Source organism: Pelodiscus sinensis, chromosome 5 (assembly GCF_052426305.1).
Source record: "Pelodiscus sinensis isolate ZL-2025 chromosome 5, ASM5242630v1, whole genome shotgun sequence".
NCBI lineage: Eukaryota > Metazoa > Chordata > Testudines > Trionychidae > Pelodiscus > Pelodiscus sinensis.
Window position 1 is genome coordinate 94417558 of NC_143056.1, and position 144179 is coordinate 94561736.

Below are 144179 nucleotides of genomic sequence, written 5' to 3' on the forward strand. Positions count from 1 at the left end.
TCCGCCTTGGGGATAAGTCGGAGAAAAGTGCCAGTCTAGACGTGATTCTCCGGAAAATAAGCCCTTTTCCGGAGGATTTCTTATTCCTACTTGAAGTGTCTCATTAGCATCCCTTTTCCGGAAAGGGGTGCCAATGTAGACACAGCCTATGTGTTTACACTGCTTTTTATGTCCCATTTCTAGACTCTTCAAAGTTTACATAATCATTTCTGCTACCACTAATCTTGAATGTCAGGTTCCACTATCAGTTATTTAACGAGACTATACACATGTATTATTAATACACTCTGCACCATATTATACATTTTTCATTTGATTTTTTTAGACTAATCTTAAAACAACCTAGAAGTAAATTGATGTTTAACCAATGTTAGGAACACTGGGTGTGAAGGCTCACTACAGTCTCCCAGGTCTCCAGCTCCTGTTGTCTGGGTTTCTGGCTGGTCCACCTCTGGAGCTCCTCTAGAAGGTCTTTCCTCTCCAGCATCCAGCCCAGACTGAGCTACTCCTTTTTATACTACTCCAACCTTCTAGACTTCCTCTGCCCACTGTCCACACACCCCATTATAGTCAGGACTCGCAGTCAGGACTTGTCTAGACTATATTCCTCTGTCGAAAGAGGAATGTAAATGAGCCCAATTGAAAGTGCAAATGAAGCGCAGATTTAAATATCCTGTGCTTTATTTGCATATTCATGTTTGAGTGCTGTTTTTTGAAGGGTTTTTTGAAAGGGTTTTTTGAAAGGGTTTTTTTGAAAGGGTTTTTTGAAAAGGTTTTTTGAAAGTGAAACCGCAGTCTAGACATGGTTCTTTTGAAAAAAAAAAAAAAACCTTTTACAAAAGAACCCGTACACCTGAAAAAATCAGGAGTACAGTTTCTTTTGTAAAAAGGTTTTTTTTTCCAAAAGAACCACGTCAAGACTGCACTTTCACTTTCGGAAAACCCTTTTTTGAAACAGCAATCGGACGCGAATATGCAAATGAAGCGTGGGATATTTAAATCTGTGCTGCATTTGCATTTTTGATTGGGCTTATTTACATTCCTCTTTCGACAGAGGAATATAGTCTAGACGAGTCCTGACTGCGAGTCCTGACTGTGATGGGGTGTGTGGACAGCGGGCAGAGGAAGTCTAGAAGGCTGGAGCAGTATGAAAAGGAGCAACTCAGTCTGGGCTGGATGCTGGACAGGAAGGGCCTTCTAGAGGAGCTCCAGAGATGGACCAGCCAGAAACCCAGACAACGGGCACTGGAGACCTGGGAGACTGTAGTGAGCCTTCACACCCAGCAGAACTGCAGGAGACTGGAGCTGTGGCTGTGGAGTCTGATGATCCTGAAACTATAGGGTTCATCCCAATGCCAGAACTGGTAGGAAGGGACTCAGGGAGGGTGCGCAAGTTGTATCTTCATCCGAGTGAGCTTGGTGTCTTGCGGTGGGATTCCCTGCTGAGCAAGTGTTGGTTCATTCCCCCACTGATAAGGCCCTGGGTCAGGGCCAGGTGGAGTAGTGTAGGTCAGGACCCCCCTAGTGGGGCTACGGCCCAAACCCCCCTGTATCTCTAGCCATTATGCTGTGCTGCCCTGAAACCCAGGGCTGTGTTACTGACTCTAGCCATTGGACTGTGTTATGGACTCTTAGGGTATGTCTACATTAGCCCCCTAGTTTGAACTAGGGTGTCTAATGTAGGCATTCGAACTTGCAAATGAAGCCTGGGATTTAAATATCCCGGGCTTCAATTGCATGTTCCCGGTCAGACGCCATTTTTAAATCCCCTTAGTTCAAACTGACTGCCTGCGGCTATACGCGGCAGTCAGAAGTTAATCCGAACTAAGTCCTTAGTTCGGATTAATTGTTACTCCTCATAAATAGCGCCCGCCTGGGAACATGCAAATGAAGCCCGGGATATTTAAATCCCAGGCTTCATTTGCAAGTTCGAATGCCTACATTAGCCACCCTAGTTCGAACTAGGGGGCTAGTGTAGACATACCCTTATTGACTCTAACCATTAGGCTGAACTGCTCTGAACCATAGGGCTGTGTTATAGACTGTGGCCATTGTGCCACAATGTCTTAGGATGAGGCATGCTTCTAACATGACACTGACTCAGAAAATAATTAAATCCAAGAAACCACTGTACCATCAACAGATCTTGTAACAATACAGTTATTTATCTGGAAAATTGATCCACTATTCAGTCAACTATGAATTTCATATCCTGAATTCACTAACATCAGCTAGAAAGATGTCACTAACTACTTACCCATTTCATTAATGTGTACCCTTTGTCTGTCAAGCCATCTGTTACGTTATTACAGCCATAAAGATTCTGCATAGCTCTTAACATGTTGTATACTGTAATGGGGCAGAGTGGCTGCCCACTGACCCCGAGGGGGAGGCGCCCCTCCCTGAGCCTTGGTTGGCAGCATCTGGCCCTAACAACCCACCTGACCAGACACTAGGAGGCAGGGCCAGGGATATGAAAGGCCTGCCAGAGAGGCCAGTGAAGTTCCGGCGACTGAAGGAGCCAGAAGCCTCCCCTGCACACCCAGAGGAGGAGCTGGACCCAGGAGAAGCCAAGGACAGGCCTGGGCCACCGGGCCCACAACTCCCAGACTGCCTAGAAGGACTGCTCTCCTGGCCGGAGGTGACAGAGTCCCGAGGACCTACACTGGACTCAGGTACAGCATGAGGGGGAGTGTGGAAAAAGCCCAGGGATAGCCGACCGCCTTTTAGCTGAGCCAGAGCCAAGTCAGCACGTTGCAGAGTGGATTCCTGCTGACTCAGCAGCAGACTGTTCTGCTTCTACCAGGGCCCTGGGATGGAACAGAGTAGAGTGGGTGGGCCTGTGTCCCCCCTGCCACCCCACTCCTGGGTGGCAGTCTCTCCCCACAGCCTGAACCTGCCAGACCCCTGCCTGAACAAGAGGATCCAGCTGGGTGCTCAGGTTAAGACTATTTGTTTATGTATTTGCTTGCCGCCCTGCCCTGAACTAAGGCCGGACTTTGAACTGTTTGCTTGGCGCCCCACCCTGAGCCAAGGCCAGGCCTTGACTGTTTCCTTTCTGCTCTGCCCTGAACCAAGGCCGGGCTCTAACTGTTTGCTTGCCGCCCCGCCCTGAACCCAGGCTGGGCTTTGAACTGTTTGTTTGGCCGCTTCGAACCAAGGCTTGAGGCTCTGAACTATTTGTTGCCACCCACCCTGAGCAAGGGGCTGGGCTCTAGACCAAACCACTGTTAATTCCCCAAAAGACTAAGGAGGTGTAATGGGCCAGAGTGGCTACCCACTGACCCTGAGGTAGTGGTGACCCTCCCAGAGCCTTACCAGTTCACGCGTGGTGGAGAATGAGGGCAGCATCCAACCCCTGATGAGAAGAGGTTAGCTGCCACCTGGAAAAAAAAAAGAGAAGACACAACAAGAGGGAGACATGGATCTCAAAAAATTTTTTAAATACTGGACTGAGAGTCAGCAGCAGCAAAACCAGCAATTGGTACAACAGCTGGGTGTATAACACGAGCACCAGCAGCAGTTGATGTGGGAGACGGGCACCAGCAACAGCAGTTCCTCCAAAGGCTGGCCACCCAGCAACAAGAACTCCAGCTACAAGGCTTCCAGCAGCTGGCCACCTTAGGGTCCCGCTCCAACGGACAACCACCCGGGACTGCAAGAGACTCCCCAGCACCAGTCACACCCATATGGCTCTCCAAGATGGGGTCAGACGATGACCTGAAGACTTTTTGGAGATGTTTGAGCATGTCAAGGTGGTGGTAGAATGGCCATGGTGTAGCCAGACAGGAACCCCCCTTGTAACATCCATTTTTGCTTGCCTAGATATGCAGGCTCAGTGACCGTGAATGGCTGTAAACAGAGATATGCCAATTGCTGACCAAGAGGCTGCCGAGGAGTGCCCTTGACTAAAACCCATATTGATACGAACACACAACCATGTGCGGGGGGAGGGGGGGAGATGTCCCGCCCAGCAAAGAATATCCTGCACTCCTAATTTACCTATCTTCCTCTCTTACAAGTATAAATTATTTGAAACTTGCTTGTAAGAACTGGCACCACAAAACGGACCAGTACAATTTGGTATCTTAAGATAAGAAAGAGGATATGGGCCCCCAGGGGTATAAAGATGGGTCCAGCAGCACATTTACTTTGAGTGTCAATCTACCATCTATCTGCTGGTCGGGTTAGGTGTTTGATCTCCCGAGGTTCCACGGGGACGCCCACCTCGTATTCGTCTTTCCTAGGAATTGAGGGACCGGCCCTGGCTTGACCCGCTGGAGTCGAGAGGCACAGAAAGGGGTAAAACTTGTACCTGGATGTGGTCCTTTGTCTTAAGTGTACACATAGACTTAGAGCTCTTTAAAGATCAAGCTGTCATTTGATACCATTATTTCTATTTTCTATCTTTATTTTCTTTGTAACCATTTTTAAGATCTATATTTGCTAGCAGTTAAGAAAGAGAGCAATAGCCATTGTAACCATATGCTTTTATAAGTCTTTTCAATAAACCTGTAACTGTTTAAGTTTTTAACCTGACTCCTTCAGTTGCTGTAACAGAACCAAGCACAATTTAAAAGAACTTCAGCCGGTCATAAGGGACAGGTATAGGAAGAGCTTGGGTGTTTTGGATCGTGTCACTCCCAGGTGACAGATCCATTGGGGCATCTCTCAGTCTTCCCTAGACTGCCCGCTGCGAAGGGATCCTGTATTCTAGCAGCTGAAATCTGAGATGTAATAAGCTCTTCCTATAAACTCTGGGGCGTCTGTCAGCCTGTTGGCTGCCCTCCGCAACGGGACCCCGGTTCTAGTGGTAAAGACACGGACGTTAAACCTTTTCTCAGTAACATACACACACACACTGCCCTGACTGTCGGCTGACACATGGGGGCAGTGGACCACTCTACTGGCATCCTACTTATCAGGGCCTGCCCGGACAGCCTATCGAGGACTCCCTATTGAGGAGGTCCAAGAGTATGGGTCAGTCAAGGCTGTGATCCTGGACACCCTAGATATCACCCCACAGACCTTCCGGCACCGGCTCCGGAGTACAAGTTACCTGACCAGGGCCCAATCGCAGGCAGTAGCTCAGGAAGTTAAAAGTCTCGCCCAGCAGTGGCTATGCCCAGAACAGAACTCTGCTGATAAAATTATTGAGCAGATCACCCTGGAACAGTTCATTCGGGTCCTCCCATTGCGCGGCTGGGCGTGGGTCCTTCGGCATTGCCTGGTGATGCTCCATGCCGCTGTCACCTGCATGGAGGACTATCTGGCAGCCAACGGATCCATTGGGTTGGGGGGGGTTGTGTCCCCCTCTCCCCAGATGGGCCAGTGGCCCCACAACCCCTCACAGGGCCCTTGGAGAACTTGACCATCATTCTGACGCCCCAAGGTCTGGAGTCCAAACCTCAGAGAGAGGTTGATTGACCAACACACAGGGACGAGGAGCTCTGGAAACGCCCGAGCTGCGAGGTGGAGAAAAACGGCAGAACCGACTGCCAGGTGTGCACCCCTGACCACTCGGAGCTTGGTCCCTGCTTCTCCTGTGGCCACTTGGGACACCTGCAGCGGGATTGTCCGGAGATGGACTGCAACTTTGGACAGGTGTGTACCACAGAATCTCGGGCCCACATACCTGGCCCACCCAAGCTGACGGTACTGGTGAAAGTGCGGCTGCAGGAAGAGGTCACTCTTTTGGACTCTGGCTGTGGACAGATCCATGTCCATGAGAATGTCATCCCCCGGCCAGTGGTGACCAATGGAGAGCTCTGACTCTAATGTATTCATGGTGCCATAAAGGCATACCCCCGGACCAGAGTGGCCATGACCATAAAAGGGATAACAGAGGAAATTGTGGTAGGGTTGAGGGCCCCCATCCTAGCCTACCCAATCATCCTCAGCTGAGACTGGCCTGGATTCACAGATCTCCTCTGGGGAACCAGTCTTGGATGGCAGCCTCCCCCTTTGGCTGTTCCAGAACCGCAACCTGAATCTGCCGGACCGCCACCTGAGCAAGGGGATCCAGCTGGGTGCTCATATTAAGACTATTTGTTTATGTATTTGCTCGCCACCCTGCCCTGAATAAGGCCAGGCTTTGAACTATTTGCCTGCTGCCCCACCCTGAACCAAGGCTAGGCTTTGAACTATTTGTTACCGCCTCATCCTGAAGCAAGGGCCTGGGCCTCTGAACTGGTTATTTTGCTGCCCTGCCCTGATCAAGGGCTTGGGTTTTTGAACTGTTTGGCCGCCCTGCCCCGAACTGAGGTTTGGGGACTCTGAACTATTCGTTGCCGCCTGCCCTGAGCAAGGGCCTGGGCTCTTGACCAAACCACCGTTAATTCTCCAAAAGACTAAGCAGGGTGTAGTGGGGTGGAGTGGCCACCCACTGACCCCAAGGGGCAGGTGCCCCTCCCTGATCCCTACCGGCTCACATATACTAAACAGACATGAAAGTGGTTGGGTACAGCGTAGCAGTAAGAAGTTGCCACCAGTATGGGCCCATCCAGAGCCGATGTTAAAGCACTGCCACAGAAGTACTGCCAGACCATACTGGCAGGGCGGCCAATGGTATGGACCAGGGCCACCGACAGGAGGGGAAGGGGGAGGCAAAAGGGTCAGCTTCCCTGGGGCTGGTGATTTAAAAGATCCTAGTTGACTCTCAGCTGCTGCTGCTATGGCAGCAGGTCCTTGGGCCCTGTAAATCACCCCTGGAGCCAGAGGTAGCACATGCTGAGGAGTACTGAAGAGATGGATGGGGGAGGCTTCTGTCTGAGGCCCCACCCCAGAGTCAGGCCACCATACCAGAATCCTTTATTTTAACCCGGATCCTAAAATTGCTAGTTGTGCCCTGGGCTGACATATCACAAGAAAGATTCAGGGGGCAGCCGAGTTAGTCTGTACAGGATAAACTTAAAAAACAACAAATGATCTCATAGCACTTTATACACTAACAAAACATGTAGATGGTATCACGAGCTTTCGTGGGTACAGCCCACTTCTTCAGATGACCAGAGTGTTGGATGTCCAGGACCAAAATAAATAGGGGAGAAGGAAGGGAGAGTGGAAGAAGGAAAAAATGAGAGGGGGGGGGGGACAAGAAGAGGCAGTGGGTAAAAAGTATCAAGGGGGAAAGAGCTGAAATGTACTAGGAAAAACAAATAGTTTCTAAGTACCTAAAGGCTGGATAGTCAAAAGAGGCAGATAAGAACCATTAATTAGCAACCAACAAATAATCAGGTAGCACTTAAAGACTGACAAAACATGTAGATGGTATCATGAGTTTATATCATAATAAGGTGACTTCTTTCCAAATGTTATGTGATGTCAAGCATCAGTTTCATCTTGGATGGCATACATAGCACTAGCTTGCCATTTCTTTGTCTATTGAATCACTTCAATGATTAATATTTTCAGAAGACTTTTATCTTGAAGACCATGAAAGTGCCTAGCAAAGCTGACAACCAGATTTCTGCTTTTTCAAAGTACAGTAGCAGTGGACTCCTTAGGTTGGGATTTGGAATTCTGCATAAGCCTAACAAAATGTTCTTATAAAAAAACAACAAATGGTCTGGTAGCACTTTATAGACTAACAAAATGTGTAGATGGTATCATGAACTTTCGTGGGCACAGCCCACTTCTTCAGATGACCGAAGTTATTAGTTTAGGATGTGCACACCCAAAATAAATAGGACAGGGAAAGGGGAGGGGGGAAAAAGGAAGAGGGGTGGGAGTCAGAGCAGAGGGAATCAGTAAGTATCTGAAGATTGGGTAGTTAAAATAAGCAGATAAGAATCAAAGTTAATAGATAGTATCCTTCCTGGCATGGGAGTATACACAAAGAGCTGTTTGCACCTTCAATGGCTGTAAAGTTGGTAGTGTCCCAACCAACTTTCATCACGATTGAGTCCATGAGCATGTGAAATGGAACACAGAAAATGTTCCTATGACAGCAGAAAGAAGTTGACTCTTTTACTCTTCTACTGTAAATCTCATCTATTCTGCTGGAGAGAGTGGTTCCGTTCCAAGTGGAAGGCCTCATTCTAATCAGGTCTATATATTGAAACAAATATAATATTTGATACCATGCTCATTGCCTTAAATAGTCTCATTGACTTCCATAGGAGTATTTGTGGGGTGGCTGCCACACTCTGGCCAGGGAAAGGTTAAAAGCAGGTGGGAGGGAGTCTGCACAAACCCTTTTAATCAGAAAGAGGCTTATAGGGGGCCCATCAAAGGGTGGCTTGGTGGGGCAGACCTAACATAAGGAGCTGCTCAGCAGATCAGAGGGCAGTTGTGTCCCTGGCGTATGAAGATGAAGCACTGGTTCCCAGGAAGGAGCACTTTCAGTGGAGCTGTGCTGGGCAGGCTCAGGGCAGGAGAAAGAGAGACTCCAGTGTGATACCTGCCAGGCTATGGTTTTGACACAAAGGCCAAGAAGATGCAAGGGTCATGGAGAAGTGTCCCAGGAAACAGGAGAAGTTAGGAGGAATGAAGGAAGGATGGGCATGGCTTTTGCCAAAGCATCCCTTGCATCACCCCTTGCCACCAACGAGCATGACGTACATAGACTGCAACTTGCTGCTGAGGCAAGGGTCTAGACTTTGGGGATGCAGTTGGCCATGGTGGCAGAAATAAGGACAGAGGGCTGCTGATCCCCCCGGAAGTGAGTCACAATGGAGTGGTGAACACTGCTGGCGGGCAGTGTCAGGAAGAGGATGCTACCATTCAGGGAGGTCCACAGAGAGATGGTAGAGATAATGGACCAGAATGATGATGAGTGCAACTCCCAGCAGAAGGTCGCACACTCCAACGTACAGAGCAAATTCCTGGACTACCCAGCAGGAGGTACTATGCTGCTGAACTGAACCCACTACAGAAGGACTATTCAACTTTGGAAGCCCCAGGGGCCACAATGATACTCACAGCACATGCTGAGGGGTGCAACTTAAGTGTGGTTGCATATACATGCAAATATATGCAAATATATGCAAATAGCTTATTTCACACTGACGGGCATGAATACAAAGATTAAGGCAAGACTGCACAACATACAGGCCCCATTTAAGTCAGTTCTACTGATATTAATAAAATGCAAGATTTACTCAATTTCCACCCATATGACATCCCTTTTAATGAGCAGTGATAGTCCAGGAATTGAACTCTAAAACTCATATCAACAGAAGACCATTATATTGACTCCTTTTTTGTTTTGGCTCCCACCCGCAGGCCACGTGTTGAGCCCCGCGTAAACCCAAACTGCACTGCGGGCTGCACCGCAGGCCGCTGGTTGAGTAGCCTTGCACCACAGCTTGCATAAATACTACATGTGAGTGAGAGTGGGGCGATCAGGTCCAAAGCAAAAACAATAGGCTAAATTGTCCTTGGGTCCTATGTGAGTACATAGGGGGAGGGGGAGGATGTATTTATGTCCTGTGTAGCTGCAAGATATAATTACCTCTCTGCAGGCAAGGGAGCACTGGGAGGCATTCTGCAAAGTTAGAACCGAACACTGTGGGCTGTGTCTAATGGCATGATAAAGCCCATAAGCTTTTTCTAACAAGGTAACTGGATAAAAACTAGACTTTGCTACTTAGTAAGTTCCATTTCCCTTTCAGTTTTGTACGATATCTCCTGACTTAAAAATTCACAGCATATTTTGTCTACTAATTATAAAGGATCTGCATTTGCCACCATTGCTCAGAATCACACCACAAATACACCAGATGAAATTAAAGGGACAAAATGGACCATACAATATGGTACTACTTCATTTGAATACGAGTGGCAGAATCAGATCTAAGGGAAATTATAAACCAATCTTACAGTACAGGATTCTGCAAAATATTGTGAAAGTAACATTTACATGATAGTGTAGTGTAAAATAAACGAGTTCCAGATTTCCATTATACAGTACTTCTGACATTTCTATTTTAAAATTCCTTATTTTATAGACATTCAGAAATAGCAGAATAACAGTAATGAGTCATATTTTTGAATGATTATGTAAGCTAGAAGGGTGTGTGCTTTTTTCCCATTTGGATATGATACTTTTCCACTTGGATATTATGTCACATTTGTTATACATTTAAATGATCCAATCTTATACTGTAGCTATAGAGTGTAGTACAGTAATCTCATTGCAGAATTGGTCCTCCAGCTGCAAAATCATTTCACTTCTGTCTGCTGTCCATGCTCTTTACATGCCAAAACATTCACCTTTTGGGTTGAAAGTTGTCCAAGCTTGATCTCTGTACAAGGTAACTTTTTTTTTTTTGAATGCTTGACCAAAATCTCTTCAGTTGCTATTGAGTTTGTTGAGGTTGTTTCTATGTGCATGTAATAAAATATTCTCATTCTTCCCCAGCAAAAAAAACTCCTCAAAACTCTAGTGTCAATGTAACATTAAGGTTGCAAGGTCAAAAGCCCGAAGGTCAGGAAATTAAAAATGATGTTTTTTCAACAACTTCCACTTAGCCACACTACATAGAGGTACAATGCTCTTATCCTTTCCCTCAATAAATATAAAAAAATAACATATTGATTATTAATGTATATAATAACCCATAAATGTTTCTTTAATACATTTGTGGAATATGTACAGTGCTTTCTGGACATTTCTGTAAGCTCCATGAAAGTTCTGGAATAACTTATATAATTAAACCAGGAATACTTTCATGAAAATAAAGCATTATTTGTAATTTGTGTATATGTGAAAAGAGCTAAATTATCTGCCCCTAATAATTTTCCAACTTAGCTAATTACATTCACACTGTCACAGTTTATTTATAATTTGCAAATTCCTGCCTTCAGCAGAATCATTTCTATAGGAAAATAAATTTGTTGGGAAAACTACAAACAGAAACGGAGATGGAAGAAAGTTTGAACATGTTTTAGCCTTAAAGAAAGAGAGGGAAAGCCAGGAATGAACACGAGGAGAAAAAGGGAGAATGGATTTTGGGTCATAACTTGAAAGCAATGTTGTCTTGCTATACAAAATAAAATTAGGCATGCACTACAACACTGTTTTGGCACATGAAGGATACTCTTTAATAATATGCTACCAACAAATATTGAATTTCTTATATGTCAAAAAATTCAACCTGAGTCTATTCTACTTGTCAAAATACAAACAAAAACTCATTCCCTAATCAGCCACTTAATTTTTTCACTGCTTCTGCTCATGCTTACTTCCATCAAATTCCAATTTTTAATCTCTGTCAATGTTTTGGTGTTTGTGAAACATGTTGGCTTGTGTGCGCTTAACACTGAGGCTGTCTGTTTACTATTTACATTGATGTGCCAACAAGATCCAACAAGATCAATGTTATTTACCAACAGAACAGATATATCTCAAGTAATTGGTAGTGTAAGCTTCCCCATTCCCATTCAGGAGTATGAGACAGTAAAAGAATTTCCCCCACCTACTCAGTTCTTGGCTTCTCACAGGAAAGGCAGGTTGCATTGCCAATCAATTGTTTTATTATAACTGGACACCTTTCCAGCATATTTTGCCCCAGGATTATCTTAAATTCAGGTGGCATAGAGATGGCATAGATGGTCCTACAGCATCCCCCTCCTTTCTGTTATAATGGGTGTAGCTAAAGGAAACTGCACGCCTAAAGAGGTGTGACCAGGGTGAGCATCTGTTGTGCAATTTTGGCCTGTTGTGCAGAGTAAACCCCCAAAGACGATTTCCACATCATTTCAGTGTGCTGATGAAAATAGGTGCTTTTGAAAAGATAAGCCTCCACCTATTCTATAAAAGGTCTTCATGAAAGAAAATGGTGGATTAACCACATATTGGCATTTTCAAATCAAGAATTGCCATTTTGGAAGATATACTTTTTTCAAACACAAGTCATTGGCTTCCATATATAAGTATCTGAGTGAAATTCTATGTCATGTGTTGTATAGAAGGTCAGACTACAGTATATGAAATAATGCTCCTCTTCTAGCTTTAAAATCAAACAATGAATGAATCTCTGAACTAGTATTTTACAGTATCTTGTCAAACATATTGTCTAATGACCTGGCTTGCCAGCCAGGAACTCATATCCAGCTTTGCTACTAATTCTCTGTGACCTTGACCAGAGTCCCTTTACTTCTCTGTACAACAGTTTCTTCATCAGAATGGAAAGTAATATAACTTGCTTGCCTTACAGATTCTTTGTGAGAATTAATTAGTTATTTATACACCACCATGTACTATCATGATGATTCAAGTCTCTTACCTATAAACAAGTTGGATCAATTTTTTTGTAATACAAAATCATTGGAATTAATGGAGTTATGCCAGCCAAGAAGGGAAAAATTCACACTGATTTTAATGGGTTTAGGATTTTCACCCATACTTTATAAAATGTGGTTTGTTTGAAACATATTAAGACTCTGTTTGACGTTTCAGAATATAAAAAGTGGAGAATCTTTTTGAGGAGATTCTCCTATGGAATTATCACGATAACAAACTCAGCTCTTCTTAAACAGACATGAATCCATTATAAACTCCGTGGAGAAGTTTGTCTTTATATTGAGCAATGGAAAGCATTTGGCCCATTTAATAGCTCATTTATTTTACTTACTAAGCTTTATATATTTCCCTCAGTGTGGTTATCGGTGTTCACTAACATGTCTCTACACCCAGGTTCACCAACCCGTCGACCAGTCGATTACAAGGCGTTCGGTGCCCCTCCCCCATTTCCCTCCACCCCCAAGAAGCCCCACTACCTACCTCCAGCGACAATGGAGGTAGTGCCAGCTCCCTGCGGGGTGGATGGAAGTCCTGCAGCTGTGCACCACATCTGGGGGTTCCGGAAGTGCACTGGCTGTTCCCCTCCCCCAGGTCTGTGGAATGCTGGGAACTTGCGGGGGCGGGGGGAAGTCCCCAGAGGAGGCACAAGCCGGGAATTACCTGCTCTGTGGGAGGGGGGTGTCAGCCCCAGAGGAGGCACACTCCGGGACTTACCTGCTCTGCGGGGGGGAGGCAGGAGAAGTCCCGGGAGGAGGCAAGTGCAGGGGACTGCCTGCCCCCAGCAACACCCTGTCCCCACTGTCCCCCTGTCCCCTGCTGCAGAACCCTGTCTCATGCCCCCCCCCCCGGCACCCTGTCCCATCTCTCCTGTCCCCCACTGACACCCTGCCCCCACCCCAGCACTCACTAGCACCCTTCCCCAGTGCCATTTCTTCTGCTCCCAGCAGCACAGTTGGGGCCTGCACCCTCACATCCACAAGCCTGTGGCTTGCTTATTACCCCAACCCTCCCCAGCCTGGAGCCCCCTCCCCCAGCCAGCATCCCCTTCTCCACCTCCTCCTGCATCCAAATTTTCTCCCAGAGCTTGCACCTCTCACCCCTTCCCACACCCAAATCCCTCATTCCCACCCCAGAGCCCACACATCCTGTCTCAACCCAGTGAGGGTACTGCTAGACTGCAGTCGTTTTTCCAGGATTCCAGAGATATCCCAGAAAAACTCTTCCGCATCCAGAGACACGTTTGTTCTTCCGCTTTTTTTAGTGGAAGATCAAACATGCTCTTTTGGTAACACCTGTATTCCTCATTCCATGAGGAATAAGGGGGCTTCCAAAAGAAGGGGTTTTTCTGACATTTGGTCCAGTCTAGACAGGCCAAATGTTGGAAAAACCTCTTCCTACAGAAGAATCGAGGGGGAAAGGGGGAAGCGGCAGTGTAGAGCGTATAAGGGCTGGAGATAGCAAGCGATGGAGAGGAGGAGAATAGAGAGGGCGGGGCTTCAGGGAAGGGGTGGGGTTTGGGGGGAAGGATGGGGTGGTAGATCTTGGCTTCTTCTGACATTTAAAAAGTGATTTTGGGTGTAAAAAGGTTGGACACCACTGCTCTACAGAGTTCTTGTGTCTTTTTAAGACAAAGCAGAATGTTAAACTACCACTGCCTCAATGAACTGACTAAATATAACTGCCAGTTTCTTTTCTTGTGATTGTTCTTATTTAAAACATCTTTATTTCATTTTCTTAAAAACAGATTTGTTTCTATTTTGTTCTAAGACTTTGGCACCTTTTTACATCATTTCAAAATCCATTAATTATTATGTTCAATCTAAGCACATCTGCTTCACGTCCAGCCACAGATGCACAACGATACCACAAATAAAGTCACCGTGACCCCATCAGTTTCTTAGCCAAAGGACCGGTTGTAATTGACGAAGATTCTTCCTCACCCGCTGTTAGCACGAGGTTTCCCCGCAGGGCAAAGAGAACTAGTTTCACTCTTTATGCCTGACGGAGAGCGGGTTTCTGGCGTTTAAGGACATTATTCAGCTGGGCGGGGTAATGTCATGGGCTGGCAGTGGCTTGGGCAGTGTTTTAGGGGGGCACACGTGGAAGGGCAGGGTTTATCAGAAGCGAGGGTGCTGAAGCAAGTTGTAGAGTGGGGTGCTGAGAGCCACCGAACTAAGCTCTAACCCCTTAGCCCAGGGGTGTCCAAACTTTTTTCAAAGAGGGCCAGATTTTATGAAGTGAACATGCGTGAGGGCCGACCATTTTGCCTGACATTCTTTGAACCATTAAAATTAAACACAAATTAACTATTTTATGCAAAGTTTATTGCAAACGGCATACTTTTCATTTCGTCACATGGATGACAAATCTAAACAGGTGTTAAATCACTCTGCCTTTCATATCTGAAGGCCAGATGAAAAAAAAAATCCGGGAAGCTGAAATATATGTCAGGAACATTGTAAAGTACATCACATATTATTGGTAATAAAGGTTGTCTGTCAACTTTTAAGTTCAAAAATATGAACAGGAACATAATACCAAGTATACATGTTGTGTCCAAATATATTTATAACTGATTTAGACCACCTGACATTAACTGAGATTTTACAATGTATTCATCTCAATACATATGGATTCGTTGGGGGCCATAAAAAATAGATATTGCCAAATTACCTGTGGGGCCGTATTAAACCGAAACACGGGCCGCAGTTGGCCCGCGGGCCGGACTTTGGACATGCCTGCCTTAGCCGGATGCAATGGAAAGCACTTCTAGCCCGGGGGCGCAGCAGCACCCTGGCGCCAGGCATGGTGCCCCCGCGGCTCCCATGGTCTGCAGGGGGCGCTGCCCCCCGCCCCGTGCGGATTAACAACCGGGAGCCCGCCGCGGCTGCCGCCGTCCTGACTCACGCGCTAGCAGGTGGCGCCTCCGCTCGGGGGCGGCCGTGGGACCTTTCCCCCACTTGGCCCGGCCCGCGCGCCCTTGTCCCCGCCAGCTGGTTGCAGGGCGGGGCGGCGGCGCCGCACGAGCAGGCCCCTGCGCCGGTGCGGGGGGGTGTAGGTAAGAGCCGCAGGCCCCCCGCTTTCCCCACGCACTCCGATCGCAGCCCCAGCTCTGGCTGGCGGGCGGGCTTGGCAGCGCCTCCTCCTGCCCCCAGGCCCTGCCTAAGGCGCCCCACAGCAGGGGGCGGGACGCCGGAACACAGGGGCCGCTGCAGGGCGACAGGTGGGGAGGATCAGCTGGGGGACTCTGTGCATGTAAAGCCGGGGGTGCACATGGGGGCAGGGCACGACAGAGGGTCCCAGGAAGGGGACGCCAGCCTTGGAAAAGGAGCTGCGGGGCTTGCCGTAAATGTGGATTGTGCTTTTTTCAGCCCAGAGGTCATTAATGTTTTGGAGGGGCGGGGGTAGTTATAAATATCTTCCCATGTCTATGGTCCTTAAAGCAGGCAACAGCCGCTATGAAATGCATCCAGCTTTGGCATGGAGTGTAGCGACACAGAAGCATCCAGGGCTGGTGGTGGGGAGAGTGGGGATATGGTTTTGGCTAAGGGGCAATATGCTACCCTTAAGAAGCATGCCAAAAACACTCAGCTGCTTGCTTTCTCAGGACATGCCTTCTCCAGTAAGTGCTAATAATAGCTGTGGACTTCTATGCTCCAGTGAGTCTTTGTGTTTCAAATCCCAGATTCAGACTACTAAAGCATTCCTCCAGATTGTTAATTTGTTACATGTGTAAATTAGATTGTGGATTTTAGGGATAGATTTCTTGCGGACTTTTGAGTTTTTGTTTGGGGGCAATAGGCTACATGCAGCAAATCTCTACAAACTGGTCCTGAAAAAAAGTTCCATTTTAAGCTTATTATAAATACAAGATTTACCTTAAACAGTCATTCAGTCTGGTTGCATGCCTTTGGAAGTGAGTAGTGTCTGATGCTTCAAAGAACATGGAGAGAAAAATGCTTAATGAATCTGGCCAAACTGTACACTGCTGTAAACTTGGGAGATTTTGCTTTCCTGACCCCGCAGTAATCAGTTTATGCTGTGAAACACTGAAATTCAATTAACTAATTTTAACTGGTGTAACTAAAAATACTGGTCATCAAATCATCCAGTCCTCTTAAAAAAAAAAAATCCTGTTGCAGTAATTGACTTTCTGACATCATGGGGCAGGGAGTTCTACAGTGTTGTCAAGTCCAGGGCATATTAGTGCTGATGTTTTTACTGTTTCTGCATATGGTAGTTATAGGTGGTCTTGTCGGTCCCTGTGGTCTCAAAGTGGTTTTATGCAGAGCTGGAGTATGAAATATTGTACCTTAGGGATATAAAAGGTTAATCAGTTACCTGGTAAGCAAGCCCTGATGGATGGCCCGCTGCAGCCATGTTTGCTCTAGGCCAGCCTGCTATGGCTGGGGGCCACTTGGTCAGGCCGGCCTGCAGCAGAATCCCACGTCACCTGGCAGTTGGGATCCCTACAGAAGCAGCGGGACCCCCGCCAAATCTGCTCTCTGCCGACCTGCCAATGGTTAACTAGTTAAATGATAAACTTAAAAAACAACAAATAGTCTGGTAGCACTTTAAAGACTTACAAAACATGTAGATGGCATCATGAGTTTCGTGAGCACAATCCACTTCTTCAGATGACAAGAGTGTTGGAAGTCCAGACTCCGGTCATCTGAAGAAGTGGGCTGTGCCCAGGAAAGCTCATACTATCTGCATGATTTGTTAAAGTGCTGCCAGACTATTTATTGTTTTTTAAGTTTTTCCTGTTACAGACTAACTTCGCTGCCCCTCTGAAACTTCTGAACTGGTTAAATGATATCATTTTAATCATTAAACTGGTTAACTGTTTTATAGGATATTTACATCTTTACTGTAGCTGTGTTATCTTGCCAAGTACCACTTTGGAAAGGGCCTCAATCCTAAGGCAACTTGCAAAAAGGAATATCTGTAAATATTTGTTGTGTTGCAGAGCTTTTTAGGTGGAACTCTGACCGTGCACCAAAGAATGTGTACACACTCTATGTTGAATTCTCAATTAGATACTCTAACCACTGGGAATAGAGTCATTGTTTCTGTCACGCTCTCCCAATGACTATAATTATTTCCATAGCTAACTGTTTTCATGTCAGGAATAAGAAACTGGAACACAGACGCTTCAGAAATAAAGATCCTAGGTTTGATTCTGCTCTGATACAAATGTAAATCAACAATAACTCCATTGAAGCCATTGGACGGACACTTGTGTAGAAGGAGTGGATAGGTGATAACAGAATCAGGCAGGCCCCTTCCTGCTTTTATGAAAATATCTTCAGTTACAATATAGGGGCTGTGTCTATATGGGACTCAGGAAAATTAAGACAAATGAACTAAACGTGAAGTCATTGTGCAAATACCCCCATATGGATTCCTTCCTTCGGGATTAAAGTGGCTATTGTTTGTTGTAACTTAAAGGCTCATTTTAATTTGTATGTTCCATGCATTGTTGTAATGTAAAATTACTTGATTGTAAATAATTTTCTTTACAGAAATGAGCCAGATCTTTAGCTGGTGTAATTGTTGTATTTCCGTTTAAGTCAGTAAGACTTTGCCAGTTCAGCTAAAGATTTGTCCTGTATCTTCTGATTTTTCCTCACCTTTATACTGTTGGAAATTTGGAATTTCTGCTGAAGTCAGTGGCATTACACTGATGTAAGTGAGAGGAGAATAACAGAGGTTTTTGTAAATGCACTAGGGAAGAACAATATCAAAGGGACTTTGCTGTTTCTAAGCTGAACTCCCCATTGGCATTGATTTGGGGTTGTTTTTAAAATGGCCATGATATGACTTGAGGGAAACAATAATCTCTCCACATTGAGTGGATAAGCAGAAAGGTTTGGCAACAGGAACTTTTGTATATTTAAAGGAGGAAATGGGTAACTTCACCACAACGGAAATATTTTTGCCACTCTCAGCTATTCCAGAGATCTGTCACAAATTGTTAGCAAATGGAATCATAGTCGAATCCAAGGCAACTTTTCTTATGCTGGTGTAACTCCACTGTTTCAGTACTTAGTCCGGATTTACATCAGTCAGAGATCAGAATCAGGCTCAAATATTGGGAAAATTAGAACCAGACACACAGTGTTTCTGCACCTTTGAAAAACATGGTTTTCATTGTTGTAGAAAATTTGTATGATCATTTCAACAGAATTGTTATCCACCCAAAATAGGCTCAAAGCAGTACAACATGCTGCTGTTTGGTTTTGCTGTCATTAATGAAACAACCCCTCTTCCTTTTTTAGAGAGTAACAAGGCTGTTTTAATTTCACCCACAGTAAGAAATTAAAGTGAACACTGACATTTCAATATTAGCTAGTTTCAGAATGGACTTTTCCTGCCTCTTTCAGCAAATGACTCTGCCTTGCTCCCAGACTTCCTGATTAGAGAAAGAACTATGTAAAGAGAATGACCTTTCGTCACATTCTGAAAGTGTGTGGATTCTGGATATGAAGACTGAATGTATTTTTAAATTAATGTTTAGTGTTTGAGAAAGCACCATTAGTCTGGCCTTAGAAACTAAAGTCATTTGTGCACAGAACAAATATGGCAACTCCAGGGTTACATTTAGACTACATGGCTCCGTCGACGGAGCCATGTAAAATAGTTTATTCGGCATAGTCAAAGAAGCAGGGATTTAAATAATCCCCGCTTCATTAAAATAAAAATGGCCGCTGCGTTGTGCTGATCGTCGGAACAGCGTGGCGGCCATTTTTATTTTAATGAAGCGGGGATTATTTAAATCCCCGCTTCTTTGACTATGCCAAATAAACTATTTTACATGGCTCTGTCGACGGAGCCATATAGTCTAGACTTACCCTAGTAGTACAAGCTTTCCCATTTGCAATGTAGCTCAGCACTACTTCCTGTTCAAGATTCTCCCAGCAATAGATTGTGTAGGAAAGAGAATAGAACATAGAATCTGAGACTGCAACATTTCTCTGTGAACAAGAATATCAACTATATATTAAAAAAACAAATACCCTTAGCATGGAAGAGAAAAAAACTAACTATAGTAAACTTCCGATAATCCGGCACCTTTAGGACCCAGGGGGTGCCGGATTATCAGAGATGCTGGATTATCGGAAGGGAGGGCTATAAGAGGGCTGGGGTGGAGTGGGGGAGATGCACCCCTTGGCGCTGCGGGATCAACCCGGCAGCACCCCAGCTGCTCTGCCCCAGACTTCCCCAAGTCAGCCACTGCTGAAACTGACCAGCGGCTGACTCCAGGAAGCCCAGGGCAGAGCACCCTGGCTTTGCTCTGCCCCGGGCTTCCTGGAGTCAGCTGCTGGTCAGTTTCAGCAGTGGCTGAATCGGGGAAGCCGGGGGCAGAGCAGCTCCAATTGTCCGGCTGCCTGGAGCACTTCCAGGTTCCAGATGGTGCCAGACCATTAGGAGTTTTACTGTACTACTACAGCTGTCTATCTGATCTTACCCTCAAGAGTGACATCACATACTTCTCAAATCCAATGAAAATTACATTTTTAAATTTGTGTTTGGGTTGCAATATTCCCTCTTTATAGTATAAATTATACCCAAAGGATATTTTCCAGCGTCCTTATTATGCCTTTCCCAGAGCCTATTCATGAAATGGTTGGTGGCTTCTTTCTTATTTTGCATGTTGGCCTTGCTTTCCAAACCACTTGAGGTTTATTGCCATCTATTTTAGAACAAATTTTGCTTGCCATGCATTTTGAATGAGGCAGTTATCCATCACTACAAACAGATACCAGTTAAGCAATACCCATCAAAGGAGAACATGAAGCTTGAAAATTCTTGCTGCAATTTTCCCTGTGGTCAATTAGCAGTGAAACTCACATCCTTTCTGTCTCAAAAATCACTGTGCCTCCTCTGTGGAGACAAGAATCTCCAGCTTTCTGAAACAGAATGCTTCCTCCCCTTGTCCTGGATCAGCATAGCTCCACACCCTTACAAAAGGGCTGGGCTTTAAAGGGCCTGGCCCAGCTTTTAGCCATCCTGAGGTTTCCTTTTATAAGAACTTTTAGAAATACAGGCTTTAGGGATGTTAGCGTGTCGGTTACACAATTAACTGATAAGCCTGGGCTTATTGGTTGTTCCTAATGACTACAACCTCCCCTCCCCCCCGCTGCCTCTGTATCAGAGGCAGCAGGGGGAGGGTAGAAGGAGGAGCCTTTAAGCTGGATCCCTGCACATGCCGAATCCTGTGGAACTGCCTAACCACCCCCCCCCCTACACCTCCCTCAGAAGCAGTAATGTGGCGGGGTAGGTGGGAACCAGTGCTTGGGAGGAGCCAGCTTAAAAGCACCAGTTCCCATGGAGCTGCCTCCCCCTCATCGCCATGCTGCTGCCTCTATCAGACGCATCAGCATGGGGAGGAGGGCAGGTGGGAGCTGGTGCTTGGGAGGAGCTAGCTTAAAAGTCGTGGTGTCAGTTTAGAGACACCCTTGCTTCTGATAAACCCTGCCCTTCTGCCATATCCCCCCTCCCCCCCACGTGTAAACATTAAAAAATTCCATGGTTACACATTTACAAAAATAAAAGTTTGCTAACATCCCTAATAAGATTGTATGTAGTCGGCAGCTGTCTCCTCACCCCTTCCCCCCGCCCCAAATAACTTGAAAGAACCTTAGAGAAGGTGGTGCAACACCATTGTATTCAGGGAACCTATGATAATTTATACCAGCTAAGGAGCCTGACCCAAGGTTTGCAGCACATTAAGATAATCATGTTACTCATGTTATTGTTGTTCTCAAACTGTGGATCCCGACCTCCCCGGGGGTTGCGAGCAACTTAGAGGGGAGTCACGGTATCACAAAGTTTGAGAACCCCCTACTCTACAGGTTGGATCTCCCTGGTTACGGAATCCTCATGAACGTGGGAGTTTGCTGTATTATGGGAGGTCTATTCTAGCCCCTTTGATACTGGCCTCCAGGCTCTCCTGAGGATGCCACCAGCATCATGGGTGGGCTCTCTTGCAGGAGCCAGCCCTGCTGCTGACCCTGGCCAGGATCCCTGCCCCTAGCTGCTGGACTGGCTCTGCTCCCAGCCCTGGCTGGGCTCCTGGCTCCAGCTCTGCTCATGACCGCCAGACCAGCTCTGCTACTGGCCCACACGACTGGGCTCCAATTCTGGACCAGCACTATTTCTGGCTCCCAGCTGTCAGACTCCCAACCAGCCTCGCTTCCAGACACTGGGGCTCTCTGCTCCAGCAACATCTGCGGTCCGCCAGAGAGTCCAAGACCAGAAAAGTTCAACTTGTATTTGGCATCAAGGTCTCCTGGGATTTCAATAGTACAGAAACCCTCATTGTTTCCGAGTATTTGTTGAGTAAATCTGTCCTTTAAAGAGATAAGAATAAGTCTCTAATTATTCCATGTTAAAAATAAATTAAAACATTCAAAATTCTTCTGAAGCACACCCCCTAAAGCTTTGTCAAGAGAATTCTTGTTGTATTTGATAAACAGATTGCAGTCCATTTCAGCGATGTTAATATTTTTTACAGTTAGTAGGAAAATCTTGGTATTGGGATTAATGTTTTGAAAAAGTGGTGAATAAACACATATAGCAGAAATGATCATTCTGAATAAGAACTACTGTTTTAGAAGAGGGAGAGACACCTACAAAGTTTAAGTGTAAATGTGTGCATGTTAACAGCTTACAGTTGTAACTGTGCCTTGCTTGAATGTATTGTTATACAGACCTATGAAAATGGAACAAGGCTGATGAATGATACATCGATCATGGGATCCTTGGATTAGTATGCCCAGAGAAGGGGAAAAGTAGAAATATTTTACTTTTTATTCAGTTAAACTAAATAAAAAACAGAAGAAGCACAAGTTACCCATACCACATAATTGCCACTCATAAGCAGTGGAGGAAAAAATTAAAACCCTGGACGGAATCCTGCAGTCCTTAATCACGCAGAACACCTTTTCAACTCATGGGAATGTCTTCTCTGTAAAGAGTGAGGGTAAAGCCCTATTGAAATCAATGCCAGTTTGCCATTGACTTTAATAAGGCCAGGATTCTATGCAAAGACCTGAGTATTCTCCCCGCCTCCTTCATATGTATAAAGAAACATAACAAATATTGAACAAGCCAGAAACAGACACACACACTATTTATTAATCCAGGGAGAAGAGCAGTTGTTTTTCTGAATAAGGTAAATATTCAGTCACAGGTTCTGTTCTTAGTTTAACATCTGATGCATCTTATATCCACAAGCTCTATCCTTCCCTTGCAGGATGATAATTCAGTCTTTGGATATCATCAACAAAGATATGAGTTGAGATAGGATAAAGCATATTAAAGTCTAAATTTTCAAAATCAACTGCTTGAGATGCACACTTCTGAATTTTTGGGGTGTACAATTTGAGATACCAAATTGAGAGACCTGATTTTTCAAAAAGTTTTCAGCTCACTGAAAATAAGGCCCCTGTAAGATGTAGCAAGTTGAGACACCATCCAAATTCACTAGTCATAGTTTACAATTTAGTCCTAGCTGTACATTTGTCTTTAGGGTTGCCAAGTGTTCGGTTTTGAACTGGACAGTCCAATATTTGAGCTTTCTTCTTGGGAAACAAATTGAGAAAATATAAATGTCTGGTATTTTCTAAATAAGATATAATGTAGATTGTGATGTAATGTCAAGTGTGTCCGATATTTTTGTTGAAACCATCTAGCAACCTTATTTGTCTTTGGGTAAAGCTTCTAAGTTACAGAGAATATGTATCCCCAGGACAGAGTTTGGGGGAAGGTAGGAAGAGAAGAGGAAATGTGTGTCTCTCTTGTGCATTGTCTTTCTATGATTATTAATTTTGTTCTTATTTATAGTACTTGGAGGAACTTGCATTGGGTAAAAGGCATTCTTGAGCTGAAGATTTTGTAAGAGTCATCAAAATGTGGAATGCTGTGGCTAAAAACCTATTCAGGACCAAAGTCTACCAAGACTATTCACACATGCTGCTGCTAGTGAAAAAGGACAGGAGTATTCTTACTAGTCTGCCTTCCTCTAGGAATTGTTGGCAGCATACCGCTGGAGCAGTTCAGCCTTTCAACATGAGTGCGAGTATCAAGAAGGTGGAAACTTTGGACGTGAATAATTTTGTCTGCATTCACTGGGGAGATGGGAGTAAGAGCCTTTACCCTGCTGTATGGCTAAGAGACAACTGCCAGTGCCCTAACTGCTTCCTGCATTCTGCTAAAGCACGCAAACTGCTTTTGGAAGACCTGGATGTTACCATCGCAGTGAAGGAGGTCACTTTGACAGATACGCAAAAGGTATTTTTTTAAATGTTGCTTTCATATGATGTTTGCATACTGCTTCTTGCCAATCTGTTTGTTAGCCTACAGTACACAGAGAAGACTGCAGCTCGAATATTAGTGTATGCCATAAACATGGGTCCACAAAACATACTGTGCGTTTTCAGGATTTCTAAATGTAGTTGTCATTTGAGGAATCCAAGTCCTTTCATTTATGTCATTCTTATGGTAAAATCCCCTTCGGAAATGTTAAGCATTTGATATAGGAACCCCCAAAACAATTTTCTTCAACTTTAGAGAGAAGGGACATTCTTACCACAATGGTTTGAGGATAAAATTGTAGACTCTTAACACCTCAGTCTTCTACTCCTTCAAACTTCTTTTCCTGTGTGTATAACTCCATACCCTACAGACTCCTTTTCCCACTGAGGCTCCTTTATGGAGTAAGGATAGTATGTCTCCCCCACAAAGAAAGTGACTGTCTTTATTCTTGCCAAGACCTCTGTTTGTAATTTTATAATAAAGCAGAGTCCTCAAAGGCCATGGCAGGAAAATTCTTTAATTAGTTTTTTAAAGAATATTTTTAAAACTTATTTGACCACCTGACATTTATACATTTGGAGAGAGAACCATCCTTTGGATCATATCTGCCCTTCGTCTCCACTGTGAAACCTCAGTGAAATCAGTGAGATTGCGCAGGTGCAATTAAGTGCAGGACTTGACCCTTTATCTTCTTGCCTGGCAAAATGTGAAGGTTATAAAACAGATACAGGCAGTCCCCGGGTTACGTACAAGATAGGGACTGTAGGTTTGTTCTTAAGTTGAATTTGTGTGTAAGTCGGAACTGGCTTCCAGATTCAACCGCTGCTGAAACTGACCAGCGGCTGACTACAGGAACCCCGAGGCAGAGTTGCTCTGCCCTGGGCTGCCTGGAATCAGCCGCTGATCAGTTTCAACAGCAGCTGAATCTGGACGCCTAAGACAGAGCAGCTGGGGCGCTGCGGGGACCAACCGGGCAGCACCCCAGCTGCTCTGCCCCAGGTGTCCCCAAGTCAGCTGCTGCTGAAACTGATCAGCGGCTGATTCCAGGAAGCCTGGGGCAGAGCAACTCTGCCTCGGGCTTCCTGTAGTCAGCCGCTGATCAGTTTAAGCAGCGGCTTACTTGGGGACACCTGGGGAAGAGCTGCTGGGGTGCTGCCCGGTTGGTCCAGTAGCGCCGAGGAGCGGCGCTGCAGGACCAACCCAGCAGCCCCATCTGCTCTACCCCAGGTGAGAAAAGCCTGGTCTGCTGGGGGGCGCACTGGTCTGCTGGTCTGCTTTGCTCCATGTCTCCCTGGTCTGCTGGGGGGTCTCCAGGAAGACGAGGAGCAAAGCCGCGGAGGGGCTCGGGCAGCGGGGCAGCCCAGGCGCTTCTGGGCTGTCCCGCTGCCGGCTTCCCCCGAGGCTTTGCAAAGCCGCGGAGGGGCTGGGGCAGCGGGGCAGCTCAGGCGCGCCTGGGCTGTCCCGCTGCCGGCTTCCCCCAAGGCTTTGCAAAGCCGCGGAGGGGCTGGGGCAGCGGTGCAGCTCAGGCGCGCCTGGGCTGTCCTGCTGCCGGCTTCCCCCGAGGCTTTGCAAAGCCGCGGAGGGGCTGGGGCAGCGCGGCAGCTCAGGCGCGCCTGGGCTGCCCCACAACCCCAGCCCCTCCGTGGCTTTGCAAAGCCTCGGGGGAAGCCAGCAACGGGACAGCCCAGGCGCGCCTGGGCTGCCCCGCTGCCCGAACCCCTCCACAGCTTTGCTCCGCGTCTTCCTGGTCTGCAGACCAGGGAGACGCGGAGCAGCTTTTCTCGCCCCGGAGTACATGGGCGGCGGGACCGCAAGGTCCCGCAGTCCGTGTCCTCCAGGGCGAGAAAAGCCCCGTTCGTAACTGCGGATCCGACATAAGTCGGATCCGCGTAAGTCGGGGACTGCCTGTATGCAATTTCCATTTCCTTTATTTTATCATTAATAATGCTCCTTAGCACTGGTATCTTCAACATACTTTATAAACATGGGAGGGAAATAAGGGTTATTATCCCCATTTTGCAGTTGAAGAAGCTCAAATAATTGACCTGATTTGCTCAAACTACACAGAGCTAGGATTAATATTTCTGAATTCCTAGCTTCCAGTCCATTAGCATGCAATGTCTCTCTGAATTGTCCGAAGACAAGGTAAACACCTACTTTACCCATACACTTGAATTATAATTACAGATTGGACCTCCGTGGTCTGGCACTTTCGAGAATTTGCCAGACAAGGGAAGTTCTTCTGCCACTGGTCTCCAAGCTCATCGCCTGCTGTTGGCAGGCTGCCCCTGGTAGTCAACCCTACCTCGCCCCCTTCCCCTCCCCAAAACCTGGCTGGACTGCTTGCCCAGCTGCTGCTGGCTCCCTGAGAGACACAGATTCTGACTCCTGTCGCAGGGCTACAGCCTCACGCAGCCTGGAGCAGCTGCAGGGTCCAGCCCTGGCCCCGCACTCCTGGGGGTTGCAGCGGGGATTTTGGGCCCATGCTGCCACGAGGCTCCAGCCTCATGCTCCCAGGGGCTGCTGGAAACTGCTGTAGGGCTCCGGCCCCGGTCCTGCCCCCAGCCGGACTGCCGACCATGATGCCCCACCCAGCTGGCAGACCTGCCCTTAGACTCCCAGGCTCTCTGGTTCAGGAGTATCTGTAGTCCTGTTGGACCATGGATGATGCCAGACCAGAGAGTGCCGGTTTTTAGAGCTACAACCTATATTAAACTAAGCTCTTTAGAGAAGAGCTTGTCTACCTCTGTACAGCACCTAACACAGGGGGACACGAATTCCAGTTGAAGCTTCTGCATTCTATTTAATTATTTAGTACTTATCATTTATATTACAATAATGGGGAGTCAGTATCTACAGACCGGGTGGGTGGAATTTTTTTATTCCTTCATCAGGAATCACTACTGATTACAGCCCAAGTCCTTCTGTTCTTTTATCAATTTCCTGCAGCAGAAAAAAAGGCAATGAATATGTCATTTTTAGAACATCTGATAGGTCATAGCCAACAGAGAGGCTGTCTACACTGGTAAGTTATTCCGGAAAATCAGCCGCTTTTACGGAAAAACTTGCCAGCTGTCTACACTGGCCGCTTGAATTTCCGGAAAAGCACTGATGATCTAATGTAAAATCATCAGTGCTTTTCCGGAAAAACTATGCTGCTCCCGTTCTGGCAAAAGTCTTTTTCTGGAAAACTGTTCCAGAAAAGGGCCAGTGTAAACAGCACAGTAGTGTTTTCCGCAAAAAAGCCCCGATCGTGAAAATGACGATCGGGGCTTTTTTGCGGAAAAGCGCGTCTAGATTGGCCACGGATGCTTTTCCGGAAAAAGAGCTTTTCCAGAAAAGCGTCCTGCCAATCTAGACGCTCTTTTCGGAAAATGCTTTTAACGGAAAACTTTTAAAACTTTTCCGTTAAAAGCATTTCCGGAAAATCATGCCAGTGTAGACATAGCCAAATAGTTTTAGAAAGTATTCCCAGGCACTCCTCCTCACTTGTCGTGCTCCTTCAGTCCTTCCAAGTTGTCCTCCCCTTCCCTGACAAACTATTGTCACTTTCTCCACGTCCCCCCCCCCCCCATAGTCAAGTGCTACCCTCCATGATCTATCCATGTCCTCCTTTCCCTTACTGGGACCCATATGGAACATACCATGGCTAAGTGAAGCAGAGATAAGGAATGAAGGCATCCAGTACCAGTCAGCAAGCCCTGTCACTTCATCGTTGTGAAACTGGCCTTGAATGTACGTGATGTTTAAATGGTCTTTTGATAGTGTTCACAGTTATATGAAACTGGAGAGGTTGCCCCCACAAGAGACATTTAATTGCAAAGTATCAGGTAATGTATTTCAATTACTTTTCTAGTAAGGAGATTGAATGTTGCTGGTCTCTTGGGTAATGGTTTCAGGCCGGCAGATTTCATTGAATCTCTCCATTGTTAATCATCTTTTTTTTTTAATTTTATGATATAAGGTGTATGTTACATGGCCAGACAAACACACCAGTGAATTTGAGGCTGAATGGCTGAAGAAAAGGTGCTTTTCAGAACAAGCCAGAGCAGAAATGCAAGAAGAATTATTTTTACCAGGTAGGGATTAAAATCTAATCTGTTATGCATTTCTTAAAACTATGTGGACTATCACATATCAGCATAAATATAAATATGTGTGTGTGTATGTATAATTCTAAAGGCATTGTAGCTGAAATGAAAAGGGCTCCTTCATTTTTCTTCTCTCTGTGTTAACAAGTAGCTGAGTGACACACCAAGAATCATGCTAAAATTCATCGAGTTTTCTTTACATCATGATACTTAAAGTTTTATTGATATGCTTCAATAATGTGGTAGCTATAGTCTTTAGAGAATGACTTTAATTTGTACAGCATGCTATATAACACTGCTCACATTTCTATTCATATAACGTGATATTGGTTCACAGACAGGGAGCAATATTAAAAACCTAGCTCTTATTCTAAGTGACCCACCATCACAACATTAGACCACCAGATTTGCTGCTGTGTGTGGCTGCATATATCAATAGTTTCTCTTTCCTTGCTTGCTCTGCTATTGCAAGCAGGTAAAGTACTGTCTGAAGCTGAAAAGAGTTCTCATCCTTGACAGGATTTATTTTATGTCACTTCAGCTGTACAAGAAAAATGATTCATTCTGAATTAAGAGTTAAGATTTTATCTGTTAAAACAGGAATTTAGTTTTTATGAAAAGTAACTAGAGATGAGCTGGAAAAATCAGATTTGAATCTGGATTTCCCAAAAGTTCAGCAGGAGCTTGGTTTAGCCTCATTTCTAAGCACAACAAAAGAACAGATGGTGGAAGTTTGTAATTAAACATTGGGGTGGGGCACAGCAGGAGGTGGTTACTTTGTTTTATTTTTAATTTTATTTTAGGGAGCTATAGATGAAAAAAGAAAATTCCAAGACACATGGGGCTTGAAGTCTCCTGTGTCTGGTCCATGCTGAGTACAGGAGCAGTATGAGTATCAGGGAATCAGTTACAGCTTCCTTATTCAGAGTTGACATGAGTTAGAGCATGCCAACAGAGCTCAGCTCCCTTCCTTCAACCTTCCCTGCCCCTGCCATGGCTCCTGTAATAGGGTGAGTTGGAACATATGATGCAGTAAGCAGCTCTGCCAGCTGTATATCAGCTGTCAATTCCCCTCCCATCTCCCACCCCAAATAATGGAACTCTCAGCTGGCCAAGTAGGGCCAGAATTCAACTCATTGCAGTACCTGAATGACACTAGGCATCTAGTTCAGAACAGAGATCTTGGCATCTGATGCAAAGTTACACGGAAACAGCCAGTCAACACATAAGGTATTGTTCTCAGCCATATAACAAGAAAAATTGTTGCAAAAATTGTCTATCCGTACAAGAGTATGAATTTTATACGTATAATACAACAAACATCCATTTTGGGTCAGGTTCACCTTCAGCAGCTCCTGGGAAATTTGTGAGTTTCAGTTTCTTGCTCAGAAATCTCAGATATACTGTAATATTGCACTTTTGGCATGATCTGAGTTTTTGTTGGCTTTATTTTTAATTACCATTTCAAAGTTGTACACAGATGATCTCAGGTCATTTTGTGAAGTCTTCAAATTATATCAACCCTGAACATTCACAATCCAGTGTTTAAATCAATTTACATCCTCAGTAATTCTGTACATAAATTACTCTCTGGAGAAATTGCATATAATTTATGCTTGTGCTTAGCAATTTCTTATCCCTTTCTCAAAACCCCTTGTTCTTCTTTTACCATATCTGACGCTAGCTCAAATAGCCTTGAAACATCTGTTCCCTTAAGAAATAGATACTTCCTTGAGCTCCAGTCTTAGAGCCTGATTCCAAGCCCATTGACATTAATGGGAGTCTTTCTGTTTGCTTCAGGGAATTTGGGATCAGGCCTTTGAAACTTTCAAAATAGGACATTTATTTCCTAGAGACAGGACATTAGTTTCTTGTCTTTCTATAGAAAACAGTTCTAGTTTCTCCTCTCTCTTTTTTGGGGTGGACAATGGCTGGAGTGTTTCTCTGAGATCCACATGTAGAAAGGACCCATGTTTGTTAGGTGCAGCAGAGCCAACAGCCTCCGCAGGTCCCTGGGAAAGGTGGAGTGGGATGGCTCTGTGCTCCTGGAAGGGGCTGGGCCAATGGTAGAAGGGACGGAGCCAAGGGTAGCAAGCCCTCAGTGCTGCACAGAGTGCTATGGCCACACTGCAGTCCTTAGCGCTGTCCAAAGCGCACAGCTCGATGCTCCGGCGGCAATTTAAAAGGCCTGGGACTCCGGCCACAGCCACTGTGACAATGGCTGGAGCCCCAGACCCCAGAGCAATTGGTCCCTTTGCCTGCTGTCCACTGTCAGCAGGCCTGGTTGGATATACCTGTCCTAAGAGGAAGTGTTGACAGCCACCTCTATAGCACTTTCCCTTGTAAAGAGAAGGTGCTTGGATGGTTGGGTTATGGGTAAAGACTGGGCAGTCAGACTTCAATAGCTAAGGAGGGGGATACTTTTTAATTTGGTATAGTGTTCAGAAGCTAGGTTTTCCATGATACAGATGAGAAAATATGTTTATGTAAGTTACACTAAATAATATAAATTGCCTGTTGTACTATGGCCACAATATTGATAATTGAGCTGGCTTCATGTTCTTCACCGTCTTCTCGGAAAAGAAACGAACAGCTTCTTTTAATTTTCCTCAGATTTCATTTGCAAATGGAAGCTTTCATTATGTAAATTGAGTGTTTGCTTCCTAGAGACACGTGACCTGACTCTCTTCTTATACCGGTATAAATTAGGAGCAACTCTTTTGAAGACATTTACTCTGGTGCAAACCACATGTAAATTAAGATGAGAATCAAAGCCCAGTGGTATGATGATACAATTGGCAGTCTCTCATACCAAGCCATTACGCCTTCTGAAAAATTATGATAGCTAGTCTAATCCCCAACAATCATGCTTTAGGTTGGAGGTTAACCTCTACTATGGATATTGTCACAATTGTGGCATTTCTTTTAGAAGTAGTTATTTGCTTTTGGTATTGGGTAATTTCTCTTTTTTATGACAGCTTTTGGTAAAGAACAACATTTCTAGTCTCAAACACTTAGTGTCAAAAGTATGTCAGAATCATAGATTGGAGGAACAAACATGTCTGATTTATTGAATTATGTGAATTAGTGAAGTTCTGTCTGAAGCTGTTAGTAGGACACTAGGGCTACGTCTACACTGGCATGATTTTCCAGAAATGCTTTTAACGGAAAAGTTTTCCGTTAAAAGCATTTTCTGAAAAGTGCGTCTAGATTGGCAGGACACTTTTCCGCAAAAGCACTTTTTGCAGAAAAGCGTCCATGGCCAATCTAGACGCGCTTTTCCACAAAAAAGCCCTGATCGCCATTTTCGCAATCGGGGCTTTTTGCGGAAAACAGTACTGTGCTATTTACACTGGCCCTCTTGTACAAATGATTTGCGCAAGAGGGCTTTTGCCCGAACGGGAGCAGCACAGTATTTCCGCAAGAACACTGACGATCTTAAATGAGATCATCAGTGTTCTTGTGGAAATTCAAGCAGCCAGTGTAGACAGCTGGCAAGTTTTTCCACAAAAGCCGATGATTTTGCGGAAAAACTTGCCAGTCTAGACACAGCCTAGTACTAGGACAAAACTAACTTTATTAATATTGGTCAAATCCTGGCTACTAGTATGTGGGTGGAGTCCTTTATTCATGTAATGAGATGCTTTATTGGGCCAAATGATCGTGCACAGGTTAAACTCCCAGACAGAAAAAGAGTGAATGAGCTATCTGCCTACCCCTCGATCTGAATCTCTGGAGATACTTGAAGAGGAGTAGAGTTCCTGTAAATGTCCCTTCATACCCTGACACATACAGCATTAGACACATTCCTATCCTATCCTCAAGTGCACCCGTACACAAGAGTTTGTTAGGGAGAGAGGCATAAGGCTGGGGAATCTCTTATTCCTCTTAGAGCCCCTTTGGGGAGAGTGCCATTAAATAAAACAACAAAATGCTGACAGAGGGAGATTTGGGTGGGCAGTAGTTTTTGAGGTCCCGGTCTCTCGGTGGAGTAGTTCTTCTTCCTGTGGATCTGTCTTCTCTCTAGCTAACAGTCCGTCTGCTGGGAGTATACTTCCTAATGCCATCTTCCCATGCCAGAAATGTTATATACGGTAGCAGTGAGTGTTGATAGACACTCAAGGTTCTGTTTTACTTTCATGGTCAAAGCGCCTCACGTTGCGTTGTCCTATAGTTGCTGTTTCACTGTGATCATTTTCCCCAGTTGTTTTTGTTGGTTTTCACTGAGAAACAGGGTAGAGAAAAATATTTGTTCTAAACAGGAAAACATAATTGTGATAGTATAAAAATTAAAGTAAGCAAGAGGAATTCACTATATTGGCAATTCACTATATTGGAAGTTGATGTTGTCCCTTTAAATTTATTATACAGATTGGATCTCCCTGGTCCGGCATGCTTAGGACCTGACTGGTCCTAGATCAAGGATTTTGCCCGTCCAGGCGAGGTCATTTCTGGCCTCTCTGACATCAGCCCCCTCCAGCCCTGGCCCGATCGCTGGCCCGATCGCTGGCCTTCCAGCCACCTTCCTCGTCTCACTGGCCCCCGCTGCCCTGTCAGCCCCAACGGTAGCTCCCGGCAGCCCCGCCACCCCCGTGCACTGGGCTCCCGCTGCAGCGCCTGGCAGCCCCATCACCTCCATGTACCTGGCTACTGCCCCCTACTGGGCAGTCGTACTACCACACAAGGAGCTCCCACTGCCCTGCTGGGAAACCCCACTGCTGTGCATCCATCTCCCACTCCCCTGCCAGCCTGCAGGGGTCCCATGCGCTAGCTCTCCACTGGGACTTTCTGCTCCTGGAACATCTGTGGTCCAAGAGAATCTTGGTTAAGAGTGTCACAGCCTGTACTAGTATTGGGGTTAATTCTGGTCACATTGCAGTTGATATCAAGATTATGCTCCACAGTTTATTTTTCAAATAGTTCCTAAGAGAGGACCTTTAAAAATATAAGAAAGAGGTTAAAGTTAGGGTCTGATAAACAAGTCCAATCATTTCAATCTACTGCTAATATAAATCGTAATAACATGAATTATTAAAAACTGCACCTAGCCCACTAATGTGGTTAGGCTGCATACCTAATTTCTAATACAATGAAAAAATAAATTAAATGTACAACACAAATCTTAAGAATAAAATATATAAAAAGCTAGGGATGTGGTGTCATTAGGGAAGGGGGAAGTTTCTATAAAGGGCCACCTGTGATTACAATTGAAACTTATCTCTAAGACTAAGTCTACAGTGGCACTTTACAGTGTTGTAATTATCTGGCTCAGGGGTGTGAAAAAACATACACATCCCACATGCAAGTTACAGTGCAGTAAAGCACCAGTGTGATCCAGACTACTTCCTTTGGAGAGTGCCAGGGACACACTTTCAGTTTCAACTGCTGTTGTGGCAGTACTGACATGGTTGCACTTTAAACTGTTAAGTGTAGACAAATCCTAATGTTCACTCATTTATAATCTTCCTCAGGAAAGATTACTTTTTCTTAAGGAAAACACTGAGTAGCAGATATGGAATTTGGTATACACACAAGCGTGGGTTTTTTTACACTAGACTCTTTTTTGTTCTTTTATGTATACATATCTATGATTTATAAATCGCAGAAAATGTGCTGTAATTCAGGGATACTCAATTGTTAAGACTTGTTGCTTGCTTACTTTTTCAGTTCATATTTCTTCTCCTTTTTTGTCTTGTCATCTAGCTTGTACTTACATGATTTTATCAGAAGTTCAGTTTCAATATGACTGAAAATCAAAATCTGGTCCATACTCGTAATTTTGGCAGTTCTGTGTCTGGATCCCAAACAAGCTACGATCCACATTTTGAATTGTTTTCTTGCAAATGTATACCCGGTACTTGTGCCACAGCTTGGATCCTATTTTGCAAGTCAAGGGTGTATACACAAATAGGGCTCTGTGTGCACGTGCAATTGTGTGTGGCATCAAGGTGCTCTGCATATACTTAAGGAAATCAGACAGTCTTAAAAGTACTTATTGAGCTAGTGCAGATATAAATAGCAGTGTAGCCATGGCAACATTAGTAACAGCAGTGGAAGCAAGACTTAGTTGTGCCAATAATTACATACCTGCTGGTTTCAGGCAGTTATTTAGTCGCCATAGCCTCCACTTCCACTGTCTTTGCTATGTCTATGCTGGTATTTATACTTGAGCTAGTGCAAGTATGTATGTGGAAGCAGAAGCGTCATACCTCTAGCTCGTGATGTAGATGTAGCTTACTTGTATCTCAAGGAGGGTGCAGGGTTTTGTTAGTGACCCAAATTTTGACCTGTGATGGAATACCAGAAACAGCTTTTCTTAATGTTGACAGATTCTGGAAATCTACTTTGGCTCACACATAGATATTGATCCAGGACTCAGATCATTGCCTCAGAGTTTCAGATGCCTGTGGATTACCCCCCAGGAAAGTGCATGGAATCTACCAATTCTTTGGGGGGAAATGAAATTAAAACATTATTTGAAGAGTTTGATTTTACATTTAGGGTCCTCAGAAAGCTCATGTGCCTCTTCTCCCTAATGGATTATCCTGAGCATGTGCAGAGAGAGGCAAACTCTGCAAACTATTAGAATTGTTAAATTTAAATTAATCTGCTAATCGAATAGTTGATGCAGTTTGCATCGACTATTCGATTACTCGATAAGAGCGCCTCTGCCTATGAAGTGTAGCAACAGCCCCAGGGGAGAATAGGGACAAGGTGTCTGTCAGACCCCATTCCCATCCTGTCTGTATGCTGCAACCTGAGGGCCCCCAGCTCAATATAGGAGTCTAACATTTAGGGTTGCCAGATACCTTCAACAAAAAATCCAGAACATGGCAGGGGACCAAACTTGTTGAGCAAAAGGTTGCTGCACCTTTAAATTGCCACATTCCCAGCCCCCCCTACCAGACACGGCAAGGGAAAAATGTCCCCACCGGACTTCTGTCCTTGAAAAACAGGGAAAAAAAATCGGTTTTTTTAAACCAGACAGAAGACACAATTACTGGACTGTCCGGGTGAAAACCGGACATCTGGCAACCCTACTAACAGCCCCTTCCCTTCCTGTGAACCAGGTTCTGGGGGCAGGGCTTGTCTACCTGAGAGAGTCTGAGCCCCGCCCACTAACCCCATATGCAAGCTGGCATCGGAAGGTCCTTGTCTTCATGGTGTCTAATCCCCCATACTTGCCCCACTGTGTATGCACGCCAGGCTCTGGGTAGTCGTCATCCATCTAAGACCATTCCCTCTCCCCCCCGTCTCCCGTATGAGCAAGGTTGGGGTGTGGGCTTGCTGTTCTGGGGATGGGGATTCTGGGGATCTGCCCTTTGGTGATGTCTGAGCTTCCTGCCCCTGTGTGTGCCAGTGTCTGAGGGCCTTGGCTATCTAGGGTACCTCTCTAGTACGTGGCTCACCTCAGGGGGCTCTTGCCTTTCTGGGGGTGCCTGAGCCACCACTTCTTAGTGCTTTCATATGATCTTGGTTGTCTTGTCCTATCCCTTGGGGGTTTTTAAGCCCTGTTCTCTGCCTTGCTTTGTGTGTGCTGGGGTCTGGTGGCCCATGACCAGGGCTCGCCGGCCACGCTGTCCGGCAGTCTGCGCATGCGCAGATCGCCCGAACCCGGCTCTTCCGGGTTGCAATCTACTCGCCATGGGCGAGTAGATTGTATTATTTGTTGAGCCCTGCCCGTGACTATATTGACACCCACCCATCCCTGCCCTCCTTCATTTAAATTAGGTTGGGGCTTTCCTTTGAGTCCTTCTGTCCCCCAGGGAAGCTAGGATCTGGGGAAGCCCTGGCTTTTCCTCTGGGGGGGAAAGGTTAGAAGAACAGACCTACTGAGAGCAGGCACAGAGAACACAGTTAGGTGGGAAACTGAGAGCAGGTAGGCTTGCCAACTATATATATATATATCTCAGAAACTCTCCAGTACTAAGAAGGGGGAGAGAATACCCATTGATGCGAATGGAACAGTTCACAGGTCTGGGATCCATTTGTTTCAGGATATTCTACTTCATGGGATGATCTTTCAGCTGAGAACATTTCTTTGGAATGAATGGGCCACTTAACACCTCCAAGATTACAACTTTGAAGTTTGAAACCCACCTTGGCCAGAAATCTAAAAATGCAATGTAAACATATGGGGAAAATGGGGTTCTGTGTGGGGAGGAGAGGCATTTGTGAAATATAAGGATAGTACAGCAGAATATTCACAAGATGCTGAAACTGTTTTAGAAAAGGAAATAAATTACACTAGGAGAGAAGGGATATTAGGGGTGAAAGATTAGGTGGTAAAAGGGGAAGAGGACTTTGGGTCTGCAGTAGCTGATTAGAAATATAGTGGGAAGGGGAATAAATCGGAGTGGGTGGTAGGGGAGGGAAAAGAAGTTTGGCAGGTTCAGGGAAAGGAAATGAGCCTCCCGAAGGAGGAGTAGAGGGAAGAAGATGGGCTGGGTTAGAATATGAGGGACAGGAGAGGAATTTGAGGGCTTATCAGTGGAGAGGCCTGTCAGCCATGAATTCTCCTCTTCTGTGCTGGGATCTGAGGTGGAGGGCAGGCGCTACTGCAGGGATCTGAGCCCCTCCTCCTGCCTCAGTATATGTTCAGGGATCTGAAGTAACACAAATTTAAGCAGCTGAAATCCAGAAAATAAATAGTTAAGATAGGCAGTGCCAATTTAGTGAGGGGAGTGGCCAGTTTAGAAGAGGGGTGGATTGGGTAGCAGGGTTGCCAACATTCTGATTGTAGAAAATGGACGTAATTTGCCATGCCTTTTCTCCATTGCTCCTACTCTCCCGCTCACACTGTCCCCTCTCCCTGTGTCTCTCACTCTCCTGCCCCCTCCCTTGCTCACTCATTTTCACTGAGCTGAAGCATGGGATTGAGTGGAGGAGGGGACTCCGGGCTGGATCAGGGGATTCAGGGTGCAGGTTCCAGGTGCCCCTTAATTTGGGTGGCTCCTGGAAGCAGCCTGGTCCCTCTTGCTCCTAGACAAAGGTGTGGCCAGGCAGCTCTGCATGGTGCCCTCACCTACAGGTGCTGCCCCAGAGCTGTTGGCTGGGGTTCTCAGCCAATGGGAACTGTGGAGCCAGTGTTCGGTGTGGGGGCAGCACCTGGAGTCCTCCTGTGGCCACCCCTGCACATAGGAGCCACACGGATATGCCAGAGCTTCCGGGAGCTACACAGAGCCAGAGCAGGGTGCCTGCCTTAGCTCTGCTACACCATCAACCAGACTTTTAATAGTCCGGTCACCAGTATTGACAGGAGCCACCAGGGTAGGGATGTTAAATTTAGATTAATTAACTAATTGATTAGTTGATGGGATTTCCATTGACTATTCGATTAGTCTATAAGATCACCTCCAGCTTTGAACTTTAGCAAGAGCTATAGTTCGAAAGCAGAAGCCCCGCAGGGAACATGGGTCCAGTGGGGACTTCCCTGCTGGCCCCGCACTCCTTGCAGCGCCTCAACCTTTGAAATGTACAAGAGCCCCAGTGGGGCTCTTGATCATCCCAAAAGGAAGCCCCGCAGGAAGCACTGGACTCCCGCGCTGGCCCCGCACTCCCTGCGGAGCCTTAAAACCCAGTTCCCTCAGCACCATCTCCACTGGGGGGCAGAGGAGATAAAGGCACAGTGGAAACGGCACAAGCAGGAACTGAAGCAGTCTCTGCTCACGCTGCTTCCGCTGCCATTCTGCTTTTGAAATGTACAAGAACTCTTGTACATTTCAAAAGCAGAAGCCCCACAGTGAGCACGGGGCCAGTGGGTGACTCCCCCACTGGTTCCATGCTCCCTGCGAGGCTTCCTTTTGAAAGGTACAAGCTCAGTGGGACTCAAGCTTGGGGATTTCCCCAGTGGTCCAGCGCTTCCTGTGGGGCTTCTGCTTTTGAAATGTACAAGAGTCCCGCTGGGAAGACATGCACTCTTCCCCAGCTATGCCCGATGCAGCTGCAGCAGCCATGGACAAGCGCTTCTCCCCTGGCCCCAAGTTGTTGCAGTCAGAGGGCTGGGATTGTTCTCATTCCCTGAGGCATTCTGCATACTGAACCCCTCCTCCCCAACCCCACCCCAGAACAATTTAAATGGAAAAAACAAAGTATTTGTTAAGGACCCAAGTAATGCTGGGTAAATCTTGTTAAATAATATTAGGTGATATTTGTGATAACGGACACCTGTCCAGAAGAAATAAGCTTGAGACCACCTGTATATTCCCCACAAACCACCAAACAGCTATCAGATGGTAACTTCCTGTTACTACTCATGCAGGCTGAATTTGGGTTTCTTGTACCCTCTGCTGGTTCCTGTCAGAGCCAGGATATTAGACTACAAGACAACTGATCAGTGGAGCATGGCAATTCGTATATTCCAGTGCACTGACAACCTAGCAAAGGCTCTAGTTCTAGTACCTTCTCTCTAATAAGTCCATGAGCCATGCAGTCCTCCTGGTCTTTTTAAGCACATAAGTCTGTTTCATATCAGCCATACCAGAATTGGGTTTTCGAAAGTCATAAATGAGCTCCTTTGGACTTGTCATTCCTCATGAAATGCTCAGCTATTAAGTTTTCCTGTAAACTGTTTGAAAAATAAACAGTTTTCAATTAAACGATTTCCGCGTTGCCAGGAAAGTGAGACTGAAGACTGTCGGCGTGCTGATGGGTCATCTTTAACATTTCTTAACTGCTCAGCTTTTTGTGTCCTTCAGTCCTATCCTATGGTAGCGAAATGGAAATTATCTTGACTATCGTTAGGTAGTGGAAAGAATGTGCAATGCCAGCATGATAGAATAATGTGAGTGGGACTGGGTACCACCAGGAAACATTGGCAAAGAACATCCCTGTTTAAACCAGCTTTTTAATAGATTCTCAAGCTGTAGATTTTCCTGAATAAAAGAAGAATTAATGTTCCCTGGTTTTCAGTATATGGGTAAATAGCATGTTTTGTGCGACATAGAATTTCACAGTATGTTGTGTTATGCAGTACAAGTTGGACCTCCCAGAGCAGTCTGGAGCAAAGGAGATTGCCGGACCAAGGGAAGTCAGGCCTGAGGCTGTCCCAGGATTCACCTCCTGGCTGCCAGCCTGGCCAGTGTGCTGTCCCTGGGCTGGCAGGGCTCCCTGTCTCTGGAAGCTGTCCCTGCCCCTAGCCGGCAGGGCTCCCCTCCTCACGAGTGGGGTTCTGTGCCTCCAGAAATTTGCCCCTTTGGCCAGCGCAGCTGAGCTCCTGCCCAGGAGGGCTCCCAGCCCTTCTCTGATCTGCGGGGCCACAGCCAGCCTGCTGCGGCTGGGGGGAGGCCTCCGCATTCCCATTTGCCAACCCTGCTCTGGCTGCCAGCTGCTGGCCAGGTTGCTGCCCTTAGGCCACTGACCCTGCAGGCTGCCTGACTGGCTGAGCTCCCAGCCTCTGTAACCTCTGTGGTCGGGGCTCTCTGGTCGGATGTTGCTGGATCAGAGTCCTGGACCACAGAGGTTCAACCTCTAATTTAAAAAAATTAGGTGGAAGAATTTAAGTATTTTAAAATCACCATTTCTTATTGATTTTGTCATTTGAATGTGTCATTAAATCTTGGTACAGTCCTCCCCAGTCCCTTCCAAAATGATAAGAGTTTGTAGGACAACTAATTTGACTAAAATATGAATGTAGAGATTGTCTGCGGCAGTGGGAGCGGGGGTGGAAATTTCTTCACAGATACCCTTCTAGTTCTTTCCCTGTTGTTTGTTTCTTCTTCCCCTCCACTCTGCTCCCATTGGAACCATCCTACTTGCAATTCCTCTGGCTCTGTGCTTGTGTGCCTGGAATTTACAGGGTGTGTTCATTGAACCACAGCAGCGCTTTGACTGGACGTAGGGGGAGCACACAGCTGCTCTCACAGTCAATGATGTGTGCCAATGCCCTTGCTTTATGTTTGTGTTACTTTAGTAATTCCAATAAGAAAAAAAACTACGCAGAAGGAAACCTGAAGAATCTAGCAACCCTGCTTATGGGCAACGATAAAGAACATTTCTCACAGGCCACACGTAGAACCCCAATGGGCCACAGGTTACCCTCCACTGCTCTGCATGGACCCAGACCATGGTCAAGGCACAGGGTTGGGTGTGGATCAGTGCCTTCCAAGAGGGAGTGGGAAGGAATACATGCTATAGGTCCCCTCTTCTCAGGTATTAGGATACACTTTAACCATAGCAGTGAATCAGCAGAGAAGCCTTTCACTTCTGTTAGTGCAAATGTACTTAGACTAAAAGCGGTGCACACTTATATAAAAATATATACAGGAAACTATGTGTCTGATCCAAAGCACTTGAAGTGAATAGAAAGACTATTTGATACCAGCAAAGTTAGATCAAGTGCTAAAAGGTCTTTGTTAGGAAACAAAAACTATCAAGTAAAGCATAACTGCTTTAAAATCTGTAGGGTATTCTATGTTAATATTGTGAATGACTATCAAAGCAATTTAATCTATGTCATTTTTTGAGTTTATCATTGCTTGTGTTGTAACCAGTGGTCCTACTATAGAAAGCTTATAGTCAGTTTCTTCTTCTTTTTTCAATAGTAAAAACAGACTTGAATTCATAGTTAACTACAGTGATTTATTCCCAGTTTTTGGATATGTATACTGCTGCAGATGTTGTTTGCACTGTGGTTGTAGCCAAGTTGGCCCCAAGTTATGAGAGAGAGAGAGACCAGGTGGGTGAGGTAATATCTGATGTTGGCCAGACTTCTGTTGGTGAAAGAGATGAGCTATCAGGCTTTGTAAGACCGTCACATTCTTGGGTGCAGTTCAGACCAGTGACAGGTTGTGTCATTGGTTGTCTGGTGAATGAGTGACTTAATATGTTTGGCTGCTCTAGCTCCTTGTGGGGAGGTCTACACAGCCGGAAAAAACTGTGGCTGGCCCATGCTATCTGACCCAGGCATGGGGCTTGGGCTGTGGAGCTGTTTCATTGCTGGGTAGACTTCTGGGGGTTTGGGTTGGAGCACAAGCTCTGGGAATCTCACCCCCCTTCTCTAGGTTCTAGGCCCTAGCCTGGAATCCTGCACAATAAAGAGTAAGGCCCCAAAGCCTGAGTCTAAGTTGACCTGGATAGAGATTTGGGTGGGAGAGGGGTGCCAAGGGTAAGCTCTGGCCGGGAGGTGTTTACCTTATGCATCTCCCAGCCAGCAGCCTGGCAGGACTCTCAGGCAGGCTCCCTGCCTGCTGCACCCACAGGCCCGCTCAGAGTGGTTGGCTACGGGGGCCATTTGCATCTTTGCACTCGGGGGGAGGGGAGAGACCCGTTCTTCCTGCACTGCAAGCCTGGCCTAGGAAACTACCATTAGCCAATAGAAGCTGCAAGATTGTCCTGGGAGTGGAAAGCAGCATAAGATGCACAGCACACAGATACACAGCACATAGATAGCACATGGCCTCTACAGCCGGCCACTTTGTGACTCTTGTTTGGTTTTCATAGCATTATTTTGACAGATTTAAATATTAAATGGAAGCAGCTATATTAGTACTGTTATATGCCAACAGCTATTTAATAGAATGTAAAAGTTTCAGATTTAGGCGGTTATCCCTTATTGTCCCTTTCATTGTTTAGAAGGATCTGAATCCTAAATAGTAAGGCCTCAATTAAGTAGAACATTTAAACACTTAAGGGCATACATGTAACTAGTTCCAAAATTGAGCAAGCGCATTAATGCTTTGCTAAATAGGGATGAGATTTCTCATCCATAAAACTAAGCACAGTTAGGTGCTTTGCTGAATTGAGACCAAAATGGGGAAAAGTCAGTACAGAAACCCTTTCCAAACACTGTTGTCAGTTCTCATGATTATATCACGAGTTCCATTGTATTTGTTGTTTTTTCTTAATGTCTAGCTCCTAGTTCAAGTGAGAATTAGGGATGTAAAATTCTGTTTGTTTAGTTAGCCGGTTAAATATGTAGCCAGTTAAACATAATGCTTAACCAGTTAACCAGATTAAAGGGGGGTGTAGATGGTGGAGGGGACCAGCCACAGGAAGGGGCTACTTCAGCCCAGCCCAGTCTGCAGTGGGCCTGGGCAAGTCGCAGACGGGGCAGCTCCAATCGTCTAGAGCAGCCCCCGTCTGCAGAGCACCTGGGCCTACCCTGGACTATATCTTCTCCAAGGAGCTTAGGTTTATCTGTCAAGATCTACTTTTTGTAAAAGGTGGCCTTGTATTTTACCCCATTTACCTCCAGTTCTTAATTACTCTTTTTTAAAATGTGTTTTAAAATCTTATATACAGTTGAGGTCAAATAATGGGCCTGTACTTTGCCAGATCACTTTTCCTGCCTTACTTCTATATAGTAATTATATTGATAATTCTCCAGTTACAGGATATGACCCTGAGTTTACAAATCCATGAAAAACTCTGGCTATTGAGCTTGCGACTTCAGTCCAGTTTCTTTAATAGTTTTGATCCCATTAAACTGTTTGAGTTTGGCTTTTACCTTGCATGTGGTAATTTCAACTTCTGTATCCTTATTTTCATTAGTCCCCAAACTTCTCATTGCCTCAGTTTTTGGTAAGAGTGAAGTAGTCAGGTGTTGGGCCATGCTTAGGTTGTCTTTCACGTCCATACCAGCCTCAGTGCTTAGCAGCTCTAGTTCTTTCCTTGTTTTCTTAAAAAAAAAAAAAAAAAAAGGCTCAAGATCACTGTTGTATTTAATTTCTTTTGCAAGATTCAACTCTGCTTGGCTTTGAGCAGTTCTCACTTCTCCCCTTTACTTTCTGTTCTCCAAGAGGTGTTTTTTCTTGCTGATCCATCCATTCCCCCCCCCCCCCCCCCCATTCCAATAGGCTTTTTTGCTTTCTCTTACCAACCTTTTTGAGTTGCTTGTGCATACGGTTTGGTCTGCAACACTTCGCTGTGAATTTCTTCCCTTTGTTTCCTCCTTGCCTCTCCCAGATTCCCATGCGCCTTCTTTCCGTTTCAGCTCCACCAGTGGTAGCAATGGTAGAAATTCCACTACAGACAAAGAGCTCTTGGCCACTGACGTATTTACATTGTGTCTTCTACACCTACTCTGTGCAAAGTTAGACAATTTGATGCTAAAATTATCAACAGCCAAAGAAGCCACCATTGGAGCTCAGTCAGTTGTAGGAACACTGGGAAATTTTAAAGTAAAAAATCTAATGTAAAAGCAGCATAAGGGTAAACCCTTCATACATGGATGTGTTAGGGAATTGGGAAGGAGGGACCTCTTTCCCTCTGCATTTGCTGGGCAGGATTCATAACATGCACTCTCTAAACTCTGGTGGAGCTGCGGCAGCTTTCAAACTAATAACAGTGTGTGCACATTACACTTCTTCCTAAATTAGTGCTAAGAAATAGAGGTTGTACAGTCCTAGAAAAGGTAGATTTCCAGCTTCCTGTAGGATACATAGCACTTTATTTTATTTCATTTTATTTTGCACACAGAAGAACTCTGTCAGCGTACGACACCGACTTGCATTGGATGCCACTTATGACACTTTTCAGCTGACTGCCCATTTCACACCCATGGCACTTGTTTCACCCTTATGCTGAGAGCTGGCACGCATCACGTGCTGAGCCTCAGATAATCACTTTACTCATTAATTATTTTGTTCGAAATACAGGTATTCATGAACCCCTTTGAAAAGGGCACTTGTTTATCATGAAAGAAATTGTTTCAAGTGTGACATCAGAGATGTTTTGTTGAAATTAATCTTTTCAATAAGATTTAAAAACCAGAAACTGATTTTGTTGTTCAAGTTTTCTGATTTGGCTAAGCCCAGGGCTGGGAGCCAATCAAAAACAAGTGTCAAGGCTACCTGGCAATAAGCTACCCTGGTCATGTAAACTCATTGGACAAATGACTGCAAGGATCATTTCCAGGTCCATTCATTATAACACGACCACAAAGTTATTTACAAGCAACTCTGTAAAAAGCAAGCCCAATGTATATGTTTATTTCAATGCTGTTTACCAAATAAACACATTGATGTTGCTACATTAGTCATCTGTAATTCAATTAATACATAAATTTGGGTTATTGTGATGAAAACGGAATATCAAGTCTTGGTTTAGGAACCAATCCCTTCTTTATATCATTGATTCCTATTGGAAAAGTGGTTTCAACTTACAACGTTTTGGCTTACAACACAATTCTGAGGAACAAATTGTGTCATAAGTCTGAGGATTCCCTGTATTTGTAAAAATACTTTAAACGTGTTTGGTTTTTCTGTCCCTTTGAGTTCTGTACGTGCGGACTTTGTGAAATCAGAATGCTACCCACCAGCAGTAGATCCCATGGAAACAGCTAGTGAGGAGACAAAAATTGCAAGGTTCCGCTCCTGGAGTTTCCCTCACAGTTTTTGGGCAGAATTTATCCTGCAGAGTGAACTTTTAGATCCACAGGAGCCCAATACGGCAGGATCTATGCACTCAGATCAGATAGTCTTTGGAATGCTTATGTTAGGAACATTTTATTTGTCATAAGAGAGGTTCAGGAAGTTTTATTAGTGAGACCATAAAAAAGATTAAGAAGGAAAAGATGCTTTTACTTAAAGATTTCCTCATTTTTCACGATTATGTTCTTGCGCTGATGTATAAAACTTACATTTGTCTTTTACAGAACACTTTTGAAAGTTCAGTGCAATTCAGATATTTTAATTGTGATGCCAGGAGAGCTGCTTTTTTTTTTTTTAAAGAATAGGAAAATATTAGCATTTTAATTACATATTTAAAATTTTTCAAACGGGTGCAGGACGTATGTTGAGTTAAACACACTGGAGCAGTGAGTAGAAGGCACTGGAATGGCCTCACGAAGGAATTTAATGATGTGAGATTATATTTCTCATCAAGGATTGCACTGTTTTTCATTTTGTGAATGTTTTGAGATATTCAGCAAGTTGTCAGTTAAACCCGTGGTTGTTTTGAAAGAAAGGGTAGACTATAAAAGATGGTCTGTGTGGATGGCTTATATTAGGATATGTGTCTTGTATTTCTTGGACTCTGTCTGTAACGTAGCTTAAGCCAGAGGAATAAAAAATGCTACTTGTGGTTGGGAATTTGCAAGCCTTGCAAATTTTGAAAATTGTAACTATACTCCTTAGTCCGTCAGCTCAGTGCAGACTTTACTAACCACATTGCAGTCTGCATCTGCCACCGACATATACGTATGACCAATGTTTTCAAACTTGAGTGCCTAACTTTAGCACCCAAAACCTATATTTAATCACATTTAAACCTATATTTAATCTCTTTGCCAGCATTTTCTAGAGAACTAATGAGCAACCAGCCTTTTAAAATCCACTTCCACTCCAGTTTGCCTCGTGGAACACAGGGTCAGACTCCACCCACAGAGCTGACTCTGCAAGATGCTCAGAATGAGTACAGAAGTTTGCATGTGTCGAGCTCATGCCATCGCAAGCTTAGGGCCAAGATTTGCAAAGGTTTCTGTGTCTAGGAAAGGAGAATGCTAAATATATTGTAACAATTGTTTGAAGGGAAATAGGGAACAAAAAGTTGGACTTTTCAAATGAAGTAACTTGCATTTTCAGCTTCTTACAATGGTTTTATCCCTAGATTCAGACAGACTAGTCCCAAGTTAGTTAAAATGTTGAGTTAAATATGCATGAGTTATACACAACCATTAGCCTAGGAAACACTTGTAAACTTTGTTTTTTGAATAAATAGGTTCTGACTTAAATATTGGGGAAAAACAGGAAATCAGTTATTGCAGGAACTTCACGCTTGATTTTTCATATGGGCGCTGATTCAGCAAAGCAATTAAAGCACACATTTAACATTAAAAGTGTCTCATTGCTATGTATATTTAGATATTTGTGGATAAGGCTACGTGTACACAAGCAGTTTTGTCGATATAATTTGCATCAGTCAGGTGTGAAAAAAACCACACTCTGAGGCTGTGTCTAGACTACATGCCTCTGTTGTCTAGACGCTCCCCTGCTGACATCAAAGCCCTTTGTCGGCAGCCCTGTTATTCCTCGTGGGACAAGGTTTACCGGGGCTGCCGACAAAGGGCTTTGATGTCGGCAGGGGAGCGTCCAGACTAGCGCGCTGAGCGGACAAACAGCTGATCAGCTGTTCGTCGGCTTAGCGCGGCAGCCATGTAAATGTAAAAGAAGCCGCGATCATTTAAATCGCGGCTTCATTTGCCTTTGCCAAAACAACAAATCTACATGGCTCCGTCGACGGAGCCATGTAGTTTAGACATACCCCGAGTGACATAAGTTACACTGAAAGAAACACCAGTGTTGGTGGGAGATGCTGTCCCTCCAGTGTATCTGTGGGAAGGAGAATGCGTAATATATTGTAGTCATCTTTTAAAGGGAGATAGAGAACAAAAAGTTGGACTTTTAGAAGCTGGTTTCCCTCCCCAGGACCAGCTCTGTGGTGCTGCCTGATGCCCCTCTCCCATCCCTTCTTCCCCCCGCCCCCCCACTGCTGCCTTTAGCAGCCTGGGGGGTGGGCAGGAGAGGTTGCTTGCTGCAAAGCAACCTCTGTCTACAGCAGCCCATGCTCACCATCGACAGAGGCTGCTTCATGGTGGCAGCCCCTGTCTATGGTGGGGAAGAAGTATCTGAGCTCCCTGTGGACAAAGGGTGCTCCCAGAGCAGCCTCTGTCCATGGGGGATATGAGTTCCGAGCTGCTGCCATGGATCAGCAAAAATTGAAAGGATCAAGGTGGCACAAACATCTTCTTTGTATGACAGGGTGTATGCAAATTATCAGTCTAAAAGCAAACTGACAAGGCAGTACAAATAAAACTCCTGTGAAAAGAACGAGGAGGAATATTATCTCGTGTGGGAGAGTCCATCTTACATCTGAAGAATGTACAAGTGAAAAAGAAGTTGCCCCTAAAGTCTACTTATGTACAGTATGGTCTTTCTGCAAATGTCACCTAAAATAGAAAACACAGAGTCAGTTGTCAGAGTGAGTCACAGTCGTTGCTTAAAAAAACCAGGAGACCAGATCTGTATGCATTTCCGGGCTAATGTGAATATTGATGTGGAAAATATTTTGTATTAAAAAAAATGTGACTCCTGTAAGAACTAGGGAACATCTTTTCAGCTGGTATAAATTGTCATAGTTGTCATTCCTTTAAAATCAATGGCATTATTTCAAATTAGGTCAACTGAACGTCTGACCCTGGATTCAGTGATTGTGGTTCAAATGGCACACCCCACAAACTCTAGGTATGCAAGCGCAGTTAGTAAAACTATCCTAACCAGGGAGACTGTCTTGGTTACGACCATCTTGTGGTCCACCGAGAAGAAAGAGGGTCACTCGAGAGGCCTATTCACAGACTTAGGTTACCTATCACTGACCTAGCATATTCCAATGCACAATCATTAGAAGAAAACCAGCTGAATTTGGCAACAAAATGTCTCATGGGCCACATACAGAACCCCAGTGGGCCTAAGGTTGCCCCACCCACTGTGCTAGGTGATGAAATCCTCACTATTGTTCTCTTGCAAATAGTCCCATTTACTTCAGAGAGACGACTTGTGTGAGTAAATTGAACAGAGTGTCGTCAAGCAGAATTTTTAAAAATCTCAAATGTTATTTAGCTCTTTAATGACATGATGAGATTGCACTATTGTATTATAGATAGAAAATAAATATTATTCCCAGTACTATCTTTTAACCATTTAGATTTCAACAGGATCAATTACAGAGTTCAAGATACAAGAACTGCCATACTCAGCCAGACCAATGGTCCACCTAGTGGTCAATAACAAATACATCAGAGGAAATTGTAAAGAAATCCCATATTTGACAATCATATGCTTTCCAATGATTTGTGTTTTTAAGAGGTTCTCCAGTCACTTTCAAATCCAGTAGCTCATAAAACAAATTCTTTTTTTTCTTAGATAGCATAAGTAAGATTCTCTGTTTCTACTCAGTAGAGCATCTGTATTAACTACTGAGGATATGTAGGACATGAAAGATTTCCCTGCTCACGTAACAATGTATTTTATTGCAAAAAGTAGACTACTCACAAATAGTTTCTCTTTATCCTCTTCCCACAAATCATATTCTAATCTTGAAATATCCATTTCTTCATGGGTTGCTTTACCTGACCCCCAGTTACATAAGAAAATCTTTGTGGCTGAACCATAACATTTGTGTGGACCCCACCAACTCCAGAGCAACAGCATAGCTATCTGCACAGTCCCAGTCACAAGATAAGGGTCTTGATTTTTAACATCAGTGTGCAGTGATAAGAGACTGCCAAAGTGTCTGCTCCTCATCAGATCTCTCCCGCACCTACAACATCTTTTTCTGGCCCCTCTGGTTCCTATTCACAGTTTCCTTTCCCAGATGGTCACAGTCTCCTCTTAGTTCTTTGTGTGATTTGTGACATCAATTCTTAGCCGTTCCACTCCCCCATGCAACCATTTCTTCACTCCAAATCAGTTTAAGCCCAAATAGTTTATCAGACAACCATAACAACAAATATATATAACTAGAATATTGACCCAGTGTCACTCCAGTCCGTAACTCAAATAATTTTTGTTTTTCATTTAAACCATTGCTCTGGGGTGGTGCTGGGGATGAGGGGTTCAGTATGCAGGCTGCCCTTGGAAGAGAGAGCAACCCCAGTCCTCTCACGGTGAGAGCTTGGGGCCAGGTGAGACGCACCTGTCCATGGATGCTGCTGCGAGCACAGTTGAGGAAGGTTGTGTTACCCGGAGAGCTGGGGTAAACAATTGCTGTGCTATGGGCTATGCAATTTAATTAAAGCCTAAGGTGCCCTCCCACAGAAGCCAGATTCGGCCTGGTATCCTGTATCTAATCACCAGGGAAACAGCTTAGAAATCACCAAACAACAAGAATTTAGGGCCAAACCATGTATTTTAAATGTAAGATCAAACATCAGCAAACAGCATTCAACTTAGCAACAGTCCCACCCTAACCCTGGAAAAGAAGAAGATAGAAGAGTCCCACACACACAAGGGTATACATTACATTCAAAGCGGCGATTGATGTTCGATGTCCGTGACCTTCAACCTCGCGGCTAGTGGAAAGCCTTAAGGGAGGACAAACGGAGCGATCCCTCGATGGATGCTTCTCGCCTCCTACGAGCTGACGCCTGGTGGGCACCGGATCCTGTCCGAGTATCCGTAAGCGAGACAGTGTTATAAGTCCCAAAGTCTTAGTGGGAGCGGAAAAGGCTTCCCTTATTCCAGTTAAAGTCACTAGCAGTGGGTAGTCTTGTCAGACTGTAGGCTGGAACCTTGGCCTCCTCCGGGTAGACGATGACGCAGGGGAACGATGATGATCACAGACGCACACACAGGACATGAAAGGAGCCAAAGAACATGAATGCTCCTTGACAAGGGTATATAAACACCTCATGGCGGGAAAACCATGAAGAGAGCGGGGTGCAGAGAACTAGAGCTGGGTGCATAAGACTTGGGTGCCGTGTGCAAAGAATGGGTGCGCACGCAGACAATTGGGGCAGTGTGCACAGCCTTTGGTGCTGAGTGCACAGGTTTAGTGCTGGGTGCACAGCCTTCCTTTACCTGTTTTGGCAGGAAAACTGCTCTGAGGGAAAAAGAACCCCTCAGACTCCATTTTGTATTATGCCCGGGCAACAGTTGCATGACAGACACAGACGGACAAACAGACACTCTCTCTCAGATATATAGTAAATAGCTGTCCTTTTCTCCACCCCTGCCCTCTGCTGCCCCAGTGAGGTTATAGATGTCCTGGGTCCTATCTCTGGCCCCTTGCTGCCCCCATGTGATCATTATACAGTCTAACTCTCCCTGCTAGCAGAGCCCTCCCTTTCCGTTTTATGAGAAACGCTTGCATTCCAGGCACAACCAATCCCTTGACCTTGCTTTAAGTTATAGTAACAGGAAGCTGCCTACCAAATTTTGTGGTTCTAGCTCTTACCGTTTAGGAGGAGCTCTTGAACAGACAGATACATTCACAGACAGACAGACGCTCTCAAATATATAGTATATGACGGAATAAGTAAAAGGAAGGAAGAAAAGCCATGACTTCTTTCTAGAAAGTCAGCTAGCAGCTGTGCAAGTCAAAATTTAACCCAATTTTATTCAAACTAATAAAACAGCAATTATTTAAATTGAATATCTATGAATGGAGATAATTACAAAATAATTTATTACAATACAAGCACTACATTAAATCACTGTAACAGCTTTCTGTGAGGCACTCTTGTGGCAGATTGAATTGGCTTTAATGAGTGCACTTACTTTAAATGTAAAATATAAAAAATAACCAAAATGGTTCCACGATTCTAAATAGAGTGTACAATATTTTAAAATATGTGGGAGGTTTTTTGTAATTGTGCTTTCTTTACAAGTATTGGTTAGAAAAGTAGAAAATTGAAGTCTGATCCATAATTCAAGTTTCAATATACCGATAGCACAGGCAGACTCCTAAATTAAAGTACCATTTAACATGCACAGTTCCCAGACTTCTAAAAGTCGGCCTGTTGAGAAACTGTCTTTTGGGTTCCATGATTAATTTCTTGTCTTTTCACTTTCTCTTTGCATTTCTGTTCCTGTGAGTTCTTGGTTGAATGCACTGTAGCCTTTTATCTAGAGCCATGCAAATTGAGGTGATCGGTATTTTAGTTTTCTCTAGTAAAACTGGCTATTGTGGGACAATTTTTTCATTATTTCAATAAAATAATCTTGGCAAAGGGATAATGAAGTTATAATGCAGATAGGGTTGCCAAGTGTCCGGTATTGACCTAGACACTCCAGTATTTTCGCCTCCTGTCCGGTAAAAAAATTCAGAAAATACCAGACACCTAAAATGTCCGGTATTTTCTGTTTTTTTTTTCTTGGCCAGAAGGTAAAAATACTGGACATCTGGCAACCGTAGCATCCGGGCTCAGCCCCTGGCCTCCTCCTCTCCCTCCCCCCCCCCCCCCCCCCCAGACCCCATGCTTACCTGGTTCTGCAGGGAAGCTAAGTTCTGGCTTAAACAAGAACAGAAAATGGCCATCAGCAAAAAGCCTAAAGACCAAGGGGAAGCAGTGCCTTCCCTGGGTCTTAGTGCTCAACCGCTCCCCTATTCCTATCCCTATTCTGACTCTGCACTCACTCTGAAAGGGGCCATGCTGTTTTATTATTTATTTATTTATGTTTTGCTTAATAAGTCTCAGAATCCGTTTTTTTATCAACAGCTTTGGTCTCCTTCTCCTCACCCCCCCCCCCCCCGCTTTTTTTTCCTCAACAGAATTCTTTCCCTGGTGTTTTTTTTTGGGGGGGGGGGGTTGGTATTTTTGGTTCAACCATCTGGCAACCCTAAATGCAGATAAAATCCCAGCATTTGTTGCTTACAAGATGTTTGTGCATGCAATAATGAACAGCAACAACAGTGCTTTTTATCTGAGAAAATTAATGCTGTAATGAAAGTGGCTCTACAAATCTTAAGAAGTAGAACAATTTTGAACAGATGGTTCCCAAAGAGATTCTTCCCCTAACTGTGCGATGTGGCAGCAAATGACAACGTAATGGTTATAGCAGCTTGCCTTCTCTAAAATTTATGTGTGGTACTGGCATGAGTCATGATTTTAGTTTGTTACAAAATTAAATATGGACCAATAAGAATAAATATTGAGTGATCCTCATCTGGTGTAAATCAGCTTAGCTCCATTAAAGGCAATAGGGCTGTACACATTTATATCAGCTGACGATAAGGTCCAACAGTTATTATATTTTCTTATTTATGAACTGTTATTTTTAACTCTTAGAAATGTGATACATTCCAGACTTCCAGCCAAATAACTGTCTAAGTATCTATGTCTGCCAGTGCATACACCTATGTCAGTATATGTGGACCTAATTCTCCTCTAACTTCATTAACTTTATACTGTTGTAGCTTTGTTCACTTTACTTCAATTACATACACTGGTAAAAGTCAGGAGTAACAGGAAAATTTTTGCTCAGTCTCTGCATCCTATATTTGGAGACAGACAGAATGCAGACAGAATCTTTGGAGAATTCAGCCACTAAAGTCTAATAAGTCTCCTTTTATGTAAACTGAGATTTTCAAAGGTTTATAACTTGGTCAGATCTGGGAATTTTTTAACAGGAGTAGCAAAAGTTACATCTTGAACACTAAGGGTACGTCTAGGATGGAGTTTCCTTGCCAAACTTCCAGCTCTTGGTCCAAAGAATGGAGATGCTACAAGTTCTCAACTAAACAGTTGTAATATTTTTAATATGGAGGTGGAGTGGGACCTCCAGTGAACTCAAGGATAGGGGAGGGTTTCATCTGGGGAGCACAGGACGCTGGGCTTGATCTCACCCACCCAGGCAGCCACTGGACAACCAACACTTAGTTCATTCTCAGAAACATCTGAACTATTTGTGCTGAAACTTTCCCAGAAAATTCAGCCTTAGGCAGACACTTGGCATGGGAAATGGTTAAAGTTTGGCAAAGTTATAAGCAGTTGAAAACAAGTTCTTACAATGCAAAGTGTTGGGCAACCTTAATGATAGAAGTGCTACCAGCTCTGTGTATAGCAAGTGAATTGTACTGCATGTGGACAGGGGCAGCCCTAGACTAGCTGCCAGCAACTGGCGCCGTAGGCGAACCATGCAGTCGGCACCCCCCCCCGCCCCCAGCCCCAAGGGCAGATATCGACTGAGGGTTTTGGTTCTGTGCTGGGGAGGGAGGGCTGGGGATGGAGTTCTGTGGCTGGGGGCTGGGGATGGAGTTCTGGGGCGGGGGGGCAGGGGTCTGGGGATGGAGGGCTGGGACTAGTGGCTGGGGTTGGAGTGCTGGGGCTGGGAGCCAGGGGGTCGGGGAGAGGGAACAGGGTGCCAGTTGGGGGAGAGAGTCCCCTGCACCCACTTCCTCCCAAGATTCCAACCCCCAGAGAGAAGCTGGCATGTGCCTCTCCCGGGGTGACCCCCCCCTCCCATGGCACAGGGGAACCTTCCCCCCACCCCTGCATTCATTCTCTCCCGGGGCCGACCCCCCCCCATGGCCCAGGGGCAACCCCCCCGCGTTCCTCCTCCCCCGGGGCCGCCCTCTCCCCCCCCCCCCCCCGCGGCACAGGGGAAACCCTCCCGCGTTCCTTCTCCCCCAGGGCTGACCCCCCCACACACACGTGCACTGCCTCTCCCAGGACTTACCCCCCTCCTGGCCGCAGAGAAGCCGTGCTTCAGGCAAGGCACCGGAAAGGGAAAGGGCAGGGTTTGGAATTTGGCGCCCCATGTAACTTGGTGCCCTAGGCGGCTGCCTAGTTTGCCTATAGGCACGGGCCGACCCTGCATGTGGACAGGAGAAACTGATAGTACTGGCCACTTCCTCATAGATATCTGCCACGAGTTATAGCCCAGGAACTATTTAATCTAACATAATTTTCCCTATGTTTGAAGAATATTTGTTTGGCATTTTTAGTTATCTGTAAGTCTTGCAGTCTACATATGGATAAAAGGAGGGAAAAAATCCAGGAAGATCCATGTTATCTAGGGTTTCCTACTCATCCATCTTAACTGCTGTGACACAGAAGACCCTTTGGCCTACATTCCTGGAGAATGTCATAATAATTATTTTCTTTTCTCTAGACTTCTTCTCTCCCCCATTAAATTGGCCTTAGTTTCAAAGGGAACAGTGTTTTAGCAGGAAATTCAAATAAGATCCTTCATTGTGAAGATGTTGCCCTTCCCTTGTACAAATTTACAGTTCTGATTGGGAGTTGTTTGAAATATGACTGTGTTCTTCTCTGTACTGAATGGTTGGGATTTTTAAAAATCCCCAGCATTGGCCTACCTCTGCTCACATCTACACTGGAGTTTTAATAATAGGACCAGAATTAGGTCAACACTAAACACTTTTGAAAACCCCACCCTGTATGTTCTGGACAGAATTTGAACCATGTGTCATATGGAACTGATCTGTTTCTATATGTTACTGCTGATATTCACAGAGCAGTTTTCTAGGGAAGAAAGCACAAAAAATAGATGTTCTTTAGGCGTACGTTAGAAGAATTCTATTGCTAGAAGATGAATGAGTGACATTTTCTCTCTCTAAATATAATCAGTACCGTCTCCAAAGGGTTTAGGACAGGGGTGGGCAAAAGGGCCTCTGCGGGCCTGATTCGGCCCACCAAGCAAGTGAATCTGGCCCACAGAGGCCCTGCTACTCCCCTGCCTGAAGACGTGCGCTGCTCTCGGTGGGGGCAGAGCAGAGAAGGCTTTGCACGGGGGCGGGAGAGTACACAAAGTCTCCTCCCGCTCTGCCAGGAGCACGTGGTGCTTTGAAGTGCCGCATGCTGCTCGCAGGGCAGGGGGAAGAGCAGAAGAGGCTTCACACACTGCCTTGCCCCCAGCCCAATCAGGTTCTGAGGGCGGGGGAGCTGCGTGAAGCTTCCTTCATCCTGCCCCAGCCCTGCAAGGAGCCCACGGCACTTCAAAGTGCCACTTGCTCCTCGCAGGGCAGGAGGAGGCTTCCCACGCTCCCCCACCCCTAGGCCCTGATTGGCCTAAGGGTGGGGGAGCATGCCAAGCCTCTTCCAGGGCATGGGAGCCTAGTGGGAAGGCGGGGGCAAAGGGGCTTCCCCACTTCCCAGACCAATCATGGTCTGGGGTGGACTAGCCCTGCCCCTTCCTGTTTAGGCCGTGCTCCTTCCTGTTTAGGCTCCACCCCTTCCAGAGTGGCCCGGGGCTTCTTCAAAAATTTTTGGAGGAGGTACAGTCCTGGTTTCTCATTTTACACCTGCTCACAAGTCAAGCTTATCGTGTCGAAGGGAGTAGAAAACAGAACCTGCAGTCCCCCTGCCCAATGGGCAGCTTGGGAACAGATTGTGCCTCTGTGATCAAGCCTTTGGATGGGAACCACTGAGGATGCCAGACACTCAGGGGGGACTGCAAGAAATAAAGCAGGCAATCCCCAAAGTTGGTGGTTTTTATTATAATTAAATTCTCCAAACCAATAATAAAAGAGCTTCTGTAGTACTGCACTGGTTGCTAGAAGCCAAATACTGCCCCCCCTCCCTTTTGGCATTCCAGCCCATGGTCCCCATCCAACCAAGTTTAATATAGCAAGCTGTTATTGATCCCTGCAAATCATGGTCACACATCAAGGATAAATGCTTGTTGGTAAGGGTTGGGAGGGAGGGAATCTTATAGTAGTTTACGTCCAGCTGTTAAAGATATAGCTGTGATGTGGAATAGAGTTTGCTGATAAAAAAAAAAACATTCCCAAGCAATGAAAACGAATGTGTGGGTGTAGAGGGAAGCTTGCTGGATACAGAATTTTGCATTTGCTGCCAGGTAGGCTTCTGTGCGGACACAAAGGGAGAGTTGCTGGGTAAAGAATTCTGAATGTGCTGCCATGTGGAGCCTGTGGTTCTGTTCACTCTGCATCTTTCATTAGACACTTCAGCATCTTGGTTAGGTCTTCCATGAGCTTTAGCATGTGCTTATGTCAGCCGACGGTCAGGGCAGTGTGTGTTGGTATGTCTCCCAAGTCTTCAACTGCTAAGACACGAAGTCTCGTCGCAACGGGCAGCCAGAAGGCTGAAGGGAGCCCCGAAAGTTTTTAACGTCCATGACTTTACTGCTAGGACCGCGGTCCCTTGCAGAGAGTAGCCAACAGGCTAACAGATGCCCCGGTGTATAGGAAGAGCTTATTACACCTTAGATTTTAGCTGCTAGAACACAAAGTTCCTTCGCAGCGGGCAGCCTGGGAAAGGCTGGAAAGGTGCCCCAACGGATCTTGTCACCTGGGAGTGACACAGATCCAAACGCCCAAGCTCTCCCTATGTCTGTCCCTTTATGACCGGCTGAAGTTCTTTTAAATTGTGCTTGGTTCTATTACAGCAACTGAAGGAGTCAGGTCAAAGCTTAAACAGTTACAGGTTTATTAAAGGAACTTATAAATCATATGGTTACAATGACTATTCCTCTATTTCTTAAATGCTAGCAAAATATAGATCTTAAAATGGTTACAGGAAAAAGGAAAAGATAGAAAATAGAAATAATGGTACCAAATGACAGCTTAATCTTTAAAGAGCGCTAACACTATGTATATATACTTAAACAAAGGACCACATCCAGGTACAATTTTTACCTCCTTCTGTGCCTCTCGACTCCAGCGTGTCAGGCCAGGGTCGGTCCCTCAATTCCTCGGAAAGATGAATACGAGGTGGGCGTCCCCTCTGGAACCTCAGGAGGTCAAACACCAAACCCGACCAGCAGATAGGTGGTAGATTGACACACAAAGCAAGTGTGCTGCTGTACCCATCTTTATACCCCTGGGGGCCCGTATTCTCTTTCTTATCTTAAGAGACCAAATTTTACTGGTCCGTTTTGTGGCGCCAGTTCTTACAAGCAAGTTTCAAGTTAATTTACACCTGTAAGAGAGGAAGATAGCTAAATTAGGACTGCCGGATGTTCTTTGCTGGGGGGGAGATTCCTCCCCCCGCGGACGGCTGTGTGTTCGTATCAATATGGGTTAAGTCAAGGGCACGATGTACAGCCTCTTAGTTTGACCACCCTCTTATCTCTGCTTACAGTTGGTCATGGTCACTGAGCCAGCATATCTAAACCTCTTGCTCCAGGGTTTTCAAAGAATATGCTGTTTTCCTGCTCTTATGTGCCCTGCATGGTTTCAAGCAGACAAAGATGGGTGTTAAAATGGGGGTTCACGTCTGGCTACAGCTTAGTGGCCCACTTTCCTTCTGTTTTTCCATTTGGATCGATGAATGTTGTAAAACATCCTTCCCTGTGTCCTCTCTGGTCCTCCATGGGCATTTTCTGAGTTGATGGAGCCTGTCAGAGAAGAAGCATGACTGATTTCCCAAGGTCTGGTCTGAAAAAGTAACTGTTAGCAATAGTGTGACTGTACTGTTCCTGTTAAAGATTGAAACATTTCACTAACATGCACTTCTCTGAACAAAACCTTCCACTTTCCTTGTTATCCGAGAGGAAAACACAGATCTCTCCAGACATTCTGATCACAATGAGTTTTAAAGGTGAGAGAAGGAGAGAAGGAGGGCTGGGCATTGGGCCACAAGAAAGTACAATCCTTGCTTGTGCAGCAGGTGTACATGGAAATAATTCTAATAATTCCCCACTTGTCCAGACTGCCATAACTCTGGCTGATCTCTCCCTCCTGAAGGTTGACAGGCAAACTCAGGCTCTGCAGCCCAACTCTGTGCTGCCTTGGTACCGGCAGCATAGATTGAGGAATGGTTTGGCGGAGTGTTCTACTACAGGGGAGGGGAAAAGACAGCCTTGCCATGGAATCTCTGTGAGAATATTAATAAGCACCTCAGGAAAAGCTTCAGCAGCATCTCCCTGCAAGTTTCTATTGACATCTGTGGGCCACTCGCAATTGTGATAGTACCAATTCTTTACCTCACACGCTGATAAGATGGAAAAGCTCTGGGGTGCTCCCAGCAGCAGAGTGTCTTGAGTGACAGCTACACTGTTTCCCTGAGAAGACGCTATGAGGAGCACTCCATGATGAGCCAGCCAGCAGGAAATGGATTTTAAAGTTCCCGGGGCTTGCAGAGGAGAGGGATGCATTTCTTTATACCTGGCCTCCGAGCAGCAGAGTTCAAAGTAGAGATGTAAAATCCCATTTAATCAGTTGTTTAACTAGTTAACCACTTAAAAGGGGGCAGGCAGAGACTGCTCTTGCCAGGCTGGAATGCCCTCCCACCTGGACTGGAGCACTCCCCGCCCATGGTGTGGTAGGCTGCTCTGGTCAAGCTGGGCCCACCAGGGGTAGGGGTCTGCTCTGGTCAGGCCAGGTCAGCTGCATCACAGCACTGAAGGGGAGCTGATCCAGCCAGGCCACCAGTTAACTGTAACCAGTAAACATCACCTGGTAAGAATGATGCTTACTAATTAACCAATTAACCATTCATATCCCTAGTTCTAAGTGCTGGCCAGAGTGGCTAATCAGGCATAGTAGGAAACATCCTGGAGTTCAATAAACTTGAAAAAAGGTTGACAGTAAAGGGAGGGGGAGCGACAAAAGTCCCTCGTGGAAGTAGAAGCTTTTTGTCACCAACACGGGGAGTTTTTTTCACAATTTTTGTCATATTGCAGTGTCAGAGCTCTCTGGGTTTTGTCAAACATGCCAGAGTAGACAAGCCCTTAGACTGAAAGCTCTTGGCTGAATGGAATTTGTCATTGAATTAGGAAACACCAAGCACATTCACGGTGCTATGAAAATATGAAATAATAAACGTATTGTTATATATAAACAAATAAGAATAATTCCATGGAGGGTTAGGAAAATGTAAGTACAATAGAAAATTTTATAGCAGCAAAGTCCAATTTAAATATTTTACAAGAACATACTGATTGATTTCTTCCTCTCCTCCTCCCCCCTTTGGAAATGCCAGGTTAAAAGAAGGAAGAGTTACTCTTTTTTCTTTTCTTTTCTTTTCTTTTCTTTTCTTTTCTTTTCTTTTCTTTTCTTTTCTTTTCTTTTTTCTTTTCAAAGTGACTAGATTTTAAATTGATGGTATCCTTTAAAATCCTTTGAAACTAGAACCTCACCTTACTGGCAGTAGTGGAGTGCTTTCAAACTTATAGTAATAACAAATAGCAAACCTCAATTTAGACTTGGAAATCTTGAAACCATTACCAGTGCTTCATCAACATTTGTGAATCCGTTCCATTGATTGCAACTGCAGGAACAAGTAAATTGGTTATTTGTTCTGTACATAATTACCCAGAGGTTTTACCCAGAGGATTTTCTTTCTAGCTCAAATGATTGTTCCATATCAGATTTATTTATATGATTGCTGTCAGACATTATGGTATATTATATATACAATTATTGACCTTTTAAAAAATAGATCTCAGATGCAGTATGAACTATTGATATAGTTTAAGATTAAGAACACTGCCCCATGATCATCATCATACAGAATTGCTTCCACATTCCAATAAAACTTGAATGGGCTGTCAGAGGGACTGGATCAGACATAGGGCTCAGGAGAGAAATATATTAGGAAAATCTGTGGAATATATAGAGATATACAATAGAGTACCGCTCATTCACAACCTCAATCCTCTGCCAATGACTGTTCAATCTGTGCTGCTGAATTTAGATAAGAACTTGTAGACTATTATTAGAAAATTGTTACTGGGGGCCAAAAAACCACTTTTCCATGAATGCAAAATTAGCTGCTTGAGACTTAGTTCTGAAGATGTTTTTTTCTTATATATTCTTTTGGTGAGCTTTGTGCTATTACCTAGGTCCTTCATCTCCTTTCAGAGGTCTCCTTGTCAGACTACTGTGACTTTCCACGTTACGGCTCACTTGGGACAGAGTTATACTGCAGCTTTGTATGACCTATAGTTTACTGAGGCTGTAGGCAGATCCAATGGCCGCTCTCTCACCTCCTTTACTTAGTGATATATTCTTGGGCAGGAATATAGTGTTACTTAGCCCTTTCTCTCTAGGGAAGTCCTTTTTCCTGCAAAGAGAGTCTTGTTCACTTTAAGAAGGACCATGTACGTTCAGCACTGATGTGGATATTTAGGTACCAAAAGATTAAATGATTTGCTTCACATGAACTAGTGTGTGAATAGAATATTTCTGAACAGGACCCAGGTTTGCTGAATCTGTCTACTAGACAAACTGCAAACATTTTTGATGGTAGAAAAGTTACATTTCAAGTAATGCATCAGAAAATCCAGCCAGTCTCTCAGCTGGCAGAGTCATAAACAGATGATATCGCAGGGTATAACAATAGAATAACCTACCTCCTTGGCCTTTCAATTTGGCTAATGAGGACAACGTTTCCCTTGTAACTCTGGTTTTGTGGTGAGTAATGAAAGTCAAAACAGTGAAGAAGTGAGACAATTGAAACATTGACTAGGTGAAATCATCCTTTTTTGGGGGGAAGCTACACCCTACTGTATCATTCCCTGAAAAGAGGAGACCAGCGGCATGAGTGGATCTGCCCACTCCTGCATGACAGGGAAGGGTATCAGCCACCTCTGCAGAGCTGGGAAGGACGGAAGAAAAGTGAGTGTGCTTAGGAGGGGCATTGTACCCCCGTCCAGCCCTGTGTGGAAATTACCATTTGCTCCCTGGTTTCTGAGACTTTGGGATGCATTCAGATCACATTTTTCAGCTTTTTCCACAACCATGAGGCCTACCCTCTTCCTTAATTTATGAAAATTAGAGATTTATTAACTGGGAAAAAAGAATGAGAGTGATAGCAGGCGCGCGCGCACACACACACACACACACACACACGATTAGTCTCAGGTTTCAAAACGTTATAGATGCTGCTGCTGTTACACTCAGAGAAATAGAACTAACAAAGTCTTGTTCAGTGAATAAGGCAACATGCTGTGTCTATTATGAATGCAGAATTCATTTACTGTCTCTAGCTACTAAAATTATCCACCACATGTATACACACTCATATGCACACTTCTATGGATGGGATCACATAAATATACACATTCACACTGTTAAATGAGGTTACGTACAGTATACACACATACACACACATAACTTTAAACAGAGTTAAGGCATCACAAAGTTTAAAATGGAGTTTCAGTTCCAATATGGAGTCACTTTTGTTACAATTTATTATAAAGGAGTTACAATACCAGATTCCTCGAAGGCTATTTTTAACAGGCTATTAATGAATTAATCCAAAAGTGGTTAACACTGTTTCATTTAGAAAATCTCATTCATAAAAATTGGGCTGCAATTCCTGAGATTACATAACGTCACGTTCCGACATTGTGATGTGCTATTGTGCTCTATGCCCTTTTCAGGGTATTTAATGAAAGCTAGCCTGTGGGGGGGCATTGCCATATCCTTGTCTGACTTCTGCACTGGCTGGCTGTCCAAGATCAGCGGAGAAGGGATTCTGTGTTGCATTATTTTGGGGTCAGATTTTGCATGCTCTGAAGTCAGTAGTACAACTTGCACTGACTTAATGGGTGCAAAACCATTGCGTTAAGAACTGTAGTAACAACCATTTCTGCATGTCCTCCCAAAGCACGCCTGGAGGCTTGCTCTCTGTCTTTGGCCAGGTGTACACTATGGGAGAAATTTGATTTAAGATACTCAACTCCAGCTACAACAATTGCATTGCTAGAGTTCACATATCTTAAACCAAATTTCTGGGGTGCTCCTACAGCGGGAGGTTGATGGGAGAAATTCTCCCATCAAGTTGCCTTACCTCTGGTGACTCTGTGAAGTATTAGGGTTGACAGGGCTACCCTCTGCATTTGATTGAACAGGTCCTTACTAGACCTGCTAAATCAAACCCTGGAAGATCAATCTCTGGAGCATCAATCTCCATGTAAGTATAGACAAAGCCTTTGTCCCCTGTCAGCAGAATGACTTCAGGAACTGCTGCTCAGGGTATTCCCCTCCCATCCTACTTAACTCTCTGTTTGAACACCACAGTATAACCCAAAATTTGCAGCATGTCTTAAGTGATCTTAAATTGAAAATAAGTCAAAATTTTAAAAGTTTCCCATGATGAAAAGATGACCTACATATTTTATCTCATGCAAAGCCTTGTCTCATGTGAATTATGTAGTTCTTCGTCACTTGTGAAAAATCTGCCCTAATACAGCAGTACTATATCATTCATACTTTCTTTTCCAGCTATACATTTGTGTCTGGCTTACTGGCATCAGAACACATTGTCTGAATGCAGAAACCATTCTGTCTCAGAGAAACCAAAAAAAAAAAAAAAAAAGAACTTAATGAAGAGACCAGGAGGGTTTTCTTCTAGTCTTAGTCCATTAATTTATTTTTAATTCATTTCAAATGCAGCATTCCCAGGGTTCCCATATATCTCTCTCCCTATGAGGAAGCTTATCTGTTCCTGAACTCTCCAACTCAAATAAAATGTTGTTGCTTTAAGACTCAGTAAGGGCAAAAGAAAACACTAGAGTTAAAGTGGATATCAGCAACCATTACTGAGTTGTTGGATCAGACTGTAGGGTTGAGGCATCGTTAAAATATCCATGATAGATTTAGAGTATTTGGGCAGCTGAAACTATATGAAAGCATATGAGCAAATAACTCTTGGTTTTCAGGGGTACGTAGCATTTGGTCATATTTGGCCCATTGGCTGAGTAAAACCTATGTATCTCTTTGAGAATTTGGGAAGTTATGGGTTTTCTTTCCTCTGAAATATGAAGTAGCAAAACGTGTAGATGATATCGTCCTGCTCCCCCTTGTTTAAGCAAAAACTTCCTATTGGACTTCAGAGCTGCTCTGTGTTTGTGTGTGTGTGAGGGGATTAATATAGATGACAAGTACATCTGAGTTGTATGTGTGGACAAAGCAGAATCCTTCGCTCAGTGACAAATATGTTTATAGCATGTATGTCATGTATAAATAAAGGCGCGATTCTGCCTTTAAACCGCAGCTGTGGGATGATGCAGAGTCTAACCAACCTAGTGGAGTTCCAGGTCCACAGTGGCCCTCAGAGCGCAGGGAGAGAATGGCTGCCGAGCCAACATTTTTCACACATGCACTCTGCACCCTCTCTCACCCTCCAGTGTTGGTGATCCAAAGGCGGCAGCCTGCCAATGGCTCATCCCTACCTGAGCCCACTTTGTAGAGACCGGTGTCCTCCCTCAGCGTAGAGCCTGAATCGTGCTGAGCCCTTGCACCAGGATGAAGTGGACCTGTGTTCTCTGTGTTTGTATTGTGGAGAAGTGATTTTCAGGTTGTAGCAAGTTTATTTATCTGACTCGAATAGAAATACATGTCAAACAAGCAGGTTTTGGGGGGTAGAGGGACTTTGATTTGTTGTGGTGGGCCCTCTTTTTTCTTTAGGGGGAAGGGATTACTTTGGATCAGGTCTGCATTTAGTCTTAATCCACCAGTAATGGAATTGTGCTTCCAGAGTGGTAATGACTGGAGATGTTACGCAGAATGTTTATGGGAGCACTCTCGTAAATGACATGTTTTCTGCTTTGAAAAAAGCATTGCCCATGCCTCCTCCAGCTAGCTCTCCTGATCATGTTACTTTTGGAGTGCACAGCATTGCAGTTATCTGTAGTCCCCCTCCCCCATGCACTCAGAAGCACGTACTTCAACATTTTGGCTGCCTTCTGCTTGGAGAGAAAGAGGAAAGAACTTTCTGTGTTTTCTGCCCTCTGCTATTGCACCCAAGGTGGTACAGCCACAGTTTGGCCTTTTATTAAAATCTCTTTCAAGCAAGAAACGTGTCTTTCTCTGTTTTTGTAAAATGAGGGCATATTTATGGTGCTAGATTAATAATATATTTGTACATTTATTAGTAAAAATACAGTATAAGTACATTTTGTATAGTCTTCTAGCTATAGAGGAATCCATAGAGTCGCCCTTTGATGCACACCCACCGCTCCACATAACTAGAAAATGATTGCATGCCCCACAGCAGATGAAGCATAAAGCAAAACGAAATCTGTTTATACGAAGTGGGTGACAAATCAGAGGCTGGTTTAGTTTCTCCATTTAAAATCCATGAAGTATTTAAAAATAGGTGGCAACAAAGGGAAAGGGAAGGTGATTGAATAGTCATGTAACTTCATCAAATTTTAACAATTACATGAGTATTCAATAGTCCCCAGGGGTGGGTCTGGCAGCCAGTGCACTCCCAGACCCACTCCCGGAGAACCACCTGCCCCCTTCATTGCTATCTCTGATACAGAGGCAGCAGCACAAAGTGGCTGGCAGGAGCCAGCTCGCAAGGGGAGCCAGTTTAAAAAACAGCTCCCTCCGCAGACCAGCTCCCATCTGCCGCCCTGCGCTGCTGCCTCCGATAAAGAGGTAGCAGTACAGCACAGCAGCAGCCCCTGTTGAGAGGGGCCCAAGCTCCCTGCAGACAGATTCTGTGCTGGCACACACACCCCCCCCCCCGGTCCGCAGCAGCCCCCTGACCAATAGAGGCATCAGTGGGTGGAGGGGGAGGCGGAACCAGTGCTTGAGGGAGCCAGCTTTTAAGCCAGCTCCCCGAGAACCAGCTCCTTCCTTCCCCCTCTCGTTGCCTTGGTGGGAGCTTGTGAGAAGGGGCCATGTGGCTCCGCAGAGCTGGCACATGTGGAGAGCCGGCTTAAAAGTTGGCTCCCTATGCATATAGGCTCCCGCCTGATAGAAAAGCAACAGTGTGCCAATACATTCGGACATCTGGCTTGAAAGCCAGCTTCCCGTGTGTACCAGCTCCTGCCTGTCTATATCAGAGGTAGCAGTGTGGGGGTGGAGGAACAGGCAGCTCCACAGGATCTAATGCTCATGGGGAGCAGACACAAGCTCCCTTCCCCCCCCCCCCCCCTTACTGCCTCTGGTTACAGAGGCAGCGGGGCAGGGGGAATGTGTGTAGTCAACAAGATTAACCAATAAACCTAGGCTAATAACGTAGTCATCTACACGTTGACATTCTAGGGTACGTCTAGACTACATGCCTCTGGCGACAGAGGCATGTAGATTAGGCTACCCGACACAGTAAAATGAAGCGGCGATTTAAATAATCGCAGCTTCATTTACATTTACATTTACATGGCTGCCGCGCTGAGCCGACAAACAGCTGATCAGCTGTTTGTCGGCTCAGCGCGATAGTCTGGACGCTCCCCTGCCGACATCAAAGGTATTTGTCGACCGCCCAGGTATGCCTCCTGGGATGAGGCATACCTGGGTGGTCAACAAATACCTTTGATGTCGGCAGGGGAGCGTCCAGACTATCGCGCTGAGCCGACAAACAGCTGATCAGCTGTTTGTCGGCTCAGCGCGGCAGCCATGTAAATGTAAATGTAAATGAAGCAGCGATTATTTAAATCGCCGCTTCATTTTACTGTGTCGGGTAGCCTAATCTACATGCCTCTGTCGCCAGAGGCATGTAGTCTAGACGTACCCTTAATGTACTCGCACAGCAGGCGGCTGCTCTGGCGAACGGGACTGGCTGAGACAGTGTGCTGAGGGAGCCACTGGGGTAAGGGGCCAGGACCTGCCGCAGCTGCGTGGTGGGGGCAGGTTGGGGGAAGCTTGCTCCGTGGGGGATAGCGCCTCTTCTGGTGGCTTTGGCCAGGAACGGGACCAATGCACATGACCTCAATATTGGTGCACAAGCTAAAACTCACTCCTCTCATGGTTGGAAAATCTTAGCTGAAACACTGAATTGGAGACCCTTTTTTCCTCATGCTTTGAATAATAGAACAATTATAGTGCCTCATATAATGTGGCACGGTGAATTGTCCATTTATAGTAGTCTCTGTTTATAGCTCTAACCGAAAAGGGAAGGTTAAAATCCAAACATTTCTAGTGGCTGCATCACCACATTTGTATATAATTTCATGTCATTTAACTAAAGTTTGTTACCTAAATTATTTTTCCTAGGAAAAGAACTAGAAAATAAAGTTGTAATAGATAAAATTCCCTTGCTAAAGGACTTTTTAAAAGCAGGAATACTCAAAATTAAAACGTTTAAAGGTGTTATCAGTATTTAATTACATTTCAAAATTTGATTCTATATTGTTTGCAGTATCTTCTCCAGTGTTAGAAAATAACAATCCTGTGTAGGCAATACTGTTAAATCATTTTTTATTTATGATAGGCCCAACATGAACTAACATGTCTTACAAATAATTTTATGACAGTGACCAGAACATAAATTCTTTTTCTTCACTGAATCATTGCCAAGTGTTCTGTGTTCTCCATATTCTAATCATTTTAAGATTTCTTAACCTCTTGGGCCTAAACTATCAAAATCACATATTTCTGAAATAGTGTTAAATGTCCACAACAAATCCACATAGGAAAAGAAACTTAAAGCAAGGGACTGTTTGTCCTATAACTGCACGCTGTATTGTCAATTTTAACTGTCAAAAGAGTTGTAACTCTTGAGCTGAGTCCATTTTCTTTTCTCTTTTGTGAATGTGTTTTAGACCAAATCATTTTATTTATTCTTTTTTTTTTTAAATTGTACATTAACACATTCATTGGGCTTGTCTTGGTGTGTAGTGAGCTCTTCAAGGAAAGGATTCTCTTTTACTCCACGTTCACTTGGTACCAATCAGAATAGGACATCAATCTTGCCTGGGGTCTCTAGGTGCTACTGTAATACAAACAATGAAAATAATAGCGTAGCGTGAAAGAAAACATTATGGCTGGCTGTTTTCACCTCTTGCATTCAGTATATTCAGGGAGAGGTACTTCTGCTTCAAGTTTTGCAGTATAATATTCCTTTCATATTATGCATGGTTTAAAATGACATTTGATCTTTGATGTATTTTACTTCTAGAAAACTGTTTATTTGGGTTATGTGTGTGTCAAAGGCTCTGCATGGATTCATTCATGCGGATCTAATTGCAGGACTGGGACCATATTCAGAAATACACAAAAGCAAAGCATTACTTTAAAGTACAGGTTGGACCTCTATAAACCAGAACTCTCTGGCCATCAACATCCAGACCATGGATGTTCCAGGATCAGAGAGTCCCACGCACTGCGAAGGGATGGGGGGGGGGGAGACGGTGCAGGAACCCAAGCTATATGAGGGGGAGGGGTGATGCGCAGCTGGGCTGCAGGGGATGGGGCTAAGAACCAGCATGTGGCTCATCTGGGCTGTGGGAGCTGGCGAGCAGCTCAGCTGGGCTACAGGGGGAAGGGAGCATCTCAGCTGGGCTGAGGGGGACGTCAGCATCAGGGGGGCCAGAAATGACCTCCCCTGGTCCTGAAAAATCCTTCATCCGGTACCAGTCGGGTCCCAAGGGTGCTGGACCAGGGAGGTCCAACCTGGAGTTTAATGTGAATATGTCCTAACCTTGAGCACAGAAATAACTACAGTGACACAAATAAGATATAATAAAGTTAACTAAAAGTTTGCTTCAATATTTTTGTCTTACAGAATGTAAATATTGGGGCTCAGATCTGCAGCTCCCACATATGTCTTTTGAAGAAGTCTTACACAGTGATGAAAGTGCCTACAAGTGGCTTTCTACCCTTAAAAAAGTAGGAATTGTGCTGTTAACAGGAGCTGCCGCTAGACAGGGAGAATTGGTTAAACTTGGCAAAAGGATTGGTTTCCTGCGTCTCACATTTTATGGGTGAGCTAGTTTTTCACATGTCCTAGTTCTGCCAGCAATGTCATCACCTTTGATATGTTACACTTCAAAATGTAGGATCATTCTTGGGGATTAGTTTATTTGTAGCTGGGTCAGAATTTTCTTTGGCTTCACATTAGAAAATGTGATCACCCATAGCACTCTGTGTATGTGGATTGCTTTGCAATGCCAGATAGGAAATATGACAAATAGCATGGTACCCAGGAACAAATTGTAATGGTGGTGGTGGTTTAAAAAAAAAAAAAAAAAGGATGAGCAACAGAATTGAACACAAATATAAGAGGATAATCAATCAACAAAATAGCAAGCCCTGTGTAAAGCTGTGCCTGATCAAGTACCCTGCATCCAAACACCTTAACTTTGGATCAGCATTTGCATTTAAACTTCATGGCTGTGTCTACACTGGCACCCTTTTCCGTAAAAGGGATGCTAATGAGACCAGTCGGAATTGCAAATGCCGCAGGGGATTTAAATATCCCCCGCGGCATTTGCATGAACATGGCTGCCGCTTTTTTCCGGCTCGGGGTTTTGCCGGAGAAAAGCGCCAGTCTAGACGGGATCTTGCGGAAAATGAACCCTTTTCCGCAAGATCCCTTATTCCTACTTTCAAGTGAAAGTAGGAATAAGGGATCTTGCGGAAAAGGGTTCATTTTCCGCAAGATCCCGTCTAGACGGCGCTTTTCTCCGGCAAAACCCCGAGCCGGAAAAAAGCGGCAGCCATGTTCATGCAAATGCCGCGGGGGATATTTAAATCCCCTGCGGCATTTGCAATTCCGACTGGTCTCATTAGCATCCCTTTTACGGAAAAGGGTGCCAGTGTAGACACAGCCCATGTGTCAAGTCTATTTCCAGTCATGTGAGTTTCAAGTGAGATGATTGTCTTTCATAGCAGTTTCTAGTACCCACCTCTTCACCTTTAAATAAAAGCTCTGCTCAAACTGTCAAAGTCAGCTCAAAATGTGCTGAAATGAGGATTGCAATGTAAATATTAAATAGGCTTCCTCCAAGCTGTCTAGGCCACAGTGGTTCTAAAGCCTTTCCATACCAGGATCTTCCTCAGTTCTCCCCTCCCACCCAGCCAAGCTTTTCCTCTCATTTAGCAATATGGTAAGAGTAGCATGACATCTGTTTGCAACCATCCAATTGAGAACTCATGAACTGGAGGCATCAGATAAATGTTCATGTAAACACGGACCCATTGGTTCACACACCTGGTCAGTCCCCAAACTCCTTTTCTATTGCTGTCCATCCATCGTAGGGATGTTAGATAGCGATTAACTGAATAACTGTGTGACTGCATCAAATGTTAGCAGTTACACAATTATTCAATAGTCCCTGAGGGTAGGGCCAGCAGCCAGGGCACTCCCAGCCCCACTCTCAGCCTCCTGCTCCCCTGTGCTCCTGCCTGCCACCCCATGCTGCTACCTCTGATACAGCAGCAGCAATGTAGGGCAGCACCAGTCCCTGTCCACAGGGGGCCCAAGCTCTCTGAGGACAGGAGCTGTGCCATCATGCCACAAAGTAGCCTCTGTCTATGGTAGCCTCCACTGCCCCCCCCCTGATAGAGGCAGCAACATGGGGGGCGGGGCAAGCAGCTCGGCAGAACCAACGGGGAGAGCAGGCTAAAAAGCTCTCCTAATGGAGAGGCAGCAGCGCGGGGAAGCAAGCAGCTGATGTGAAGCAATACACACAGGGAGCTGGCTTGAAAGCCGGCTTCCACCTCCCCCCATCACCCTCCATGCTGCTGCCTCTCTATCAGAGGCAGCAGGAGACGAGGTGGAGGGGAGAGTGCCTGTAGTTGACGAGATTAACCAATAAACCTGGGCTTATCAGTTAAGCCTATAGTCAACTATATATTGACATCCTTACTGCATAGTCCAATTTCACCATGCACATAGGGTGCAGAACACCTTGTATGGCCATTTCAGAGCCACTCTCAATAAAGCAGACCCTGTGCATTGATGGCTTTCCATGACTTTTTCCTACAGTCAGGGGTGAATTTCTGCCTGAAAATATATAGCACCTACAGTCTTTCCCTTGCAGATTTTCTTCTTCATTTCAAAGTGTCCCAAGCAGCAAGGAACATAAGTATGTGCTAGCCTTTAAAAGTCCTATTGACTTCATGAATTAGGAGCCTAAATCTCCAACTCCCTAAGGGGAGAACAAACAATCAGAGACTCATAGGACTGGAGCGAACCTTGAGAGGTCTTTTAATCCAGTCCCTAAATTCAAGGTAGGACTAAGTATTATCTAGAGCAGGGGTAAGTAGTAAGTGCCCTTCGGGTAAGACACGATTTTCCAGGGTTAGCCCCGGTGGGCCCCCGATGCTTAATTTACCTATGAGTCTGCAGACATGGCCACTTTCCATTCCTGTTGACCACGGATCACCATTCCTGGCCAATGGGAATTACGGAGGCAGTGTCCTGGTCCGTGCCGTGTCCCGCAGTTCCCATTGGCTGGAAATGGTGATTCACAACCAATGATGATTCACAACCAGCTGTGAGCAGCCATACCGGTGGTCATGCAAGTAAACAAAGCATCCAGTTGCACGTAAGTGGACGAACTGTGTCCGCCTCTGGAGTTGTTTATTGACCACCCTTCATGCAGATCATCTCTGATAGTTTGTCTTAACCTGTTCTTAAAAGTCTCCAATGATGGCAATTCCACAACCTCCATAGGCAATTTATTGCAGTGATTAACCACCCTGATAGGAAGTTTTTCCCAATTCCAGCCTAAACTGCGCTTTCTACTATTTAAGCCCATTGTTCCTTGCCCTATCCTCAGAGGCTAAAGAGAACAATATTTGTCCTTCTTCCATGTAATTTTTTATCATGTCTTTCCTCAATCTTCTCTTCTCCAGACTAAACTAGCCCAATTTTTTTTAAGTCTTCCTTCATAAATCATGTTTTCTAGACCTTTAATCATTTTTTGTTGCTCTTCTCTGGACCTTCTCCAGTTTTTCCACTTCTTTCTTGAAATGTGGCACCCAGAACTGGACACACTACTCCAGTTGAGGCCTAATGAGCATGGAGAAGAGTGGAAGAATTACTACTTATATTTTGCTTACAACATTCCTGCTAATACATCCCAGAATGATGTTTGGGGTTTTATTAAAAGAGTGTTATCCTTATTTAATTCCATCCTATTTGCTTCAGACCATTTCTCCAGCTTGTCCAGATCATATTGAAATTTTAATCTTATCCTTCAAAGAACTTACAACCCTTCCCAGCTTCATATCATCCACACACTTTATAGGTGTTCTCTCTATGCTGTTATCTAAATCACTGATGAAGATATTAAACAGCATCAGACTCCAAACTGATTCTTGCAGGACCCCATTTGGATGCCATTAACTGATGTCTTGCTGAGTTCAAGCGCCTTGCTCTGCCATCCACCCATCCTTTGAGAATAATTTTCAGAAATCTGATTAGTGCATATTCTTCAAAGACTTATGAAAAATAACAAACCCATAACATTTAAATGTTACCCACTGTACTTCTGTCATGTTTTGCCAATTGTATATTATACCTTGGCATCTGCAGAGCTGCTAAAACCAGAACATCCAGCAGCTCCTAGCCAGACTTTCCCCCCCTGATTCAGATAATTCAAACTCCAGCTATACAAGTATTTTCATTGTGAGCGCCTCAGTTGAAAAGTTAACAATAAGGGTGCAACAACAATGAATTTCTTCTCCTCTGAAAAGACTTAAAATAAATAGGAGAAGACAAAATCCAAAACTTGGCTGGAAAGCCTACATTCCTTCCACATTAGAACAGAGAAGCAAAGATTTACTTCCCTCCTGTAACGTTTTTGTACGAGGCCACATTCAAGTCATGTTGGCATATGGAAGGCTGGCAAGATTGATAAGCACAACACAGGGATAACGGGGAAAATATGTTTATCTGAAATGTAAATTTGTGAGGGAGGGAAGGGGAGAAAAGATCTTTTTTTCTCATTATTTTGCTTTCTGTTAATGAAGAGATACAGTGAAATTCTCTGCTGAGTAAAGAAATGCCGAAAGAAGGCCTATGAAGTCTTATTGACTGTCGTAGAAAAATAAATAATTTGAGATGTTACCATCATTCAAGTTTACTGAAAAAGTTCTGAAAGTAAAATAGACTTCATGATTCCGTAGCTTGTTTCTGGCACTGGTCAAGTTCCTTCTGATTTATTTTCCTTCTGACATTTTTTATGTCCACACAGCTACTGAGCTCCATTTCGGGGGCCAAGTTCTTCTCTGTCACAGTGGTATGACAGCAATGAAGTCAACAGTGCTGCATGAATGCAACATGAGAGAATTTGACTTGCTATATAAAGCACCAGTAACTAGGATAAATGTTCTAGATACAGTTTTATTTGCCTTTTTTAAAAATTTAAAACAACTAAAGTGATTAACATTTCAGCCTTTCTGAATGGAAACTAGATTTAAAATCTATGGTCCATCCAAATTTCACTATATTTAAAAAAGATGCTTGTGAGTCAAGGTAGGCCTCATTCTATTATGGATATTCTGGCTGAAAAAACACACTTATTACTTGGCCTTTGGCCCACTAAGAACATCTGAATTACTCCAGCCATCAGCACTTACTGGTGATCAACAAATTCTAGTGTGCTCTTCTTGGATTTGCCAAAGGAAAATATGCTGGGTAACAGGGATAAAATGGAGGCAAAATAACCAGATCTGTACATATACCTAAGGTTTTTATAATATTTTGGTCTCCTTCAAAAACTTGCTGTTTTCCTTTAGAGAATTAAATAATGTGCCCACAGTGGGCTTTGCTGGACCCCCCAGCAGACCAGAGGGACAGGAGCAAAGCCGCCCAGGTGGCGGGAGTCCCGCTGCCTGGGCGGCTTTGCTCCCGGGCAAACGAGCAAAGCCGCCCAGGCGGCGGCTTTGCTCGGGTGTCCCCGGTCTGCTGGGGGGGTCCAGCGGCTTTGCTGGACCCCCCCAGCAGACCAGGGAGACCAGGAGAAGCTTTTTTCGCCCGGAGGACACGGGCAGCGACCCGCCGCCCGTGAGCTCCGGGGCGAGAAAAGCCCCGTTCGTAAGTGCGGATCCGACATAAGTCGGATCCGCGTAAGTCGGGGACTGCCTGTGCTGCATTTTGCATGCCAGCTGCGGGCACACAGTCTGGCTTCCTACTGCATCTTCCAAACTCTTTTTCCATAACTGGTGCTGCTCCCTCCAAGTTCTGCATATGTCACTATACTGTAAAGTGTATCCATTCAGTCATTGATATTCTAGGCAAGTGGATCAGACAAATTGCACTTCTCAGATACTGCAGCTGTCAGGCAGAAGATGAATGGCTAAGAATTGGGATTTTCTGCTTCAGTCAGTTGAGAAAACTTGGACAAACAGATACAAAAGAGCTGGTGTAGCTGAAATGGGACTGCACCAATGTGAAGTAGGTACCTTTAAGCGTGTGTAGGTAGAGTTTACTTGGGGAATTAAAGTACAAAGTATTAGAGCACTTTATAAATTATGCTCCTTTGCGTGGTTTACCACGATTTAGATTTAGTTTATCTTACGAAGCCAGAAACTCACTATGTTGTTTTCCTCTGTCAAATATTTTTAAAGATACATTTTCTTTTTCAATGGCCAGAGAGTCCCTGAGTTATGCTGAGTTTTCCCATTTCTGAATTAAAAACATTGTGTATTTTTACTAAACTGTGCATGGGTTCCAGAACCTTTTAATTATTGGGGCCTAAATCTCAGAGTACGTCTAGACTACACGCCTCTTTCAAAAGAGAGCGTCTAGACAGGCATAGCTTTTTCGAAAGAGAATACCCAGGCAGTCTGGATGCTCTCTTTCAAAAAAGCCCTGTTTGCGTTCAAGAACGCCTTTTTTCAAAAGAGCTCTTTTGAAAAAAGGAGTTCTACCTCATAAAATGAGAATTACTGCTGTCAAAAAAACCACTGCTTTCTTTCGATTTCATTTCGAAAGAACACGGCAGCAATCTAGACGCAGGTGAAGTTTTTTTTAAAAAAAGGCCACTTTTTTTGAAAAAAACTCTGTAGTCTAGACATAGCCACAGTGTGGTTTCAAATTTCAGTGCCAATTATTCCCAAAGTTCAAGTCACAGTTGACAGGATAACTTCTCATCACAGGTGGGCTGTACATATTGCCGTAACACACACAGTTGTTGTACCTGCACGGTGCTTGATTTTCTGCCATGCAGGCTATAAAGAAAAGTTGGAATCTGACCCTTGTTACTGATCCATAGACCATCCCCAGCCCATTTTGCTCTCTACTGACATGATCAGAGAGTCCTCTAGAATTACTCACATTTTCCTCCTTTACCTCTTGCATCAGCACTCTACTCACAGTAACTCTCTCTGTTACTGAGTTCTACCTCTTCAGCAATGTTAAGGTTTGAATTTCCTAACTTCTGTGCGTTACATTTTCAACCTGGACATTGTATTAATGGAGCTTTTTTGCATTTAATCAGTGTTTGGCTGTAAGTGGTAACTTGATCTTTAATGGCATCTCCTTACATGGAAAGAATGTTCAGGTGGATTAACTCTCATAGCACTACCATGTTTAACAGAACGAACGTGCCTTTGTGTAAAATGTCACAGTAATTCTATAATGTATTTTTATTTCACTAGAGGCAGTGTATTTTCTCAGAAACAGGAGCATTACAATGGATTAAAGTGCTTTGCAGCCATTAAATTGCTCTGGAGCCTATCTAGGCAAATCTACCATCAACTAGTGACAAGGATTACATAACACTTTTTTTTTACCATAAAATTAGTAACTATGCAAATGTGGTTGAGGTTATCGTATTTTAGAACTGAAGTCACATGTGATGAATACTTACTATACCATATCATTAAATTAATTTCCCCATGATAGTTGAACACATTTGTTATTATTATTCTGGGTTTTTCCCCCAGCAATTTTATAAATCTGCATTTAGCATATTTTGGCATGCCTAAGTTTAAAAATCTTTGTTCCAAAGCAAAAGTTTTTGTAAAAAATATATAAATCATTTTGAATTGTGTTTTCATATTTAACCTGAGTATTTTATATATAAAAGAGCATTAAGTCTGTAATTCAAATGGCTTGTGTTTTATATATTTGGTCTTCAGTAATTCACAAAGGGAAATGAGTTTTCATATTTTTCTTTTTAAATCATGTCTTCTTCAGTGATTACATGGACTGAATATGTTAACTTACATTTCCCAGACAAATGTCTGGATCTATATTACATGTTTGCCATGAACTGTATTCAATTGTATGAACTTTGTGCAAACCAGAACATGTGTTTTTTGGCCTTAAATTTAGTATGTCATTTGAAACATATTTTGACTGCATTGCAATGTGATGTCCACATGTCTTTGTACTCAGCCACCTTGCAATGTCTAATTTGTTGCTATTGTCAGCAAGATTCATGCTGATCTTAGTTCATCCATTTTGAAATTTAATAAAAATGGAGAGGAAAAATAATGGGACTAGCTCTCAGAAAGTACAAAGGGAAAGGCAAAACATCTTTCATCCAGAGATTTTTCTTTTAAGGGAATAAGGGAAAAGTCATGTTGTAAATGTCTGTATTTGACATTTTTCCTGTAATGTTAAGGCTTAAAATGCACTGAAAATGAAATGCGGCTTACAGTGCTTCCACTTATCTTACATAACACATACTAACTTGGGAAATGGAAATGTCAAAATTAGACAAAACATACCAAATTCTGCCCTTTCTTACACCTGTTCAGCCCCAGTGGGTGCATGTTGATTTCCACAAGCTGAAATTCTATCCTGTCCTTCCACTGAATGCTGGCACAATATACCTCTGAGAGCTGTTACTAGAAAAGCAAAGGCAATACCCTCAGAACTATAGCATTGGGAGCAACTTATCTGGACTACTCCAAACACGCTAGCATCATTTTGAAGTGATGGCTTCTGTTGCATTGTTACTAAATTGACCAGATCAGGACTGTGAAGGGAACTGGTGACTCATGGTTCCCTTATTATTATTATTATTGCTATATTCAGCAATTTTTAAAAATAATTTTTGTATTGGGATTTCATAGTTTCATTGTACTTTTCAGGCTTAAATAGCAAAGATTTTTTTAATGTGTTTCCTCTTTCTTTTTTTTTCTCTTTCTTTCACTGTAAAGACCTACTTGGCAAGTGGAAGACAAAATGGATGCTAATAATGTGGCTTACACATCTGGGAAGCTAAGTTTTCACACTGATTACCCTGTTCTTCAGCATCCACCTGGGGTAAGGAGATCCTTCTGACTTTTCCACAAAGCAAGGGGGGAAATTTCATTGTTCCTACAGTTTGAAAAAAACCAAACAGGTAATATGTTTGCTGAGCAAAACATTCTGTATATGTGAAATTGATTTATTTCTTCTTTTAAAAAAAAAAGTTAATCAATCCACAGGAAGAATTATTAATATCTAGTCAAATTTCCCATATAACAGGCCATAGAATTTCACACCCAGTAATTCCTACAGTCAGGGGTATTATTCTTTCCCTACTACATGAGTGAACACTATCAAACACAATAACTTGTGGCTGAACTAGAGGATATCTTTTTAAATGCCTGGCCTTGATTTAAATACTCCAAATGATGAAGAATTTTCCTTTTTCTTTAGTTAGCTGCTCTGATGCTTAATCACCCTCACTGAAATTAAAAATTGCATCTTCTATCCAATTTAAATTTCTTTAATTTCAGCTTCCAACCATTGGATTTATTTATGCATTTGTCTGCTAAATGAAAGGTTTCCCTCATACCAGATACATTCTCTGTGTATTTATGGATTGAGACCAAGCTACTTCATCACTTTCTCTAGAAGTTGAAAGCAAATGTTTTAAAAATAATAAAATTTGTCCCTAAATTGTACTGAATGTGATGGCATAGGGAGGAATAAGTAAGTTCAATATCAGTGATGTTTACTTTCCTGTGTTGTAACTCATTAATTTTCATTTCAACATCAAATGTTTATAATGGGAAAAAATTTCTGCTCCACTCTGCTGGAATTCTTTGAGAGTCAACAAAATAGTAGATGAAGGAGAACTGGTAGTTATAATTTATTTGGACTTTCATAAAACCCTGACAAAGTCCCTCACAATAAGCTATTAAGAAAATTAACTAGGCATGGGGTGAAGGTAAAGTTCTGTATTCTGTATGAGAAGTTGGCAGAGAGACAGAAAAGAGCAAGGAAAAGTAATTTTCCATGTGGCAAAAGATGGCCTGAGCTATAATAGTGCTAATGTTGGGTAATGTGTTCATTAGTGATCTAGAAGAGATATTGAACATAAGAGGCTACAACCTGATTTAACAACAACCTGTCCTGTGACACCTTAAAAACTAACAGATTCATTTGGGTATAAGCTTTCCTAGATTAAAACCACTTCATCAGATGCAAGGATGGAAGTAAATCAAGAGTAGGGGAAAATGTGAGGTACACCCAAGTGGCCTAAGAAAAGCAGCTGAATGGGCAGCAGGACTGGCAAACGAAATCCACTTTTGACAAATGAAAGGGTAGTGCACATTGGAAGGAAACATCTGAAATACTCCTACTACCCGGCATAGTTCCCTCTAGTGTGCACGCAGAAATAATTCTAATCCCGCCCACCTCGTTAACAGAGCCACACAGAAGCAGATAAACAGGTGGTGGTGGGCTTGGTGAGGGAGTGGGGGCAACCTAAAAAAAAAGCCTCGGCACAGCAGGGCAGCTCTCTGCTCTCCTCAGGGCTGGAGCTGGGGCCAGGCCCGTGTGGTGGGTGCCCAACTGCTCCCTGGCAGGGCCGTATGGCAGGCGGCTGCCCCATATGCTGGAGCTAGAGCTGGGGCTGCAATGCGGCTGCTTCTGGGGCTGGGACCACGGTACAGCTGTCCCCATGAGCTGTGGCCACAGCCACGTGATGGCTGCCCAGCTGCTTCCGGGGTACCAAAATGGCTACTGAAAAACATGAAGTATTGCTTTTCTATTTGATCTCATATTAAATAAGCATTTAAAGTCATGCGCCTTGTTAATTATCCCTTTAGAATTCTTTGTTAGCAACTGGTGGGTGCAGCAGTGGCACATGTCTAGACAAGTGCGCACGACCTCAATATTGCTGCACAAGATAAAACTCATTCGCTCACAGATGGAAAACCTTAGAGAGAGCACTGCTTCCAGGGACTAAATTACTTGTAATTACCTAGTAAAAAGATCAGGAAGTCTCTGTGTAAACTTCCTGTGAATATCTCTTTTTAGTGTGCAAGGCAAAAAAAAATGTAAGGTGCGTATTCAAAGGCAGTATGTTGCACAAAAATTATGCTGAATATATTCAGTGCCATTGTCCAATTCAGTAGGATCCCTTGCTTTGAATGCTGAGTCCATTGCAAACCACCTTATCTGAAAAATAACAAAAACAGAAGTTCTAACATTGGCAGAGAAAACCATTAGAGGCCTGAGCATACTTTCACATGAGGAGAGATTGAAAAGATTTAAACTTATGGGATCTGGGCATGCCTTAGCCAGCTTTGAAAATTTTATTTTAGCTGTGTTTAATTGAGAGAGACAAATAGGTGACAGGATCAAGATATAAAACTATGAATGAGTGAAAGAAAGTAAATCAACACATTTGTTTAATTAATCACAATACAAGAACAAGGGGACATTCCATGAAACTGGAGGGCAACAACTTTCAATTAATAATAGGAAATACATTTTTACCCGGTTAGCCTGTCGAACTCTGAGTCTCCATGCCAGCGCAACATGATTTACATGATTCACCACAGGCCTGAAAAAAGAGTACCACAAAGAATGTATAACTAACGAAGATATCACAACAAACATTTGTACCTTCAAATTGCATACTTGCAATCCCCGCCCCCACCCCAAGGCTTGAAGTAATCATTTTGTGGTGAAATTAAACAGGCCGGCATGATCTGTTTCTGAACAGGTGCCAAATTTTTCACATTAATGTGCTACCTGCTGAAAATTAATTTAGATGCTGTTGGTTAATGTGGAGTAGGGATAGAATGGTAGTTCGTTAATAGGAAACAGATGTGCCTTAGCTCACTATCTTTTTTGTGCCAAAACCACAAAATCACGCACTGCCATAAAACATTTTTTAAGGAAAAGTACAACCTGCTCAATTTTAGAACCCTTTTTTAAAATAAAATTTGTTTTAAGCACATTAGGAACATATTTACAATCTAGGCTCACAAATGCATGATTGTGATCGTTTCCTAATTATTATACAGTAGTTGGATACTTTGACAAGACATCGCTAATACAGGCTATCAGAAAGTATGGCCCTAAATGGATGAAGACTAATTTTTAGAGGCCATCTATAAAAATAGCTGAGGAGTTTTCCAAAGTTTTGGTCTCACTCACATCGTACCCTGTTAAAGATGAGTCCTAGTTTTCAGGGGCGTTACCATCTATCCAGAATGGAAAGACAGTGTTGCATTTTATATCTCAAGGAGTTTTTTTTCATAGCCATTATTACTACGGCTATGCCCCCCTTATCAACTAATAGAGTAGTCAAAAATTCCATTAACTACTCGATTAGCTAGAAACCATTACTAAACATCTCTAATATCAACCTGACTCAGGCCAGATGAAAATTGTGATGCTTTGTGATTTGAGTTTAATTTGCTACCATGTTACTTTCGTTTTACCCCACTATGACAATAGGCTCAAATTGGTGTGAAAATGGGGATGGTAAGACACTGGGGATACAGGTCCTTTAGTCTTTTACGATATTTTCTAACATGACATAGCAGGTGAGCAAACTGATTATAATGATTATCCAGGCTGTTTCTTTCTATAATGAGGTGTTAATTTGTTACAGATTCAGTTTCTTCATTGTATACAACAAGCAGCGACTGGAGGCGAAAGTGAAGTTGTGGATGGATTTTATGTATCCAACAAGCTGAAGGAGAAAAATCCTCAAGCCTTTCAGATTCTCTCCTCCACTCTTGTAGACTTCACAGATGTTGGGACTGACTACTGCGATTTTGCTATGCAGTCTAAACAGAGGATTATTGAGTGAGTAACAGTCAAGGGTGTGACCATAGCTAACAAAATCCAAGAGTTTTAAATTTCATATAATGCTGCTTCACCAGGAATTACTGGGTTGCACACAATGCTGAATTTATGCCTGATTTGGCAGGCTTGAATCCTAGCACCTCGAGGCATGGCCCAGGTGATAGCCTTGGCACCTTTGGGCTAGCTGCATTAGTTGTGAATATATTTTTTTTAAATGTTTCAGCTCCAGCACTTCTTCCATTACAAATGAAGCACTGGTTGTACAGCAACAACTTGCATGATAGAAAAAGTTCTAGTTGCATTTCTCATTGTTTCTTCTTGCAGGAAGATGTTAGAGGGTCTATGACTGCCACCTCGTGGGAACACAGTGTTTCAACGTTGTCCTTAATTATCAACTGAATTATGTTGCACTATAATGAATCAAAAGCTTCAGAGGGGTAGCTGAGTTAGTCTGTAACAGAAAAAATTAAAAAACAACAAATAGTCTGGTAGCACTTTAAAGACTAACAAAATATGTAGATGTGCATGAATCAGATAGTCTTTATTATTTTTATTACGGAATTTGTCATTATATTTTAATTTTCCCTACTCATTCTTTTCACACTCCACTACTCAAAGCAGCCATGTCGGGGGGCTCGCCCCTGTCTTGGGGTTGCCACCCCCATCTGGGGCCCAGATCGGCCCGTCTGTTCCTAGCCCTCGAAGTATAATGCCCCTCTCTTAGGGGGAATACGGCCCCCTGGCCTAGTTCCACAGTACAATGCCCCTCTTGTAGGGGAAATACGGCCTGCTGGCCTGGTCCCCAGAGTACACTGTCCCCCTCGTAGGAGAAATATGGCCCAGTGGCCTAGTTCACAGTTCGGTGCCCCTGTGCTAGGGGAAATACGGCCTCCCGGCCTAGTCCACAGCTTACAGGCCCAGAGGCCTAGTCCACAGTTCAGGGTTTGTTACCCCGGTCCCCACTGGCCAGGGTCTCGGGCAGCAGGAGTAGGGGGGCCCGGGCCCTCCCTCTCCACCGGGCCCCGACCCAGGGCCCTAGTAGTGGCGGGTGGTTCCCACCACTGGCTCGGGGGGGGCTCCTCCCCGCAACGCCCCGAGCCCTCAGGGGCTTCTACAGCTCCCTGCCCTGGGTCGCTTCCTACCCCCTGCTCGCAGCCGGCCGCGGTCCCACCTGTCGGCGTCGGTCGATGGGCTATAGTGGCCCTCCCCCTGGCAGCCGCAGAGTTGGCGGAGTCCGGTCCAGCGCTCGGGTCGCGGGTGGTCGGTCGGCGGCTCCGGCGTTGGGGCCGAGCCCGGCAGAGGCCCGGCAGCAGCACGCTCAGCTCCCCCGGCGACTCCCTCTCTGGCCAGTGGTCGCTAGCTCCAGCTCAGGTCACAGTCTGCCCCTTCTGAGCAGGCCAGCAGCCTTTTATACCTTGGCTCCCCTCGGAGCATGCCCAGTAGGGCTGTGTGGGTGGGGCCCTCTCCACCCCTGGCTCCAGGTGGTTTCCCTGGGCTTGAGTGCGGGGCGGGGCTGCCCCATCACAAGCCATAATAACTTTCTCTTGATATCCATAACAGCAATTGGTCTTCTATCTAAATTCTAAATGAAATGTGCACCCATATGCTGTTTTGAAGCTCCTGCGTGGGAAAGAACTCTTACATAAGAGGCTGTCTTGCTCTATTATTTTCTTTTAATCTTGTTATATGACTAGGGGTCATACTACATGTCATAATAGTCCCTTCTGTCTGTAAAAATGTATTAATTCAAACATTTTAGAGAGAGAGGGTTTTTTTTTTTTACATTAACAGACTGAGGGTGGGATTTAGGATAAGATTTTCAAAAATGCCAAAATATTTAGAAGCAAAAGTCCTTTTCATTGTTAATCTTCCTAAATCCTGACCGATTAAGAAAAGGAGGACCCTGATATGCAAAAATGTACAATACTTTGTGATAGCATTGCAATTCATTGTTGAATTGTACTGTAACAGCCAGCAATTGAAAGGGGAAATTTAACCTGCCCTTATCAAAACAAAAATATGCTAATGGTTTAAGTGGCATGATAATACATTTCTCTCTTTCTCTTTCTCTCAGTGTAGATTACAGAGGCCAGGTGGTTCGTATCAATTATAATAATGCAACAAGAGACACTGTATTTGACATACCTGCTGAAAACGTGCAGCCATTTTATGCAGCACTGAAGGAGTTTGTTGATCTATTGAATGAACCGGAACATACGGTTACCTACAAGATGAAACCCGGTCAGTGAGTATGTTACTTCTGCTTACAAAAATTGGAAAATGTTTTTCATGCTTTTGTCTAAGAACCAAATCCTAAACATTTGAACATATGGGCCATTAGTACAATGCTGGTACCAAACGGGAATCTCAGTCCTCTCTGAGTGCCCAACGCAAAACACTTTGCTAGATTTGGAGAAGTCTAGAACACTCATGACAACAGCTGAAATCAATTGAAGGTGTGTTTCGAACATGTAAAGTGCTATAGATATGCTAAGTATTATGGAAAATTAGGTCCTAGGGGTATCAGGTTGGCGATGTTAGACAGTTTTAACCATTATTTCTCTGTGCCTCAGTTCCCTTTTTGTAAAATGGAGATAATAGCACAGCACTGCTTTACAGAGTGTTGTGGAGACAAATTCACTGTATGTATGAAGCATTCAGCTACTATGGTAAGAGCATGATGGAAACCATCAGAGGAAATTAATTACTCTGTATGTGGAGCTGGGTTTAAATAACGTGTAGTGATAATTCATGGGGCCCATGCTGAATGATGAGAGTAACATAAGCCACTGACTAGCTGCCCATTAAATGAGAAGATTCTTTCTGTGCACTGTAGCAGGCAGAGGCTTTATGGGGGAGAAAAGAGTTTGTGATTACATAATTAAGGACTAACAGATTTATTGGAACATAAGCTTTCGTGGGCAAAGACCCACTTCATCAGATGCATGTGGTCTTTGCACATGAAAGCTTATGCTTCAATAAATCTGCTAGTCTGTAAGGTGCCACAGGACTTCTCATCACTTTTGCAGATTCAGACTAACACAGCTACCTCTCTGATAATTAAGGTCTGTGGGTGTGAGATGAGTGTCGATCCCCAGTTCCCAGACACATAATTGCACTAGCTCTCATCTAGCTAGCACACTAAAGATAGTAGTTGAAGCAAAATGCAGGACTATGTAGCACTTTAAAGACTAACAAGATGGTTTATTAGATGATGAGGTTTCGTGGGCCAGACCCACTTCCTCAGATCAAATAGGGGAAGAAAATAGTCACAACCATATATACCAAAGGATACAATTAAAAAAAATGAACACATATGAAAAGGACAAATCACGTTTCAGAACAGAAGGGAGATGCGGGGGGGGGGGGGGGGGGAGGAAGGTAAGTGTCTGTGAGTTAATGATATTAGAGGTGGGGAAAGGTAGATGTCTGTGAGCTAATAGTATTAGAGGTGATAATTGGGGAAGCTATCTTTGTAATGGGTAAGGTAGCTGGGGTCTTTGTTCAGTCCCCCCCGGAGAGTGTCGAATTTTAGCATGAATGACAGTTCTGAGGATTCCCTTTCAAATGCAGATGTAAAAGGTCTTTGTAGCAGAATGCAGGTGGTTAAGTCGTTGAGACAGTGTCCTTTCTGGTTGAAATGGCAAGAAATTGTTTTTTCTTTGTGATCTTGTCTGATATCTGTTTTGTGGGCATTAATCCTTTGGCGAAGTGTCTGAGACGTTTGTCCAATGTACATAGCAGATGGACACTTTCGGCACATGATAGCATAGATTATATTTCTGGATGCGCAGGAATATGTGTTCTTGATCTTATAAATCACTTGGTTAGGTCCAATAATGGTATCAGCAGAATGAATATGTGGACAAAGCTGGCAACGGGGTTTGTTGCTTGGGAAGGTACCGGGTTGGTATTAGTGTGGTATGTCCTGTGGTTGTTGGTAAGAATCATCTTGAGGTTAGGTGGTTGTCTATAGGAGACCATGGGTCTGTCTCCCAGAGCCTCTTGGAGTATGGTATCCTGTTCCAGTATAGGCTGTAGTTTATTGATAATGTGTTGGACAGGTTTTAGTTGGGGGTTGTAGGTGATGACAAGTGGTGTTCTATTGTTGGTTTTCTATTACTATTAAAGATAGTAGTGTAATTCTGGTAAAATGGGCAGTAGCGGGCACTGGTTCTAGTCCATTTTTTTACTCAAAGTGACCAATCTGTTCCTATCACTCACAATGAGAGCTCATCAACGTTCCCTCTAATCTTTTTCATCCATGGGCAGAATACATTTTTATGTGCACTGAGGCATGGCTGCATGTACCACACAAGTAGAAACAAAATACCTAGCTGTGAGCACTTAGCTTTTCAGTTGAGTGGCATTTGAATTTCTCCCACACAAATGCACAGCTTACAGGAAACACCGAAGCTTGTGTAAGCATGGCTACGCCAGCTGAGAATCACACCCAAGTAGTTCCAAGTATAGATGAAATTTCTGTCATAATCCATGCACACAAGAGGACTGAATTAAGTCTTCATGGTTTAGCTACATTTGTCATTTCTTAATTCTTAAACATATGACCTTTGCAACCTTAATGTTTTTTAATGTAGTTAATCATATTACATGCAAAAAATATGGGCTGTTTTGAGCACATTGACTGAAAATTACCCTGGTGCATAGTACTAGTGCAAAGACATGCCATCGCACCCATGTGCGGCAGTAGCATTCTGCAGCAGGGATTTATATGAAGGCATGCAGCAGAAGGCAGTGATATAGATGGAATGGGAAATCCGTTACTACATGTCTCCAGTGGCACTATTGCCCCAGCAAAAAGGGTGGAGATATTGAGTCACACCCTCTTCTAGCCCATAGGCAGCAGTAATAGCTACTGGAGGGGAAGGGGGGGAAGAAGAGTGCACTGCAGTCCTTCACCTTGCCTGTGGGTTGTGGGTGGATTTACTTGCTAGTGCTCATGTTCATCACCTGCTCAGGCCCTCTGGCTTTGTGCATCTGAAGTGAGTTCACTCACTAAAAAGTTTTATGCAGTTAATCATCATGTGGAGCCATGATCACAAGGGCAGCAGTATAAAACCCCCAAGGCCTCATCTTCACTTGCTGTGCCAGCGATCGATCTGGCATTTGATTTAGCGGGTCTAGTTAAGACTCACTAAATCGAATGCTGAGAGCAGCTCCAGCCAGTGCCAGTACTCCTCTCAGTTGTGAGGCGCAAGGGAAGTTAACGGAAGCATATGCACATGTATTACTTCATAGAACAACTGTGAAGACGATGCCAAGCTTGGCTTAAGGTAAGTTGACTCCAGATACATATTTTCTGTAGCTTAACCCGACTTTCTAGGTCTAGTGTAGACCTGGCCTAAGATAGTAAGTTCCAAGTGCTTACACTTTGACACCTGTCCCCTCCCCCCACCCAAAGTCTGTCTCACTCTCTCCAACCCCTTCCCCCAGCTTATGCTCTCTTCCCTCTAACCCTATCCATGCCCAGGCTCCTAACGCTTTTCTCCCATGAATGGCAATTGTATATCCCTTCCTCACTGTCTGCCTTTGTCATTGCCCTTTCTTCAAGAACACACGCACACCCAGTTCTCACCACTGTATTCTAATCAGGCTGCTTTCTCTTCGTAAGTGTCAGGGTACTCGGTGAGAGCATTGAGTGTACAGGAGAGACGGTCCCTTGCTTTCAGTTCTTGTGCCTGGCACTACAGCAGTCCAGAGCCACAATCACAGGGAAAGTCCTGCTTAGACCCAATATCCCGGGGATGGAGCACGCTGAGTTGTTCCGTGAGGTAATACATGTGCAGTCACACACAGGAGCGGTGAGTTTTGGAGTATTAGTGCCCGCAGAACTTGAAAAGTCAAGTTCCCAGACTCTGAGATGTTTGTTTTGAGCATGTGCAAACTTCTGTTTTTCAAAGGCTTGTAAAAGTTTACCAAAGTGAGGGAGTTTTCACAGCAAAAGGCACATCCCTGACTAAGGAATGGGAGCCTTCTAGCTCCATTTTTCTCTGTAGTTGTCCCCTACAGTGGTGGATTGGATGCTGTGTACATTTCTCCCCCACCCCCTTCTGACAGAGAGAGGAGAGGAAGTACTTTATTACTCTCTCTGGGGTGGGGGACTAGAGGCTTTGCTGCACTGCCACCATGGGTGAGGCCATTTTATTTTAGTTCATGACAAACCCTTTTCTCTGTGCTGGTTGGATCCATGCAAAATGGTTATTCCAGCCATGTGGATGAAGTCTTCCTGCAGCCTCTATAACCCCAATAACATGAGAGGGATTTGCAGTTTGCAGGAGATACAGTGTGCACGGCCCTAACCTGAGACTTGAATTCAGTTCCCAGCCCTAGACTTCCTAACAGACTGTGGGCAAGTCTGTCAGTTCCCCATCTGTAAAATGGTGGCACTGCTCTATGCCACTGGGAAGTTGTGTGTGTTGGTATATGAATGATTCTGAGATGGTTAGCTTCCCCAGGCACAAATAGATGCAAGGGATGGCATGTTGTGCTTTCTAGATATGAATACGTTTCCCAATTGTGGGGAAGAGTTTTTGCGGGAGGGTTCAAGAGACACTCTGATAAATGCACTGAAATCGTTTCAATGTATTATATATTTGAAATGACGGAAAACATGACAAAGTGCTGAAGTACATTGTTTAATCTCTTCATAGGAGACATAGTAACATTTGACAACTGGCGTTTACTGCATGGCCGCCGGAGCTACCAGTCAGGGACAGAAATAGCCCGTCACCTTGAAGGTGCTTATGCAGACTGGGATGTGGTAATGTCAAGACTCCGACTCTTCAGGAACATTGTCCAGAATGGCAATTAAACTTTCTTCTGGTATAATAATTAGCAATGCCTAGGACAGCTCACCCGTTTTAAAAAATATAAATGTATTGAATTTCCAATACCAAGTGTACATTTTAAACCTTTGCTAATGTAACCTTTGAAAGACTGAATATATTTTTGAAAGGTATGTTTTGTTGAAATAAGGTATCTCACAGTACATCTTTATTCTGCTGTCACCATAAGTGGTATCTCAGCCTGCTGTATTAGTCTGAGGCTAATTAGATACCAATACATCACAAATGAGTCTTCTCTTATTAGGAATCAATCTCTCCAGGTGCTTGTTACCCATTTAGGGGTTGTAAAGGAGATCAGCTTTCTGCAAATTTTTTAAATCTCTTTTCAAATATGTAAAAGCATTTTATATATAATGACAAACTTTCTTCAAACTTCCCTTCCCCCCCCCCAAAAAAAAAAAACCAATAACTTTAGGCTCTACCGTGATAGTAACAAGAAATTCTACTCTGAAAAGTGATTATTCAAAAATAGCATCTTACTAAACAAATCTCTTCTTTATGCATGTTCAGAGCCATTCCTGTTTAATGTCACACCCAAAAGTAAATGGTTAGTACTTTTTATTCCACTTAGCTCTAAAGAGTCTATACAGCTGTAGGAGACCAAATGGATTCAAACCTCTCCTTGTTGTTAGTAGTATTACAATACTAACTAAAGTCCTGAGATCAGACCCTACTGTAGGTGCTTTGCATAGGCTTAGTAGAAGACTCTCCCTGTCCTGAACAGCTTATAGTCTGTATAGATGAAGGATACAGACCCTCTTGGCCCCATTTTACAGCTAGGAACTAAGGCACTGAGAGATTCAGCATGAGATTCACAAGGAGGACTAGGCTTAGCATTGCAAACCCTAACTTTTAGGCACCCTGCCACCATGTGAAATTCACAGCCCTGAATTAAGCACCCAAGTTTCCTATACACCACCAGGGGAGATTTACCTAAAGAAGGGATTCAAAAAGCCAGCAGATTGAGATGGGAGCTGCCTAAGCTAGCCAGCAGGAATTGCAAAGGAGAGGGGTGTGTCCTAAACCCCACTCTTCAGAAGGTGGTAAATTACCAGGATCATTGGAGACCCTGGTTCAGTTCTTCCCTCTGCCTTTTATGCCCTGTATTCATACTGACCAACATTTCCAAATTAATTTCAGGGAGATTTGTAGTGATATTTAATTTGCTATTAAAGGTGAAATACTTTTGCTTTCTTGAGCTTCTCCTTGCTTGTATGGTGCTGGTAATAGTACTGTTGGAAAAAACAAATGTATTTTGGTGGGAAGTATACCCCATAGTGTGCTAATTTTGTTTGCAAAGAAACATCACTAACATTGATTCTGTTTCAAATTCAAGTTTCCTTGTTAACTGGGAGTTAAATTCATTGTTGAGGCTTTCCATTTCTTCTGTGGGAATTACTTGGAAAGGTCTTCGGTGAGTCTGCTTCTCTTCCTGAAATCTAACGTTAAAGACTGTAACATGTCATCTTTTTCTGGGAGTGTTTCCAAAAGAGCTTTCATAGCTTCGCTTTCATTCCCTTCACAGCAGAGTAAAATCTTCTGCTGATCGTGTCACAATGACCAGAGCATTTCTTCAGACTTTAGGCAGAGAATCCAAAAGACAATTTGTTATCCTCTCCACTTGATTTTCTGGATTTAAGCAATCTTTGGCTCTTTTTTTGTTTCTTTGAGACAGGGTGACTTTATGCTTCTTCCAGAGATCTTTTGGAGCAGCTGCAAACAGTGGGGCTTCTACTTTCTACACTGCAAAAATTAGCAAATTCTTTCACGCATCAGGGTTTCTCAAGGAGGGTCATAAAAGATGCCAGATCTGACCTTTAATAGAGCTCTTCTGTTGAACCAGAGGACAGGGAGTGAGACAAGCCTTGACTGATGGCTCAACACAGTTCTCCCTATCGCTAAGGCTGTGTCTACACTGGTGCATTCTTGCGCGAAAATGTCCGCTCTTACGTAAAAACATGCCGGCTGACTACACTGGCCGTGCATTCTTGAGCAAGTAAACTGACGTTGTACTGTAGAAAATCAGGGCTTCTTGCACGAGAACTCTGATGCACCCTCTCAGGAAGAAGCCCTCTTGCGCAAGAGCTCTTCCAGAAGAGGCCAGTGTAGACAGGCAACATGAATTTCTTGCACAAGAAGCCCCTATGGTTAAAATGGCCATCAAAGCTTTCTTGTGCAAGAGAGCGTCTACACTATGTCTACACTGCATATCTCTTGCGCAAAAGCACATGCCAGTGTAGACGCGCTCTTGTGGAAGACTTTTTGTGCAATAAGTCTTCCGCAGAAGAGTTCTTGCGCAAGACGCTGCCAGTGTAGACGTAGCCTAAATGTGAGACTAAGGAGCTCTGTGGATCCCACCGGCAGTGGCTTGCCCAGCATGACACTGAAAGTCTTTGGAAGAACTGGGAATTGCATCCTAGAATCCAGCCCACAAGGGCATTTTCTCGTGCAGCCTGAATAGACTTGTCTGAGGAAGTATTCTTCTTTCATGATCAAATATCTTCCCCATTTGTGCTTCAGACTCAAAGTCCTGTCAGGTGGCTTGGGTACTGTACCTCACAGAAATGAATTTCTATTGTTCAGGTTTCAGTTTGGAAAAGGGAAGTGTAAAAATATATATTCCATTAACCGCCAATGTATTTTGTCTATTAAGGTCCCCCACAACTACTCAAACAGGTTATTTTCACACTCCTGATGTCCAAATGCCTTGTTTAAAACTTCAGGAACTGAATCCTACGAACAATTTATCATCTTCTCCGCTTGACTTTCTGGACTTAAGCAATCTTTGGCAATTCTTCTGTTTCTTTTATTTCACTGGCCCTGAAAACACAATCAGCCTCTTTCATACCTTGCAGAATGATTATGCAATTCAATATCAGTGGATAGCATCTGTTCAATCCACCAATATTTTGCAGGGAGCTAATGCAATAATATCCCAGGGCCCAAAATAGGGATAAAAGGTTAACCAGTTACCTAGTAAGCATTAGCCTTACCAGCATGGTTACCAGGTAAATGCTGAATCACAGGGTCTGGCCAGCAGGAGTACCACCCCCTGTGCCTGGTGGCATAGCCAGCAGGACCCCAGCCGCAGCAGACCAGTGTAGCCAGAGCCGCCCCCACCAGCCACAGCAAGCTGGGGCCGGAGCAACCCCTGCGGCTGCAGTGAGCCCTACCATCTGGAGCCTGGCCACAGTGAACTGAGGTCAGAACAGCTCCCCCACCTGCGGCCAATGGTTAACTGGTTAAACAAATCATTTAACAGTTAACTATTTTAGGCAGTTTTTACATCCCTAGCCCAAACATCCCAGGACTATTCGGATCACATTCAGATTTCACAGCTGTCCCACCTCTGTGTTGGTCAAACAAAAGCATTGGCCCTGAAAGCTCAATCAGGAATTGGATTTGGCTGCAGAGATGTGGCTCAGATCCATCGCACACACACACACTGAAGGGTGAATTTTGATTTCTCACAACTTTGCCCTTTTATTGTAGTCTGAAATGAGAGCAGAAGCTGATACGTGTCACAAAAACTAGCTTTTAGTGGCTATCTGATCCCTCAATGTTTGCTTCGTTTTCTTTCAAAAAAATTGGCAGAAAGTCTGTTTGAAATCAAAAGCCCAAAGCACTTGGTTTTAAGTGTACATTAGTTTTCAAATATCTCCTTTGCCGCATAATGGTGCTAAAGTGAATTATAACTAAGGTAGACAGCTTGTCTTTATACAAAACTTCGTGGGGAGGGGTAATTTGTGCTTCGCTTTTCAGAGACCCGTGTTAGTCCTATGCCTAAGTTTGATTAAAAGTTGTGTTGGAGTTGACTGGCACATTGGATTTTGGCCTAATTCTCCATAATTGTTTATGACCACAGCAGATGTTTCGTGCATGTGGTGGTGAAGAGATTTTTTCCCCAGAGATTTGATAGTGATTTTGTTGGTTGTGTATGTGCCCAGTGCAGCCAAATCTGCCTTAGCACAATAGTTACCCATTGGCTATAGAAGCTAACTTCTGACTCAGTTGCACTGAGTAATGCATTGCCAGTGCTATATTCATCCAGGTGGGCCTGGGGAATGTGCAGTAACACACTGCACCAGTGTGTGCAATTTGGTTAGCACATACTGGGGACTGCACCCTAGCAGTCTAGAAGACTGTCCCCTGTGTGTTGAAGCCTGGCCATGAGAAAAATAGCCTGCTTGTTCATGGAGAGAGATATCCCATTCCCTCCTGTGGGTGGCCTTTCGCAGGCAGGGCTGAGCCCATAAAATCTGATCGAGTGTCCAGCAAGGTAAATGGCAATTTTCCCAGTGGTGCGGGTAGATGTACAGTGAGCATGAATTCAACCCTTTTTCAGTTGTTGGGAACTGTGGAATTCTTGTGTGTATCTTTTGCATGCATCTGAGTAAAATGAACAGTAAATAAAAACAAACCCCTCTGGTTCTTATGCCCGTGCCTTGTGTATATTTGTATTTGTGTGATATTCGTCACCCCAGAACTTTCAATGTTGATTTTTCAGAATGAAAGCTGTGCTACTGAGTTGGCGTGTTCTGTTTGCGAAGGAGGCTGAGGCCTACCATGTAACTTCTAGCCTCATGGTTAGAAGGCCTCACCTGTGACTGTGGAAAAGGAAAGGGAGGGGGCTCAGCATGGGAGAGTCATTACAAAGGCCAGCTCTGTTAGAGTAATACAAACCGTGTGAAGAAGTGACTAAGGACGGTTAATTACCCCTTCATGTAACACAAGAGTCAGGGTGATCCAAGTACATGAATAAGCAACAGGTTTAAACCAAGCCAAAGGTGGTACATCCTCCTGCAAGGCACAGTCAGCACGTGGCCCTTCTTGCCAGTTGATGTTGTGAAGGCCAGCCTGTAAGTTAGTTTAATAAAAAAATAAAATAAAATAAAGTGAGCAACTGCATGGAGAATGGCTCCACCAAGGGCTATTAGCTAAGACAGTCCTGTGCTCCAGGCATCCTTAAACCTCCAACTGCCAGCTGAGCAGGAGTGGCTGACAGAGGACTTGATAATTGCCCTCTTCTGTCCTTTACCTTTGTGGATGGAGGTTGGCATCAGTCACTGTTAGAAGATGGTTGACTGGACTAACAGGATTTTGGTCTGACCCAGTCTGGCCATTCATAGGGTCTTCATTTCCTTCTCATGAGGCAAGGGGGAAGTAAGGGCACTCACCTGCTGCCCAGGTGAATGGCCTAATCATTGGGTCCCAGGCTACGGCGATGAGGAGCTGACCCCCCCCCCCCAATGTCACACATTGAAACTGCTCCACTTTAGTTAACCAGCACTGGGGTGACGTGGTGTCTCAGGCTTCCTTTCTAGGCCAGTGGTGGGGCTTCTCTGGTGCATTAAGGGATCTACTGCAGCTAATCCTCTTTCTGTTCCCTGAAAAGGCTGTGTGGGAAGAGGGATGTGCATACTTGGGTTATACAGCTAGCCATGTTGATGCAGGCTGGGGACTCCTTGAGCTTGCCTGTTGAAGCTGGTACATGTTAGTTAAATATTATTTAGGCAGCAGCAACCCTGCACTTTGTCATCCAGTAGGTAGACTACCTACCTTGCTTAGTGGTGGTACAGGTTTGAATCCTCCCTCTGCTGGGCTTTAGAGAGGCTTCAAATAGAATTGTGTTGGATGTGTCCTGGGAGATGTGGGGCTTGCGTCTCCCCTGCCTGTGGAAGCTGTTTGTTTAAATGTTGATTAGGGGAGGCACTCCTTCTGACTTCCTCTGTAGCCCAGAGGTTTGGCTGTAGGTTTGAGACTGCCCAGCTGCCTGTGGCTACCCCTGTTCTGAAATAGACCTGGGCTTGCTGCTCTCGAGTTAAATGTGCTTTGGCCCAGGTGCTCAGCTGCCCTCACTCTCTGGTGCTGCTGTCTTATTTAAGCAGCAGGAGACTGGAGGTATTTCATATGCATTGCAAACAGCAACGGATGGGCATTTTTGATGGTTTGTTTTTTAATCAGCAATAGAGATGTTTTATTGAGAACTGGCCTTGAAAGGATTGAAGTCCACATTAGTCACTGCTGGCTGGAACTTTCTGGTCATATAGCCTGCCTCAGAGATAAAATCCCTGTACACTGAGCCCAGAAGACTGGACATACGGCCAGAAGGAGACATTGCCCACCAATGGACAAGTGGCAGCCTTGTGCTCATCCATGATTAATTTGGATGTACCAGCTCAGTAATAACTTTATTCCAGGCATATGTGGAGCTTTTAAAGCCATACTATGTGGCTATGGCCATTCAGCACTAGGGGCCTATGACGCTGAGCAAATTGTTATGGTTATGGAAGAGCCCTCCAGTACATTAAAAGATTCATAGAGCTTTCAAGCAAGCTTGAGTAGGGTTTTTCCTTACTTGTATTTCCTCACTCTACTAACGTTGGGGTGCCCTTCTCTTATAAATTAGTAGATTAAGGAGTTCAGCTTATTTTTGGTTACCGTGACATGCTGGTGTCAGATAGCTGCAGCTGTTTGTCCTAAAATATCCAAAACCTGCTCATAGTCTTTGGTGGCCTGGTGTGTTGTATGCCAACTTTCCCCTTCGGTACTCCATTCCCAGTTCCCCAAAAATCTAGGAATGAGCATTGAGCCATTTGCTAACTTCTAAAGCCAATGTCTTACGGGATTCGTTGGATTACTGCTGAGTAAAATAAATGTTAAAAGTAGCTCTATGGGCTATAGGTCCTAACTCTGCCCCTCTAGCACTATTTTGTGGATCTGGGTCAATATGCCTCCCATCATTCATCATAATGTTTTAACACTGGGTATTCCCTGACCCCTCCTAGTAAAATTGCTGTGCAGTGCAATAGTTGCAGTAGTTACCTCTTCTGCGTGGTTTCGCCATGTTCTTTTTCTGCTCACTTGCATTGCCATTCTTTCTGCTGAGATTTGCAAGCAGGGCTTTAAGCTGTGGTTAATTTGTACATAATGTGCTTGGTGTCCATCTTATATTGCTCCCTACCAGTCACTACCAATAGGACATAAAATATATAATTTACTCTGTTTACATGAGCATCTCTCAAGGCTGAACACACTAAGGACTCAGAGGTCAGTAAAGCACTTTACATAAACAACAGGTACAGTTTTCCTCCACTCTCTTCGTGCTGACAATTAAACAATATCCAACTTGTTATCCTCAGGTTTCTGAGGTTCCTAAGAGATGTATTGTATGTATGTAACATTCCAGCTCTTGACATGCTATATTCTTATGGAGATAGCAAGCACAAATCAAGACAGATGTAGGAAATTCTCATGTCAGGGATTATCAGTACCAAGAACACGACACCATATTACTGCACCAGTGATTAGCAAGTAGGGTGTACTTCACCTAGAAATTAAAAGACCAATTTTGACACACATTCTTCTAAAGAAGTTCACAATGAGAATCAATCCTAATTTCCAACACCTGCTTTCTCTGTTTTACCCTGAACTGAAAGGCAATTGTATTAGCAATAGGGTTGGTTCTATTTCAAAAAATATCCACTGGGAATTGCATTGATTCTACCAAACTCATCTAATAACCAGTTAGTGGTCCTCTTTTATAAATCATGCTGTATTGTAGGACAAGAATAAATTGGCATAGGTTACAGACATATAGGCTACATCTACACTTCAGGCTTGCACAAGAACTGTTTTGTGGAAGAGTTCTTGTGCAAAAAATCTTCCACAAGTGTGTGTCCACACTGCCATGTGCTTTTGTGCAAGAGCATCCATGGCAGTGTGGACGCTCTCTTGTGCAAGAAAGCTCTGATGGTCATTTTAACCATAGGGGCTTCTTCCACAAGAAATTCATGTTGCCTGTCCACACTGCCCTCTTGTGGAAGAGCTCTTGCGCAAGAGGGCTTATTCCTCGTGGGGAAAGGAATAACTCTTCTGAAAAAAGCCCTGTTTTCTGACGCTATACTGTAAATTTACTTGTGGAAGAACACGCGTGCAGTGTAGACAGCCGGCAAGTTTTTGCGCAAGAAGCGCTGTTCTTGTACAAGAAGCGTGCAATGTAGACACAGCCATGGGTTATACTATTCTGGAAACATCCCAAGGCAGCCTAAATCTTGTATTATAACAACCATATCCTGTATAGCTAAGTAAATTAATGCATTCTTTATATATATAAAAAAATCAGAACCCTAAGTCACCAGAGCTGAGCATTTACCTTGGTATTCTGTTCACACTAACTTAGATCAAAGCCTGTAACCAGGTGACCTCACATGTGGTTGCATAGGTGTAACTGAGGACAGACATTGCCCCACTAGTTGTCCTACATTAATTATCTTCACTGGCATAAGATCAGCCTTTGCCGCACCAATCCTCCATCTGTGCTGAGCTGAACTCTGACAAAGATGAGGATATTTAACCCATTCAAAAGTTGATTCCACGTGACTAGCAAGGGCCAGTGCTGACTTACTTTAACAATTTCCTCGGTACCTGCAGAAATTAGTTACAAAATTAAATTTGCGTTTAGTAGTTACCACTGTTTAGAGCTTCGGAGTTTGTGGGCCAAATTCGGCTCAATGTCTAGGGTAACTCCAGTGATTTCAGAGTCCGTGTCTACATGTTCTGGTTTTAGCAACTTATGCCACAAGATGTCATGCTTACTGTGGAGGTTAAGCAGAGCAGGCTTTTGCTGTACAGCATTACAAGTGATTTTTGTGTTTTATTTCCACTGTTGTCCACAGTTTTAGCTACACAAACACAAGATAAAGCTGTGGGAAAATTACTATCAAACTGTACAAAGCCCTCTTCTTCATTTAGGAATTGCATACGCACCAAAAAAGTGCTGTTCAGACCCTTAGCCACATTTGACTAAATTTTCTGGACCACTTATATTTATATGTAATTTTCATGGTGTTTTTCTTGCAGTTTAGTTTATAATTTAAATATAGCATTTTGTGCTGTATGCTAAATAGGCAAGTATCAGTAATATTGAATGCCTCTGTCACAGACAGTACTTGTAAGGCAATGCTGAGCAGAGGACATCTTTTTGAGAACAATATGATATCTTCCATGCAGCAAAAGCACCAGAATGCTATTTCACCCCAATGCAGTCCTCCTCAACGGACAGAACCTGCATGACCCACAGCAAACATCCAGGAATTCAGAGACCCCACTTTTGGCACCACTGGTAAACAAAATTTTGAAACAAAATCAAGAGCAGATATTGAGCTGTTCTTATGAGAATTTGTGGACAAAGGCAGTGGAAATGTAATGAGCTTTGACTGATTTTGTGAATCGCCACTGATATCTAGCATAAATTGCAGCTCTCATAAGATTTTGATCCTGAGACAACAGAATCTCTCCAGTTTTGGGATGCAACCCAGAACCAAAGCCATAGGGTCAAGATCCAGTAATTGAAATTCAAGCTTCCTTGAATTCTAAGGAGTTTGAATTCGTTGTTGGCCTAGCCCTTGGAAATGCATTCAGCGGCAGAGCAGCAATCCAGTTTCAGCTCCTGCCATCTGTATTCATTGTCTCCATGATGGTGTACAGAATGAAGTCGGCTCAACTAGAAAGGGAAGCTAGTTTCCAGGGAACTTTCATCTATATCAGATGTGACAAGTAAACAAATACATTAAAGATAATAATTAATGGAGATTGCCTATCTCCTAGAACTGGAAGGGACCTTGAAAGGTCATTGAGTCCAGTCCCCTGCCTACACAGCAGAACCAAGTACCACCCCTGATGAATTTTGCCCCAAATCCCTAAATGGCCTCCATAAGGATTGAACTCACAACCCTGGGTTTAGCATAATGCTAAAACATGCCTGAGGTGAAAATGAATGAAGACTCAGAAATTCAAGCCAACAAGCAGAAATAGAAGCACGTTCCCTCTAGACCTCTTCACTGCATTAAGGAAGAGCTGGAAACCCATTCTCCAGTGGGGTTGCTAGTACTGTAACAAATAGTAGGAGTTCCTGAGAAATTCACAAGGGTGAAAAAAGACATTTTAAAAAGAGTCTATAGTTTTCATTGTTTATGCTGAAACCGTAACCATCTATATTATGCTTTCATTTGCCACTGCAGGACTTTCTCTAGAACGGAAGGTGCTTTGCTTCACTAATAATTGAGGGATTTAATGGACGTGCAGAAACTTGAAGCTGAAGTCAGCAATTATCTTGCAAATTAGAAAATAAAATGAAATCAGTGCTCACGGAGTTTCTCACTATCGGGCCTAATCCAAAATCCAGTGGTGCCACTGAAGACACCTATTAATTGCTAGTCCCCAAAGAATGTTTCTCACCCAGTAAAACAGTTTCGGAGGGGTAGCCGTGTTTGTTAGTCTGTAACTGAAAAAAAACTGTTAAAATAATGAATAGTAAAACAGGTTTTTGGCTGCCTTCTGTCTCCATTGGTTATAAACTGTAGATGATGAGACAGGGCTTCCATCTAGTGGCTTATTGCAGGATATCTGTTTTTCATCAAAGCAGTTCCATCGGCTTCCTTTGTACAATATGAAATGATGATATTTTAAGAGAATTGTAGTGCTACTGATCACACAAAATCACCCAATTCCAGCATAATAAAAGGCACATTTTCCACGCAGAACAAAGAAATAGTTGCTAAACTGCTCATACTGCATTGATCAAACAACTTCCATTAATGGCAAAGTCATCCATCCATCCCAGTCTGGAAGCACTTTGGTTTCCTCACTGAGTTTAGCTTTGGTTTCAACAAATCTAGTTTAAGTTTCACTAAGCTACAATCACTTATAGAGTAACTTACATAGATTTGCTGACCTTAGGGAAGAAGTGAGTTTACACTGCTTATATTTAACAGGAACTTGGAATTTTTTTAATACTTATTGTTTGTATCTTTGATGCTTATTCAATCAAAGAAATAGTAGCTGCCTTATAAAAGTAGGGTAATGTCACCTGGAGTAGGTCCTTGTGAAGGCTCTTAGCTGTTTCATGATGAAAAATCTGCATGCAGTTTGGTGGAGGGGGGAATTCAGTCTACAGAAAATTCTCTTTAAAAAGAGGCCACAACTCTAATACTAAGCTATCCTTTAAGAACTAAAGCCCGCACATTGCACTGCCATAGACATATCATTCACTTGGAAGTGAATATATCCTGTAGCTCAATCATAAGCATTCGGGTGATGTCCATGACTCTGGGCTAGTGGATAAAACGTAGTTTGGATGCGTACCTGGGTCTCACAAAACCAGTGTTCAGTTCTCTCTTCATTCCCATGAGCTTGGGTGATCCTCTGAACCTTATTTGTGAAATGGGGATAGTACTTTACCGGCTACCTCACAAAAAGGTTGTGGGGTGCTTACACTATGTAATACTTCAGTTAGATTGCTAGTACAATTTCTGCTGTGTATCTTGTACCCTCTGGATCCCTTCAGTTAATGCCCCTCTGCTTAGGAGATGATGTGAATGGATGGATGTGCTGGTGCAGCCTATTCGTTAAGGACGGACATTAACCTTGCCGGGAGAGAGGGGAGGAAAGGAAGGGTAGAAAATCTTTTCTAGGTGGAGGTTCTTCCTTCACGTTTATATTAATTGTGTGAGGAGTTTCAAAAGGAGCCAGTTGCAAAGATTGTGGTGCCCTTTCCAGCCCATCCCCTATGTCTCTGCTCTCCATGCTCTTGAGGCTGCATGCAGCCCCACAGCTTAGGGGTAGCTTAGCAAGTAAACACTTACCAGCCATAAGCAAGTCACCCCTTAACCCAATTATACATTTATGAGTCCAACTTCCACAGTTTTACAAAATATGAAACCCTTGTGGGGAAAATAGCTAGAGACATCCTGTGAAAAATGACCCCTCCCCCTCTCTACCTTCACTGACCAAACATGTCAGCAGCTGAGCAGGCCCTAGAAGCAGCAGCCCAGCCCCTATGCCTGAGGATACCAGCCGAGCAGGATCTAGGGCCTGAAGCAAAGCCCCCGAGGAACAGCAATAGAGGCATGGGCCAGGATGCCCAAAATCTGGGGGTGCTGCAGCATCCCCTCACACCCCTACTTCCCACGCCTCTGACGACTAAATTGTTGTACTTCATGTTCATAGCATTAATCTGTAGATGTGTTATTGAAGAAAGTGGCAATTAGTCATTTCATCTAAAAACTGCATTGTTGGTTCACTAGGCCTGTACAAACTTTGGTATCTGTATTAACTTTTGTTTCTTCTTCTTTATCTTAAACAGTCCATTAACATGTGTTTATTTAACGATTTAGTGCACTGGACACATAGAAATCTAATCATTCTTTTCAAAAACTAAGAGTATGTAAAGGGACACCATCTCCATATAAAAAGTTAACTGGTTAAACAATATAATTATAATTGTTTAACCATGTGGCTGGGGTCCTGCCAGCCCTGCGCAGGCAGGGGCTCCTCCAGTCTGACCCTTCATGGGCGGGGATGGCCTGCTTCCCTCAACCCAGTCCTTTAGGTAACTAGTTCGCTTATTCCTCACCCAACCCTTAGTTAACTGATTACCTGGTAAACGGATTAAACTTTTCACATCCCTACTTCGCACGAGGGATGTTAAAATGCATTTAATTTTGTAAACATGTAACCATTCTTAAAACTTAAATACCCACCTAGAGAAGTGAAAAAACAGATTGACCGGGCCAGAAAAATACCCTGGAACCTGCTTCTTCAAGACAGGCCCAACAAGGAAAATAACAGAATACCACTAATCACCTATAGCTCCCAGCTCAAACTCCTCCAGTGCATCATTGACAATCTACAATCTATCCTGGAAAACAATCCCTCACATGGGAGACAGGCCAATCTTCACCTACAGACAACCCCCTAACCTGAAGCAAACTTTCTAGCAGCCACAGATCACCCCTCAAAAACACTCACCCAGGAACCTACCCCTGCAATAAACCCCATTGCAAACTCTGTCCACACATGTATACAAGTAACACCATAACAGGACTAACCACATAAGCTACCACATCAGTGGCTCATACAACTGCACATCTTCTAATGTGATCTATGCCATCAAGTACCAGCAATGTCCCTCTGCCATGTATATTGGCCAAACTAGACAGTCTCTGTGACAAAGGTTAAGTGGATACAAGTAGGCTACGTCTACACTGGCCCCTTTTCCGGAAGGGGCATGTAAATTTCACCAGTCGTCGTAGGGAAATCCGCAGGGGATTTAAATATCCCCCGCGGCATTTAAATAAAAATGTCCGCCGCTTTTTTCCGGCTTTTAAAAAAGCCGGAAAAGAGCGTCTACATTGGCCCCGATCCTCCGGAAAAAGTGCCCTTTTCCGGAGGGTCTTATTTGAAGTAGGAATAAGACCCTCCGGAAAAGGGCACTTTTTCCGGAGGATCGGGGCCAGTGTAGACACTCTTTTCCGGCTTTTTTAAAAGCCGGAAAAAAGCGGCAGACATTTAAATGCCGCGGGGGATATTTAAATCCCCCGCGGATTTCCCTACGACGACTGGTGAAATTTACATGCCCCTTCCGGAAAAGGGGCCAGTGTAGACGAGCCTGGTAAAGTATCAGAAATGGTAATACACACAAACCTATAGGAGTATATTTTAACCTACCTGGGCACTCATCAATGGATTTAAAAAGTAGCCATTTGCCTACAAAAGGATTTCAAAAACCAACTACAGAGAGAAACTGTGGAACTGGCCTTCGTGTGCAAATTTTATACTCTGATGGCCTGAACAGACATGAACTGGATAGGCTATTATATTCAACACCCAAATGACATCAGAAGCTAAGTATGGAACTGAAGCCCATTCAGTTAGCCTCATTTAGCACCGGTACTACAATTAAGAGGTATTTTTTTCCTCCGTCTTTCCCTTCTTTTTCTGGGTTTCTGTTTGTTTGGTGAGGTTCCCCCTTTTTCTCTACTCTCATCTGAGGAAATGAGTTTTGCCTATGCAGTCTTATGATACTACATATAATATTTGTGTTAGTCGCTCTAAGGTGCTACAGGATTAATCTTTATTTTTTATATATATATATATATATATATATATATAAAAATAAAATAAAAAATGTAGATTGTTATACTATGGTAATTAATGGGATTTGGAGGTGTTTCAGCTCAGATTTTCAAAGATATTTAGGCATCTACTTCCCATTGACATCCCATAGACCCAAGTAATTTGCACCAGAATCACACAGAATGTTAGTAGCAGAGTTTAAAAATAGGACTCGGGTGTCTAGTGCCTGGTCACTGGCAGTAACCCCTATCACACTCCCACCCTGTGGCCAGATCCATCCTGTCCATAGGACAAATTGGAGTGGCCACTCCAGGGCTTGTGCTTTGAGGGGCCCTGCAGTAGCTGCCTCAACCATTCTATCGATGGTAAGAACCTGGGGGATTAAGGGTCCTGGCTCAGGGTGGCAGCAGGAGTCCAGAAATCACTCATATCAAAGCAGCATTTCCAGGGATGACATTATAGTATTGGCTGCTGATGACAGATCCTAATTGTAACACCATAGGATAGTCATTCGGTGATGCTGTAGCGATTCCCCTTTTCTAAAAGTCCAAATGTGTCCTTAGAAAAGTGTCCTTGTCTCAATATTTACAGTAGTGCCCATATAAACTTTACCTCTAGTATTTCATATGGAATTATGCTATTGCCACAAATGATGAGGCAGTGGTATGCACTTCTCTAAGACAATTAGGAAGAGTTTAAGTGTGGCTACCATATCTCCATGAGAGACATGAGGTGTGCTGTGTTGTGTGAATGTAATTATGCAGGTGGTTAGATGAGAAAGCAATCTGAATTGGGTGGGTTAGGCACATTAAGGTCAATGCTCATTGAGATGAATTCTTACAATGTCTGCCGGCCCCATGCATCCAGTGCTGGAAAAATGTGCTCATGTGTTTTGTTTGTAGAGACTCTGGTACTAATGTGACTTCCAGATGTTTCAACTATGGCCTCTTAGAGTGAAAACATTCTGGGCAGACATCCGTCAGCTCCTTAGTCCTGATTTCCAGCTTCCAAGCTATCAGACTATATTGATGTTGGCTCATGCATCAGATGATCTGCTGTCAAGTCAAATTAAGAATGAAAAACCAAACCAACAAACAAACATCATAATAGTCCCTTGGCTTGTCAATTTGTTCAGTTACTGATCACATTCATATCTAGTTAGCCAGAAAAAAGCAGCTGTGTTTATATCCTCATAGTCCACCCGCCCCAGGCTAATTCATAGCCTGTTGATCACCCTCTCAATACAGTACTGTACCATTGAGAGGAGCATGGATCCATGCAATTATAATGCAGATTCAGTATTCAGCATATAATAGATAATGAGTGAAATTCTGCCCTCACTTTGGGCTCAGTGTTTCAATGGGACTTGAGGTTTACTGACTGCCTCATGGAATGCTCAACAGCTTGTAACATCAAGCACTCTCACCCCATGCAAACCCACTAAAATCAATGGGGTTGCATGGCAGCAAAATCACTGCAGAATTTGGCACAAGGACTTGTTTGGATTGAAGCATGTTACAGTTATGACAGCAACCAAAATTAAGCAATAGGAGTTATCCCGTTCCACAGCCTAGCCCAGCACATCAGCACTACATCTGCAATAGCACTTCCTTGCAAAAATCACCCCGTTTTTCTAAATTCAGAATAATTTTTACCGCTCACAATGACCCTTTATTATATAACCAAACCTTCTAATGCTGAAAGCCAGCTTCTAGCGGATGTGTGCTGAATTCTCAATGATGTTTTTCAATTAGAAATCAGATATGGAGGATATTCCCCTATCTTTATCAGTCAGGAAAAATATGCCTGTGATTATTTCACCTGGCTACAGCATGATGTCACTGTTCATAAAAACTCCCCTGGATAAAAATTCCTCCAACAATTTCCCGACCTTTGGAGATGGATGTTTGCTCATGAGAGTTCTGGACAATTCTGGAGAACTCTCATATGATTGATAGATACTGTGTCCTACATTTTGGCCTGCAAGCCTGATCTCAACTCTGGCTATGTCTAGACTACAGGCTTCTTTCGGAAGAAGCTTTTCCGGAAGAGATCTTCTGAAAAAACGTCTTCCGAAAGAGAGCATCCATACTGGCCAAGTGCATCGAAAAAGCGATCTGCTTTTTCAAAAGATAGCATCCACACTGAATGGACACCATCTCACACTTCAGCTGTGATTACTATGGATGGAGTGACCACCAGGGCACCTGTGCTTTTCCTCTTTCCTCTTCTTCCAAAAACTCCCTCTTCCCCATCCACACGCACCTTTTTCCAAAAGAGCTCATTTGGAAAAAGGCTTCTTCCTCGTAGAAAGAGGATTACCAACGCCAGAAAAACCCCTCTGTTCTTTCGATTTTTTTTTTCGAAAGAGCATGATTGTAGTGTGGATGTAAGTGAAGTTTTTTCGGGAAAACGGCCTTTTTCTGAAAAAAAACTCTGTAGTGTAGACCTAGCCTCTGTGATTAGGACTCATGATAAAGTGTAAGATAGGAGACAAGGGCTAATATCACATGATAGTATTTTAGGTGGGACTATTAAACGATTTATGCTGTGGATAGGATTTTGAAATAATTTTTGAAAATAAACAGCATCAATTGAGTTCTGTCTTCACCATTCAATGGAATTCATTTGGCTATTCCAGTTACTATTTTAGTTCACTATCAACCTAGTTACTCCACAAAGGAAGAGTGTGGGTCTAATGTTACACTACATTACAGCTGTACATACAGACACTGGAATTCCTCCGAGGGATTAGGGCCCCGCTTCGGCAAGGCATGTAAGCATATTCCTAGCTGTAGATACATGAGCTGTAATCACATGGAAGTCAATGGCATTACTTGTCAGGCATGTGGTTAAGTTGCTTTCTGGAGATGGCAGTGTTTTCCTTCATCTTCCTAAAGATGATTACAAGTCAGCTTTCAAGCACATATCATTTCTGAATGCTCATTTGGAAGATTATAGTCCAAATACTTAGATGAGATTTTTTTTTCTTATTTTGACAAAGACCCGTGGATATGCAAGAAACTGTTGTAGTGCATCAGAAAAATGGCAGTTCAATAAATAATAGTTTATGGGAAGCAGAGGATAAGAAGTTTATTTCTTTTCAGCTAAGAAAGTCAAGATCTGCAGTTGTAAGCATTTCTATGGCACTCATCGCTGTGGCGGGTAAGTGTATGAGAGATACCAGGCACGCTAGTATAAAACTAACAGATGCCAAAAGAGGAAAAATTGATTTCTCTTCAATATTCAAATTCGGAGTAGCTTCCTGCTAAGTTGTTTATTGCTCAATGGCCTTTTCTGATGGGAAAGCAGAGCAGCTGACCACTCCGCCCTATTTCTTTGCTCCTTTTTTGATATTCTTTGTTAAGATTATTTGAATTGTGGAAGAGCCTGGGAATCCTCAGCAGAGATGCTGCTAAGCACTGCCCAGAGAAAACCAAAGGTGGCCCCTGCCCTGCGTAGCTGTTAGTTTAAGTAACCAATCTAATCAGGTACTTTTTCAGTGTAGCAAGTGTGCCATGCCACAGCCTGGACAGGAAGAGCAATGATGTCAGGGCTGGCACCTTTAATTTTCCTGTTTCCTTTAAGTTTCTCTGGCTGGTGACACACTGCAGCAGACAGTTCTGCCAAGTGACTTTTTTGCTAGGAACAGCTGATCACGTTCAATTCATTCCAACGATTTTCATGAAAACATTGGGTTGGCTCAGGTCCCTTAGAAGCCCGTGGCAAATCTCTCATTAATCTCAGTTCTCTCCAGCATCAGGATACGTGTGTCTCAGGATAGGAAGCAGAAGACCTCTTGGAACACGTTATACCTTGCTGACATTCATGGTGCATGGGCATCAGTCCAGTCCCATCTTCATGTTAGAGCAGTTTAAGAGAGGCTGTTCTAAGTTACACCAAGTGGCCATGGTCCCTTTGGGGGGTCATATGCCAGATGAGAACTGGTGTAGCAATGGTGCACTCTGTACCCAGTCCCTGGGAGGATCCAAGGGCTTTTTACAAATCATTCAGTTCCCAAAATGATATTGGTTCTTTAAGCCCATAAAGCTGGGGGAAACAGTTATAAATACATCTAGCTATATGCACTCTTTGCATAAGTGACAGGAATATGATTTTACATTCGTAATTGATATATGAACTGTGTATTAGCATCCCAGGAAGTCTGGCACAAAATAGAAAGTTTGCAGTTAATATGGTAACTCTACTTTTCAAAAAGGAAAACAAAACACCCTGTGCTGACCTGAGGCCACTGGACTGGCTCAAACTCTCTGCCTCCAGCCAATGGGAGCTGTGAAGATAGTGCTGTGGGCGGAGGCAGCGCAAATTGACCTGCTGTTCCTCACCCCTTCTTAAAGCAGTGCAATATAAGCCCCTCCCATCCCTAGCCATCTGTGAAACTTACGGAATGACACATTCGCTAACTCATAGCTTTCCTGAAGCCTATCTTCAGAATCATCAACCAGAAAAAACACACACTGATGAGAACTCTCTTTTGTCAAAATAGCTTTTCAACTAATCACCTAAGGCTATCTGAGTAGAATGAGCTTTAGACTTAGAGAAAAGAAATATTTCATGAGCACTTGTTGAGACATTCCATCTTCGAATGTTCCTTGACTCTTTGTTTTCAGGCTCACAGTGGAAAAGCATGCTGGCATCAAATGACAGCATTCTGTAAGAGTATTCATCCTCTCTCAGATTTTTACAGATTTTTCTGCCTGGTATGTCGTGTAGCGTAAGTATATTTAAATAGTCAAGCTTAAAAGGCTCAGCAAACACTGCCATCATTTAGTCCTTCGTCAGATGAGAAAGCAAAACAATTAGACTCAGTCTGCTTCTGTTAAAGCAATGTGTCAAAGCATGTTAGAGAATTATTTATTCTCTTTTTGTGGGGATATTAAGAGGTTTGAGTGTTTTTTTGCATTTCCCAAAAGGTCAAGACACTGAAACACAATATTCTAAGTCTGCATTAGGCTGTATCTGTGCTCTATAAAACTAAGAGCTACAGCTTGCAAATTCCAACCTAATTTGAAAGGCAATGAGCACCAAATTGGGCCCCTGGTCTTAGCACATACCGCGCTTTGCTTAATTCGCTGGTTTTATGCCTTCTCCCATGCCCCTGACTGATAACGATGCCAACAATAGTGTGTAATCAATAATATCAATTCATGATTGACTAAATGGATTGATCAAACCAGAACAATTTACAGCTTTGGTTAACAGGGTATTGGCAGGAGAAATACAAATATACCCTCCAATCCATGGCCATCTTCTCACCAGATCTGGGGTGGGGAACCCCCAGCTTACTTGGATCAGGTCTATGGCAAGTCTCAATCTCCAGGAGCAAAAATCTGTTGTAGTTCCTTTCCGTGCCCCCCTCCCAATATAAAATGGCACATACAGAAAGTTTTAAAAATCTTTGTTATATTTTGTGTGCATGTTAGCATCATTTGTGTGCAATTACATCATTAACATTCTTTTATTAAATTAAAGTGCATATACACGTATGCATGAATCTTACGGGATAATTATGTTTGTTACATCTTGGTGTATTTTATGTTTAATTAAACATGATTAAAATTTATTATAATTTCTCATTGGCTATATAGATTTAGTTTGAACTAAACTGTGGACAATAGCAACGTATTCTTCTGTGTTAAGATAATTGTACCTGCCACATCATGTCTATTTCATACATAGGAATGGGCACCCACAAAGAAAAATCATTGGGTGTTCAGCACTCACCAGAAGCCAAGTTCCCCTTCCTTTCCCCCACAGTGCCTCTCACCTGCCAGCGGCCCTACTGATCAACTGGTCCTCCTCCCTCCCAGCTCCTCCCACCCACCAAGTATTCAGGAGGCTTCAGGAAGGAGGCATAGAGATGGGGAAGAGGTGGAATGGGGGCAGGATCTGTGGCACAGTGGAGGCAGGTAGAGGCAGGGCAGGGGCTTGGAGGAATGGCTGGAGCAGAGACAGGGCCTGGGGAGAGAGGTGGGGTTTCTAGCATCCCCAGCTGGAGAGGAAGTTGGCGTTTAATGATTTCATATTTCCTATAGCACTGCCACCTTAGTGACACAGTTAACATGTACTGTGCAGGGGCGGATATGTTGAAGTATTTAAATAAATGTTTTAACTTAGATTTAATCCCCAATTTCATGGAGGGTGTTTGATTTTTTTCCCAACGCATGTATTTCAGAAGCCTATTTTTTTCCCCCCAAGTGGGGACATGTTTTTCAAGCAGTTATGTGTTCTGAGGTTTTTATCCTTTTGTATCTAAATGACTCTTTCAAACAACACATGACCACATCCTACAATATGGAGGCTGATAATAGTAATAATCTTATGTATATCAACAGTGGCCAAACAGGGCCCAGCCCAGGCTCAATAAGAGCAAGACCACAGAAAATCCTTGCTCTATGACCTTGACAAAGTCACTTGACTATTTTGTGCTGCAGTTTCTCTATCTATAAATTGAAGGTAGTATTATTTACTCTACCACAAACTGAGGCTTAGCTAGAATATCTTTCTGAAAAGCATTTAAGCACAGGCCTAACTTAAGTACGTGCTTAGGTCCCATTGACTTTAATAGGACACGAGGTTATGCTTAAAGTTAAACGTAAATGCTTTGATTAATTTTGATCCAATCTATATTCATTTGGCACACTGATGGTGCAAAGTGTTATGACTTACAATTTTTAAAAGTGAGAAATAGTATCATAAGCAATTACTCAAGGTACACACACACAGCCATCATGTAGATCCCTTTGAAAGATCTTTGTGTTACTGCCACATTCCTGAAGCATTTTATTACTTGCAAGGCATTTTAGATAAGCAAGGCCTTGTTAGCAGCTTCCTTTCCATGTTTATTGTACATGGTAAGCAGCAACTTGAACAGAGTACTGCCCAGGGATGTCTGTTTTCAAAGGAACACATTCAAACAAGAGTAATCAACAGGAGGACTTTGAAGCATTTGGTTAAACAGTATCCAGGAGCAAAGTGTCACCAAAGAGGACTGTTAGTTTTAAAGTCTCTCTTTTTAAAGCAAGAAAAACTAATTAGTGACCCAACATGCGTATGTTTCTTCTAAGTGTAATGCTCTCTCTACCTACGGTCCTATCACATAGCATGCATCACCATCAAAGGCCATTCATTTCCAGAAAGACTGACAAAAACATGGAGGGACAAGGATAGTTGGCAAGTGTGTCTCATCATAATGGAAGAGGGTTGCGTTGGTCTGGATAATCACCCAAACTCTGTGCTCAACCCAGACCTGAATATGGGTTTTGTTCATGATAACAGTCTGTCTCATGAGACTTGTGGTACTTCCCACTTCTGACTGGATGGGAGGTACCGTTAGAATTCTCTTGAGGTACCTCCTCAACTCCTAGAACTCAGAGATTTAAAAGACTTCTATAGAAATTACCAGCTGTTTCAAACCCCACTATTTGTTCCACTTTTGGAGAAAGACCAAGGAAGAGAGAAGATTCTGAATCAGTTTGCCCATACCCAGCAATCTAAACTGTTCTAAAGGAGAGGTGCTCGTCACGCTGTCTGTCACAGAGAACATGTAAGAATGCACTAGGAACAGGCTCTGCATGCAGCCAGCCAGGCCAACTTCTACGGGTAAGGATTCCCCCCTTGCAGCTACAGGGCCTGGGCATCACCCAGCTACCCTGCTATAGGGTCTGGGGATTGCCCCCTCCTCCCATAGGGGCCTGCACACTCCCCTTTCCCCTGCTGCCCCACACGGGTGTGAGGAGATTTCCCTCCTCTCCTCCCTCATCCCCCCCACTGTGAGGCTCCTATAGGGCCTAGCAATTTCTCCAGTCTCCCCCACTCCACCACCATAGAGTGTGAGGTGCCCCTCACCCCATGCCTCCTCACAAGGCCTGTGAGGATTTCTTCCCCCTCACCTCCACATTGATTCAGCTGGGGCCTGGGAGGGTCTCTTTCCCCCATGTGGCTCCTCTTGAGATTTGAGAATGCCCTCCTTCCCCCTACGCCACTCCTCTTGGGAACTGGGGGTTTCCTTCCCTCTCCCCTCCATCCTCCAGTGCCAGACCATGTCCTCCTTCTCCCCTCCCCTGCACTGTTCCTCCTTTTGCGTCCCAACAAAACCCAATCAACCATTTCCTGAGTTACACCCCTGAGCAACACTAGGGAAATCTGCTAGTAATAATATAAAAAGACTTACCCAAGCTACCCTCCATCTAGACTAAGATTACTACACTCTAGAGTCATACAATAGCATCACAAAGACATATTTTACACCAACATGTCATACGCTATATAACACCTAACTGTGACAGCAACAAAATATACAGCATGCCCTTTCCCATGGTCCTGGACACAGGTATGGCTAAATGTTAAGTTGGAAGTAGCATCAAACAAACTTTTCATAGTATTACTTATTCCACCCAGTAGAAGACTCAGCATGAGACAATGTGCTTATATAAACAAAAATAACCAAATACAGGACTATATCTAAATGTAATGAAACAAGAAGTTGGGTATCTGCCTGATGGCAATCAGGGCTGCTGAGGTGTGAACTAGGAACTAGTCATTGCCATGATTGGTTTGCTCATTATTTCTGACAAATATCTTGATTTAAACCCTTTCTGGTGTATTGTGAGTTGCAAACTGAGCTATAGGTTATTGAGAATGCAAGTTTCCCAAAGCCTCCTGTTTGACTTCCATGGTACATGGAATTAACGATCTTCACGAAGCACAGGCAAATAATACTAAGGTATTTGGGAAAATCTGGTAGGATAGTATTAATTTTAAGTGATAAATTAAAATAGTAGAAGCAGACTGAACAGATTTATGCATGGAGATATATTTATTTTTAATATTCTGTGGTCTCTTCTTTACTAGTTAAGCATTAACGTAAAATGTGTTTTTAATTTTACACGGTATAAAGGAACTTTGAGTCAAAAGTAGCTTGCAGGTGAATTTTTCTTTGTTAGAAGCCACATGTAATTCACACTTTGAGCGTTGGTTTCCGAATGCTCAAAAGTCTATCACATCAAGCCTGCTTTCAGGCACTGGCAAATTCCCATAACAAACTAAGGGTCAAGAGTACAGTCCAAATATGAGCCAGGCTAGTAGAGCTGACAATTGACAATAATACAGGAGGGAAAAATAGATACGAAAAGGTGCAAGGTTCTCATTCCAGTTGATAGATGAGACCAAATGCATGACAAAAATGACATTCCAGGGCCAGGCCAAGCATTAGACTGAGAATTCAGAACTCTTACATCAGTAGGACAGACCCGACCCAAATCCCATTGACTTGATTTACAGAACACCTTACAGAACTGCAAGCTGCATATGTATAGAACAGGGGTTCTCAAACTTTTTGGCCCACCCTGCTCAACACTGACCTTTCTGGGGACCACCGGCCACCACGTATGACGACCAAAAGGGTGTAGGAGAGGCCTGTGGGGAGGGGTCAGGTAGGGAGGGTGTAGGGTCTGGGCATGAGGGTTATGGGGGGGCGCTTATCTGGCTCCAAGCCCCCCACTGCTCCCATTGGCCATAAGCTCCGGGTGAGCGGCTTCCTGCATTGCCATTCCCCCAGCCACAGCGTGTAGAGCCGCTTCCATTCTCCATGAGCTGGATCTGACCCACAAGGCTCCCCCCTTTCACAGCAAGAAGCTGACACAGGCACTCCAACCTTGTGCAGAGGGGTCCGTAGGGCTGGAGCACCAGTGCAGGCTCCCCGCTGGAAGGGGAGAGAGCCCTGAGCCTGCAGCACACCTGCAAGATAGTCACAGACCACTAGCGGTCCATGAATCACACTGAGAACCACTGGTATAGAAGGATCACTTGACAACACCAAAATTGTAATGTCTCTGGTGATACTGAGCACCTGGAAAGACAATTACCTCCCCCAATAAAACAAGGAGAGAATTTTGGTTCACCAAATTTACTGGTCAGAATATTGAAGTACCAAATCTGCTTTGGAGAAAATGTGGCAAGAAGTGTTTGGGACACTCATTTGCCAGAGAGGCATAGGTCCCAGCATTACAGTGCCTGCTGCAGGCCCTGGTTTCAGCAAATGGATTAGCCACAGCTCCTCAGTTACTGAGGTGTGAATTTGAAAAGCTAAAGGAGAAAATAAGACCAACAAATAAAATAAAAGGGAATGATGAATGGCTTGAATATTTCATCATGCACATCATCACTCTTAGCTAAAAGGCTAAAAAGAGCTGCCAAGATAGAAGTGTCTTCCACATATATAAATGCTAAATATAAATTAGAAAGCCATTTGTAACTTCCAAGTGCTTTTGTAGTGATCGTTAGTCTTTTTTAATGATAAACTTTTGCATTAAATTCAATATTTCATACCTTCGGAGATCTTGATAAGCAGGGCTCAACAAATTATACGATCTACTCGCCCGTGGCGAGTAGATTGTAACCCGGAAGAGCTGGGTTCGGGCGATCTGTGCATGTGCCGAACGATCTGCGCCGGTCAGCGCGGCTGACAGCGGGGCTCGCCGCGGTTCGGCGAGCCCTGTTGATAAGATGAAAATTGCAATCAATGTTAAAATATGATCAATGACTTTGGAAGGAAACTTAAATCCTGATAAATAAGTGCCCCCCTCCCTCTGAGCCACAAATAGCCTAGATTCCAAGGTAGGTTGACTACAATCCACATCTGTGACTTCCAAATTCTGAGACACCTGGGGATGGGTCTAATCAGTGTTTTCTGTAAGATAGGACTCCTCAGAGACTGGTCTACCTTACATCAGGCTGCCCATGGCCCAAGGAACTACACTGGCAGCCAGAAACAGCCAGAGAGCACTGAGTAGATTTAGCTGTATCTCTGTTTCCGCAACCCTGGGGCCAAGAGAAGTATCAGAGTTATTACACTACTCTTCCCTGTGCTTGCCATTACACAAAATAATATCTTATATTGTTAATTAAGCATGCTTCATGGCTGCTTTGTTCTACCAAAGGTGTCCAATGCAACTGAAAAGAAGCCAGAACCTGTCTGAAAAAAGAGACACCAAAGAGAATCAGATTTTCGGAGCTGAAGGTGCTGTGTATTTGAGTTCAGAAACAATACTGCATGAATTGCTGTATAAGTTGACAATTATAATTGAGACGCAATAATTTTGCTGGCTAGCCATATTGGTAAATTAGAGTCTTAGGTCAGAATGTAGCAACTCTATTCCCTTGGATAGTTGGGGGTGGGGGTGTCTAAAGGGCTGGCTTTCCTTTAACATTCTCCATTCTAACTTCCTCCCCCTCCCAAACATGTATACTCATGAGCACATACCAGAAACCCAGTCCTGTGCCACATCATTTAATTAAAGCTGGATTTGATCAGTTTTCTTAACCACATTACTGAAGAGCTTGAATCTACTTTCAAAGACCACAAAGAGCTTAGGGTTTAACATGTTGGTTTTAAAGTAATTCCGTAAAAGGAAAATTGCTTTCTAAAACATATTTTTAAAGAAATGAAACAAGAGCAAACACAAAATGAAATGACCTCGCAACAACTTCTGAAAATAAACAGGAATTAGTGAGACAGGAAAGAACAAATAAACACGTCAGTGGATTCCTTACCCACATTACCTTTGTGTGTCTTTGACAGTGGCTGACAAAGTACAAAGAACCCTCAGGACTTCTCAAAGATGCAGTTTATCATGATGGTTCTAACCAGACCAAAAAGTATAGTGAAAGGAAGTTCTGTAGCTTGTCCTTTTCTCCTAAAGAAAAACAGGCACTCTGAGCTTTCATTTGGTTTCACAATTTTTCAGCACTCACTTTCTCCTGATTGATTTGGCTGGTTTTCCTGGGGCTCAGGAAAAGTTTCTTTATGACTTTCTTATCAATGCCCAATCCTAGATCATCAGCATGCACCTAATTCAAATTATGTGGAAATAACACAGAGAAGTTTTTTTTTCCCACTTCCCTTGTCTCTTTTTTTAATCAAACAACATGACTGCTCCTCATTGGAACTTGAAACTCACACATTACATGGCAGGATCATAAAGCAAAAATTCAATAAGTACATTAGTGAACATTTCAATAACTTGAACTCCATCCCCAGGGAATCACTGTTAACTACCTTACAGCAGGGTTATATTTTCAACCAAAATAATATTTTAGAGAAAATGGAGATTTGGCAACATTGAAACCTCATACAAACATGTGTCAATTTTGCCAGAGTTAATTTAGGGGCAAAACACTTATTTTTTTCCAAATTAGATATTTACTAAACAAAATATTTTGATTTACAGTTCAGAACAAGTTTTGTTCAATTTTATTTTTAAAAGTTCAATACTTAGAACAATTTAATCCTTGCCACACTTCACATTCACTTTTACCTGTTGAGTAGTGGAACAGTTCGAGGCAACTGTTCCTGTACTTCCCCTCAGTGGTCCACCAAGGACATCTACTCTCAAGCTTCTGGCTATCTTGGCCATCACTTCTTTCGAGTGGAGAGAAATCTCTTTTCCTTCTGATCAGGGACTTTCCAGACAGAACAATTCCCTGGCTTTGTTTTAGTATTCCCAGCAAAAGACAGACTGCCTAAGCAGGTGGGGGTTCATATCCCCTTCTTTCTTGTTACTCTCTTAGGGTATGTCTACACTACAGCACTAATTCGAACTAACTTAGTTCAAATTAGTTAATTCGAACTAAGCTAATTTGAATTAGTGCATCTAGACCTAAAAACTAGTTAGAATTAGCGTTTTGCTAATTCGAACTAGTATGTCCACATTGAGTGGACCCTGAACCCACGTTAAGGCTGGCCGGAACCAGGACTTAGTGTGGAGCTCCTGCCTCAGGCTAGCTGAGGGTTGTTCTTAAAGGGACCCAACCCCCACCCCGGACAGACAATTCTCAGGGTTCCCCGCTTGCTTGTCTACCTCGATGAGGGACAGCAAAGCAATCCTGGCTTGGAATGCCCTGAGTGCCCACACTTGCCACAGGCTGCCATCGGAGGGGGGGGGGTCAATTGGGGGGCTGTCAGGATCCAGGAGGCCTTGCAGGAGAGCTTCCACCCCAAGGAGCCCGCAGAGCCACCCCAGTCCTCCCCATCGGGTGCTCATGCCCCATTCCTCCCTCACCTCCTTCCACTTACCTGTCCCTAGCCCCCCTTCCTGATGTAAAAAATAAAGGACACGTGTGTTCAAAAATAGAAGCTCTCTTTATTTAACAAAACTGGGGGTGGGAGAGGATGAACCTCTGGGGAGACTGGGAAAAGGAGGTGGGAGACGGGAAGAGAGAGGATGGGAGAGGGGAGGGGGAAACCTGGGAGGAGGGGAAGTATCAAACTATGGTATGCCATATCTTCAGTACTGTGTACAGATGTGGTCTCCTCACCTCAAAAAAGATGTTTTGGCCTTGGAAAGGGTTCAGAAAAGGGCAACTAAAATGATTAGGGATTTGGAACAGGTCCCATATGAAGAGCAGCTAAAGAGACTGGGACTTTTCAGCTTAGAAAAGAGGAAACTGAGGGGGGATATGATAGAGGTCTATAAAAGCATGAGTGGTGTGGACAGGGTGAATAAAGAAAAGTTCTTCATTAGTTCCCATAATATAAGGACTAGAGGACACCAAATGAAATGAATGGGTAGCAGGCTTCAAACTAATAAAAGAAAGTTCTTCTTCACAGAGCAAATAGTCAACCTATGGAACTCCTTGCCACAGGAGGCTGTGAAGGCTAGAACTATAACAGAGTTTAAAGAGAAGTGAGATAAAGTCATGGAGGTTGGGTCCATGGAGTGCTATTAGCCAGGGGGTAGGAATGGTGTCCCTGGCCTCTGTTTGTGGAAGGCTGGAGATGGATGGCACGAGACAAATGGCTTGGTCATTGTCTTCAGTCCATCCCCTCCGGGGTACATGGTTTTGGCCGCTGTCGGCAGACAGGCTACTGAGCTAGATGGACCTTTGGTCTGACCCAGTACAGTCATTCTTATGTTCTAAGCTCAGGGTCGGGGGTCTCACTGGACCAACTTGATTTTCATGCAAACCTGCTCCTGGGTTCGCATGTGGCCTTTGGTGGCCAGGCTGGCAGCTATCCTGCCCTACACAGCCGCTTTCCTGTGCCTAATGCGGAGATTGTGGACGTTGGAGGCCTCCCCCCAAACCTGGATGAGGTCCACGATCTCCGCACTAGACCAGGCAGGCGCCCGCCTCTTGTGGCCCTGGGCAGACTCCTGGGAGCCACCAGCCTGGTCCTGGGAAAAAGCGGAGGGCTGGGTGGCAGTGGGTGGCTGGCTCATGCTATGCCAGGTGCAGGGTCTGCTGGCTGGGTACTGGCAGGCTCGTACCTGGCACAGGCACCGTAGCCAGACCGTGCCCCTTTAAGGGCTCCAGGGCCAGGAGGGGGGCAGAAGAGTTTCAAGATCTGGGGGAGGAGGGAGGAATTGTGACCTGGGGCAAGAGGGGGCAAAGAGTTTGGGCTGTGACCTGGGCCAGGGGATCGAGGTTCAGGGTCTAGGAGGGGATATGGGTGTAGGAGAGGATTCTGGCCTGGGAAAAGATTTAGGAGGCAAGATCTGGGAGGGAGTTGGAGGGGATGGGGTTCCAGAGGCAAGCTCTGGCCAGGAGGTGCTTACCTCCCGCTTGCCCCCAGACCCAGACCACTGGCTGGTTGTGCACATGGCTCTCTGTGCTCCACGGAGGGAGAGGATTTCCTCACTGCCCCTGCTTTCAACAAAATATCTCAGATCCTATTGGCTGGAAAAAGACCAGTGGGAGCTGAGAAATTGTGCTGCACTGCCCCAGCAAAAAATCTTAGTTCTCATTGGCTGGTTTCCAACCAACAGGAATGGAGAGATTTTGCTACAGGTGGGGGTAGGACATTGCAGCATCTCCCTCCCTCCCTCCCTCCCTCCCCACACTACAGAAAGCAACATGGAGCAGCTAGCCACTTTAAGGAGTGCTGCTCCCTGCAACGGGGATGGGGGGGGGGGTGGGGGAGGGGGAGAAGACTGGATCAAAAGGCTTGATGGGCTGGCTCCAACCTGAGGACCTCATCTTGCCTGCCTCTGGCCTAAGTGCTGGCCTACCAGGTGGTCAGAAGCGGGGGCTCCCCTTCAGCCTTTTCTGTTCAGAATAAGGATTTGAACAGTTAACTGGTAGGGACTGGAGCAGCTTCCCACCTACTCCCCCTTCAATTGGTTAAGCAATTAAACATCATGTTTAACCAGTTAACCATATTAATTGGGATTTTACATCCCTAGTTCACAGTTGGCCCCATTCAGTGAAACGAGAATTAAGAATCCATGAAATGAGAATTGGGCCACTTAAACCTTGTGACTTCCTCTGTCTTCCTGTATTTGGGTACATGCCCCAGAGGTAAGGAGGTGCTGGTTCAAATCCCATTTCTGCTTTTAGAGAAATGAACAGCAGTGTGTTCTATTGCCTTCAAGTTTTCCACTTTAGCTATACATTAACGAGGGACCAGGCAGCTTCCACAGCCCTCTGTAGTATGTGGGTTAAGGTGTTCACTTAGGGTGTGAGTGCCCCTTGATCAAATCTTAAGGGCCTCTGCTATGTGAGAGCAGAGCCCTTGTAGGTGATCAAGAGGCTATTTGCAGCCCCTTATTCAAGTGGAATTGCTGCTTAGCAAGAACACTTCCCCCTCCCCCCACACACACACTCACTCCTGTCCACCATGATCAGGATACAGACCCAGTTGTGGCAGACCCCAAGGCACTCCCCTGCTCTTTTGAGGGGTGTGAACTGGGGGTTCCCACCTCCTGGGGAGAGTCACTGGTGAGCCACTCCTGTTTGAGTCCCCTCCACATCACAAGATGACAACCACCTCTTGAGAAAGGGGGTTTAGACAAGGGTGGCCCACCTCAAAGGACAGTCACCTAGGAGGCAGGAAATCCCTGTCCAAACCCCTGGTGAACAGGCAGCAGGGGTGGGAAGGGGGTGGTTGAACCAGGATCTCCTACAGCCCAGGCAAGTTTCATAAACCAGCCTGTGACCCCACCTATATTCTACCCCTGCACTTCCCAGGTCCCTCCTCCTCCTCGTCGTCGTCTCCCTCTTCATTTGCTTATCCATACCCGTCAAATCCAGGACTCCAAATGTAGCAAATGGGCTCCAGGTGGTAGCCAGGGATTTAACTGGTAAGCATTAGCTTATCAGTTAACCTTATCAGTCACCCGGTTAACCAGTTAAACTTTTACATCCCTCATGACAAGTGTGGTGAGGGCTCTCTGGGTGTATCAGTGGCTAACCCCCTACTCCATCCCATTTGCACACATATGTATGTACCATTTGGAAAACATTTTTTGCACAGCTCATCAAAAATACCCTCCATTTTATCATAGCAGGGCATGTTCTGGCATAAAGTAGGCAGACTTGAGCTGAGGTGTGCTGTGATTTACATGCAATTCGAATGGACAGAGTGAAAAGCATATATCTATTTTCTACATCTATGCACATACATATATGGCGAGTATATGTTTGAGTACGTCTGGTGGTCCAAAAAAGTGGAATCCTTCTGATAATTAGGGAGTGTGCAGTCTGTGTACAAATTTCTATACATCGGTAAAACATCTCACTCCTGATCTGCAGAACAATAGTCCAGCTATTGCAATCATGGGCTTTTTGAATTGAGACTGCAACAGGTAATGGTGGCCTAAATACCTGTGAGGATCTGGGCCTTGGTGCATCTATCCCTATTTTAGGTCATCATACAGAATTTTTTGCTACTCTGATTCTTGTCTTCAGCATAAACAACACAGGGCTTGCACTGAACTGGAATTTCCTGCTTTGATTGAGCATGGGTGGATTGTGTTGCTTTTGCAATTCTCAAAGAATTAAGGAGGCCTTTCAGTTTACAGACATTAACACATCTCTTCCAGAAGGTATGTGTGTAGCACTAATCTCATTCTTAACAGCATTTGCCAAGCAGGATCAGATAATATGCAAAATGCAGCAAGTGTCAATCAGCCATCTCACCCTGCTCCATTATCAGTGACTGGAAAGCTTTGTCTACGCTACACAGCTTTTAGCTACACAGTCCTGTTGACACAGCCGAGTCACTAAAAGTCCGGCAACGTAGTTGCTTTTTGTTGGCTCTTTTGCCAACAAAATACTTCTGCCTTCAAAAAGCAGCATTTGTTTTGTTAGCAGGGGAGTGCTCCAGCCAAGGAAGAGCTGTTCACACTGGCACTTGCTGCAGCAAAACTTTTGCCAAGGGAAGGGGGCGGGGAGGGGGGGAGGTTTAGCTCCTCTGGAACTTCAAAAGTTTTCTTGGGCAATTGCCAGTGTAGACGTAGCTTAAGCACTTGCCTTCACTAGAAAGGGTAGGCTGGTAAAGCTGTACCAGCAAATATCCCTAGTTGAGAAACATTTTATGCTGAAAAAGCATTCTTTTCACCATCTAGCTTAAAGCAGTTCCCTGGACAAAGTAAATGGATTTTTTTGCTAGTATAACTGCAGGTACAGGACATAGCTACATCAGTCACTCCTGGGTTGACATCTACGCCAGCAAAACTGAAGCCTAACTGAACTAGAGTGGTGAGAATGAGTTTGAGAGGAAATCTATCTAATTATCTGTCCTTGTTTTAACAGCATGTTGGACATTATGTAAGATTTGCCACTGCCTGCTTTGGAAAGTCACTACTAGTGCCTGGATCACTGAGTTACAATCCCCTTGCAGATGAACGTCCATTCCTCTGTTCTGCCCTGTCTTTATGTATTTAATGCACTCTTGAGTCTCACTCTCCTATCCATGAACAGCTCAAGCCAGCTTCCAGGGGAGTTCCACACATGTATGTGAAAGCTGAATACGAACTACTGCCTTGACCCTTCTTTTATACACTGTTCTACAAAGGTATCAGTGACTGACCAGGGGCTGTCAAAATCCAGTTACGACAGTTATGCATCAAGAACTTGTTCATTTTGCCCCCATCCCCACCGTCTGCCTCAAAGTCATCTCTCTTACTTGGCGAAGGTGTCAAACTGACTTTGGCAGGGGGAAGATATAGAGGAAGAGCCACCTCTCATCAATATTGTAGGGTGAAAATTTCTGAGGCAGACTATGATACCCTGTTAAGAACCCCAATCTAAATTCAGACTGTGGGAATGGCACAAACACAGTACATGGTTATCCCCCTTCCCCACCAATCTAGCCCATCAAAGGAAAGCCATCAGCCAGGATGGGAGGCAGGACAAGACACATTCAATGGTGCTAATGTCTCTACTTTAATCTCCCCAGATGAATCACATACATTCCCAAATGGACCACATCCTGCAGAGATATCTTCTTGAAGCTGACAAAGACACACCACCACTTAACACTCAGTTGATCTGCTTTGTTTAAATACTTACTTTACTGGAAAACACTGATGTCTGCTTTGTTTAAATGGAAACACTATGTAACTTTATATTGATAGAAATGTAGCTGTGTTAGTCTGGTGTAGCTGAAACAAAATACAGGACTATGTAGCACTTTAAAGACTAACAAGATGGTTTATTAGATGATGAGCTTTCGTGGGACAGACCCACTTCCTCAGATCAAATAGTGGAAGAAAATAGTCACAACCATATATACCAAAGATTACAATTTAAAAAAATGAATACATATGAAAAGGACAAATCAAATTTCAGAACAGAAGGGGATGCGGGGCAGGAGGAGGTAAATGTCTGTGAGCAAATGGTATTAGAGGTGATAATTGGGGAAGCTATCTTTGTAATGGGTAAGATAGCTAGAGTCTTTGTTGAGACCCCCCCCCCCTCGTAGAGTGTCGAATTTTAGCATGAATGGCAGTTCAGAGGATTCCCTTTCAAGAGCAGATTTAAAAGGCTTCTGAAGCAGGATGCAGGTAATTAAGTCGTTGAGACAGTGTCCTTTCTGGTTGAAATGGCAAGAAACTGTTTTTTCTTTGTGATCCTGTCTAATATCTGTTTTGTGGGCATTGATCCTTTGGCGAAGTGTCTGAGACTTTTGTCCAATGTCCTGAAATTTGATTTGTCCTTTTCATATGTGTTCATTTTTTTAAATTGTATCCTTTGGTATATATGGTTGTGACTATTTTCTTCCACTATTTGATCTGAGGAAGTGGGTCTGTCCCACAAAAGCTCATCATCTAATAAACCATCTTGTTAGTCTTTAAAGTGCTACATAGTCCCGTATTTTGTTTTAACTTTATATTATTACTCTTATTAGCACCTATCCAGGGGTCCAGGACCTTACTTCCCTCCTCACCCATCACTTTGACCTTCCCATTGAGCATCCTATATAATTAATTGTAACCTATTGTTTAGCAGTGTTCACAGAGCTCTGGCAAATGATGTGGCACTCCACCCAGCACTGTGTGTAATAAACTTCTGCTTGCTTCACATACAATGTCCAGATTCTATTCCTTCAATATAATTTCCCTTATATAGAATTTTTGGTTTCTTAGGAATTTATACTTCCCGCTGTCCCCCACTCTCTCAGCATATGAGCTGTGGTCCCTGTGTGGTAAAAAAGTGCAGTTCTTTTTTTTCAGATGGGGAACAGGCCCTTGCCCAAGGTCACACGGAGTTTGTAGCTGAGGAGAGAACTGAAGCCTCATCTCCTGAGACCCAGGCTAGCACCCTCCTTGGTGGACCATCCTTGCTTTCTAATCTTTCAATCTAACCAGCCATTTCCTCCCTTCCTTCTGCTAGTACAGACTAAGCTGTAGTGCACATCTATGAGGAGAGAATCACAATGGTGACTATGTTTCACAATATCTGTGGCATGGCACTTCACACGCACATTTCCCCTACTTTGCCTTACACTATAGTGTTCCCTCATCCATTATATTGCTATTTTTCAAATTGAAAATATGACCTTTTACAGGGTTTCAGTACAAAAGCCATTTTTGCTGAAACCAGGAGTAGAGGATAATGCTTTCCATAATTTTGTTAAGGAACAAACCTGATTTTGCTCAAAAACTTGCTCATTTTCATTGGAAAACGGGTCCCTTTCCATGAAAGTGTATGACTAATGAACCCATTTTTTAGCCTAATTAACTATGAAAAACCCTGCCTTTTCAATAGTTTGCTTTTTCATCATATGTACTTTCATTCAGACAGATTCCAGACATTCCATGGACCACAGATTCATTACAAGTAGCTGTGACTAGATCTTTTATGTTATGGTGAAAAATGTTCTAAGTATCAGACCTTGATATTTTTGGAAGACTTTCACTTACCACTAGGAGGTGCAAACGATCTACCAACCAGCCTAACAGGACCAGTACTCTGCTAGTTCTCCCTTCTCTTCCCTACAACCAGGAACTTTGCATGTAGGTGAGAACTTCGCTCTTAGCCCCCTTTTTTTCTCCACTCAAGCACATCTGACAAAGTGGGTTTTGCCCACAAAAGCTCATGATACTATATATGTAATTTTTCTTAGTCTCCAGGGTGCCACTTACTCATTTTTCTTAGGTTGGAATGTTTTGTTTTCTTTTTCATTAACTTGCGTTTATCATTTTCTTTTCTTATTTCCATTCCCAAATTCCCCTTTGCATTTTATTATTTGTCTCAAGGCCACTTCTCAGCATACTCTGCCCCCAGCATGTGTTCCAGCTTCTAATTCTTGAATTTAGGTTTCTTAGAATCGATGTCAGTGATATTTCCATAATGCTGTGCAAGTTGAGAGTCTGACTGAGAGCACTCCAATATATTTTTCTAGCAACATTAACCTAAGGTAGGAGGAGCTCTTCGTTATCTTTCTTTATCAAGTTTGACATGCGGCAGCATCATAGTTGATGAGAGATGTGGCCAAGGCAAAAAGATCAGATCTGAATCAGTGTCTCTCAACCTTTTTGTTTTTTTAATGAAGGACCCCTTTTTCAAAAAAAAACAAAACAAAACCCACACCTTTAAGTACCCCCCTTTTAAAAAAATATAAGTACCCCCAGTACCTACAGTTTTCAGACAATTTTTTTCCCCCTCCCATTGCAACACATTTGTTTAAACAACTTAATTGTAGCAGGGCGGGTGATGAAATTTTTGGGTATAAAAGATAAAAAATAATAAAGCGTTGTAAAACATAAAACAAAAGTTCAGTTTTCTCCAAATTTTAGTTGTGTTGATGTACCCCCCTCAGACTTCTCTTGAATACCCCGAGGGTACTCATACCATTGGTTGAGAAACACTGGTCTAAATATCCCTGGAATGCCTAGAACCAAGGTCTTAAAAGGAATGAGCAGAATTAAGGTTGTTCAGATCCAGAGTTTTGGGTCACATCCATCTCTGTTAGCAACCGCATCCTGTTTTCTCCCTCTGTTGTGCAGATACTGTTAATTTTTTTTCCCTTTGGCTCCTGTAACTGTAGCTCTATCTTTTGATTTTAAACTGAACACTTTTTCCTACCATAAGTGACTGATGGGCAGGTAAGGAGAAACTTATCTGGATCCTCCTCATTCAACCCCCTACCTGTTGATGCAGACATAGCTAGAACTAAACTTTCTGGAAGGTTCTGAAATGGTGTGGTTGTGGGGGGGGAAGGGTTATATTCATTTTTCCAAGATGCGTGTTAGAATGTCAGGTTGTAAAAGATACAGTATTCTGCCTACCTTGCTGTCCACCACAAAGACTGGGACTCATTAGCTCCAGCTCCAGAAAATAATACAATGCTGCAAATCACTATGCCAGTTATAAACCATGTAGTCTGTAGAGCAATCAGGGACCTACACACCGTAAAGGAATATGTTCAGAAATGAAAGCTCAAGCCAAGCCCTCACAAAACAAGTCACTGCATTCCCTCGATAAGAGGAATGCTAAGCGCAGCTTGAAAGGGACCTTCTGTGGCAACACTATGCAATGTGACCCCATTCCCACCTATCTGGGAATCGCACACTAACCTTCCATGACCGTCTGAACAAGGCAGCTACTGATAAAGCCTAGGATCAACGTAGCCCAGATACTGGCACGTATAAGCTGGGGAGCATCAGCAGAGTGTTGTAGACATCATTGCTGGCCATTGTGTGCTCCGTAGCTAAGTACTGGCAAGGAACAGAAATAGCCACACTCAACTTGTTGATGTCCAAGTACACACTGCGAATGTGGGACCACAGTTGAACCCTCAAGCTGACCCAATATCTTGATTGTCAGACATTGCTCCCCCATCCATTTACCTTTGGCTAGTCAAGAAGATCATGGAAAATGAGCATCTTTCTATCCATCAGGACCTTAACAACATCCTTTACCGCACAAAGGTGCCTGTGCCCTTTTGGAGGCACACATTTAATCTTCACTAACACAACTTCAACCCTAATGAAGTTTGGAAAGCTGAATGGCATGCCCAAGACATCACAAATAAACACCTTGCAAAAGACTCAATGCAAAGATCCCTGGCTTCAGTCTCCCACAAAGCTCATTGGCAATCCTAAACCATATCTGTGCAAACCATGGAAGATGCTTGCTACACAAATGGAAAATTAAACACTCTCCATTGTGTGACTGATCACCCAGAATACAGCATGGAACATATAAGAATTCAATGCCTGAGTTACAAATATGAAGGAGTCATCACAGCAGTACCCTCTGCTATTCAAGATAATTGTATCTGGCTTAACCCTCTAAATGTAAAATTACAATTGTTGCTTTATATTGACATCAGCCAACAAAAATGGGAATATAAGATGGACAATCTCCAAAGAGCAATAAAGGATGAGATGGGAGATTTTATCAAAACCTTAATAAGCATCAGCTGAGGGGTATGTTGAGGCAAAAGGCCAGGGCATTGGAACAATAAAATGTGGACACTAACACTCTTGTGTGTGTTCACAAAGAGGTGGAAGTTCAGATCATATATATGCTGGACCTATACTTCTGGGTTTCAGCTAGCAATGGACCTGGTAATGCTGAGACTCCACAGGAGAGTCTGTGCAAAGGGTATCTCTGATGTGATGGGAAGCACAGAGTCTCAGAACTTTCATGAAAAAAAAAATTACATGAGATTCCCTGCCCAAGTTGGCAGACTCAGAAGATTTGCATAGAGAATTTTTTTTAAAAAAAATGTGTCTCTTTAAATAAAAAAAACAACAACAATCCTTTTTGGTAATCTGGAAAGCTGCTAGATTATCAGGTTAACAAATGTTTGGGATGTCTTATACTCCAGTTAGTCAGCATCATTCCTAATCAGGAGCTAGAAGAATTGCTAAAGATTTCAACCTGGAAATCCTTTTGACATATCCCACTAATATGCTATGGGAAAATTGTGGTACCATTGACATCAAGGGGAGTTTTCCATTCGCTCCATTAAAGAAACCACACATGTTCAGATGGGTGCCAATAACCATGTTCATGACATACATGCAAATATACCAGACCAAGATATAGACGTCTATACCTTCTGCCAGGGTTCTAGCAACTACTGTGTAGAACACAGCACAATAAGAGGGATCCCAAGCTGTTTAAAGGGATTCCGCCTGTGCTTTTAGAGTATACTGCTGCAAGGGACTGATTGAGTAGAGCAGACATGGCATGCCACCTACTTCCATGATACACCTACCATGGTATGCCCTATGCCACCTATTTCCCTCCCTCTTTCTAAGGGTACATCTGTGGCAGGAAGGCAACAGATGAGAAATGAGGGGTGAGATTAGAACACACGGCTTTCCTGGCCCCCCTCAGTTAGCGCAGTAGTCCCAATGAATCTTCTGCAGCTAATGTAACTTGGGCTGTTCTAAACAACACTAGAGGCCAGTTCAGTACCCACAGAGATAGAGAAGGGTTGGCACAGCTGAGGGTTCACTCCTATATGTTAGTGTAAAACAATGTCTCAGTGACAAAGATAAAATGCCTTTAGCCAGTGTCTAGGTTACATATATGGAATTCCTAAGAAGGTAGGCATGGGTATGCTTAACGCATACATCTGAGTGTGAGGGTATGTGATGGGGATCAGGCAGAGCAGAATGGAAGCCAGAGCCACTTTGTTAAATTGCCAGTTAAGAGAAACTGAGCACAAATCCCCATTTTTTTCCCTCTCACATTGGGAACAGTGTTGACATTTATCCTCTTATCAGGGGATAGAATCATGCTCAGTTACTTGATGACTTATGTACTTTGGGGGGAGAGGAGGAGTTAAACATTGGTTGGAAAAATCTGTTTGTTTTAATGGCCTACCTGCTACAAGTGCTCCATTGCAAACTAGAAACCACATTAAGTCTAGGGAGCAATGCACATGTTCTCTGGAAGAAGACTGCAACAGATAGAATGAGGGCGGTGCATAACCGGAAACAGACCTAGTTTTACAGAGAAATTCCAAGTTAGAAAGTGAATCCTTAGAAAAAGAGTGTACTAAATCCATATATTCAAGTGCTTAGAGACCTCAAAGATGGGTGCTATTTCAGAACCTGAATAGGACATCAAAGAATGTATTTGGTTCTTTTCACAACAAACATGTCTTTAATCACCAGCAGCTAAATCAGTCAGTCTAAATAATTAAAGCCACAAGACCAAAGAGGATACAACTGATTGTTACTGAGTCTTATATAGCAGAACATGGCAATGCTTTATGCCCATCTAATTAGACTCCAAAGCCCTGATTCTCAGTTGTGATCGGGATCATTTGCTCCTTTGTATCATTGGGTGCCAGATTTTCAAAATAGCTCAGCACCCAAACACCCCCATTTTTGGCACCTCAGTGAAGGGGGTCAGATATTAGAAGTGTTCAGTGTCTAGCAACTCCTATTGAGTTAGCCAACTGATTGTCAAGATTGTTCAAAAGAACTCCTCATCCACAATTCAGAACTATCTGGCCCTAAAAGCGCATCTGCACTGCACCATTATTCCAGAAAAACAGTCATTATTCCGGAAAAACAATCCATCCACACAGCAATTGAGTTATTTCAAAAGAAAATCAAAATAACCAAGGGCTTTTTCTAATGTTGGTAAACCTCATTCCACAAGGAATAATGCCTCTTCTAAAAAATCTCTTTTGGAAGAGTGGGTGTGTGGATGCTCCATTGCTGCTATGTCAAAATAGCCCCTCACCAGGGCCATTCTAAAGTTATTCTTCTCCAGTGCCTCCTGGGGCTCTAAATTGAGGTAGCGCATCTATATTAGGGGAGCCTGTCTCGGACTAATTTGGAAGCTTCCCTGTAGTATGGATGCTTTATTTCGAAATAAGCTATTCCGGAAGGTATCTTCCAGAATAGCCTTTTCCAAAATAAGCTTGCAGTGTAGATGTACACAAAGAGTGTATGTGCTTATATAGGGATAATTAGGCCTGTTTTATTATCATGGCTTCTTTTCTTTGGATACATATTGACGAAAACAAGCATGCTGTAACACCAGTGACTGACTACCATGCACATCTGCATTTCTCATTATCGGAATAAATACAGTTAAATGGTTACTGATTGCAATACAGCCCAAAATACAGGGCTTTCTTGTAGATTGATAGCCTATCTGCTTGGCACTGGCTGTTGACTCATGCAGAATTAACACGTTACAATCTTAATAAGTTTTACTGCTAATGTGCAGCTATTGTAAACAATGCCATACATGGAATTAAAGCATAGTGAATTCAGATAGCTGGCTGAGGAAGATTCAGCCTGTCACATCATATTAATGATGGCTGTAAAAATAAGGGGCAGAGGAACACAAGTGAAAATAACACTCCTATCCACAAACTCAACTATCAATTTGTTGCAAAATAAGACAAGAGGCATAACCCTGCGGTTGAGGCACAGGGCTGAGACTCAAAGTTAGAGCCATGTCCTGGTATCTCTTCCTATATGATTTTGTGAAACACGCTTCATTTTTCTGTGCCCCAGTTTTCTATCTATGGCATGGCTACTCAACACATGACCCGCAGCCCATTTGTTTGTGGCCCACGGTGCGGTTTGGATTTACATGGGGCTCAACATGTGACCCACAGGTGGGAGCCAAAACAAAAAAGTAGTCAATATAATGCTCTTCTGTTGATATGCGTTGTAGTAGTTCAATTCCTGAACTCCTAGCTCATTCAAAGTGCTGTCATATGGGTGGAAATCAGGTAAATATTGCATTTTATTAGTATCAGCAGAACTGACTTACATGGGGCCTGTGTGTTGTGTAGTCTTGCCTTAAGCTTTGTATTCATGCCCATCAGTGTGAAAGAAGCTATTTGCATATATATGCAACCACACTTATGTGTGGCCCTCGGCATGTGCTGTGGGTACCACTGTGACCCATGGTGTTTCCAAAGTTGAGTAGCCCTGATCTATGGGATAGTAATACTTCAACTTTTTGTCTGTCTCGACTATTTCAGTTGTAAGCTCTTTATGGTACCAACTGATTGTACAACATCTTGCACAATAAAACTGACTTTGTTGGTTGCTCAGGAGCTACCATAATATAATACCTAATAATTATAACTGGTGTGTTAGTGTCATTACATTGCAAATCATACATTTTTACCTAATTTATCTATTATACAAACACATAATTTTACTTTCCAGGAGGCACAGCATGCAATTTGCTTATTGAATTTGGCAAAGGCAAAGGGCATTCTTTATCTTGTATGCCACACTTATAAAATCAACTCACATTCCCTCCCTCAGTTGATATCAGGGGAGGGAAGTTCATAGCTACCTTAGGGATAAAATATTTTTCCTCCTAAAAAGGAATAAATGTAATGAGCCTGGCTGAAACACAGCTCTGTCTAGAACCCCTAAAAATATTTGGCCTACTTAAAAAACACCACCACACATATTTGCGAGATTTATAACCTCAGTAGTTGATCTTGTTCTTGTTTTACCTCAGCTGGGTTGAAAACTTGCAGGATCTATTTCCAGTTTAATACTGAAGAGAATGCTACTGTTGTGTTGTTATCTAAAAGCTATAATAAAAAAAGAGAAATAGAAAAATCAGTTCGTTACTACATACATCACAACCATAGCTGCCAGATCCATCTAGTGTATACAAGGAGTTCCATCATCAAAACTGGTTACAGCACAAGCTTCTGCCAAACATTATGTTCTTTCTTCACAGCTACAAATACAGTATCCATTCTTTTATATACAGGCAGTCCCCGACTTACGCAGATCCGACTTATGTCGGATCCACAGTTACAAACGGGGCTCTCCCCGGAGGACACGGACTGCGGGACCTCGCGGTCCTGCCACCCGTGTACTCCCGGGCTTTCTCCGCGTTTCCCTGGTCTGCAGACCAGGAAAACGCGGAGCAAAGCCTCGGGGGAAGCCAGCAGCGGGACAGCTCAGACGCCCCGCGGCTGTCCCGCTGCTGGCGTCCTCAGAGGCTTTGCTCCCCGTCTCCCTGGTCTGCTGGTCTCCAGCAGACCAGGGAGACGGGGAGCAAAGCAGCGGAGGACCCAGGCGGCGGGACCGCGGTGCGTCTCGGTCCGTCGCCCGCGTCTTCCTGGTCTGCTGGGGTGGGGAGGGCGCAGCTAGTATGCCCCCCCCTCCCCCAGCAGACTAGGCTTTTCTCCAGACACCTGTGGCAGAGCAGCTGGGGCGCTGCCGGTTGGTCCCGCAGCGCCGCTCTGGGCGCTACTGGACCAACCCGGCAGCACCCCAGCTGCTCTGCCCCAGGCGTCCTGATTCAGCCACTGCTGGTCAGTTTCAGCAGCGGCTGAATCAGGACGCCTGGGGCAGAGCAGCTGGGGTGCTGCTGGGTTGGTCCAGTAGCGCTGAGGAGCGGCGCTACTGGAGCTACCCAGCAGCTCCCCAGCTGCTCTGCCCCAGGCGTCCCCAAGTCAGCTGCTGCTGAAACTGACCAGCGCTGACTACAGGAAGCCCGAGGCAGAGTTGCTCTGCCCCGGGTTTCCTGGAATCAGCTGCTGATCAGTTTCAGCAGCAGCTGATTTGGGGACGCTTGGGGTTCTTAAGTTGATTCTGTATGCAAGTCGGAACTGGCGGTCAGTTTCAGCAGTGGCTGAATCTGGACGCCAGTTCCGACTTACATACAGATTCAACTTAAGAACAAACCTACAGTCCCTATCTTGTACGTAACCCGGGGACTGTCTGTATAACACGTACAGATTAGACAAGAGGCATGACTGGGACACGAATGGCTCAACAGGACTCAAGAATAAGGTAGCTGTTAAAAGGAGACCAACTCTTTGGGCATGCCATTTTCTCCACACAGATGTAATTTTCCTTTCCAAGGGGCACAAAAGATCTTGCCCTCCTTTATTTTCCTGGAGACCAAATTACTTCAGACTGGTCAACGACAACATGGCTCATTTTCAAATGACGGTATCCTCAGAAAGGTCTTCAAAAATCTTTTTTTTTTTTTTAAATCATCTGTTCTGTTGCTGAGAATTAGAAACCAAAGCAAAGGAAATCAAACTAAACTAATAGTCTTCTGCTAATAGGCAGCAGGGCAAAACACATCTAACTTGAGCAATTCTGTGAATCTGCGCACCAGGTTGCAACACCTTACACGTTGTGTGGGGCTGCGGGTTCCATAGTGCATAGGCCTCCAGAACTTTTTAAATCCAGCATCTGGGCACCCAGATGCTGAATGGGACCAAAGACTACTCTGGTCAGCTTCTATTTAAAAATGGTGCAAGTCAGAGCAGGATCACATCCATGCCATTTCAAGGCAGACCTGCCATACATAGTCACCACTTGAGTAATTGGGGCATTTATATAGTGAGCTCTAAGCAGTGTGTTTAAAGGCAGCCAGATGAAAACCAACAAACAAATAATTTTCTAGTTATACAGATTGAACCTCTCTAGCCCAGCACCCTCCGGACTTGGTCGCTTCTAAACATGAGAATTTTCTGGACCACAAGAGGTCAATATTGTCTAGCAGCTTTACCAACACTTCCACTGCTTACTGGGCTGTTAAAGAACATTTAGAGGTAAATTAAAGTTAAACAACAGCACAGAACACTGAGAATTAGGACTGGTGTCAGCAAACAAACTTTGAGACCATGAGAAATTTGGCCACACCCATGAAAAGTGGATATCTGGCTAAAATAATTCTGGACAATGGATGTTTCTGAAAGAGAGTTTCTGGATTAGAGAGATTCAACCTGCATTAGAAATGCTGTCCATGCTAAAACCAGCATATACATGGCATACACAGTGGTGCTAACTCACTCCATTTTATTGTGAGTCTTGAGGAGCCTTTTTTAAAGCCCCAGCTAGTGGATATACAGGATTGCAGCTTTCATTTGTTTAAAGAGTAAATTTCTAGTCTTCATGGTTGCATAGAAAAGTGTGAAAACTAGACCACAACATAACAAAGATCCAAATACCGGAAGATAAAGAAAAACAAATTTTTAAAATGTCATTCAGGATACCGTATTGAATACTCAGACTTAGTAATAGAATGTATGACTAGCTAATGCACCCTGGTACAAACAAGAACATAAATAAAATAGAGTAGTGTCAGTTTATTTTCATAAGACGCACAGAAAGAGGAGGAGACCAAACCTTAGCAAAGAGGAAGGATAGGATTGGTAAGGAAAAACAGACAGCTCTGCAGCGGATGCAAGTCACCGGGCCTAGTGAGTTCAGGTTTGCTGGAACAATTTTTAGAGGGAGGCGGGAGGGAAGATACCAAGAGCCAGTGAACCAGACTGTAAAACTGTATACAACAGAAATCACTTGAAGCCAGAAGGATATGGCAGTACCTTACACCCAACACCTATGCACCAGTTTATACCAGCTGACAATCTGACTGTTTTCAACTTTCTAAGGAAATAGGAAAAAAAATGAGTAATGTTCATCCCATATTAAGTATGAATATTAAATGGACTTGACAGTGACCAACTGAATTGACAAGTGCAATAAGTAACAGCACTGGAAAACAGCACAAGAATTCAGCTGAAGCTAGGATCTGAGGGGCTGGTTAGAAGCTGAGCTTTTTTAGCTCACCTTTTACTTCCCTCTCAGTTGAATGCTCACAAACAAAGAATGTTCAACACAAGCGTGGAGTCCTTAATTCATTCTCAGGTCTCCTTCAACAATTCATTTCAAATCTTGAGGAGTGAAAAGCTAAGCCTAAAACGTGCTGGGTGTAAACAGCAAGCTAAAATGCTGCTTTATAGTCAGAGAAATTAAATTTTTTGGCGTAAGATTTATTATTTGCTCTTTCAAAGATGTGCTCGTCAGTGTCTTTTCATGCTGCTGGTTTGGAACTTCACCAATATAAACAACACAGGGCTAAATATAGGTCAAGGAGAGAGGTCATTGTTACACAAACATATGTTGAACTTCTTATGGCAGTAGAATCAGTAAAAGGCTCCATTCTCACCCATCATTTCATGCAGAGTACTTTCATTCCAATAGTTATAGTCTCCCAGTTATTTACAACATGCCATTACCACAGTCGTTGAATGCCTCACAATCTGCAGCCTAATCTTACAGGTGCCAAACTCACATACTAACCACCAAGCTGATCCATCCAACACTTCCTGCCTGAGCTTCTTTTGAGAGCTGCCAGCCATGGAGGCATCCTTGGCCATCCTGCCTCTTTCTGCATCATGATGATGGACTGACAGATGGGATGGCTGTGTCTTGGACACGGAAGTAACATAAAGCAGCAGAGGAAGCGCATGGCTCGCACAATGTTGTGTGCAATTGGCATGCACCTCACAACTGCTCTTGCTTTAAATGTATGCCATTTTGCCAGGGGCTGCTCAGCCCTCCCCTCTGCTGCATGCCCTGCCCCCACTCCTTCCCTCAGCCCCCCCACCAGCAGGTTGCCCACCACTGCTGTGGAGAGAGTTGTGACTGAAATTGGGCCCTATGTATAATATTGCAGCATTATATACAGCAAGTGCAATAATCACGGGGGCTTACAGAGAGCTGGTGCAGAAGGCAGGCAGAGGAGGACAGCAAGCATGAAACAACAATAAGACCAACCTGGAAAGCAAGAGACAACAATGGCTACCCAAGAGAGGAATTGGAGCATGGTAACGCAAAGAAGGGCTGTCTGCCTTTTTTTTTCCCAAGTAAATGGTAAGATAATCACATGTGTTTGCACTAAAGCTGTTAATTCACTCTTTGCATCTCCCAGTCATCAATCACAAGGGAGCCTAAATAAAGCTCAGAGCACAGCTGCCTGCATGCCACTGTAAATCAACCTTCTGCCAAAGCAGCACTGCCCCGGCAAGCCGGCGTCACAGAAGGAAAAAACCTCGGCTGTCAAAATAAACTAATTAGGTACCATAAATTTTTTTTTTAATGTTTATGCTACTAAGTTTTAACCCTTTCATTGCTAGTTAACTGTGTTCAGTGCTTTTCCTTACTTAAAAGCACCAGAAGCGGTAACAGTCTAAATAAGATGGAGATCAAGAATATGCATAATTTGACCAGGAAGCTCATGAGAAGCCCAGCATTTGTTTACTCTAGTAAGGCCATGTAGGGAGAACAGTTTCTCTCTAGGTTTACATATGCAGGCTACCAGGCCCTCAGTGCATTGCAACAAACGGGGCTGCTCTCTCACTTACTCCCACCTTAGAAATGGTGGGGCATGGAGTGATGGGATATAGTCATATTGTTGCCTCCAATTCAGTAAACAATCATAAAGGGGAACAGTAAATAACTGCTGACATAGGCAAGTAATAAGCAACTACCCTTACAGGAAAAGCCAGGGGAGGGACAGTGAAACGAAGGTGTGTATTTGACTCACTTTGACTCTCAGTGTCACTTCTGGGGTGCAATAAGTTACTCAAGGGCTCCTCCTGCTCAGGGCTGCTAGATTGTGACTTTAGACACTGTCAGGTTTCAGAGAGATGTCTGCCATTTAGGCAACTAACCAGAGAATTTTAGGTCCACTGTTTGGACAAGGAAATTGTTTAAGTAATGAAGTGACCCCCCAAAAAAATTTTTTTTGAGGGGGGGGAAGGGCACCTGGTTTCTATATTTTATTACTGTATTTTAATTGTTGTCTCTACTATATTTTGGAAATATGGAAAATTATTTAAAAAAATTAGCGGGTAAAGAAAAGAATTTTGACTGTCGACATACTGCTTAGAGAGAAATCCTGGAACAGAAACATAGTAAACAGCATATAAAGTTGGTTCAGACAACAAACAAATAGGAGTGTGGAGGCCAACTAATTAAACAATACAAGTAAGCAGTAGTATAAGCAATATGATTCCTCTGAAGTTAATGGAGTTGCATTCACATTACAACCAGGACTGAATCTGACTTGCTACCCTGCTCTCCATTTTCCCAAGAATGCCATTGATTGCATATTAACATAATACAAAAGCTATGTTTATGTCTATATGCATATTGCAAATTATGGAAATGCCTCATTTCTGTCCCCAACATTCCTGGTTGGAAGGCAGAATAAGTTCTGGACGCATGAGGAATGCAAACTGTAGAAATGAAAACAATGAGTAGTCCTATGACACCTTAGTGACTCACAATAATATATATAATATCATGAGCTTTCTTGGGTAAAACCCACTTCTTCCTGGGTCCAAACTGAGTTTCCATAATTTTGCCCAGTAACACATCCCACACTTAATCTTTCATTACATGGTAATGCTGATCACATTCTCCAGGATTTAAGAAATATTCGGGACTTCACCACTTCACTCTAATCAGCTTGAGGAAGTCCTTTGATATACAGTAACTCTGGGCCAGCAGCTCCTGACTATGGCAGAGAATGGAGGGTGCTAAGTGATGCTACCTTTCACAGAACTGACACTTTGGGTATTTGAATGCAAAACCTAAACGGGCAAAGAGTTTTTACATGAGTTGAGAGAGCCCTGAGATCTAAGAATTAGGCTTCATCTACACGACCATGGGGATTGACACTCTGAGAACAATCCTTCCAAGATGGTGAGTAACTTTTGCTTTATTTCTTAGAATCGGATTCAAGTGGGATATTTTTGAAGCAATGAGAAAAGTCAAAGATGGTGTCATGCTGTCTGGTGTGGTTCATGACCATGAGCACCAACCTCAGGGCAGACTGACAAAATGCAGGGCCAACACCCCAAACTAGTGGTGTATTCCACAATTATTACTGAGTTGGTGAAATATAATTTTAAACACCTGATGACGCACTGTAATAATCTTACCCTAGAGTCACTGACAATCCCCTTGGGCATTCCAGTCTCTTGTCACCCAGGAGAGCTGGACTTAGTGATAAATGATCACTTACACCAAAGATCAAAAAATATTCAAGCTGCTCTCAGTCCTAAGAGACCAGTGACTTACCTTAGGTCAATTTGAACCTTAGAGCTCATGCAAATGCAATGCTTTTAGCCAATCCTATAGGAAACTGACTAAGGATTTATTAACTAGGAAAAATAACAGAAAATTATTTACAAGTTCAAACGAACAGCACGTATATACAAATACATTACTGTCTGTGGCTGCAAAAGGTGACAGTTGTAGTAATCTGTCAGCACTGATTTTTTATTTTTTTTTAAAAGCACTAACCCAAGTTGACCGTGGGGATGTCTGCTTTTGTTTTCCAGCCCTGTTGAAGTTCAAACAACAAAAAGATGACGAATTTTCATGTCATTTATCTGAATTTCCTTTTTACAGAATTCAAGCTGATGGAACCAGGTTCCTTGCACATGGCACCTTCACAGATGTGCCACGTCTTTGTACTGCGTTTTTTTCACAATAGCCCAGTCAGTTCCCATAGTAGTACTTGATGGGCAGGGGAAGGATTATTTCTGCCTGGGATCACAAGTTCAGAGCAGGCATTTTTACAGTTATAAAGCCAAGCTTACAGACATTGTGATTAAAGAAAGATTAAAGCATGCAGCAACTTATAAGCAATTTACAGAGTCTAAACACTAAACACATCTTTACATATCTAATACCGATCTTGAACAATACTAACATGCAGGTGAGGAGGTCTGTTTTCCATCTATGAATTTGTCAGAGCTCAGCTAATGCCCGCATCCTTGGCAAGAGCTGGCACATGGGAACCCCCCCCCCCCCCCCCCCGTGTCACAGATGGTTCATATCTGAGTCCTAATTTTTTTTTTTTTTTTAAACAAAGAAGGGATAGTTTCATGTTTCAGATTTGAACGAAGCTTTCTCTACATAGAAATGAGCAAAACATGAGGGTGCATATGACTTTAAAAAAAAACAAAATATCACTAGCTGGGATCCAAAAGCTGGGGCTATGTGGCTCAAGGTTCCCCTCATTTGTCAAAGGGGAGTTGGATAAATAGCATGCATAAATCAGGCCCACAACTGGGGAATGAATTGGAAATGGGGCAATTGCCCCAGGGCCCTGTGATTTAAAGAATCCTGAGATTCCCAGCCACCACTGCTACTGCAGCCATTTAAAATCAGCACTGGAGCACTACGCCATGCACTCCATGCAGCTCTGAGGGTTGGGGGCAGTCCAGCACTGTGGTCCAGGTGGCACTGAGGGTTGGTTGCCCCAGCCCCGCCCCTTCTTTGAGGCCCCGCCCCTTCTGGGGACACAGACCCAGACCTCCACACACACCTTGACCAGGAGCCCACAGAAGCTGTCTGCCCCTTCGTGCATAATAGTTTGACACACACATGGCCAGCGAACAAGAAAAATCAAGCAATAACATCAACCATTGAGGAGATAAAAACACCCACTGGTCAATATTATTAAAAAACCTCTCATGGAAACAGATTCATTCCGAATGTGGGGGGAAAAGTGTGTCTTTAAACCTTGACACTAATCAATGAAAAGATATATAATGAAGATAAAGCATATGCTTCTAAAAAAGGAACAAAATCACAGGGAAAACATAATGAATTATAATTGCCTATTTTAACTATGAAAATGGCATAGACTGTCGTAGCAGTTCTATTTTATGACACAGACGAAGTTAATCATAGAGTCAGGACTGCACATACTGTCATTAGCTAGGTGGTGGGCTGTGTGTGGTAGATCTGTGTGGTAAGATACAAAATGCAAATCCCACAGAACTGTGTAAGTTAGCAGAAACAATGCTGAATAACTTTCCACGCCCCCCCCCCCCAAAGTAGTATTCCTTTTTGTATCCAGTGCACATTACAATATTTCTGATTCTGTTGGAGGAGGACATAGAACATCTGATGGAATTGCTGCACTATCGAGTATTGTAAACGATCGTATACAACTTTCTAAAATGAAAATGCTAACAAAGGAGAGAAGGGAGGATAAATTAGAGAAGGACCTGACTTAACACTAGATCTAAAAAACAAACCTCAAAACTGGGAAGAGGGGAGCATGTAGGGGGAGGGGTGAAGCATCAAGTACAAATCCAAAGGCACGTAGGTTAAATATTTGTCATGTACTCTCAGTCAAAGTGCCCTACTAAACCTCATAATTAGATCAAGTTATAAAGGGAGAAATCTTGATCCTGCCAAAGTCAATAGCAAAGTGCCCATTGACTTCAGTGGAGACAGGATTTTAGCTGTTAAGTCAACGGGATGCAAGTGCACATTTACAGTACAGCACATGCTTAAGCGTCCTCCTAAATCAAGGCCTTTACTAAAGGGCTTGTCTTATGAGTTCTCCCACATTGGAGAACCCAGGAATGGGTCACTCAGAATGAGCTCACTGGGCCGGGTCTCATTCAGATGTCTGTAAATCAGGAATAATGCCTCTGAAATTAATGTAGTTACACCAGTGTAAAATGAATGTATGAGACAGTAGAATCAAGCCTTTTCATTCCTGTCATAGAAATCTATTTCCAATCACTCAGCATGCTGTTTCCAAGGCAGCGCCAAATTAATGTCCTGTGCAGCTTCCTTAGCTTCAGTGGGTTTACAGCAGAAACCAATTTGTCCCATCATGGTTTTTTCCGAGCATGTGCTCAAAATCCTTGAAAAATAGACACTTTGTAATTGCATGCAGCGATGCTAAAAGTTCACTCAGGGTGACAGTTCAGAAATAAAGACATTCTACTAGCGGTTGGTGGGAGAAATAATTATTTATATGTTCCCCCCCCCCACAGTTCCATCATATACTGTATAAAGCAGAACAAAAATTATGTTAAAGTAACAAGAAACAAATCCACATAAAGAGAAACTTCCAGAGTTTTTGATCCAGCCCCTTGTAACAAACTTTGTAGGAAATAGCGCTACATTCCAGGGTCCTGTAATACTGGGTCACTGTAAGAACTTTGAGCAGTTCTTTTCAAGTGGATGTTAGTATTCTAGCATGCATGATGTACCAGAAGCTATATTTTAAAAATGGTTGATAAATCTGGTGAAGGACTAACTTTAGGCTTGTACCAAGCATAGAGCCTTATGTCATGGTAGGCTATGCTGTATCAGTACCCCCTTCTAGCATACACCCAGGGCTTTGTCCAACTAAATACCTACCATGGTGCTCCCAAATTCAGACTCCTTGGTTACATCTACACTGCCAGTTTTGCCAGCCGTGTGTATGCAAATGAGACAGATTAGCATATGGTGGTGCCTCATTTGCATAATTTATGCAATTTGTTTTTGCAGAGTGGCAGGAGAGTAGTGTGGGATGTTTTCATTTTGTGCAAAACCCCTTTTTCCTGCCAGATCTTTATGTCCCTAAAAAGGAGGTTTACCGATCTAGCAGGAAAAGGGTTTTTTGTCCAAAAAGAAAATATCCACACTATTTTTTTTCCGCAAAAACCCTTTGCACAAGAACACCTTGCATAAATTATGCAAGTGAGGTCTGACAATATGCTAATCTGCTCCTCATTTACATACTCACTACCAGCAAAACCGGCAGCATAGAAGTAGCCCTTGAGAGCTGGATTGCAGGAGTCCAATCCACCTTCAAGTTTCTGAAGGGATCTCTGCTCCAACAGATGAAATCTTTTCATGACTTGGAGAATTGGAAAGTGTTTATTCCCATCTCCCTCAGTTGCTACAATGCTGCCACATTTCCCTGAATGACAAGCACCCTCAATTCTCCCGAATGCCAGATGTATCCACTCTTAGGCCACGCCTATACTGTACCCTTCTTCCGCAAAAGCTTATGCAAATTAAGTGCAGAGTAGAATATCAACATGCTTCATTTGCATAATTAATTAGGGGTGTTTTTGCACAAGAGGCTTTTGCGCAAAAACGAGATGTATAGACAGCTCCTTTTTGCACAAAACACCCCTCTTGCGCAAGAGCCGTTCTGCTGCTTTTTTTCCAGGAAGAACAGCTTTTATGCAAAAGCCCCTTGCACAAAAATAGTGGCTCATTAAGTATGCAAATAAGGCATGTCAATATTCACCACTTCATTTGCATATTTTCTTGCACAAGAGGGGGCAGTCTAGACCTAGCCACAAGGTTCCACATTGGCAAGAGCAAAGCCTCTCCGACATGTCATATTGCAGTATCCAGAGCCATCCTTACCCACACCCAGAATAGGCAGTTGTGTAGGGCACCCAAAAATTTGGGGCACCACTGTGTCCACCCACCTGCCTCTTCTTATCCCTGTTCTATAGCTCTGCTTTCTCCAGAGGATCTAGTTAAGTTAACTGTGGAAAAACCTTCCAGAGCTATTAACAGAACAGTGAACCTATAAAAGAGCCATTCAGGTGGAAATGAAGTCATTCAACAGGCATTTGCCAACCCTGGGTGCATACTGAATTTACTGTGTTATTATACAGGACTGTAGTTTTCAAATTGTTTTTAAAATATTTCATTAGTGTATTGCTGAAGATTACAAAATCATACAGTGAAACCTTTGTTATCCGGCACTCTGTTAACCAGAAAACTTTGTTAACCGCCATTGCCCTCAGCCACAATACTGTCACATTTTCAGGCACACAGGCCTGGCTTGGTTTACCATGATTGGCTTAATTTTTTATTTAAGTACTCATCATCTAACTCAAAATAGAAATGTGAGACCAACTGCCTCACACTACAAAACTACCAATATTAAAAACTGGAGTTTTACTATTATTTGTCCATTGGTTTTTCTTAGGTTGATGGACCCCTCAAATAACCGGAATTTTTAGATAACCAGAACGCCCTAAGCCCCGAGCGTGCTGGATAACACAGGTTTTACTGTATTTCTAAACAATTGTCGTCTTTCCCCACCCCTGCCAGCTGCCATTGGGCATAGGTTCACCAGTTTAGTAGTACTACAGGGCCCCATAAATCCTAAGTTCAGCCCTGGCAGTGTCCACTGTCATGAGGCATTAGGTGTCTTGCAGTGTTCAGGCGCTAACTGGAGTCTGCTGCATCAACCTCGTTCTTCCTTGGGCTATGTTTAATTTACTTTGTTTTTCCATTGACAGAGTTCTGATTTGACATTGTAAGGAGGTCACCACAATACTGCACAATGCACAGGGCAGAGAGACCTCACTGAGTGGATGTCACATCCTTGACAAAAAGAGAACTTTGTACGAAGCAGCTTTATCAAGCTGTTTTTTAAAAAATGTACAGGTGAGAGTATATAATAGCTGCTCCTGGGAGGACAGTGTCTCATGATTAGGAAGCTAGCCAGTGTCGTGGCTTATGAGGAACTGTAGATGATGAGAGGAACACCAAGAGGATAGAATTCTGGCTATTGGGAGGATGGGCATCTTGGAGTGAATATATTCTACTCCTGCCCCGCCATACAACATGGTCTGACTCCATAGCTGTGTCCTGCCATTCCCTTCAGGCCAGGACATTGTCATGAAGAGGGGACACACATCTAGAGGACAAGCCCAAGACAGTGTGGAGTTTCCACAGATCCCTTGCTTCAATAGCTTGATTTCAGTACGTGTTAGTGAATCACTGGCATTCACTTTTAAAAGAAACTGATGGACAGATAACGATTATTACAGTCCCAGGCCTTTCCATATAGACATCCATTGAAATTGCTTCATGTGGAAATGACATCCTAGCAGGATCTGTACCAACTCATGCTGGAATCTTCCATAGAGTAAAAATGGCAAAGTTAATGTCTAGTACAGTGCACTTGGAACTTAAACAATTTTTTATGGCACCTACCACAAAGCCCTTGGGAGTTCCTGGTTGGTTTTTTTTAACATCACTTACACACTACTTCTTTGTCTTGTAGATGCCTTCATTCCACAACCTAACACACCATTCCCTCTTCCCATGAGGCAACCAAACCACTTCTGTATTACAGACTATGAAGCTAAAACTTTCTAATTGTCTTATAATTACGGCTCTGACTTTGCCATGGCAAAAAATGAAAAAGAAAAACACTGGAAAAATCTAAATGAAAATAGCAAAAGTTATACAAGTATACTAAGTTGTGAGTAATCGGCACCTCTCAAGCCCCTCTTTATTTTTTGCTATTTTTAATACAAACAGCAGTGAAGGGCTGTCCACCTCTTCATAAATACAATGTGGGACCTATTTGGGTCTAGTGGCGAGAATCACTTACAAAGGTAAGTGTTAGGCATAGTTAACATGAGTTAACTATGCTAGCTCTCCCTATTTCTCATAAGCATTAAAATGTAGGAAATTAAAATAGAGCACTTTGTACCCTCATGACAAGAGGATGAAGGTCTGCACCAAGACCCCAACAGTGCAAAATAGTGCACACACCAAACTCCTCTTGAAGCCAGTGGGAGTTGGGAGCAAACAGCACTCACAGGATCAGTTCTCAAATGAGTGCCCCTCAACTCCTGTAGCATAGCCTTCACCCTGTGCCCTGGAGATGTCAACCAGAAGAACTCATCCAGAGGGACACATCAGCTAAGCAAAGAAAATGAAATAAAGGGGAAAGAATACACAGAGCATTGCAGTGGAACTTGTGTAGGTAATGATGTTATATAGATTACCATGTAGCAGTCTGACATTTGGACAAACTAGAAATTCACAGGCTCCATCTCCACAGGACAACCTTGAGTCCCAACTGTAATAAACACAAGAATGCACGTTATGATACAAACCTCAGGGTCTCACCTCTCTAACTCATATTTCAAATTCCTGGCATATTCCCACCAAAAACGGAAAGGTTCCTTTCATGGTTACAAGAAGGTATGGCAATGCTTAAAAGCAACTAACTATAGGCCGGCTGGGTAATACTCCTTGGCTACATCTACACTGGTGTGATCTTGTGCAAAAACTTTAGCACAAGAGTTCTTCTGCAAAAACTCTTCCAGAAGAGAGCGTCTACACTGGCATGTGCTTTTGCGCAAGAGCATCCATGCCAGTGTAGATGCTCTCTTGCGCAAAAAAACTCTGACGGCCATTTTAACCATAGGGCTTTCTTGCACAAGAAATTCTTGCTGCCTGTCTACACTGGCCTCTTGCACAAGAACAGTTGTGCAAAAGGGTTTATTCCTGAGTGGGAACGTCGGAGTTCTGGTGCAAGAAGCCCTGATTTCATACATTAGAACATTGGTTTACTTGCGCAAGAACACGTGGCCAGTGTAGAGGCAGCAAGTTTTTGCGCAAGAGCGGCCACTTTTGCGCAAGATCGAGCCAGTGTAGACACAACCCTTATAGTTAACAATGCCCAACATGTTGCATTATAAGGCCCTGAATTCAGTTGTTTATAACTTTGCTGAACTTTAACTGTTAATACTGAAATTTCCTGTGCCAGGTATCTGTGACATGCTGATTTTTTTTGAACGATTAAGTTAAAATGGTTCAGCAAACTCAGAGCATAAGACGGACAAAATATATTGTTCTGCTCATGTTAAAAAAAATTCTTACAAAATGTTTGAGATGCGCTAGCATCTAGTCTTTGGTACAGGACTTTAAAGGCCACTTTGGTATTAAGGTTAGTGAATTGCTGTTGCTATGACCATTTAGCTAAGTATGGTGTCTCTGAAGAAAATTAGTTTCAAATGCTCAGTGTAGACGTCCAAAGATTTCTAAGGAAAAAGAAGCAGCAGCCTGATTAATGCAGAGGGATGAGGAGGAAGAAGGGCTGGGAAAATGTGTCAAGTGGGAGCTGAGGGGCTTGCAGGACCCAAAGAGTGGGGAGGAGCAAAAGGGGATGAAAGGCAAGTGCTTATGAGGGCTAGGGAAGGACTAGAGCAGAGTGGGGGGGGGGGGTGCTGGGAGCCTATGTAGGCACATAAAGGGAAAGGGGTGAAAAGAAACAGAAGGGAAAGGTGACAAAAGACAGAAGCCAAGGAGTGTGTGTGGGGGGGGGCTGGATAGGTAGAGAGGGACACAGGACCTGGGGATGACTGGACTGGAACAGAAGTAAAGAGAGACTGGAGTCAACAGGACATACAGGAGTGCATATTAGCCAAGCAGGAGAGATGGCTCCAAAGGGGGAGGGCGATAGAAGCGGAGGTAGGGGGAGTGAAGACTGGCTAGAAGGGGACGAGGGCTAGATAGAAGCAGGGAGACAGGTACCGGGTGTGAGAGATGGTAGCAACAGAAATGGTGGGGGTAGGAGTAGGAGTGGGGTTGGCAGAGGGCTGGATAGCAGCAGAAGAGGGCAAAAATCTAGGGTTAGGTGGTGGTTGGAGCAAAGTGAGAGGAGGGCAGAAGTCAAGGACTGGGTAGTAGCTAGGAATGGAGGGGGTGGAGGAGTGGGAGGACAGGAGCCATGGAATGAATAGTGGGTAGAGGGGTGGGAAAGTGGGCAGGATCTCAGCCCTGAAGGATTGTGTGTGTTCTTCATTTTGTGATTCCCAATATGATCTTGAAATATGAGGAACCATATTTGCAGGAGTGCTGAGCACTGTTGCTGCAAATGAAGTTGATTGGCACGTGCTTTGAACATGGAATGGACTCTAAAAATACTAAGTACTTTGGAAAATCAGGCCCTAGATGTTTAAAGTGTGGGATCCAAAATTAGCGGTCCTTTGGGGCAATTTCAGCCGTAATTCTCTGAGACTCAGTTTCCCATGGGTACATGAGGATGAGAATAATAATTTCATTTTACTTCACAGGGATATTTTGAAGATCGATGAATTAATGTGTGAAGCACTCCGTTGCTATTGTGATACGCGCCATAAAATACCCATGAGAATAGGAAGAATTCCATATTCAGTGACATGTTTGAATGGTGTGCTGTAAATAAGCCTGGGGCTACTCATTAAATAAAGATAAAGAGTAACTAAGTACCCCTCCAGTAAATGAGGGATCTTGTGGAAAAATAGTACGTGATCATGAATGATGGTAGCATGATGCATACACACAAGGGAATTGAATTATAGTTGTTGGAACAGCCTTCCTTCTGGCATATGCTACCTGCTGGGAGCTTGGTTTTGTAACCTTAACTGTTTGGGTATACTAGTGATGTAGAGTGCCTTACATCTATAGACATATACACAGATAAAGAGTGTGGGGTGATGTATAAAGTAATAAGTTGTGTGTGCACAAGCATTGTGAGTTTTCTAAAGGCAGTAGCAAAATGCATTCTTTTTTTGAGTGGTATGTGTGAAAACTGCCAAAACCCGAGATACACATTAAATAGGTCTCAGCTGTCTCAGACACATCACACTGCAGCCCCCAATCTACTGAGCCAGACATGGCTTAGAAAGCATCACTGGGAATGACTAGAACAGATTTATGCCTCTATGTGAAAACATGTTGTCACAGGCCGTCATCAGTAAATACCTGGAATTTGACTTACAAAATACCATCCATGGTCTCTAAGATCCCAATTCTGTTGTGCATAAGGGGAATATCTAGTTATACACAATCAAGCTTTCAGGTTTTCCTTTTAGCTTGTATTGTTTGATTGTTCTATTGATATTTGCTGGCTCTTGGATATTGGGGCACCATGCATACAACAGAGCTATCCTATTACTTTAATCTAGAGGTGGGGGAACCTAAGGCCTGGGGGCTGGATTTGGCCCCTGGCTTGCCTGGATCTAGCCCCCAGGGTTCAGGGCTCTCCCCAACATGGGGGAGCCTGCATTAGTGCTCCAGCCCCTGACATTCACCCCCAACCCCATGGGGCTAGAGCACATAACATCTATTAGCTGCCCCTACCATTTATGGTGTGTGAGGAGAATGTGGGGCGTGTCTTTCTCTCTCTGTCGGGGCCACATCAGTGAGGGTGTGTTTGCTTCTCACTTATGTTCAGCCCCCAACAGATTTTTCTGTGGGTCAGTGGCCCCCTGACTCAAAAAAGGCTCCTCACCCCTGATCATGCAGCAATCTCTATGTGCATGGAGCCTTATTCAGTCGTAGCTATAGATACCTCTCACGCACCTTCTGTAGTATCCCATCTGCCATTCCACGGGCATCAAGGGGGAGACTTGACTACAATGGGCATCCTATATGGCTTTAAAATTATGCTAGACAAAATTAAATTCCATCGCTGGGATAAAACATGAGATCATGAACCAAGACATCTTCCCAATGAGCTGACAATCTCATGTTAATCTTCTTCCAGCTTTCCTATTTGTAGGTCTTCAGTTTTCTTTGTGTTTACTTTCAAACTATGGTTTTTAATCACACAATCCCACTGACAGACACTCTATAGTTACCAATTCTTCTTAGCTGCTAGCCAAAAGGGCCAGATTGTCAGAATACCTTCCATGTCTCCATAACTAGGATGAAGAGACATGAACTCAACACACTAGTCTCAGTCTCACGGTCACCTCAAAACTCTCTGAAATTCCATATAGCATCTTAGCTCTTCACACTCAATACAGGGTACATCTACACTGCATGGCAGAGTACAGATACCCTTCCCTCCCTCCCGCGTCTACACAAGCCACCCGTTATTTCAAAATATTTTTCGAAATGGCGGGCGCACTATTTCAGCATTTCAGGAACCCTCGTTCCACAACGGTTAAGGGATGCCTAGAAGTATCACGTTATTTCAAAACTGTGCTGTGTCAATGCACCAAATTTCAATAAGCTATTTCGAAATTTGATTTGAAATAAGATACACAATTTGTGCTATGCAAATTGCGGATTTTGTTCTGCATATCGGGTGCTGTGTAGCCACATCCACAGATCCTCTGTCATCTCCACTTCTTGAAGTCCCCCTCACTAACCCAAACACCAGTTCCCACACAACCAAGTTATGTTTTCTCTCAAGATCAGTAAATGCTACATGGCAGCTGGGCCCTCCATTCAGAGGGGAAAGTAACTAGGTGTGCCTGCTGCACCGTTCTGGCAAACCCAGCTGGGCTGCTGCATGAGCTGGCCCAGGGCACACACTTTAAAACTTTTAACCCTTCCAGATTACTGTGCCCCCTTCAGCTGTCTTATTTGTCTTGTGTACCCTAAGACAAATAAGATTCCCCTATCTCCAGCTCCCAATCCTGACTCCTGCAACCCTCCCCCACCACCACACACACACTGCCCTGAGCCTCTGGTATATACACACACATCCCCCACCTATATCCGCCCGTGCTCCCACCCCATGCCCTCACTCTCTCCCCCCATACCCAATCCCACTGTCCAGGGCCTCCCGCACTCCCACCCCATGCCCTCAGCCCCCCATATCCAACCCCCCTGCCCTGAGCTTCCCACATCTCCACCCCCTGCCTTGACACGAGCCCTCCCGCCCCCCGGCCGACATTCTCAGCCCCTGCACTAAGCCTCCCCACACTCCAATGGGAATGAAATAGCATTAATAACAGAAACCAGAGTTATTGCATTCATTACATATAATTTTACATTCACAATATTTTGCATTACAAACCCTCTTCAGTTTTTACTTCTTGTCAGGTGGAATATGTTCATGCCTGGTCTGATACGACATAGCAGTACTCTCCTGTCACACCCCAGGAAATTTGAGTTACTTTCACCCTGCTTCCATTTATCCTTTTTTCAAACTTGTGTCACAATACAAATATCGCATTTATATTACTCTTCTGCCTAAAGCCACGATGCTCTACTCCTATATTTTTATTCACCTTGCACCTCAATCTTGCCTCCAAAACTCTCTCCAGGACTTTGAGAGAGTCACTTAGAGTGATGCTCAGGTAGGTATTTGGATCATTTGCATCACTC

General features: G+C 43.8%; 1 protein-coding gene and 1 long non-coding RNA gene across 3 annotated transcripts; one reads left to right on the forward strand and one right to left on the reverse strand.

The window, feature by feature from the left end:
- Nucleotides 1-14976: 14976 nt before the first annotated feature.
- Nucleotides 14977-90001, forward strand: BBOX1 (gamma-butyrobetaine hydroxylase 1). Of its 2 annotated transcripts, none has more exons than XM_075927769.2 (8): nt 14977-15305; nt 23099-23545; nt 27534-27648; nt 66485-66683; nt 74824-74929; nt 78504-78700; nt 80775-80941; nt 85372-90001. In XM_075927769.2, exons 2-8 carry the CDS (start codon nt 23165-23167, stop codon nt 85530-85532), a joined length of 1326 nt encoding a protein of 441 aa, XP_075783884.2. In that variant the 5' UTR covers nt 14977-15305; nt 23099-23164; the 3' UTR covers nt 85533-90001. The 2 variants fall into 2 exon arrangements, with proteins under 2 accessions (XP_075783884.2, XP_006111567.2); XM_006111505.5 differs by lacking the exon at nt 14977-15305 and adding an exon at nt 15318-15470.
- On the reverse strand, nt 65148-80407 carry LOC106732080 (uncharacterized). Its single transcript, XR_001368333.4, has 4 exons — nt 79872-80407; nt 77378-77444; nt 76860-77056; nt 65148-65692 (listed from the first exon to the last, which is right to left on the reverse strand). It is a non-coding gene; the product is annotated as an uncharacterized LOC106732080 (long non-coding RNA).
- Nucleotides 90002-144179: the final 54178 nt, after the last annotated feature.

Bases quoted from the DNA above. Each gene is read 5' to 3' on its own strand.
- BBOX1 (XM_075927769.2), top strand. From the start codon at position 23,165: ATGTGGAATGCTGTGGCTAAAAACCTATTCAGGACCAAAGTCTACCAA. The intron at 23,546-27,533 runs GTATTTTTTTAA...TTATGATATAAG, and splicing joins CTTTGACAGATACGCAAAAG to GTGTATGTTACATGGCCAGA. The intron at 74,930-78,503 runs GTAAGGAGATCC...AATTTGTTACAG, and splicing joins TTCTTCAGCATCCACCTGGG to ATTCAGTTTCTTCATTGTAT.